This window comes from Cololabis saira, chromosome 1 (genome assembly GCF_033807715.1).
Source record: "Cololabis saira isolate AMF1-May2022 chromosome 1, fColSai1.1, whole genome shotgun sequence".
Classification (NCBI taxonomy): domain Eukaryota; kingdom Metazoa; phylum Chordata; class Actinopteri; order Beloniformes; family Belonidae; genus Cololabis; species Cololabis saira.
The window spans coordinates 6,575,339-6,713,797 of record NC_084587.1 but is presented as its reverse complement, the minus strand read 5'-3'; the positions used below and the strand labels follow the sequence as shown (position 1 = coordinate 6,713,797).

The window sequence follows — 138,459 nt, the reverse complement described above, 5'->3', positions numbered from 1 at the left end:
CCTACCTCCTAGTCACTCATCCTTCGTGAATTAAAACTCTCCTCTCAGCATAAAAGGTGTCTCATTAAACGTATTCACAGAGGGAAGCTGTATCTTTCTCTCTTTTCTGTTTTCAGTCCTGTTTCTTGCAGCCCTGACTGTCATTTCTGCTGTTTCGTTCCTCTGCGTCTGCACACACTTGTCAACCGTCGCTTCACAACCGGGAGGAAGTAGATTCTCTCTCTCCGTCCTGACAGACGCGGTAAATACACAAGACTTCAAAGCTGGTGAAACGCCACCCAGCTGGGTGGGATTATTTCTAGAAATACAGTTTTTAACTTCCCCGTGGAGACTGAAAATACGTCATGAGTATTTTTAGGGAATCTGAAGTTGCATCTTTTATTGCTAATTCTGTCGGAGCCCAGGAAGCTCCTTCAGAGCGTCTCTGCATCCCTGGATAATAAACGCTTGAAACGTCAGGCAGGTTAGAGAACAAGGGGACGGTGCTGGTCGTGCAAAAGTCATTATTTGAACGGATGCCAAAGCGATCGTGTCATCAAACAGAGAATGAGATGGGAGCAGATCTTCCAGAGGACAGATGAGGACAGAGAGAAGAAGAGGGCAAACAATGGCTGGCGTTTATTTGTCATCCCGCGCTCTGATTGGCGGAGACGGCGTCAGCTGACTTTAACGACACATGTGCGTCAGCAGACGGCTCTTCTTCCTCTGTTTGACTAAAGTCTCATCAGCTGGTGTGAAGGTGTCGTCTCAGTCGGATTATGGTTTCTTTGAACAAGAAAGCTCGGATCTCACGCCGCTTCTCGTCCTCTTCATGCTCTAAACCCGCTCTTTGATTGGTCCTCATTAGTGATGCACTGAAATGAAAATTTGTGGCCGAAACCGAAAATAATAATAAACACTTGGCCGAATACCGAACAATACCGAACATGGTTCTTCACAGTTTTTCATTTATTTTGCCAATTTTTTCACCATTTCATAAATCAAATAAATTTGATTTAGGCATGCTTTTCAAAGAAAAAAATCTTTTACAAAATTACAAGGTAGAAAATATTTAATGAACATAAAAAACTGAACATTTTTTAATTTCCCAGCATTATGTTGTTTTGGTTCCACCTCCTGGTGAATGTTAGGTAAAATTCTTATGTGGTAACTTTTTGGTTGGCCAACGATTTATGTTTGTGGTGCAACCGTTACAGGAACAGCCAGTCTATTTCCTTATATTACAACGCCGTTATTAATTGTTCGTTTTTTTCCCACTTATTCCACCGAACACCGAAAGTGTTTTTTTTTGCCATTTTCAGCCGAACAATTTCGGTTACCGAACAATCGGTGCATCACTAGTCCTCATCCCACAGGACTGTTTTTGGGGGCTGCAGAAAACGACATCACCAACTCCTCACCGACTGAAGCAGTTAGCCGTTCCTATCGAAGCAGCTGTTTCCGTGCAGCAGCGTCGGACCTACAAACGTGCACTTCTTCTCTTCAGATAATTTTATGATTTTGATCTAGGGCTGTTCGATTTTGCCCAAAAATAAAATCTCGATTTTTTTCTCTCAAAATCCGATTTACGATTACGATTATTTTGTGAATTGACAAAAGGCAAAGAAATGATTTCAAATATACTGTTTTTTTATTGAACATTTGCCCCATTGGGCTTTAAGTGCAAACTTTGCTCTTATTAAACCAAAAATGAATGAATAAAGTGCAAAACTCTGTAAAATAAGTTGAAAAAAAGTTTTAAAAAATATAATAAAATATAAAGTTTTATCTCTGAAAAAAAAAATCAGCAAATCAGCACTTGCAAACATTTAGTAAGTTATATTTCCAATTAAATAAAACAAGACATTTTCTAATTAAACTAAACTGGGTCTTTGCATGCTAAATAAAAAAAAAAAGTGAAAAATCGATTTTACGAGTTTCACGTTTTAACATCGTTCTAATTACATAATCGCGATTACGATTTAAAATCGATTAATCGAACAGCCCTATTTTGATCCTTTCTAAATATCTTCTGTATTTCTTGTCACACCTCTGCAGCCAACATCGCTTGTAGGGCTGGGGATCGATTCAAATGAATAGAATCAATTTTGATTCTTAAGATTCAGAATCGATTATCACGGTTTGATTTGATCTGATATGGATTTGGGTTAGTGTTATTAAAAATGCTTTTTGACGGCTTGGACAGGAGATCTCGGTTCCTGATTGGTTGTATTATCGCAATGCTTCACTTCCGTTTGGCATGTCTTGCTAATCGCTTTGCTTTCGTCCAGCTCACCTTTCTTCCCGTCGTTTCTGAACCGAAATAGAACCAGATACGAGATTTAAACCTTTCAGGAGTTTTCAAACCCGGCGCTTTGTTAACGCTACCGCTACTCTTCGACGATAGTTTCACACCGGGCTTAAATGACGTGACTACTGGGATTAAAGTTCACCGGGTGAAAATCTTTAGACTTACAAATTGATTTTCAGGAATTACATTTTAGGAATCGATTAAGAATCGGATAATGTATTTGTTCAACACAGGCCTGATCACATGTGATGACCGGCGGAGCTGCGTGCGTGCGTGCGTGCGTGCGTGTGTGTGTTCGTGTGTGTTTCATGTGTGGGCGGTCAGGCAGCAGAGCAGTGACCTTTGTAAAACGCATCTGAGCCTCTAACACATGTTCAACAGCAGGAGACATGAGGTGCCTCACTTACAGTTGATAACACGCACGCACGCACGCACGCACGCACGCACGCACGCACGCACGCACGCACGCACGCACGCACACACTAGCAGAAGTAAAAGCAGTTAAACTCCCAGACATCTGTAGAAGAGCATAATTGTTAAATGCAACAAGATAATCTGCAAACTCAATATCCGTTTTGTGCTTCAGGATCTTCCTTATTAATTGTTGTCAATTCTTCCTTGTGTTTAATCAACATTTGCAAGAATATAACGGGATAAAAGGACAGTTTTGTTCACCCCCGTCACGTAAACTGCACTTACTCTACGGAAATGTGAGAAAACACAAACTAAGTGTTTGATAAAACAACGGAAACCTTCTGTCTGACCGGCTGAGAAGCAGGACTGACTCTGACTCTCAGTCCGTCCAGTCGCCCTGACCCCCTAACCTTGACCCCTAACCCAGACCCCTAACCGTTACTCTGACCCCCTAATCCCCTAATCCTGACCTTAACCCTAACCCTGATCCCTAACTTCAATCCTAACCCAGCTTGGATTAGGAGGCTTGGAAGCAACGCATTTCCGGTTTCCGGTTTGAAGCAGTCGTGAACTTTCAGCGCTCTTTTCTTCGTGTATGTGTGAATTTTTTATTTATTTATTTTTTTTTTTGGCACAATAGTTGTCCTTATCTCTTTGATTCACTGTGACCGGAAAAAGCTGGATAAACCATTCAGGAAAAGATCGCTAACTAGCGATCACGACGGCGTCACGGTGACGGCGTGTGCTCTGCGTTGGTTTGAAGCAGAACCATAATTCAGGCTTTAGCCCCGTCCTGGTCCGTCTCACCTCCTCCGCCCTTCCAGCCCCAGGCTCCCCCTTCCCTCCTCTTCCTCCTCCTCTTCCTCTTCTTCTTCTCCTGGCAATGACAAGCGCCCCCTCAGTGGTGGCCAGTTCCCGTCTCCAGCTCCAGACTCAGACTCCCTCTCGGCGGCAGAGCCAGTCGTTTCTGCCAGCAGGAGCAAAAGCAGCTGCTGAAGAGAAGCCAGCCGCTTCCCCCAGGAGCCCTCGAGTCCCCGAGTCCTCGTCCTCCTCCTCATCGTCCTCTTGCTCCTCTGCCTCCACGAGCACCGGCGGCGTTACTCGCTTGAGTTCTGCTCATAGTTCTTCTTTGTGCAGACGATTTTATTTAAAAGTGTCATTCCATTTGATTGGGTCACTGTTGGATCCTGTATCCTGCACCAGATTCACCCGAGGGCCCTGATCAAGGGATGACCCCACCTTTCCCCCGTAATGAGCTACGACCCTGTACAAGGTCAAGCAAGTGCAGAAAATGAATGAATGATTACTAGTTAAGTTAATCAAATAGTGATGAAAAGACTCTGCGAGGCTGGCTAGGAACTGCTTTGTTCGACTCTGGTCATTTCCAAGGTTTTTAACAGCGTAAGGGCTTGATGGTCTCACAGCGTCACATTTTTCAATTTCTGGCCGCTGACTGACGACTCTGCAGCATTATTGACTCTCAGAATTATTAAATGGCTCTTATTTAGCTCTCAGCTTTTAAATTTTGCATGAGGTTGTTTGAATGATGCGCTAAATATAAATTAAAGACATTAAAGATTCGTTCGTTCGTTCGTTTATTTATTTCGAACATGTATTAAAAAAAAACAAGAAAAAAGACAAGAGAAACAAATACAGGTGGGCATTCCGCCACATAAGGAAAAAAAAAAACACATCAAAATACATATTTCAGTTACATGTTCGAAAAGGAGTGGGAGGAAGTATAAACTTATTTAATCCCATTCCCTTTCCACAACTAAACATAAATTATATACATATTTAAGTTTTATACTATACACTAATTTGTATAAATAAATATATATAATTTTTACAAAAATAGCCTGTTTAATACCAAATGTAAGCTCTATCATAAATATAATATACAGTAACTATGATATAAATATAATATGACTATGATATAAATATAATACGTATATCTATACAAACATACAAACGAAATAGCAAAACACACACAGCTGCTGATCTTTAAACACAGTCTTCATTTTTATACCTCAAATAAACTGTCTTTATATTTCTTCTTAAATTGTTTTATGTTTTTACATTCGTTTGAAGATGTAAACTTCATTCAAAAATACATATTTTAATAAGCTTTACTGCGCCTGCAGAGATAGGAAGGGAGGGAGATGTTTCACTCTGTTGAAAAACCCACGTGGTGACGATAGCTACCGTATTATCAGCAGAGATAGGAAGGGAGGAGATGCCTTACTCTGTTCATTTTTTTGCTGACAATAGTCGACAATTATGCCGTTTTTATCATCGACTAGTTTTGACCTGCTTTGTTTGGGACTTTCTCGTCTTTTCAAAGCCTTAACCGCTCCTGAAGGTCCAGTAGCACCGATCACATTCAGGTTGTTGTTACTACCGTCTCATGTTGGGATTAATACTGTATTTATCCAACCGTTCACAGATTAAACGGATCCTACATCCCTTCATCTGTCTATTTACGGGTTTGGGATGACGGCTTATTATTAAAACGATAGCTTCACCACATGTCTGTGTTTCCTGTAACCAGTGTGTCTGAGATTCAAGATTCAAGACAACTTTATTTATCCCTTGAAGGGCAATTTGATTCGGCAGCTCACACTGTATTCCCTGTTGCTGGGCAGCTTTTCCTTCCATAAACATGATTTCCAACACTATTTCTGCTCACAAAGCATCTGGAAGGTGAATCAGGTCACATTTTTAAAAAGAATTGTACTTGTTTCTGTATTTGTTTTCATTTTTGCGTTAAGTAGACAGATGTGAGGATTCCTCAGTCGCACGCCACACCGTTTCCTGATTTCCTCTGAGCATCTGCTCACATCTTTGTTTACTTTCTCCTGTTTTTTTTAAATTCTTCTTCTTTCTAAACCTCTCTTTTGATCAGCGTAGATTGCTGCCCCTCTGAGCTGCCTTTGATCGCTCGCTCGGCGTTTGCCACGAGAAACACGCGGCTCTCGGTGGGAGCGGATCCCCGCCAGCTGTGCTGCACATCCACTTGGAAAAGCCTTTCAAAGGCAACGTGCTCTTTATATTCAGTCGCTGTTGTTCCCGTTTTTGTATTTTTTTACGCCGACGGCAACGGTGGCGGCATCAAACAAAAGTTTAGCGCCCGCCGACCCAGCCGGCCGTCTCATTTTCCCTCCTCGCCTTGTTTTTCGGGGATATTTTGCATCTATTTAGTAGCATGAAAATGTTTTTCCTATTAGCATTTCAGGAAGGTTAATTGAGGCCAGCTTTGTTTATGCTGCTTTTTTATTTTAATCATTGATTCAAAAGCTGATACACTTGTAGTTTCTGTTGATAAAGATATGGTAATCCCTGTAATAACATTTCCTCCTTTTACTCCACGGATTCCTCAGCATCTGAATTTGGCCGCAGGCTGAATTCGTAGGAGGAAAAGCGTGACGTCTTAAGCATTTAGATTTAAGGACTAAAGTAGGGCTGGGGATCGATTCAAATGTCAAGAATCAATTCCAATTCTTAAGATGTTTTTTGAGCTGTTGCATGAATTATATGACTGTAGTTCTGCAACATATTACTACTAGTATTATATTGAGATTAAACAGCAAGTATTGGCAGCTAATGATGCTGTAAGGACCAATCAGCTCCCAGAATGCTGATAGAACTGCTTTCAGAAACATCGTGGGGCAGAATTACCAAACAGATCCAGGGAGGAAACAGAGACGGATGAAATCGGTTTTATTTTTTCCCACATTCTGTTTTTATTTGTTCCATTTTCGGTCTATTTTGGCTTTTAATTTTTGAGCATTTGGGTTTTAGCATTTTTTGCAAATGTAACCCCAAGACAGTATATAAAGTAATGAAATATAGACAATTTATGCAATTATCACTGAAAACTTTAATGTTTTCATACCTTTAAACATATTTAAAGGTAAAAACATGGCACCAGTTATTCTCGTGTCCAACAAAACATTCCTTTTTTGGGGATAAACAAAAAAATAACCAAAAGTTGTAATGTAATGATGAAAAAAAAATACATAAATAAATAAATAAAAAATTTAAAAGAAAAAAAAAACAAAAAAAATCGATCTTTAGACATCAATCAATCAATCAATCAAGTTTTATTTATATAGCACCTTTCGTCCAGGTACATGAAATACAAGGTGCTTTGACATTTTGATTGAAAAATAAGCATAATAAACAAATACAAACTGGGAGACCAAAAAGATAAAAACTGGGAGACCAATGCACCCTGACATACAATATAAAATATATAAAATGTATAAAAAGATAAAGGTTCAAGGATTAAGGCTAAAAAAAAAAAATCAGTCCACAACAATAAAAATAATAAAAACATTATAAGAGATAGATAAATAAATAAAACAGATACCTTTAAAAAAATTTTAACGGAATAAAACTAAAACTATAAAATGTGATGCTACATAAAAGCCAGACCAAAGAGATAAGTTTTTAGTCTACGTTTAATAACATAACATATGAATTGATTATTAGGAATTAATATGAGAATCGATTTAGAACTGGGAAATGGATTTTTTCAACACAGGCCTAGACTAAAGTACTGGTTGAGATGTCACGGCTGAGTCTATTAACCTATAAAGTCCTGGTCCAGCGTGTTGTCCCGGTCGGCCTTTACCTCGCCTCGTTTCTCCCGACGAAGCGCAGCCGCCGGCGGATTAGCTGCTGGCGGCGTCTCCGCCGCTTCACACGTCTGTTTCTGTCCTGCGGGCTTCCAGCTCCCGCTCCGTCTCGTCTGCTTCAGCTAATAGCCCGGAGCCAAGCAGCCGCCGCGCCGGCCCTGCTATTTACAAACGGGAGAACAGAGAGCCGCGGCTAAAACCCACAACCCTCCTGCTTTATTTACGCCCAAGCGTGGACGATATTGGGAATTAACCGGGTTGATCTGGCGCCAATTCATTTAAAACCTTTGAACTTACAATTACCGCCGGGTCAGAAGCTAAATACATTACTATAGAGTATTAATTATGGTTTTTTTTGTTCACAATCCCGGTATTAACCCTGCAAATAAAGAGACGACCTTGTCTTTGTCTTCTTTACTTAATGCAAATAGATATTTTCCTCTTTTTTAAGCCAGTTTTTCCACCTCCTGGGGCTTTCAGGAACGCGTGATGCCACTTTTCTTTGTTGTGCACGTTGTAAACGGATAAAACGGTTCAATCGTTCGACCCGGTTTTGACCTCTTCAGTTAATCTTTCTCCTTTTTTTAGATTTTAAATAGGAATGAACCGAAACAAAACGCACACAAACATAGAAAATGTGACCTTCTCACCCACGTTTACTGGATCCTTAAAAGCATTTCTTTTGAATAATTTCTGGTTACTGTGTATAAATTTTGGCTTGGAGGGAAAAGTAATCATTTTAAAGGGTAAATCAAATTTTAAAGCTCCCAATAGGCCACGCCCCCCCAGCGTTTGATTGATGTTGATATGTTTCCATATTAGTAATCTGGGGGAAGATTTTTTTTTTTTCATTATGCACTTCCAGAAAAAAGTCGAAATGTCGAAAAAAAAGTTGAAATGTCGAGATTAAAAAGGAAAGAAAAAAAGAGAGGGGAAAAAGGAAAAAACGAAGAAGAGAAAAAAAGAAGAAAAAAAGGAGAAAAAAAAGAAAGAAGAGAAAAAAGGAAAAAAAGAGAAAAAAAGAAGAAAAAAAAGGTCAAACATTTTTGTTTTTAGCATTTTTTTGCAAATGTAACCCCAAGACATTATATAAAGTAATGAAATATAGACAATTTATGCAATTATCACTGAAAACTTGAATGTTTTCATACCTTTTAAACATATTTAAAGGTAAAAACATGGCACCAGTTTTTCTCGTGTCCAACAAAACATTACATTTTTGGGGATAAACAAAAAAATAACCAAAAGTTGTAATGTAATGATGAAAAAAAAAAATACATAAATAAATTTAAAAAAAAAAAAGAAAAACAAAACAAAAAAAAAAACCGCCGGGTCAGAAGCTAAATACATTACTATAGAGTATTAATTATGTTTTTTTTTGTTCACCATCCCAGTATTAACCCTGCAAATAAAGAGACGACCTTGTCTTTGTCTTCTTTACTTAATGCAAATAGATATTTTCCTCTTTTTTAAGCCAGTTTTTCCACCTCCTGAGGCTTTCAGGAACGCGTGATGCCACTTTTCTTTGTTGTGCACGTTGTAAACGGATAAAACGGTTCAATCGTTCGACCCGGTTTTGACCTCCCTCTTAGAAGTTAATCTTTCTCCTTTTTTTAAATTTTAAATAGGAATGAACCGAAACAAAACGCACACAAACATAGAAAATGTGACCTTCTCACCCACGTTTACTGGATCCTTAAAAGCATTTCTTTTGAATAATTTCTGGTTACTGTGTATACATTTTGGCTTAGAGGAAAAAGTAATCATTTTAAAGGGTAAATCAAATTTTAAAGCTCCCAATAGGCCACGCCCCCCCAGCGTTTGATTGATGTTGATATGTTTCCATATTAGTAATCTGGGGGAAGATTTTTTTTTTTTTCATTATGCACTTCGAGAAAAAAGTCGAAATGTCGAAAAAAAAGTTGAAATGTCGAGATTAAAAAGGAAAGAAAAAAAGAGAGGGGAAAAAGGAAAAAACGAAGAAGAGAAAAAAAGAAGAAAAAAAGGAGAAAAAAAAAGAAAGAAGGAAAAAAAGAGAAAAAAAGAAGAAAAAAAAGGTCAAACATTTTTGTTTTTAGCATTTTTTTGCAAATGTAACCCCAAGACATTATATAAAGTAATGAAATATAGACAATTTATGCAATTATCACTGAAAACTTGAATGTTTTCATACCTTTTAAACATATTTAAAGGTAAAAACATGGCACCAGTTTTTCTCGTGTCCAACAAAACATTAAATTTTTGGGGATAAACAAAAAAATAACCAAAAGTTGTAATGTAATGATGAAAAAAAAAAATACATAAATAAATTAAAAAAAATAAATAAAAACAAAACAAAAAAAAAAACCGCCGGGTCAGAAGCTAAATACATTACTATAGAGTATTAATTATGTTTTTTTTTGTTCACCATCCCGGTATTAACCCTGCAAATAAAGAGACGACCTTGTCTTTGTCTTCTTTACTTAGTTCTAATGGATATTTTCCTCTTTTTTAAGCCAGTTTTTCCACCTCCTGAGGCTTTCAGGAACGCGTGATGCCACTTTTCTTTGTTGTGCACGTTGTAAACGGATAAAACGGTTCAATCGTTCGACCCGGTTTTGACCTCTTAAGTTAATCTTTCTCCTTTTTTTTTATTTTAAATAGGAATGAACCGAAACAAAACGCACACAAACATAGAAAATGTGACCTTCTCACCCACGTTTACTGGATCCTTAAAAGCATTTCTTTTGAATAATTTCTGGTTACTGTGTATACATTTTGGCTTAGAGGAAAAAAGTAATAATTTTAAAAAGGTAAATCAAATTTTAAAGCTCCCAATAGGCCACGCCCCCCCAGCGTTTGATTGACAGCCCCGTCTACTCAAGTGCGTTTAGAGAGCACGCTCCCGCGCAACCTCTGCCCTCGCCGCTGCATTTAATTTCCCCGGCAGACAGAGACCCCCTGTGCCCTCTCCATCCCTCCGTCCCTCCGTCTCTCCAGCTGACTGGGGACCATTAAGTGGTCTGGAGCAGCCAGCCGTCGTCCAGACAGACTCCCCGCCAGCAGGTGCTGAGACGGGGGGTCTTTAAGGGCGTTTGCGGGGGTTTCGCAGCACAACAGCTGCTTTGCTGCTGGTCATCAGACGGAGCGTGAAGAGAGTCGAGCGTCGGGTCTCGCTGAAGCACTTGGCCCTTTTCACTCCAGCCTTTTTGAGTTTAAGAGGTTTTCTTTTACGTCATCTGACCATAAAGGCTTTGAAAAAGCTTTAAAATATCTCACATTTAACACCTTTTTACAACCCAGGCCGGCCGCGGGTCCTCAAAAATCTCGTACCCATTTTCCTAAAATAAGGCCTTCAAATGTCTTAATTTGTCTTAAATATAAACCCAAGGGTCTTAATTTTAGAGGGAATTTATCCAGTCATCATTAAAAAGTGAAACTTTGAAAAGGAAAAGTTAATTTAATCGTTTTGACGAGAAATAAACCAGTTTACCAGTTGTTAGATACCTCAGTCAGGGTTGCCAGGTTGGGCGGGTTTCAGCCGAACTGGGCGGGTTGATAACATTTGGGCTGCTTTTCCCAGTTTTTACTAAATATTTAGGAGAAATTATTAACAAAAAAGTTTCCATTACGGCATAAAAAAGTAAAAACATACATTCATTTACTTATGACTTGAAATGTATTCAGCATTTAATAATTATAATGGTTTTTACATAGATAATGTCTAATTTGGGCTGGAATCTGTCAGATCTGGCAACCTTGAGCTCAGCGCTGGATTTCTTAGTCGGCGTCTTGAGACGAGGCAAATATGGGTTAATGTAAATTTAGCGACGAATGGCTTGAAAATTCCGGTTTTATCTGGACATTTTAATATACGTGTTTACCAGTTGTTAGACACGCTTGCTTGACGATGCCTCAGTCAGGGTTGCCAAGTTGGGCGGGTTTCAGCCCAACTGGGCGGTTTGAGAAAATTTTGGCTGCTTTTCCTGGTTTTTACTGAATATTTAGGAGAAATTATTAACAACAAAGTTTCCATTATGGCAGAGAAAAGTAGAAACCTACACGATAAACTCATTGATATTATATTTACTTTAATCTACTCAATTTAATTGTAGTCTTTGTTTGTAGCCTGAACTTTTTTTGGCTTCATTTACTTATGATTTGAAATTTATTCTGCATTAAATAATTTATTGTTTTTAACATAGAGAATGTTTGATTTCGGCTGGAACCTGTCAGATCTGGCAACCTCGAGCTCAGCGCTGGATTTCTTAGTCGGCGTCTCGAGACGAGGCAAGCAAATATGGTAAATTTAGCGACAAATGGCTTGAAAATTCCAGTTTTATCTGGACATTTTGGTCTTTTTAATAAATGTGTTTACCAGTTGTTAGACGCGGTAGCTTGACGATGCCTCAGTCAGGGTTGCCAGGTTGGGCAGGTTGATAAAATTTGGGCTGTTTTTCCTGGTTTTTACTAAATATTTAGCAGAAATTATTAACAACAAAGTTTCCATTATGGCAGAGAAAAGTAGAAACTTTCACAATAAACTCACTGATATTCTATTTCCTTTAATCTACTCAATTTAATTGTAGTCTTTGTTTGGAGCCTGAACTTTTTTTGGCTTTGTTTGCTTATGACATGAAATCTATTCCACATTTATGAATGAATGAATAAAAAATTAATTTGAACATGCTAAAAAAAAAAAAAAAAAAAATATATATATATATATATATATATATATATATATTTTTTTTTTTTTAAATAATTTAATAATTATAACGATTTTAACATAGAAAACATATGATTTGAGCCGGCTTCTTATTATTTCGGCGGGTTTTATATCGCGTTTGGGCTGGAACCTGTCAGATCTGGCAACCCTGACCTCAGCGCTGGATTTCTTAGTCGGCATAGTCTCGAGATAAAGCAAGGAAATATGGGTAAATGTAAATTTAGTGACAAATTGCTCAAAAATTTAAGTTTCCCTGGACATTGGACATCTTTTTGGTCTTAAATTTAGTCTGAAAGTGGTATTAAAATTCTTAAATTTAACTGGATCAAACCTGTAGACAACCTGCAAACACTAAAAGCTCCACGAGTGTCATCTCGGCTATAATGAAGCCACCAAGGTATAGACCCCCTCCCCTCGCACTCAAGCAGCGACACTCGTACCCGCGCGAGTGCCCGACCCCCCCACCCCCCGGTGGCTTCATTAAAGTCTCTGTCAGGGAAACCAGAGAAGTCGCCATGGTCTCCCTCCCATCTCCCTCCCATCTCCTCTCATCTCTCAGAAGTGGTAAACAGACGTGAATGATGAGCGTTTCAACCCCCTCCTCCTCCGAGACCGTCCCCTCCGTTCCTTCGTCTCTCTCTCCCGGAAAAACAAGTACACGCCGTCCTTGACGGGGGGCGTGAGGCGCGGGTCCGTTTGGGGACAAAAGACTAATAAACGTTGCTTCCTGCTCCGGTTTCAGGTGTGCTGCCATCCCATAATCTGCACAGGTGTAACCGGGGTGGGGGGGTTGGTTTGTACCGTGCTGTGTCTCTCGTTTGCTCAGGCTTTCTCTCAACAAACCCCCCCTTCCCCTCCAGAGTCTCCTCCATCTCTCCCACCATCACCCACTCTCATTCTGTCACCCAGCCTTTCCTTTCATCCCCACGGAGGGGGGGGGCGTTTAAATCCTGGCAGATTGCCCGTCTCATTATGAGAAGTTCTTCTTTTGATTGTTCTTCCACTCGGGGAAGCATCACACGGCCTCGCCGCCATCGTCGCCATCGCAGCCTCGCTCTCGTTTCACGACGAATGTCAACGTTTTTTTTTTTTTTTTTTTAAACTTTATCTTTTTTGTATTTTGACATTACAGAATAATTTCTTTTTTTTACATAATATACCGTATTTTCTGGACTATAAGCCGCTACTTTTTTCATAGGTTTTCAACCGTGCGGCTTATACAAAGGTGCGGCTATTCTGTGGATTTTTCTTCCACCGCTAGGGGGAGAGCTAACCGGAATTAGAATAAAAACTAAGACAAAATAAATGCAAAGAAGAAAACACTACTTCTTCTTTAGCAGATAGAAGTAGGTAGAAGCAGATTTCAAACAGATAAATAGATAAATAAATACCGGTTATTTTCTCTTGGTTCTGTCCCGTTTTAATCAGCAAAGTTGCTGCCGTGTTAAAAGACACTGTTAGGAAAGGATCTATTTAGGTACAAACATGTACATCATTTACAGTTCAAAATCCTTCTGTACATGTAGTAAATATCTAATCTAACAACATAAATATATTTGCGGCTTGCATATCTTTTTTTTTAAATAGAGCGGATGCGGCTTATATACAGGTGCGGCTTATAGTCCAGAAAATACGGTATATGTTGTACAGTAGGGCTGTTCGATTAATCGATTTTAAATCGTAATCGCGATTATGCAATTAGAACGATGTTAAAACGTGAAAATCGTAAAATCGATTTTTCCCTTTTTTTTTTTTTTTTTTAACCTTGTCTGCACACATATTAATGATTGATACCATATTAATGACTGATGGAAATACCTCTCAATACCTGCGACAAGTGCCCCATGGGAGAGGCTCTTTAGTGTAGGAGGGGGCGTTGTAACCATGGTGATATACTAACATGCCACCGGGCATCCCTCAAGCCTAACGCGGTGGACCGGCTCGTGTTCCTTGCAAAAAACTTGCAAATGTGAACAGCAAATGTAATGACTGACATTACACACCTCTACCTCCTTCATGGGTTGATTACTATTTAGCATGCAAAGACCCAGTTTAGTTTAATTAGAAAATGTCTTGTTTTATTTAATTGGAAATATAACTTACTGTATGTTTGCAAGTGCTGATTTGCTGATTTTTTTTTTTCAGAGATAAAACTTTATATTTTATTATATTTTTTAAAACTTTTTTTGAACTTATTTTACAGAGTTTTGCACTTTATTCATTCATTTTTGGTTTAATAAGAGCAAAGTTTGCACTTAAAGCCCAATGGGGCAAATGTTCAATAAAAAAACAGCATATTTGAAATCATTTCTTTGCCTTTTGTCAATTCACAAAATAATCGTAATCGAAAATCGGATTTTGAGAGAAAAAAATCGAGATTTTATTTTTGGGCAAAATCGAACAGCCCTATTGTACAGTACATATGAACAAACACAGCAGACAGGGTCATCTAGAGCATTGTCTCCCAACCTGGGGGGCGCCAAAGATCTCTGGGGGGGCCCGAAACTTTGTCTGCTTTAAAATTATGCAGTTGTAAAAATTATATTTGCGAATGAGTCATTCATAAGACATTGTTAGGAATAATTTATGAATGTCTTGAATATTTTGTGTTTTTTATACACTGGTGACAAACACAGGAAATGATTTCATTCCTTATTATTATATCATTACTCAACATTTAATCTACTCCGACAGGTTGTTAAAGGAAAAATGTAAAAAAATGTTGGTCTTATATTAAAAGAGACATTTTTCAGAAATATTTTTATGTCCTTTGGTGCGTATTTTATACATTGGTGACATTGGAGAAAAACAAAGTCATATGTATAGAGAGTAAACCAAAGAGAAATGTATAAAAAAAAACATAATCAATGTTCATTTTTTCAATTAAAGACTATTTTGGTGCTAGTACGTACGGGTCGGGGGGCCTGGCTGGTCTTAGACACAAGTAGGGGGGGAACAAGGAAAAAAGTTGGGAGACACTGATCTAGAGCAAAGGGAAAGATGTCTTCATCAATCTTAAGAGTATTGTTGGTCGGAGTAGCGGCTTTGGTTTGGGGAACTTTCGTGTCCATAACAGTCTTTCTATGGTAATCCCTCGTTTATGTAGCATTTACATACATCGTGTTCTTCCATTTATCCTCAGACAGTAAACAAACATCCTTATAACATCCCAAATCCAAGTAACGTCTCCATTTCCTCCAGCACTTGTTTCCCTTTTCTGATTCATGTCTGAGGGAGAACGTTAGTTCCATATTGTGGATTTGAATGTCGACGGTTTGGATTAGATTTTTTTTTTTTTTGTACATGTAAAAGACAACAATTAAAAGAGAAGATAAGAAAACAAAACAATTTCGAAAAGAATTTAATCCTTTAACACTTAATATCTTAGTTTACTTTAGTTTAGTGCAAAAAGGAGTAGGAAGAAGTGTAAACCTATTTAATCCTACCCCCATTCACTAATCATTTATTAACAAGTATTTATAATAACCAATCAATCAATCAATCAATCAATCAATCTTTATTGTCACATCATATTACTGAGTAACATGGGTAAAAATCTTGTTTGTGCAGGCTCATCATTTGCAGTTAAAAAGATATAGACATAAAAACAAAGTGCATAGTGCATGAATAATCTACATAAAAACATAAAACAGTACGTGGAATAAAAAGATAGAAAAAATGATAAATAGTCTTGGGCTTGTGTGTATAATATAAAAATCTCTATTTGCAAGAGACAAGCTCAGTTCAGTCTGTCACCAGAACTAACTATACTATAATTATACTCACACACATACCTATACGTACATACACATAGTTGAATAATTCTATATATTTGTACACACATGCCCATATAAATATTTATATAAATATACTTATTTACACCATACTATCTCTATATTAACTCCATCTGCTCTATATCTATATATATCTACATATACACACATGTATACATACACATACATACATATATATATATACATAGCTGCCCATTTCTGTACATAAATATAAATCTACTCATTAACCCAATAGAGTTATATGCAGCCCCTAAAGGCCGCTAAACGTTTTTCCTCAGGACTCGCCGGTCTGATGTCCGACGGTCACGTACGTGCAGGTCGGACACAGAGGACCCTTTGTTTTTACGTTTGACCTTCTTTCCGCTGTCGAGGCTTAATCAGCGACGGCGCTGCTAATTGCACGTTACTCACACATGGTTGCAGGAGGAGAGGAACAAGCCATGACCCTTTATTTGGAGTCTCTGGTTCGGCGCTCGGACGAGAAACAATCACGACACATTTAGGTGGATTCAAAAGAAGCTGTTTTTCCCTTTTCTGTTATAATAAGCGAGGAAATACCTTGTTTATTCCCTTCATCAGAGGATAAATGAGACAGGAAAACACGCCGGATGGGGGCGGGGTTGATTAAACCAGAGCGCGTTGGAAAGGATCCAGAAAGCTAACGTTGACGGAGTTGGACTTGGACTTAATTTGGAGATGAAACCTGAATTTTAGATATTAAAAGATACAATTATCCACTTGAAATTGCATTATTTACTATTATAGTAGCCGAATTACACTGAAGAACTGCTGATCACAAGATTCTGTCACCTTGATGTGCAAAGGCATCTCAATTAGACCGAGAGACCCGAGACAAGACCAAGACCACAAAAAAAAAGACCGCTCTGGAGAACTACAAGTCTAGTACGAGCCGCGGACCATCCACATGTTCGGGTTTCTGTTCTTTCTGTTCTTTGCGCTTTAATTCAGAAGCAAGACTTGTGCACTCGTGGGGTGATCTGATCCGATCTTCCCTGAAAAACTCGACTCGCAGCGAATTCTGAATTTAACGTCTTTTTATATACAAATTAAATTTAAAGCTCCTTCACAAACTTGTCTGTTAAAACCCAAAACAGGAGTTACGGAGACTATCGACGTCTGAACGAACCTGGGCTGGTTCTCCTCCTACTTTCTTCCTACACGCCAAAATCAACGTCTCGTCGTCCAGTTGATAAATATAATATAGTTATAATATTTATAAAGAGGCTTCGTGCTGAAACTGCTCCTGTTGCCTTCAGTAATTTCAATTTTCATTACCGTATTTTCGCGACCATATGGCGCACTGTGTGGAAAGGCGCACCCTCAGTTTTGTGTGTCATTTTTGGTTTTAAAACACACATACGGCGCACCGACCCAAAAGGCGCCGTATACGGAGACGGAGCTGCACAGACACGCGTTGCAAAACACACACGCGCTAAAAATACAGCAGAAGCAAAACTTAGTTTGATATTTTATTTCACTTTTCACATCAATCAAACCCTTCAAAGGTTCATATTCTGTTTCTGCATTAAAGAATTTAAAAAAACCACCGGGTTGCTGCACAAACCTGTCTCAGCCACTGATCATCTCCTCATCCATCCAGCCCTTTTCATTTCACTCTGGCTGGAAAAGTCTCTTTAGGGAACGCTTTTCTTTTAAAAATGCCGACCGCGGCGGTCCCGGGTCCCGCTCCCCGTCTGCTCCCTCGCGCTGGACCGGGTCCCGGGTCCCGGGTCCCGGTCCCCCCCCCCCCCCCGCGCTGGTCCCGCGGCGGTCCCGGGTCCCGCGTCCCGGGACCCTCGCGCTGGACCCGCTCACACACACGCGCTGTCGGGGAGCCGGTACCGGGGTTTGTATCCGACAGGAGCTCCGTTAATTCATCTGCGCCAGTCCGAATTTCCAGACCTGTCTCAGCTTCTTGATCATCATCATCCCTTCATCCAGCCCCCTCTTTTCATTCACCCTTATAATGACTCCGGCTGGAAACGTCTTATGCAAAGTTTTTCTTTTAAAAATCACCATAAGTTTCTGTCCATCAGCTGCGCCAGTCCAGCACCACATAGCCTACATGAGAATCTGTGTGTCGCGCCGCGAATACACACACGCGCATGTCGGGATCCGGTACCGGGTTTGTAACCGACAGATTTGGCTGCAAATCTCGGAAAGTGAAGCTGATCTGACCTGAGACAGACCCCAGAAATCTCTGCTCTTAAAGCGGCCGGGAACCAGGTCATTGGACCCGCTTGGGGAACCAGGAAGTCGGCTGCAGCAGCGCGCATCACCGCGCTGCTGCAGCCGCTGCTTTAACCGGGGAATGTGGACGGTTCCGACCGGCCGGCGCTGCAGAACACTCACACACAAGTGTGCTTATTTAAATAGAGCGGAGCAAAACTTAGTTTGATTGTATTTTATTTCACTTTACACATCAAGCAAATCCTTAAAAGTCTTCATCATCTGTTTCGCATTAAACAGCTCAGTGGATGGTCTCATTCAGCTTCACCCGCCCCTTTCTCTTTTTACCTTCTCATGGTGGCCGACCTGACATTACCGTAATTCAGGTAATAGACACGGCGCACCGTTTCTTAAGGCGCCCGGCACATTAAAAAAAAAAAAAAAAAAAAAAAGTTGCGCCTTATGGTCGCGAAAATACGGTAATTAATTAGTCAAATGAGCCGCCACCTTGAGTACAAGAAGACGTTCGTCCTCAAAGTCAGAAACTTTGAGAAGAATCGGATAAATTACCTGAAACAAGTCGTTTCCAGTCCTGATACGCCCAGCGGTTCCCATGGAAACCCCTAAAACTTGCTGAGGTTCTTATTCGCCTCACTAGCACTGCTTTTTGATACCAGCGTGAACGACTAGCAGGCTTTTGAAACACAAACTTCTCTCAGGTGTTTGCTTCGAGTGGTGACCGGCAGAGGTGGGTAGTAACGAGTTACATTTACTCCGTTACATTTACTTGAGTAAGTTTTGGGAAATGTTGTACTTTTAGGAGTAGTTTTGAATCACTATACTTTTTACTTTTACTTGAGTAGATTTGTGAAGAAGAAACTGTTCCTCTTACTCCGCTACATTAGGCTACGTTGAGCTGTTACTTTTCTTTTATCTCTTTTATCCGCGTACGCGTCAATCTCATGACATCGCTGGGTGATTCTTTGGGAAAAATGTTTGTTTTTGCATGTTTTGTCACATTTACACAGACTACTTGTGCTTAATTTATTTTTTTATTCTGTTATTTTATTTATTTTATTATTTATTAAAGTACTTGAATTTACTTTAAGATTATTTTAATTGAAGCTATTTTTTATTTTTTATTCATTATAATTTATTTTATTGATTTAATTTGCCTGAAGATGATTATTTTGTACTTTTGTCTGTTTGAATGGTTGTGTTAAAGAATAAATCAGACGTTACTCAACAGTTACTCAGTACTTAGTTTTTTCACCAAGTACTTTTTTACTTTTACTCAAGTAATTATTTGGATGACTACTTTTTACTTCTACTTGAGTCATATTATTCTGAAGTTACAGTACTTTTACTTGAATACAATTTTTGGCTACTCTACCCAGCTCTGGTGACCGGTTGCCCTTAGCAACGTTTACTTCAAACCAGCTCAGACGGAAAGAGTTGTCCTTCCACGTGTCGACCACCAGGGGGCGACACGTCTACAAGACATACAAAATACTCTGACCTTGTCTTTGTAAATGTCACATTTTTGTGTGAAGTCACTAATTTGCATCACAAGTTGAACCTTGTCTGTACTTCCTTCAGGGAGAGAAGTAAAAGGTTGTGTTAGACATAACGGGTTAAAGCCGCCTGTCAATCACGATTGTGTTCAAGTTCTGACAGGATCTTAACTTCATTTGACTAGAAAAACCCTTCACACTGACGATTCCTCTCCTTTGTGCTGCTTTGGCTGATTACGGAGCGACTGCAGACTCTCGCCGGCGTATTTGATCCTCCGCCATCGGCCCGATGCTCCGGAGCGATAGTGCCGCCTGGGGAGGGGAGATAAGTTTGTGCAGGAGACATTTTTTCACGTTACACAGTATCTTAAAGCGATATATCCGCCGGTATCTGCGCATGTCCCTAAACACCTCAAAAGAAACGGACTTGCCTCCATCTGAACGGGAGCTCTTTGTCTCTAACTCACGGTCAGTAATTACGAGCTTTGTTGAAGTCGCTGCGGCGGCGAATTCACAGGAGCTTTAGACTAGGAATGGGTGATATTTTATTTTTTTATTTATTTATCCTTTATTTATACAGATAAAACACTTGAGTCCGAAGACTCATTTTCAAGTGTGACCTGTTCACATCCACACAGTTGCATAAAACATAAAAATGAGACATGACAAGATATTTTACACGATGTACCGTGAAGGAAGGAAGGAAGGAAGGAAGGAAGGAAGGAAGGAAGGAAGGAAGGAAGGAAGGAAGGAAGGAAGGAAGGAAGGAAGGAAGGAAGGAAGGAAGGAAGGAAGGAAGGAAGGAAGGAAGGAAGGAAGGAAGGAAGGAAGGAAGGAAGGAAGGAAGGAAGGAAGGAAGGAAGGAAGGAAGGAAGGAAGGAAGGAAGGAAGGAAGGAAGGAAGGAAGGAAGGAAGGAAGGAAGGAAGGAAGGAAGGAAGGAAGGAAGGAAGGAAGGAAGGAAGGAAGATGAAGAAGGAAGGAAGGAAGGAAGGAAGGAAGGAAGGAAGGAAGGAAGAGGAAGGAAGGGAGGAAGGGAGGAAGGAAGATGAAGAAGGAAGGAAGGAAGGAAGATGAAGAAGGAAGGAAGGAAGGAAGGAAGGAAGGAAGGAAGGAAGGAAGGAAGGAAGGAAGAGGGAGGAAGGGAGGAATATGAAGAAGGAAGGAAGGAAGGAAGGAAGGAAGATGAAGAAGGAAGGAAGGAAGGAAGAAAGATGAAGAAGGAAGGAAGGAAGGAAGATGAAGAAGGAAGGAAGGAAGGAAGAAAGATGAAGAAGGAAGGAAGGAAGATGAGGAAGGAAGGAAGGAAGGAAGAAAGATGAAGAAGGAAGGAAGAAAGATGAAGAAGGAAGGAAGGAAGATGAGGAAGGAAGGAAGATGAGGAAGGAAGGAAGGAAGGAAGGAAGGAAGGAAGGAAGAAAATAAGGGAGGAAGGAAGTAAGGAAGGGAGAAAATAAGGGAGGGAAGAAGGAAGGAAGATGAAGGAGGAAGGAAGGAAGGGAGAAAATAAGGGAGGAAGGAAGGAAGGAAGGAAGATGAAGGAAGGAAGGAAGGAAGTAAGGAAGGGAGAAAATAAGGGAGGAAGGAAGGAAGATGAAGGAGGAAGGAAGGAAGGAAGGAAGTAAGGAAGGAAGGAAGGAAGGAAGGAAGGAAGGAAATAAGGGAGGGAGGAAGGAAGGAAGGAAGGAAGGAAGGAAGGAAGGAAGGAAGGAAGGAAGGAAGGAAGGAAGGAAGGAAGGAAGGAAGGAACGAACGAAAAATTCCCGTTGATGAGGTTTTTGTGTAACAAACATGGCGGAGTGAGATAGATTTATAGTTAAAAAGATGGTATTTTTTTATCTTCATTTTTATCGTTATCGGGATAAATGCCAGAAATGATCGTGGTACATTTTTTAGTCCATACCGCCCATCCCTACTTTAGACGGAGTCGTACAGCGAAACGATTAAACCAAACAAATGTATGTAATGTAGCGATTTGCTGCTCATAATGGCCAGAAAAGTGCTCGTTTGGCATTGGTTATTTTCATATCCAGTCGTCCTCAGATTGCTTTCTTGGGTGCAGTTTTAATAAGATTGAGATGTTTGCATTTAAAAAAAAAAATGCAGAAGTGCGTTTTGTTGTTGCTGGATAAATATCCAGCCTGCGTGTTTCATGATACACATGGGTCTCCTTGTCTCCTCAGATAATCACGGCGTGAGTTTCTCTCTCCACGAGCCGCTCCAGCCTGCGTGATGCTGATATTTATAACGGCCGGCTCTCATTGGTTTTTCAGTGGGAAGCCCGAGCCTTCTGTGGCGGTTAGGATGTTTGTATGCCGGATCAATAACCTCCCTACTCTCTCCCCCTAGCATTAATAAGATCATTGATTATCTGCCTGCCGATGACTGATTACCCTTTTACAGCATCAACTGGGTCTATTATTAGTCCCCCAGCTTATGAGATGCTTCTGTGCCTAATAAATCTGGTTGTGTGTGATTCTGATGAAAGGACTGGTGGACGTGTTCTGGTTCCGTGGTGTTGGATCACTTATCTGCCTTTTGGCTGAGATTAAGTGGAGCATCTGTTGTTATCGCCGTGGTTTCCCATTCGTCCCGGTATCAGGACAACATGTTGAACAGATTCTTTAGCATCCGGAGCTTTAAAAAAGGGGCTTGTTTCATTTTCTCATGCTTGGACCTGCAGTCTGAGTCAGAAAGATCCCAAATTAGATCCTAAATTTAAAATCATATATCAGATATGATACACTAACTACCCGGATAGTAGTAATAGAGATAATGGACACCAGTGAGAATCATATACATGTGCAAAGAACTGAAACCATTATTGAATTGAGCTCAATTAAGAGGGACTGATTCTATTTTCATTTGTTTGTTTTTTATTTTTTTATTTCACTTTATGGCGCCTATGGCGTAGGGTACGGCGTACGGCGCGCGTCGACGCGTAACATCGACGCAGAGCCTATGGCGTAGGTTAAGTAACCTACGGCGTAGGCTCTGCGTTGGTGTAACGCGGAACCATAAATCAGCCTTTATTCCGGCGTGATCTTCGTTAAACAGGCAAACTAGTGATTATGTACATTCACTGAGTGAATATTATGAAAGTAAAATATATATTTCTTGCTAGAAATGTAATCAAAACGCATTTTTATGCAGAAACTAACTAAAAATATTGATTTTTTTTTTTATTCACTAAAAAATAAGAAATGTCCGCCATGTTTTTTTTTTTTTTGATTCAGTCCGCAAATGACGACGAAAAGCATTCTGGGAAATTTTTCTGTCTCTAGAAAACTAGTGAGGATCGGAAATCCCTACATCCGTAGGGACAGATTCATAGCCACTACACTACTTTTCTCAACTACCCCTAGGTGGAAAGAGGAATTGGGACACCACTACCCTCACGGGAACGCGCAAAATTTAGGGGTAGGGATGAAAACGAGGGGTAGTGGGAGTATTGGGACAGGGCCTAAGTGTCCAAATATTGTGGCATTAAAGTGCCAACTGTTCTAAAATAAAAAAAAAAGCTACCAAATGTCCGGACAAGATGCTGAACCTCAAAATGTTCGTCTCTTGCAAGTCAATTTGGTTAAAAGCATCTGCTTAATGAAAGAAACACTGTAATATGAGGTACCGTATTTTTCGGACTATAAGTCGCATCAATCAAGAAATGCGTCATAAAGAAAAAAAAAACATTAGTCACATTTTTGGGGAAATTTATTTCGTAACATCAACGGTTATTCAGCTACACGTAGCATAAACAAATAGCTGAATACACTGCAAAAATAGCCCTGCTAAAAAATAAGCCTAATATTCCTAAATGATCCTAGATGGCGGCGCAGATGGATGCAGCGGCTCACAGCTCTCCACTTCAGTCCTCTTTTTTGTTAGAGCCCGGATAGCTCAGTCGGTAGAGCATCAGACTTTTAATCTGAGGGTCCAGGGTTCAAGTCCCTGTTCGGGCGACAGTATTTTTGTTCTTTTCAATACTTAATGTCCAAATATATTTCTTTAAATCTCAGTGTACCCAGGTACACTGACAATAAAGTATTCTATTCTATTCTAAATGTAGTCAAATTTGTCTTATTATGAGCAAATATATCTCCTCCAATGGAGTTAGAAAGATTTTCTTGACTAGAACTCTTAAAACTAACAAAATAGTCTGAAAACAGTCTTATTTTTTTTTTTTCTTGAAACAAGACTTTTTAATTTTCTAAGAAATTAGTTTTTTGCAGTGTCCGGTAAGTCCGGTATGCTGACGTAAGACTAATTCAGCTGCACAGTAGCATAAATATCGTACCTGGGAGGCTGAATAGGCAGAAATAACAAAACAAACTGGCGAGTCCATCATTGAAGTTACTGCTAAGTCATTTTCTCAGTTGTATTTAAGTTAATTAATGTTTAAATTACCCAATTTCCAGTGGTACAGGAGCAGCACATACTGGTCACGACCCTAGAGCGCCCTCCAGTGGCTGTAGGTCACGTTTACTCCTCGGTCATGTCGTTTAAGAACATGTGAAATTAAATATTTTTATATGAGTATAAGTCACAAAAAAGCGCAAAAAATATGGTAATAGGTTGTTGTTTTTTTTAGATAATTATATATTTTGGAATATACCCAGCAATCCATTTGGTTTGCGTTGTTCAGGCTTGTATTTGTGCGAGGGAGAAAGATATTGCCTAGGCAGACGTAATATTGCCTATGCAGATAGGGAGGAGGAAGAAGAGGGACGTGATTATTGGTTTGAGTGCAGTGCAGTCGGAGGAAGAGGAGGAGGAAAGAAGGAGGAAAGAAGGAGGAGGAGGAGGAAGAGGAGGAGGAGGCCCAGCGAAGCATCGGGAGTGATGGATGAGGAGCCGTCCTAGTTTCATTCCAATAAATGAGCGGCTTTCCACTTGGGCTTCCCTTCACAACCCCGGCCAGCGACGCTACGATGGAGACGGATGAGTCTCTCCCTGCTGGGCGTGAGACGAGCGAGGGAAGAGAGGGAGAGCTAGGAGAGTGGTGATGGGGGGGGAATGGAAAAGATATGGACACAGTCAGAAATCACTGGGGTGAGGGTGTAAGAGCAGAAGAGGGAATTATGACGGAGAGAGAAGAGAAAGAGAGCGAGGATGCAAATGGGAAAGAAAGAAGGATGGATGAATGAAAAGGAAATAAAATCTCTGTCGTTGCCGTCTGGCTGGCTGCGCCCTGGCAGGGATATATGGACGCGTCGGCGCTGATATGACATGGAGCACGCTTGGCGGTGCATCCTGATAACACGCAGGCACGACCGTATCCTCCCGTCAAGGCTGAGAGCCGCCCGTAACCAACCAGGGAGGTGGGATTGATTCAGGAAACTAAGTGTAACCTAAACGTGTAGCAGGGTCTTCCTCAGGCAGCATGGTGTGTTGTTTCTCCTCCTCACGACCTTCTCCCACTCCTCGTTACTTCTGTCACCCATTTTGATCATTATTTCTGTCATTTTCTTTACAATTTCTTATTTCTCTGACTGACTCATCTCCAACTACCTCCTAGACTTGTAGCCAAGACCAAGACTAGTTCAGCTCGAGAACAAAAATAATCCTACTTATTTCATCATCCTGCGTGATTGTATTCCATCATCCTGGTTCAGCTAGTTTCCATATGAGCTTGTTTTCAACTGCAGATCAATAACACAGAGAAGTGGATGATGATGTTGAACTCACTATAAATGTTTCCATCCATCAGCTGAGATCAGATATGTGTGTAATAGGGATGGGCGGTACGGACTAAAAAAATCTATCACGATAATTTCTGGCATTTATCCCGATGACGATAATAATGACAATAAAAAAAATACCAATTCAACTCCACCTTTGTAACTATAATTCTTTCTTTCTTTCTTTCTTTCTTTCTTTCTTTCTTTCTTTCTTTCTTTCTTTCTTTCTTTCTTTCTTTCTTTCTTTCTTTCTTTCTTTCTTTCTTTCTTTCTTTCTTTCTTTCTTTCTTTCCTTTTTGGCTCATTTATTTCTTTCTTTCCTTTTTGGCTCATTTATTTCTTTCTTTCCTTTTTGGCTCATTTCTTTCTTTCCTTCCTTCTTTCTGGCTCATTTCTTTCTTTCTTTCTTTCTTTCTTTCTTTCCTTTCTGGCTCATTTCTTTCTTTCTTTCCTTTTTGGCTCATTTCTTTCTTTCTTTCCTTCCTTCTTTCTGGCTCATTTCTTTCTTTCTTTCCTTCCTTCTTTCTGGCTCATTTCTTTCTTTCTTTCTTTCTTTCTTTCTTTCTTTCTTTCTTTCTTTTTGGCTCATTTCTTTCTTTCTTTCTTTCTTTCTTTTTGGCTCATTTCTTTCTTTCTTTCTTTCTTTCTTTCTTTTTGGCTCATTTCTTTCTTTCTTTCTTTCTTTCTTTCTTTTTGGCTCATTTCTTTCTTTCTTTCTTTCTTTCTTTTTGGCTCATTTCTTTCTTTCTTTCTTTCTTTCTTTCTTTCTTTCTTTCTTTCTTTTTGGCTCATTTCTTTCTTTCTTTCTTTCTTTCTTTTTGGCTCATTTCTTTCTTTCTTTCTTTCTTTCTTTCTTTCTTTCTTTCTTTCTTTCTTTCTTTCTTTCTTTCTTATTTCTTATTTTTTGGACGGTTTATCGTGAACGGTAAAATTTCGCCCATTCCTAGTGGCGACTGCACTACCGCTATTTCTACACTATTGGAGGATTGACTCCAGTGCTTTTAAGGATTGACACGAATTGCCCCCCTCCACCTCAGAAAAGTCATGAATAGTTAATGTTTCTGATTTAAATTGGACTTAATTTGGAGATGAAACCTGAATTTTAAATATTAAAGATACAATTATCAACTTGAAATTACATTATTTACCATTATGGTAATCAGATTACACTGACGAACTGGTGATCACAAGATTCTGTCACCTTGGTGTGCAACGGCATCTCAATTATCCGAGTCCGAAAGACCCGAGACAGAGACAAGACCAAGACCACAAAAAAGTGGTCTTGAGTACTACAAGTGTACTACCGTATTTTCCGGAGTAGAAGTCGCATCATCCATAAAATGCACAATAAAGAAGGAAAAAACATATAAGTGGCATTTTTTGGGGAAATTTATTTTATAAAATCAACACCAAGAACAGAAATGTCATCTTGAAAGGCAATTTGAAATAAAACTACAATAGAAGCAACAACAGGCTGAATAATTGTACGGTTTGCTTACATTACATGACACAACTGAGAACGTGCCTGGTATGTTAACATAATATATTAAGAGTTATTCACATAACTATAGCATAAATAGCATGCTAAGAAGTTTACCAAACCATCTGTGTCACTCTAAATAACTAAAATCCAATGAAATCTTCATCCATGGTGTCACTTTTAAACAACTCCGGAGGTAGAAGATGCGGCGCTTCCTCTTCTACGTCGCTTACGTCAGACTCATCGTCAGTTGCAGTTCGTCCTCTTGCGGTTTAGTGTGAAAATAACATGTGAAATGATTTACCGCTTATAATGTGTTAATAATTTCACACATAATGTTAATAATTTCACACATAAGTCGCACTCCCGGCCAAATTATGAAAAAAATTATAGTCCGGAAAATACAATACTACTACTAGGTCGTCCTCAGACGAGCCGTCCATCGTTGTCTCCAGTCATCCCGATTCTCCATACATCTTTCCAGTTCGCTGGTACCCCTGCATCCTTCTTGAGTATGTCCACATATGTTGGTGTAGGACGTCCTCTTGACCGGCGCCCGCGTGTTGGCTCCCACAGCACCAGCTTGCTGGCTGACAGTTCTGTGTGTCTTTGGCAGTGCCCTGCAAGTCTCATTCTCCTTACAGCAACCTTTTCGCTTACCCTTGGCATTCCTTCATATAGGACTTGGTTGGTTACATGTGCACTCTTGCTGATGTTAAGCACTGCACGCAACATCCTGGTGTAACACCCGTCCAGGGATTTCACTAGGGTTGGTTTGAGGGTCCAGCATTCACTGCCATAGAGGAGAACAGACTCTGCTGTCGCGTAGAAGAAGCTGAGTCTGATTTGGCGGGGGAGGTTGGAGTTCCATACACTGGTCATCCCGTTCAGGGCCCTCCATGCAAGTGCCTGCCTCACTTTTAGATCTTGCTCAGTTGAGTTGACCCACGAACCCAGGTACTTGAAGTCATCAACTTCTTTCAGCACAGTGCCGCCTGCTGTAGTCAGAGGTTGATGTTCCGGTGGAATGTTGTAGGTGATGACCTACCTCCTTTGTTATATTGTAGCGTTTCCTTTTTGTCCCTTGTTTCTCAATCTTCTCTTTTCTTCTGTTTCCTTCTCAGACGTATCCCTCCGCGGTGGCCCCGGAGCCCAGCATGAAACCTCTGGTTGGGGAGCCTCTGTATCAGCTGACAGCCCCTCCGGCGCCTACAGCGGGAACAAAGTGATAATCCACGGAAGAGACTCGGACGCCTGGCCGTCCGTCGGTCGAAGCGGCGACCCCGGCTACGCCGCGACACCAGGATGCCCCTCGGGCTCAGCTCGCTCTAACGTGGACGCCGGCGCCATCGCCACTGCTCCTAGTGGTTTTCTGAGTATGGCCACGGGTGCCGCGGACCAGCAGCCCCTCTACAACTCTCTCAAAGCAAACGGTAGCATGATGACGGGGCCCGTGTCGGCCAACGCTTTAGCCAACAACCGAGGCTGGGGCTCCGACGGGAAGCAGGACGCCATGAACGGCGGCAGAGTCGGAGCCCCCGGTAACTGGGGATCGCCCAGTTTTAACCTCAACCTCAACCCCAACGCCAACCCGTCCGCCTGGCCCGTTCTGGGGCACGAAGGCGGCGGAGGGGGCGTCATCGGCCCCAGCGGGGTGTCCAACTCCTCGTCCCTCCAAGCCGGGATGAACGGAAATGGAAATATGGGAAATGGAAGTGCGGATAACGGTAGGGGGGGGTGGGGCGGCATGATGAGCGCCACTGAAAACGACCAGCAGCACCCGTCCGCCAACACCAACTTATCCTTCAACGTGGAGCCTACGAACCTCAACACCGACGGACCAAACTACGCTAAGAAGCAGCAACAAGCTCAGGAGCCGATGAGTCCCATCCACGGCCTGACCGGCTGGGGCGGGCAGTCGCCCACCGAGTCCGCCCAGCTCAACGGGGACACGACGGGCAGTTCCGTGTGGGGGAGCGCAGAAACCAAGGCAGCTGAGTCGCCCAAAGACTCGGGCTGGGACTCGGGTCCGTCCGGAGGCCTCTCCGCCTGGGGCCGCCAGGGAAGTGGCGGTGGAAGTAGCGGAAGTGGCGGCGGCGGCGGTGGAGGTGGAGGTGGTGGTGGTTGGGGTGATTGGGGAAAGTCCTCCGGCGGTGGAGACACATCCAAAGGCTGGGAATCGGTCGACGCCGGGAGTTCTGGCTCGGGCCACGAGCAGCAACTGGGCTCGTGGGGCAAACGCCCTGGCACCGCCCCGGCTAGCGAGGACAGCGGCGACAGCAGCGAGGGTCGATCCCACCACAGAGACAGACCCACCACCATGGAACTAACCCCCATGCTGCCCCGGCAGGACCTGGACCCCAGGGTGCTGAGCAACTCGGGCTGGGGCCAGACCCCCATCCGCCAACACACCGCCTGGGAGATGGAGCAACGACTCAACTCCGGCGACGGAAAGAGCGGAAGCAGCTCGGACGCCATGGCGGGCTCCAAATCCTCGTCTAACGGGAACCCCAACCCCAACGTTGGCTCCAATCAGAGACCGAGCTCTGGAGGGAAGAGTGACAGTGAAGGATCATCGTCCTCCGGCTGGCGGGGCCCCCCACCTCAGCCAATCCAGCCCGGATCAGGGTGGGGAGACCCCCAACCTTCCCTCAACAAGGCCCCTAACGGCTCAGCCGGGGGCTGGGGAGACCCTGCACCCTCCAACGGCTCTAAGGGTGGGGGCAACCCGTCCTGGGGCTCTGAGGAGAAGTCACCCAGCTGGGATAATGGCATCATGAAGAACCAGCCCTCCTGGGGAGAGGCGCCCAAAAGCTCCCACGGTTGGGGCAACAGTAACGGGAACTCCAACGGCCCCAACGCCGCGGGGGAGTGGGGGGAACCAGACGTCAAGAACAACGGCTCCACCAGCAGCATGTGGGAAGGAGACGGAGGAAACGGAGGAAATGGTGGATGGAAGGAAAACCAGAGGGGTGGCGGTAGAGGAGGAGGAGGAGGAGGAGGAGGAGGAGGAGGAGGAGGAGGAGGGTGGGGTAAATCGGCCCCCGCCGTGACCAACTGGGGGGAGCCCCCGCGCACCAACGGCCCCGCGCAGGGAGGCTGGGGCTCGGCCAAGCCGCAGGAGAGCAGCAGCAGCGGCAGCAGCAACGGCAGCAGCAACGGCAGCAACAACGGAGGAGGAGGATGCGTCAGCATGGGGTCCTGGGGGGGGCCCAGCTCCGTCAAGCAGAACAGCCCCGGCTGGGGCAACGGGGGCAAGCAGGACCCGGGCCAGGAGCCCACGGGCTGGGAGGAGCCGTCCCCGCCCTCCATCCGCAGGAAGATGGAGATCGACGACGGCACGTCCACCTGGGGCGACCCCACCGCCTACAACAAGTCCGCCGTCAACATGTGGGACCGCAACAACCCCAACGGTAACCCCGGCAACGGCGGCAACGGCGGCAACGGCGGCAACGGCGGCGGCCCGCCTCCCAGCAAGAACGGAGGGATGATTGTTCCCCCCAACAACAACAACAATCACCACCACAACCCTCACAACATGCACCACCATCACGGCCAGACCCCGACTCATCTGCAGCACCAGGGGAATAACAACGGGTCGCCCAACGCCCCGCACCCAGGGGTGGGGCCCCAGGGCAGACCCCCCATGGCCAACCCAGGTATTTAAAAACATCCATAGTATTTCTTTATTTATACCATTTTAAAAACATAATCAGTTGTTTTAAATGCTTTGTAGTTATATCTTTGAAGAACTATCACTGATGATGGTAAAACTGATGAGGGTGAAACCTCAGAGCAGCAGACAGAGCTCTGTCTGTGTGAATGCGGCCGCTGCCCCCTGCTGGTTGACATAAGTACTGCAGCTACAGTGGAGCTGCATGACAACAGGAGATACATATATAAATATATATATATATATATATATATATATATATATATATATATATATATATATATATATATATATAATGTATGTATGTATATGGGTCAATGACGTGACGCTTATATTTTCTGAAAAACAGATTTTTTTTTAAATTCAAAAAAGGTTTAAATGGATAAAAAAATATCATATATATGACCAACCTGTCCCACATATGGACTCACTTGAATTTTACAAAAAACACTAGTTATTTGGGATTTTGTTGTTGTTTTAAGCATCAAAATGTCATGGGGTGCGACCGTCCGACCAGGACTCTGGTTTTGAAAACTTTTTTTGAAATCATTCTAAATGTATTTAAATCAATCTTCTGCCCTATCTGGCATGATTTCCGAAGTATTGTGTAGTCCTGTATAAGATTGCAACACATTTGTATTTATATTTCCGTCATAATATACAAACAAAGTTTGACTGATGTCCATTTTATGAAATATCCTGTGGCGCGACCATTAAAAAAACAACCATTTTTGTATAATACTAAAAAAATACTAATTTATTTTAATATGAATCATGGTTGCACAACATGACCTTTTTTAAGGCTAGTGCCAATTCATCTTGACAAAAAACTAAAAAAAATTGACCTGTTGAAAATCCTTATTTGTCATTGACCCATATGTATGTGTGTACACACATATATATATATATATATATATATATATATATATATATATATATATATATATATATATATATATATATATATATATATATATATATTAGGGATGGGCGGTTTAATGGCATTTAATAATGATAAAAAAAATACCAATACAAAAAGTGTCATCAACGGGAATATATCTTTCTTTCTTTCTTTCTTTCTTTCTTTCTTTCTTTCTTTCTTTCTTTCTTTCTTTCTTTCTTTCTTTCTTTCTTTCTTTCTTTCTTTCTTTCTTTCTTTCTTTCTTTCTTTCTTTCTTTCTTTCTTTCTTTCTTTCTTTCTTTCTTTCTTTCTTTCTTTCTTTCTTTCTTTCTTTCTTTCTCATTTCCTCAATTTATCGTTTTTACCGTGAGATACAAATTCTGACCGTGGGGAAATTTTTTGACGGTTTATCGTGAACGGTAAAGTATCAACCATTCCTAATATATATATATATATATTACTCATATACCTATGACGTAAATCTCCTGAACTCATTACAGCTCTATTCATTCTTGACGTGCGTCTTTATTCTTTAAAAAAAGTCTTATTCTACAAATATCAGAGAGATCTCACAAATCAGGGGGCTCAAGAAACCCACTGCTGGGTTGTTGCTGTTGTTTTTTGATTACTGTGAAAAAATTTTAATTTTGTACAATTTTATGATCATTATTATTGTTTTTAGCTTTTTTTTTTCCTAATTTCTCTTCATCTTCTCTCCGTCAGGGTGGGGCGACCTTCCCAGTGTTCAGGCCAAGTCGGAGCCGGCTTGGGGAGAACCGGCAGCTCCAACGTCAACGGTTGATAACGGCACCTCTGCCTGGGGAAAGCCCCCGGGGGTGGGAGGATGGGGGGACGGGGGCCACGAACCCTCCAGCCCTTACGTCAGAGTCAACGGACCCACAGGTCCTGCACCTTGCAAGCCAGGTAACCCACAAGACCCAACATGCATTCATTATTTACTCAACCTGCACATTGTTACCCACCTCTAAAGCTGCTTCTTGATGGGAGTGTTACAGAAATGAAAGCAATTCCACACAACACTAGGTCTTATTTGTGGTCTGCAGTTGAACCGTTTGAAAGATGTTTAATACCAAGAAGCAACAGCGACACCAAGTGGTCAGCGTTAGAATTACGCCTTGCTAAACTCTGGCAGGTTTCTGCATAGTGTTGTTTCTGTCAGCCTGTTTCAATTTTAGTTTCAGTCTAGTCTTTGGGTCGAGCTATCATTTTAGTTTTTATTAGTTTTAGTCACGTTCATTCTCCTTTTAGTCGTGTCAAGTTTCAGTCGACTAAAAGTCTGAGCATTTTAGTCTTATTTTAGTCAGAATTGTCCATTTTAGTCTAGTTTTAGTTAAAGATTGTATTTAGCCAAACCCATTTTACAATTCAAACAAGGTTATCTTATTATTATATTATTGTTACCTTATAGACTCAAGAATACATTCATTCCAGATACAGAAGACTCTAATTTGAGTTTACAACATATTTATTTTTTCCTGTAATTTTGTCACTGAAAACATGGACATTAAGGATCTTTGGTAGAACATTTCGTCTCGTTTTGGTCAACGAAAATGAAGATACATTGTAGCAGAGTTTTTATTTTGTAATCAACATTTTAGTCTCATTTTTATTTGTTTACGATATTGCATAATATATTTAATTATCGTCATCGTCACATGACCATTATTTTTGTTGCATCTCGTCTCGTTTAGATAAAGGTTCATTGACGACAATATTTGGTCATAATTTTTGTTGACGAAAAGCAACTTTGATTTGAATCCTCATAAAAACAAGCCTCAAATCCGTATTATTCCACTAAAATGTTATTGTTACCTTATAGACTCAAGAATACATTCATTCCAGATACAGAATACTCTAATTTGAGTTTACAACATATTTATTTTTCCGCATTTTTCCCCATCTTTTTCTTTTTCGACGACACATTGGGTATCCAAAGATGGTCTTCTTCTTCTCCCAGCCCCTGTATATTTATTATAATAATAATAATAATAATAATATTAATAATTTGATAATTCTTCAAAGATATAACCTCCCTTTCTCGATCTAACTTTGTTTTTAATTGACGTGAACCTAGAGCTCTGCGTTAACGGCATCAGCCATTTCGTCTCATCTTGTTTGGTCAACGAAAATTAATTTTAGATTTATTTTCTAATCTACATTTTAGTCTCGTTTTTATCTGTCTATGATATTGCATTATATATTTAATTATCGTTATCGTCACATGACCATTATTTTCGTCTCATCTCGTTTTCCTCAGGTGATAAAGGTTCATTGACGACGATATTTAGTCATAATTTTCATTGACGTAACTTTAGTTCTGCATCATGTTATGCTAAACATTCCATCTTTGATGTGTCTTTTTCTCCTCCTCCTTTTTCCTTCAAGGCCCCAAACCTATGCAAGACGGCTGGGGAGGTGGAGGAGACGAGATGAGCATGTCCACCAGCCAGTGGGACACGGAGGACGGAGACGTGTGGAACAGCCCCGCCTCCCAGGAGAGCAGCAACTCCCACAACTCCTGGAGCAACGGGCCCAAGAAGGGTCCGAGCAAGGTCAGGCCGCCACCGCCTATAAACACCGACGTTGAACATGATGTTTCCAGGAGAGAATTAAATGTTTTGCATGTGCCTCGTCAGGGGAAGATTGGCAGCAAGCCGGACGAGGCCTGGATCATGAGCCGCTTGATCAAGCAGCTCACTGACATGGGCTTTCCGGTACGGATGCAACAAATACAGCTTTTAAATGCATCACACACACAAATCGTTCACAAATAACCAGATGAGCCACTCGGTGATGGATGCAGCCGTGTAAACTAGAGATAATGATCAGCTGGTTTTTCTTCCTGTGTTGCAGAGAGACCCTGCTGAGGAGGCTTTGAAGAGCAACAATATGAACCTTGACCAGGCTATGAGTAAGTTATTTATCTATTTATTTAAACCTCTGTTGCTCCATCTGCTCTTCGATTCATTATTTATTCAGCAATAGGAACAGAGACACTGGTGCTTCAATTAGTATAGAAGGTATTGAAATTAATAGGGAAACAAAGTTTCTAGGTGTAATTCTGGACAAGAATTTGTGTTGGAAATCACATAAACAGCATACAAAGGTAAAAATATCAAAAACAATAGCTCTGTTACACAAAGTAAAAGATTCACTACTTTCACTATTTATATAACAATATGATTGTGCCATATCTGACCTATTGCATTGAAATATGAAGGAAATGCTTGCAAAAAATATACTCAGTCTATTTTCATTTTACAAAAAAAAGCCATAAGAATAATTAGTAGAAAACAATATACTCATCCTTCAAATTCATTATTCCTTCAGTTAAAACTGTTTAAATTTCCTGAATTAGTGGATCACAGAATTCTGCAAATTATGTGGAAAGCTCATAAGAAAATTTTGCCAATCAATATACAGAAAAAAATTGAAAAAAGAGAAAATAAGTATAACTTAAAAGGAACAGAGCTCTTTAAAAACCAAAAATTCAGGACAAAATTAATGGAACGTTGTGTTTCTGTAAAAGGTATCAGTTTATGGAACAATCTGGATACAGAAGCCAAAGAATGCAAATCAAACATTACATTTAAAAGAATAATAAAAGCCAGTTTGATGACGAAATATCGTGATAATTAAGTTAGGTGGGTTTCTTTTTTTCTTTTTTTCCTCTCTCTTTTTAGCACCATTGTCATATTTGTTTTTTCTTTGAATCAAAAAAGAATACGACTATCTGTGTTTGACGACAGCTGTTTTGTGTTATTTTATAACTTTGTTGTAGTTTTGATTTAGTTTTTTGTTTTTTTAATTACGTTTATTGGAAAGTGTTTTTTTTTATTGTGTAATTTGTTTTGTTTTTTATTATTACATTAATTGAAATTAGATTTCTTAGGAAAAAGGGACAGATAAAATAAGCTTCTTTCTGTTCCCTTTCATTCAAGGAAAGAGATTAGTTGTTATTATATTGACCTGTTTTGTTTTTTCTTTTACTGAATGAAATAAAGAATAAATGAAATGATTTAACTATTTAATTTCACTTATTTAGTGAAACAAGTGGTAACTTCTTTCATCCTTGTTTGTGCCTCCAGCCGCCCTGTTAGAGAAGAAGACGGACCTGGACAAGCGCGGCATGGGGATGTCCGACTACAGCAACGGCATGAACAAGCCTCACGTGTGTCGGCCCTCTGCTCTCTCCAAAGACCCCTCCGACCGCAACTCCTTCCTCGACAAGGTGAGAAATGAGCGACCAGCCGCCGGACCTTCGTACGCGGCAGGTCTGCTCTACTTCCACTTCGGCCTGCGCTCTCTTTCTGCACCCAGCGGTCACTAAGAAATCCAGCGCTGAGGTCCAGGTTGCCAGATCTGGAAGGTTCCAGCCCAAACGCGATATTAAACCCGCCAAAATAATGAAAAAATAGCCAGAATCTGACATTCTCTATATTAAAACCATCAATTATTAAATGCGGAATAAATTTCAAGCCATAAGCAAATGAGGCCAAAAAAAGTTCAGGCTCCAAACAAAGACTATAATTAAATTGAGCAGATTAAAGCAAATCAAATATCAGTGAGTTTATTGTGTACGTTTCTACTTTTCTCTGCCATAATGGAAACTTTTTGGTTAATAATTTCTCCTAAATATTTAGTAAAAACGAGGAAAAGCAGACGAAATTTGATAAATCCGCCCAGTCCTATATTTTTCAACCCAATTGGGATGAAACCTGCCCAACCTGGCAACCCTGACTCAGGTTTCTATAACCTGGAAAAACAAATGTATTTCTCCTCAAAACGATTAAATAAACCTTTCCTTTTCAAAGTGTAGGAAAACTTTTTAATGATGACTGGATAATATTAAGATTCCAGCATTATTCATGTGTAATATGCCCTCGTATAAAGCTTCTTTCTTCTTCTCCCCCGGTGCAGGATGGTGTCCTGTCAGAAGACGCCCCCTCATCACCGTTTTTGCCTTCCCCCAGCCTGAAGCTCCCCCTGGCCAACAGTAGCCTTCCTGGCCAGGGTCTGGGCCAGGGCAACCCGGGGCTGGCAATGCAAAACTTGAACAACAGACAGGTGAGAGATTAATTTATTCATCTATTTATCTTCCTCTTTTATAACTAAGTTCCTAGTATGAAAATACAGAAGCGTATGCGATAAAAGACCACATTTAAGTGTAATAATACAGATTTGAAGCTTGTTTTTATAAGGATTCAAACTAAAGTTGTTTTCGTCAACGAAAATTATGACTAAATATCGTCTTCTGTATCTGGAATGAATATATTCTTGAGTCTATAAGGTAACAATAATATAATAATAAGATAACCTTGTTTGAATTGTAAAATGGGTTTGGGTAAATAAAATCTTTGACTAAAACTAAACTAAAATGATAACTTGACCCAAAGACTAGACTAAAACTAAAATTGAAACAGGCTGACAAATCAATTCAAACATGTATCCAGTTATTTACGGCTGTGGAGGATTAAAGTGTACATGGAGCACTAATAGCAGGAACAAATGTCCTGGAAAAACACACATCCGTCTCCCCGAAGTGCTCCGAGAGCGGATGCTCACTTACGTTCGTGTGACCTTGCCTGAAGATCTCATTGAGATTAGATATTTCAGCAGCCTTGCAAAGTGAAACGTGTCCTTCGAAGCGATGCAAGCAGGATTCTCTCTCTTCAGCCGCTCTGGCAGAATAAAAATGTGGATGAAATGGTCTTTTACAGGCCTTTTGTTTTCAATTCAATTCAATTTTATTTATATAGCGTCTAATACAACAGATGTTGTCTCTAGACGCTTTCCAGAGACCCAGAACATGAACATGAACATAAACCCCCGAGCAATTATTACATAAACAATGGCAGGTAAAAACTCCCCTAGTGGGAGAAAAGCCTTAAGCCAAACAGTGGCAAGAAAAACTCCCCTTTAGGAGGGAAGAAACCTTGAGCAGGACCAGGCTCATAAGGGAGGACCCTCCTGCCGAAGGCCAGACTGGGGGAAGCAACGGGATGACTGGGGATGGGGGGGGGACCGGGACCGCAGGCCAGAACGCAGCTCCTGAGGCTCCGGCCTGCAAACATGCACAAAAGAGAAAAAAGGGGGGCCGGCACAAGAAACTACAGGAGCGATGGACAAAAACGATAGCTATGAGATACTTATAATAAATAAAAATGGAAATGGAGAAGAGAGAAAGGGAAAGGAGAGGAGAAGAAGGGTGAGAGGCACCGCCCAGCGGATCATGTCGGTGCCCCCCTGCAGCATAAGCCTATAGCAGCATATCTACCGCAAAGCTATATTTGAGACTAACTATTATAGTCTTGTTCTATAGCTGCAACTATGACTACTGACTCTAACACACTAGAGTTTACACTACCTAGAGATTTACCAACACCAGCTAGAGGTTTACTAAACACTAACTATAGGCTTTACTAAACAGAAAGGTTTTAAGTTTAGTTTTAAAGGTGGAGGTGGTGTCAGCCTCCTTAACCCAGATTGGAAGTTGGTTCCATAGTAGTGGTGCCTGATAGCAGAACGCCCGCCCTCCAAATCTACATTTAGATACTCTAGGAACTACGAGTAAACCTGCACTCTGGGAGCGGAGAGCTCTGCCAGGAACATAAGGCACTATCAGGTCTTGGAAATACTGCGGACTACTAATACTTTTGAGGGAACCAAAACAGAACCAACCTTCCAGCTGGTAAAAAATCCACATATCTCTTTTAAAATTCAGTTTCCGTGTCCACAGATACCCAGTGGAATGTTTGGCAGTGGAGCAGCACAAACCCGGGCCATGCAGCAGCAGCAGCAGCAGCAGCAGCAGCAGCAGCAGCAGCAGCAGCAGCAGCAGCAGCAGCAGCAGCAGCCTCCTCAGCCGCCAGTGCCGCCTCTCAGCTCCTCCCAGCCGAGTCTACGTGCTCAAGTGCCTCAGTTTCTCTCCCCTCAGGTACGGAAACGCACCTACGCCCAGGTCCGTTCAGAACAGGTCCGTTCAGGACCTGCATCAGCTCCCTGACTCTGAGTATTTATTTATCTCAACTGGTTTAGTGGTCCGTGGTGTCATTGCGAGGGGTCCATGATAATACTTTTTTTTTTTTTTTTTTTTAAATATCCTCTGACATTTATTGAGTTTGAGTTTGTTTATTTCGATCAGCAAAAACATTTTTAAAAAAGGTCCTTCCGACAAAACAAAAAAGAGTACATAGGTCTGACCGAAAGGGTTAGGGCAAAAGCTAACAAGCTTATAGATGCCCTAACCTTTATACCATCAAATCATATATAGCATGCGTATATACAATATGCATTATAGAAATATATTATTATTTTACTCAAATGTGACCGAGACCTTTATCTACCTAAACTACAGTGGGTCACATGATCTTCTTTTACTCTTTACAAGTGTAATTTGTTGTATTTTAATAAGAAATCTTGCATTGTTCAAGTTTTTGCATGAACTAAACAAGATCTATATCCTTTTCAAATTATAAGCCCCTTAACGTTTCAGTGGGCATACATTTCTTAAAATGCTTTTATTGTGAAATATATGCAGGAAGTTGTTGGGTAAACGCTCATTAACTTGCAAAGTTCAAGTTAGCAATTGAAATTGCAATAATGTTAAAAAAAAAAACTAAAAACAAAGAAGGAGATGATAAGCACAGGAACACAAAGAAAAAGAAAAGTAGTAAACAATGACAGCTCATATTTATAAAAAAAAAAAAAAGACAGCTTGTTCTGGACGTAGCAGACTCTGAGCCACTGGAAAAGAAAAACATAACAGATGGCGAAAAAGAAGAAGAATATATCATGTTTGAATTTACAGCATTACTGATTCGCCCCCTCCGTGTTTTTTATGTGGAGAGTTTCTGTCAGACCGAGCCATGAAACCAGCACATCAGTTGATCAAAAACATGCAGGGGTTCCGGGACCCCAAAAAGCTTGAGAACCACTGATCTAATTGACCCTTTCTCAGCCTTCTGATTGGTCCCTGACCGGCCAATCAGAAACATCATCCTCCGTTGCTACATCTGGTTTATCCGGTTGGACCAAACAGCCGTCTCTCTCTCTCACATCAGTGGAAAAAGACTAATTTTTACTTGCCAGATTTAAATCACTGGATTATTTTTTTAAACTTTGTATTAGTAGAAAGGAACATTTTTAGTGCGGTGAGGGCGCAGCATGTTTTTATCCCAAAACTGCCAAAACAAAGTCGGCTTGGCAGCGATTTACAACCCATAGCTACGACCACGAAAGCCTTTTATTTATTTATCTTAAAATGGTTAGCGGTGTGTGCTTGGGGCACTGGTAAAAGAGAGAACCTCAGGAATAGATTTCATACCAAAACCAACGATAAATTATGAAAAATGTCTGTTTTGGATACATAAACACTCGCAGTTCAACTCTCCCACCGTGCTATCAGCTAAACTAATCACAAGATCTCAGTTTCGCCGAAAACCTCAGCTTTTTAAACTCAACGGTACCCGAAGTGTTCCTTTTTATTTATATCTAGTTGCTGTTTATTTTCTTTGGTGCATTAATTAGAAATAACGTGATGTAAAATGTGATGTGGACGGAGAGATGACAGTTTTGGTGACCTAGCAACGGGGGCGTGCTTGACAAAGGGGCAATTCAACCAGTACTGGAGTTGTAAAAATAATCAGGGGGGGTGGTGGATTTTATCATATGGGAACAGATAATTTGTGCTGATTACAAATAATATAATATATTACAAATAATAGCAGTGACCAAAACACCTGCAGAAATACTGCAGGAATGACATAGCAGCAGTTAAATGCAGCCTTCTGTAAGCTTTAAATATCCACTGGGCTTACATCAAATACATCAAAACACAACAATAAAAAACACTTTTCTGAACTTATCAATATGACTCTGTCCTTCACAGGATAAGTAAAATGGATCACTGCAAAAACTCACAATCTTAACAAGAATATTTGTCTTATTTCTAGTTAAAATGTCTCAATTTAGTAAAAAAAAATCTCATTACACTTAAAACAAGAGTCATCACTGGAAAAAACAGCAATTTTCACCTGTTTCAAGTAGATTTTCACTTAAAATAAGTAGAAAAATCTGCCAGATTTGGCAGATTTTCCTACTTATTTCAAGTGAAAATTTACTTGAAACAGGTGAAAATTGTCAAATAAGTTATTTTTCTGGTGATGACTAAATGTTGAAATAGCAGTAAAACCACATTCATTGATGAAAAGACATAAGAGATGGAAAGGGGGGATGATTTTGACCCTTTTTATTTCAGGGGGGGTGCCATCACCCCTCATCCCCCCTCAACTCCAGTACTGAATTCAACCATTTTTGTCGACTGAAGAGGAACACTTCAGCTGTTGTGATTTGTGAGGATCGTTTCTCTCATCCCTTTCCCGTTTCCCACCAGGTCCAAGCACAGCTCTTGCAGTTTGCAGCAAAAAACATTGGTCTTAACCCTGCACTTTTAACCTCACCAATAAACCCTCAACAAATGACCCTGTTGTACCAACTTCAGCAACTGCAAATGGTGAGAACCTCTTTCTCCTCCTCTTCTTCTTCTTCTCCTGCTGCGTTTGCAGCACAGCTGATGTTTGCAGCGTAAAAATGAAGACTGAGGTTGTGATTTTCTGTGTTTCTGTTCCCCTTCCTCAGGCGTACCAGCGTTTACAAATCCAGCAGCAGATGATGCAGGCGCAGCGCAACGTTTCCGGCCCCATTAGGCAACAAGAGCAACAAGTGAGTCAACAGGCGGCTGGGACGGGGTCCGAGTCCCGTCTCAGAAACGCCGTGACACAACTTCCCGTTTTTCCTTTTTGTTTTCTCACTCAATTACATCAAAGCCAGAACGTGCAAAGTCACGAACGGCGTTGCACGAACGTTTCCTTATCTGCATCTCTGATGTGGTTAACAGCTTCTCAATTACTTTTTTTAATTTTATTTGAAGGTCTTGAGTGTGAAAGTAGATGTCTGGCACAAGATAAACTTGGTAAAAACAAGATCTTTCAGTTCTTATTTTCTTTTACTCTCGTCTCTTTTTTTTGTGTTTTTAATAATAATAATAATAATAAAACTTTATTTGTATAGCACATTTCATACAAGAATTGTAGCTCAAAGTGCTTTACATCAATAATACGGCAAACAGCAAGTGCAGTTTAAATAAAGAGAAAGGTATAAAATAACAATCAACATCATATCAGATCCTAGCGTTCTAATAGGTTACTTAGTTACCATAATCTCATTACAAACACACATTAAAAACATTAATCAGCATCGTATCAGATCCTAGTGTTCTAATAGGTTACCTGATTTAACATAATCTCATAGAGTATAAATAGTGACAGTTAAAAAAATGTAAAGTTTAAAAATATAAAAGTTTACAAAAAATTAAACAGTAGTGCGTACAGTGCAGAGTAAGTTAAAAGTGCAAGTCGGTGCAGTAAGAACTGGAACAAGTATTTAGGGTATTTAATTTTTTAATTTTAAGAGTCCTTTGTTCTTAAAAACGCAGTTTGAACACCTCATTTTTGGTGCATCAGCATAGAACTGCAATTCATAGAATGTGTCCTGATGGTTAATAGAGGGAATGCACATAACGTCACAGATGCGACTTCACAGCTGGTTACTCTGAGTGGCAGAAAGACCGAGTGGCAGCGTAAACTTTCAGTTTGACACTGGAAAACATCTAAAATGGGAAAGAGCTGTTGTGCGATCGACTGTACTCATAGATTTAGCAAGAAATCTGAGTTATTGTTTTACAGACATCCGAAAAATAAGCTTAAAAGAGACAAACAGATCGCTGCAATTCACAGAAACAACTGGATTCCAGGCACCGAAACGTGGATTTGCGGTTCCCATTTTGTATCAGGTAATGTTGGATTTTTGGGTAGTTAACGTTAAACGGTCAAATCATAAAGTTCAGTGTCCTCATCACTTTAATTTCTACAACAAATCCTGCCTTGAAGTCGGACCAAGCGTCAAGACTTTTGTAAGCCTTCAAGCTTTGCTTTGTGTATTTCCCCGGCGTAGAAATTAAGTACATATAAATATCAGGAAACTGGATTCGTGGCCAAATATTAATGTCCATGGACCACTGGTTCTTGGTAACTGTACCAAATATTAATGTCCATGGACCACTGGTTCTTGGGGTAACTGTACCAAATATTAATGTCCATGGACCACTGGTTCTTGGTAACTGTACCAAATATTAATGTCCATGGACCACTGGTTCTTGGTAACTGTACCAAATATTAATGTCCATGAACCACTGGTTCTTGGTAACTGTACGGGTCACTGTCAAGTCCAACTGACTTTAATTTAAGCCGATAATCGTCTGTTATCCCGTCTTCTCCACTAGTTGCAGCTGTTTTTGCTGATGTTTTGCCACTAAGGGGTCGTGGTCCAGTGTGGAAGTGACATCAATGCAAACCCTCTATTCCAACGGCCTGTTCTCCCCCCCAGGTTGCACGTACAATCACCAACATGCAGCAGCAGATCCAGCAGCACCAGCGTCAGCTGTACCAGGCGCTGCTGATGAAGCAGCAGCAGCTCCCCTCCCACTCTTCCTCCTCCTCCTCATCCTCGGCCGGCCTGCACCCCCCCGGCGGCCACGCCGGCGGCCACGGCTCCGGGAAATCAAGCCTGGACCCGTTCTCCGGCCCGCACCAGGTCCCCGGCCTCTCCGACTCACTGCACACCAAAGAGCCGCCGTCCCCGCCCAACGCCTACAGCACCTACTCTCTCTGTGAGTTACCGGGAGTAACCGGGCCGTTAGCATCACACTCGTTCAGGGGGGGAACGTTCGGCTCTAAAAACATCAGCTAGAGTCATGTCCTCCGTTTCATGGGATGTGGGATTATAATAAAACATAACGCTGCTTACATTTACAGTTACTTACATTTTTCTTCATCAGCTTGACCGAATACGATATTTTTGCGATATGGCAAAAATATCGTATCACGATTTTGTTAAAATAAAATCGATTTTGTCACAATCTTAAATTGACAAAATAAAAACAGACAATAAATATTGCTGAGGGTGGTAATGATTTTAAGAGACTACTAAAACTGGGTTTTAAACTGTCCGACATTTTTAAAAATTATTTAAAAAAAAAAAAGGATTATAGTGAACTGTCGTCGTCGATGCAGAAATGGGGCCAGAAAAATATTTTTGAATGATTATAGTTATCAGATTCATAACTGATTTTTTTTTTTTTTTTTGTGTAATTTTCATGTTTTGCCAGTTTGTTCATTTTTATTTACATTCTGTTCAGTAACTTAGTGAGAAGTGGAATTATATTAAAACATAACACTGCTTGATATCAAATATCAAAAATATAATATCACAATTTTTTTTTTAAATAAAATTGCAATTTCAATTTGTCACGATCTTAAATTGAAAAAATAAAAACAGACAATACATGTTGCTGAGGGTGATAATGATTTAAAGAGACTACTAAATTGGGTTTAGAGCCGTCCAACATGTTATTAAAAACTAGGAAAGGAGTGTAACGTCGTCCTCGATGCAGAAATGGGGCCAGAAAACAAAAATCTTGAATGATTGTACCGGTAGTTGTTTCAATAACTGGCGTTTTGTCAGTTTTCATGTTTTGCCAGTTTTTTCATTTTTATTTACATTCTGTTCAGTAACTTAGACGTGAGAAGTGGGATTATAACGCTGCTTAATTTCAAATATCAAACATATATCATGATTTTTTTTTAAATAAAATCACGATTTCGATTTGATTACGATCTTAAATTGAAAAAATAAAAACAACCAATACATGTTGCTGAGGGTGGTAACGATTTAAAGAGACTACTAAAACAGGGTTTAAAAAAAATCTTGAATTATTGTAGTTGTTTCAATAACTAATATTTTTTCAGTTTTCATGGTTTTCCAGTTATTTACATTCTGTTCAGTAACTTTCTAGAAAGCTGGTTTGTGTAGAAAATCTTTCCTTCAAGCTCATTAAAGTAAAGACTTAATTGCACGTTGTCATGCTTGAGTCAGTCGTGATAAACTAAAGCAAAATATTAAGAAAAGGGAATCTCTTCTACTTCTTAATCACTTCTGTATGAAAGTAAAGGGACATTTCCTCAAATATTGTCTTTTTTTTAGGGAAGTCACAAACTATCTCTCGGTTCGGCCGTCTGAGCGTGTCGTATAGGTTTTTCCACTGGTGGAAGTCGATTTAGAGCAAATATCACTATACATTCCCACAGCAGGGCTGTATTTGCACATCACATTTGTTGCTTCTCACTGGTGCAACGTGACGTTTCACCACCGCATCCGCGCACGCTGTGAGACAACAACCCGCTTGCATCACGCCGTCTCCAAATTCAGTGTTTATGCAAGTAAATATAATAACAAAATATGCATCTAAAAGACTCAAATTTGGAGTTAGTTTCCTTTTCCAGTGGTCTTTTATGGGATAACGGGGTCTAAATGACAGGAATCATGGTTATTACCGTAATATTTAACCCATAATTAGTGCAATTAAAAGAAAAGCTGTTGAGTTCATGTCTGTTTCTGCTTGTGACGATGCTAAGCTGTGTGTTGTGTGTTTTGTGTTGTGTGTGTGCAGCCGGACTGAATCCAAACATGAATGTAAACTGCATGGAGGTGGGCGGTCTGTCCCTGAAGGAGCCGCCCCAGCCCCAGTCTCGCCTGTCCCAGTGGACACACACCAACTCCATGGACAACCTCTCTGGAAACTCTGCAAACCTGGAGAATAACCTCAATAAGCACGGTAGGTCGCCGACCTGAGCCGGTCCGAGATAAATGACCCCTTTTCCACCAAACCGGTTCCAGAGCTGAGTTTGGAACCAAGCTTTTTGTTTCCACTGACAAAGAACCGGCTCCGGGTCAGAAGAACCGGTTCCAAGGTAGTACCAACTTTTTGCTGGACTAGAGGAAAGAAGCGCTTACGTAAGCGGAGGGAGGGGGGGGTTTATTTAGACCAACGGCAACAGCAAGACTGGGAGACGGAGACATTTTCAAATAGGATTTAATCTGGATGCAGCAAAGCATCATGGGTCTGAGGAGGAGACAACCTGTCTTTTATGGCGCTTTTCCACTAGTACCTACTCATCCTCGACTCGCCTTACCCTCGTTTTCTTTTCAATACTCAGATCAGAAGTAGGAGGTTGGAGAGAAGCTGCTGTGACGTATTTGATTGTGTGATCTAAACTAAGAAGACAACAACACTAAAGATGTAGAACCTGGAGGAGATGATAGATGTGCTGCTGGGTCTGTGGGTTGTGTTTAATATCAAGTTAAAAAATGAGAGAGAGAGAAACTTCAAGCGGCGACGCTTTTTAACGTTTTTAGTTTGTCTCTGCGCTGCTGAAAAGTGCGTTGGTACCGTGAGCAGCTATGAAGAGACAGAGCTCCTGGTAGATCTGGTCGTTCCTTATCTCCGTCTAGATCCCTTTTTAATTCTCTCCTCAGCACCAGGTTTATGAACATCTGCACCTCAGAGTTGGATCATGAAACAGACTTTTGCTGCCGTTGCTGGCGGAATAAAATGAACAAGAATCCGTCAGAGTCTCTTTCTCTGATGTCACATCCTGACTCAGACGTCTGACTCCAACCCCCCGACCAATCGGTGGCCTGTAGTGTGATGATGTCAGATACAGCCGACTCAGCTGCTTAGAACCTCGAAAGAATAGTTACAGAAAAGTATCTACTCGTCATGTTAGACCCCTGGTGGGAAAGAACCAAACCGAGTCGGGCTGAGTAGGTGCTAGTGGAAAAGCGCCATTAGTTGTTGTTGTTGCTTCAACTTTCACGCAAACGCAGCAACGTAACTGACGTTTGCAGTGACGTAATAACGTAGCTCCCCTTAGCACCGGTGCTATGGAAAAAGAAACCGGTTCTCAGCTGGTTCCCAAGTTAAACAAGTTGTGAACCAGAACCAGCCCTGGAACCGGTTTGGTGGAAAAGGAGTACCAGACAGCACCGTCCTCTTGATCCGGCCCGTTAAAGTCGTGTTAGAGGTTTCACACCTCCGGCCTCCGAGTCGTTGTGAAACTCCGACGGTGGCTTCCATCTTTCACACCCTCCGTTGGTCCTTTTGTGGTGTTTCACACCTCGTCTCTGCAGACTGTCACCCTCCCCCGCAGACCAGTTTCCAACTGCTAAAGTGCATGTTATTACAAACGGAGTACTACATGCTTGTCTTATGTCCCGTATACGACTCAAACCCGAGCTTTCGTCCCCACATGTCTGATCAGAGCGAGCCAGAGTCTACAGTATGTCCCTCCTGCCTCTCTTAGTTTGAGTGTTTATTTCCTGCTGCGGTACGTTGGTGTCCGTCGGCTGCACGGTGACACCGTTCTGTCCGTGTTTCCTCCAGGTGCCATATCTGCTGCCTCTTCCCTGGTGTCGTCGGGGAAGCCCCCCCAGCTGGAGGACTCGTACAGCCCGTACGGCCTCATGTCCAACAACGAGCCCCCCGCCAACACACTGGTGCCTCCCGACAGCTGGGGCCAAGCCAAGAGCCCCAACGAGAAGCTCAGCAACGGGACCAACATCAACTGGCCCCCAGGTGAGGACCAGTCACATCGCCATGGAAACCATTACCCTTTACACAGAGCTGCTTCCTCCATGCTCAGAACCGTCACCATGGAAACCTGGGACTGCCAGATCAGAAGCTGCGTCCTAAATCCCACACTTCCACCCTAATGAGTAGCAAAAACAGTATGTGAGATGTTTTAGTGCGTCTGAAACATTAGTACGTACTCAATAGTATGTGCTATCCATACTCATTCTGGAGAAATGTATTAGTATGGATTGATTGACACTAGCTAAGCAGAAACTTCCCACAATGCAATGCAGCCGTGTTTGGTTGCTAAGTGATACGCAGATTCTTTTTATTTTTATTTTTATTTCACCTTTATTTAACCCTTGTGCTGTCTTCGGGTCGAGGGAGGGAGGGAGGAAGGAAGGAAGGAAGGAAGGAAGGAAGGAAGGAAGGAAGGAAGGAAGGAAGGAAGGAAGGAAGGAAGGAAGGAAGGAAGGAAGGAAGGAAGGAAGGAAGGAAGGAAGGAAGGAAGGAAGGAAGGGAGAAAAAATGAAAGAAAGAAGGAAGGAAGGGAGAAAAAATGAAAGAAAGAAGGAAGGAAGGGAGAAAAGAAGGAAGAAAGAAGGAAGGAAGGGAAAAAAGAAGGAAGAAAGAAGGAAGGAAGGAAGGGAAAAAAGAAAGAAGGAAATGAGTAAGGAAGGAAGGAAGGAAGGGAAAAAAGAAGGGAGTAAGGAAGGAAGGGAAAAAAGAAGGGAGTAAGGAAGGAAAGGAGAAAAAAGGAAAGAAAGAAGGGAGGAAAGAAGGAAGGAAGGAAGGAAGGAAGGAAGGAAGGAAGGAAGGAAGGAAGGAAGGAAGGAAGGAAGGAAGGAAGGAAGGAAGGAAGGAAGGAAGGAAGGAAGGAAGGAAGGAAGGAAGGAAGGAAGGAAGGAAGGAAGGAAGGAAGGAAGGAAGGAAGGAAAGAAATACGTCCACAAATAACAGCAATCAAAAATAAAGATTAAAATGAGAGTGCAAACTGTTTCAGCAAATAAAGTGCAGTAGTGGTGACTCCAGTAACGTGTAGAAAAAACAACTTCAGTAATAATTAAAAAAAACACGGGCACATGTAGTTTAAAAACACAGGCATTGCCGAAAGGATTCTCGTTGTCGGTCTTTTAGAAAGATACTTAGGATAACGTTAGCGGTACCGTGCAAAGCTGCAGCAGCAGCATCATCACGCTACAATTCAAATGTGAGGAATTAGGTGTGATTTCACTTTGGTTTCCATAAGATATTAACCAGATGAGTTCATCATTTATCACATTATTGTGTGGGTAGATGTTTTTGCAAATAATAAAACCACACAGCGCAGGAGAAATGCCATCTTGTTTGGGCGAGGATAAACGGGAAAGAGCGGAGCGGTGCTGCTACTGCTGCTGTTACCATGGTAACAGCTGCTACTGCTGCTGTGACAGGAGTCGTTACCATGGTAACAACTCCCCCTCCCAACGGCAGGAAGTGCCGTGCGCGCTCTGAGTAGTACGTCCGAATTAATGCATACTGCTGGTATTTACTCGAAAGTGTGCCGAACTTAAGTATACTTTTAGAGTATATACTGTTTAGTTCGGCATTTCGGAGTATTTTGAAGGTTTCAACGTGACGTCAACCCTCCTGAATCAGCGTGTTTGAATCCTGCAGAGTTCTGCCCCGGCGTGCCATGGAAGGGCCTCCAGAACATCGACCCCGAGAACGACCCCAACATGACCCCTGGCAGCGTCCCCAGCGGTCCCACCATCAACACCAACATCCACGACGTCAACCGCTACCTGCTGCGGGACAGAAACGGAGGTGAGTGAAGGAGGGAAGACGAGGGCAGACGTTGACCCCTAACATGGACTACCCCCCCTTTAGTAACCTCTGACCCCTGGTGTGACCTCTCCCCACCATGAACCTCCTCCAGCTCTCTTTACCCTCCACCTTCACCAGAACATCTGGCTCAGTCACATCCGTGTCTCATTTGATCAAACCCACAAAGAGAAGCCTCGCCCAGCTGCTCAAAGATCAGTGTGTGTTTTAAGAGCGTTTTCTTTCCCTCCCTCAGAAAAATCAGTAGACGTTGACAGAAAATTTACTGTCTTTTGACCCTTCATGACCTACCATAGAACAACCTACCTAAGCATATTTCTTTTTTACATATTTTTATTTGCTATGTATCAAAACAACCTATACAACCCAATCTTTAATAATCTGTATGTTACAAGTCCATACTAAGTAAATAAATTGCTAAAAACTGCAAATAACTACAAAAAAATGTAAATTGTTTTTTTTTTGTTTGTTTGTTTGTTGTTGGGTTTTTAAAAATATTTTTATCCTCGATTTTTTTCCCAATTTTACCACCCCGTAAATTGTTTTTTAATTTCACACATATTTTTCTAAATACAGAAATCCCACAGTTAGATCCCCCGAAACTGTTGATGGAAAAGAATTAACACAGAAGTCTCTCAAACCCCAGGAAATGTATCTGGAATTAATTCATACTTTAGTTTTTGAGATTTTTATATATATATATATATATATATATATATATATATATATATATATATATATATATTCTCCAAACAATTTACTGGATTAAAACTCTGCAACACTAAATGCAGGATATGTAAGTGAAACTCTTCCTGTTTAACAAGCAGAAAGAATAATTACTCTGTTTTGTTTGGTTGTAATTGTACATACATTTTGAAAATCAAGACGGAGGGTTGTGTGACACGAGTCTTACTGTGTTTTCTAGGCGTGAAACTGAAACATGAGACTGCACTTGTGGTTTTTTTCTGGTTTGATTCAGTTAAATTGTTTTCCAAACTGAAAATACTCAAAAAAAAGAGTTGTTCAAAGTGTTTCTGGAGATCTGTTAAACATTCAGAATAGGGCAATAGGGCGCAAAATTCTCGTGAGGTGCGTTGGAAAGGTGCTATGTTAGCTTTATGGAACAGAATAGTGAAGATGCCAGAGAATAAAATTGCCAAGAAAATATTAAAATGGGATGTTACAATAAAAGGTGCATGGGCAAGTGAAGTAGAGGATATATTTATTTATGAGGATTGGCGCATTGCATGTATTTCAGAATGTGAGCGTTGTGAATGTCTCTTCGGCTAAAGAAGCCTTGTTTAACGTATATCAGATCAAATAGTCACAGGACATATTGTATAAACGAAAATTAAGAATATTTAGTATGATAAAAAGTTGTTGTAGCTGTGAAAAGTATATTTGTGCTTCGTTATCTAAAAGACAACGATCACAATGTGCCCAAATCTGTTGTGGAATCGTTGCCTCTGCACCTTGAGACGGGACGTTATCGGGGGGTCCCAGAAGAGGAGCGGATTTGTCCTTACTGTGACATTAATGATATTGAAAATGAGTTCCATTTTGTATTTAATTGTCCTCTGTATCATGAGTTGCATCAGAAATTATTTAATAGGTGTAAGAATTTGGATTTGATGTGGGTAAGTGATGCGGAGAGGCTCAAATGGATTTTTGATTATAAAGTACCGTAGATGACCAAATAGTCGCCCGCGCGCAAATACGCGCCTGTGCTCTAATAGCCGCCGGGGTCCGAGCCCATTTGGCATAATAAACGCCGGTTCAATTAAACGCCCGAGCGACTACCGGTAATAACCTGGTAATAACACTGTATTTGCATTGTATTGTGTACAGTATTGTTCATACTGCTCTGATCAGCTCTGTGTGTCGCCGTTACACAGACAAACTGTCTTTGTATATCAGAGCATGTGAGCGGAGTGAAGCGGCGAGGGGATTCTTTATTATTTTTAATTGTATTTTTTTATATAGGCTATTAAAATCCCAAAATATCTGTACCGTTTCTGATTGGGTGTGTGCACTGCGAATCATTTTTAGACACAACAAAGAACGCGTACCGCAAAAGTTGTGTCTCGGTGGAGGAACCCGGCGTCCCAGCAAAGTGAGAAGAGAAAAAAGAGTTCAGCAGACAGCGCACACACTGAAGGCTGATTTATGGTTCCGCGTTACACCAACGCAGAGCCTACGGTGCAGGGTACGCGGCGACCCGCACCATAGCCTACGTGGAAATGCGCTCTTTTTTCTGCTATTAAAACATGATTTGTAATGTGAATTTGCAAAACTTAAACTACAAATAATAGTTGTTGACGTAACATCAGAGATTGTGCATGCTCTCTGTGAAAGGATGAGTCAAATCGGGTCGCAGCTGCTTCAACTGTGATTCCTTCACGAGGAGAGACCAGGATTTCAAACACGCTTGATTTTCTTGCGACCTCACGATTTGTGATTGGGAGCTCTTCGTGAGGTGTTGTGTTGTGTACAGTGTGTACAATTTTAGTTCCAGTGGTACTATGGTGATCTCATATGTTCTTTGTAAGTAATGGTCTGGTGCTGCTCATTGCAAAAATAAATTGTAGCCAGGTGCAAATACCCGCCTGGTTCTTATAAACGCCTGGGGTCCAAGTGGATTTAGCATATTAAACGCCCGGGCTACTAAATGGTCATCTACGGTATTTGCACTTGCTGACTATTTGGAGAAAGCGTGGGATAAACGAAGAAAAGTAACATATACAGGACTGTCTCAGAAAATTAGAATATTGTGATTTTCTGTAATGCAATTACAAAAACAAAAATGTCATACATTCTGGATTCATTACAAATCAACTGAAATATTGCAAGCCTTTTATTATTTTAATATTGCTGATCATGGCTTACAGCTTAAGAAAACTCAAATATCCTATCTCAAAAAATTTGAATATTCTGGGAATCTTAATCTTAAACTGTAAACCATAATCAGCAATATTAAAATAATAAAAGGCTTGTAATATTTCAGTTGATTTGTAATGAATCCAGAATGTATGACATTTTAGTTTTTTTAATTGCAATACAGAAAATAAAGAACTGAAAAAGAATTTTCTGAGACAGTCCTGTATATGTTAAAATATCCATTTGTTTTTGTTGGGGAAAAAGAATTTTTTTTATTTATTTTTTTTTAATTATTTTTATTTAAGTATTTTTTATTTTATTTATTATTTTTATTATTTATTTTATTATAAATATTATTTATTATTATTTATTATTATTATTATTATTATTATTTATTTATTATTATTTTATTTATTTTGTAGCTCCCGGTGTCTTATAATCCTGTAAGGGATGGGTCTTCGGACATGACACAAAAATAAAACTCATTCATTCATTAATTCATGAATTAATTCATTAATTCATTAATTCATGAATTAATTCATTAATTCATTCATTCATTCATTCATTCATTCATTCATTCATTCATTCAGACGTGTTTAAACGGTTTTGTCTCCTCTCTTCCTGTACAGGTAAGCTGCAGGAGCTGAAGTCCAGCTGGTCCCAGGGCCCCCTCCCTCAGAGCCAGCCCTCTCTGTCCCACGAGCTGTGGAAGGTTCCCCAGGGGCCCCGCAGCAGCGCGGCCCCCTCGCGGCCCCCCCCAGGCCTCACCAACGCCAAGCACTCCTCCACCTGGGGCGGGAACTCCCTGGGCGGGAACTCCCTGGGCCTGGGCCAGGGCTGGAGCGGCAACTACTCCTCCGGTGAGTGAACAGAGTTACTGGAAACTCCTGTTAAACCAGTGAAGAGCAGACGCATCACACGCGTCTCCGAGGTGTGAACGGCTCCTCTCAGGTTCAGTCGGAGGAGTTTTCTGCAGAAGCAGCTGCCTCGTCGGCTTCAAACCTCAAATCTTCCGTTTTGAAAGTGAGTAAATCAAATCAGCTTGTGGAGGAAACGTTTTCTAGAGTTTAATCTAGATGTTTAAGTGAAACGACCTAAAACCTGGATCCCAGAAGAGAAAGATCCTGCTGTTCATGTCACCGCGCATCAAATGTTGCTGAGAGGTCTGGTCCCCCGCAGAGATTCCTCTAGATTCTCTCAAACTCTTTTATCATTACATTTTTTTATTGCTTTTCACAAAATATATATACCGTATTTTCTGGACTATAAGCCGCTACTTTTTTCATAGGTTTTCAACCATGCGGCTTATACAAAGGTGCAGCTATTCTGTGGATTTTTCTTCCACCGCAGGGCGCTCTAACCGGAATTAGAATAAAAATTAAGACAAAATAAATGCAAAGAAGAATACGCTACTTCTTCTTTAGCAGATAGAAGTAGGTAGAAGCAGATTTCAAACAGATAAATAGATAAATAAATACTGGTTATTTTCTCTTGGTTCTGTCCCGTTTTAATCAGCAAAGTTGCTGCCGTGTTAAAAGACACTGTTAGGAAAGATCTATTTAGGTACAAACATGTACATCATTTACAGTTCAAAATCCTTCTGTACATGTAGTAAATATCTAACAACATAAATATCTGCGGCTAAATATCTTTTTTTTTTTTTAAATAGAGCGGATGCGGCTTATAGTCCAGAAAATACGGTATATATAAAACCAATAATGTTTTCGTTGATGTTGATAACAATAATTATCAACATCTTCAATCCCTCCTCCATCGTTCAGATATAAATCACACCTTGATCCATCAAATGACACATTCAGTAGGTTTTTCAGCTCCGTTATCAAGTTCGTCCACAGTGCTGTTGTTCCTTGTTGCGCTTGATTAATTCTTGCAGAAGAAAGTTCCAGATACGAGATATCCAAAAAGCTTCTCAGCCAATGAGTTTTTGAAATATCATGAGGTGGATTCCATCGTTGTACGATGATCTTTTTGGCTGCCGCCAGACCTTCCGGGTCTTTTCCAGTAAGATGTAGTTTAGAATCTTTAAAAAGAATCATTCAAAAGGTGCATAAATGGGTCCACCGGAAACTGTAGCCCCGTTAAGTCCGATATAATCTTTATAACCTTTCCCCAAAACTAAGTGATTCCTGGTCGTTCCCATACCAGATTTATAAATGAGCCCAGCGTTCCCGGGCACAAAATGTGCAACATGGGTCAGGTTCTAGTCCCATTCCATGTCTGATTCTGGGTGTTATAGGCTCTGTGACAAAACTTGAAAGGTATGTACTAGTGCTGTCAGGCGATTAAAAAAATTAATTTAATTAATTACAAAGAATGGGATGATCTTTTAGTTCTGTTCCCCAGGGAACTCTATAGGTTCTACATTCTCTACAAATTCTTGATTTTATCGTAAACTACAGATGGTTCGGATTATTATTCTGACATTATTATTATTATTTTTTTTTCCATCTCTACTATTTAATATCCAGTCGTGTCGCCGTTGCAGGATGTTCCTCCAAATGTATTTTTAGCACCACTTACTTTTCTAGGTTTTTGTGTCTTGTGTTTCTTTTTTTTTTTTTTTTTTTTTTTAGCAGTCAAATGTCTCACTTTCAACATTTGATGCGTTCATTGTGAGTAAAATGTAGATCTGAAACCTGCACATCGTTCCGTTCTGTTGTTACGGTAACCATCTGGACCAGCGACTTTTTACTGCCATTTAAGGAAAAGAAACGCACAGAAAACATCAAGGACGATCATGAGTTTAAATACGTCTGATGTTTATGTTCGTTGGTTGAGTTTAAACTGCTGAACTGGAAACAAATGCACATCAGATTACGTTTAAAGCAACGACGCGAGGCCTTTCACCGACCGAAACACGGGCGTGGCGGCGTTCGTTCGGGCGCTTGTGCACTCGCTCGTACCTGCCGCCCGAACCCGCCCTGTTAAACTGACACGCTGAGGTTTACCGGCTCTGAGGGAGAGAAGCCACATTTAAGCTTCACAAGTGTGACTGCGACCTCGTTCTGGCAGATGAAAGGCTGAAAACCTTTACACACACACACACACACACACACACACACACACACACACACACACACACACACACACACACACACACACACACACACACACTCACACTCACACACACACACACACACACACACACACACACACACACACACACACACACTCACACTCACACTCACACTCACACACACACACACACACACACACACACACACACACACACACGAGCGCTGTGAACACGTACTCATAACGGTGTTGTGTTTGCAGAGGGAACCACGTGGAGCACCGACAGCTCCAGCAGGACCAGCAGCTGGCTGGTGCTCAGAAACCTCACACCACAGGTACGTGCCGCCTCCTCCCATCCTCCCATAATCAACATCAGGGTGTCTGCAGGTGTGTCCAAGTTACATTTAAGACTTTTTAATACCATTTTCAAACAAAATTTAAGACGAAAAAGACCTGACCAGATCTGACAGGTTCCAGCCCAAACGTGATGTAAAACCCGTCGAAATAATGAAAACTCCCTCCCCTTACCCCCCTAGGCTGCACTTGTAAATAAGAAATTTGTTCTTAATTTGCTTGCCTGGTTAAATAAAGGTTAAATAAAGGTTAAATAAAAATAAATAAAAATAAAACCAGCCCGAATCATACATTATCTATATTAAATGCGGAATAAATTTCAAGTCATAAGCAAATTAAGCCAAAGAAAGTTCAGGCTCTGGTTTGTCCGGTTGCTCCATGTAGTAGTTAAATTGATTAGATTAAAAAATAATATCAGTGTAAGTTTTTACTTTTTTCTGCCATAATGGAAACTTTTTTGTTAATAATTTCTCCTAAATATTTAGTAAAAACCAGGAAAAGCAGCTCAGATTTGATCAACCCGCCCAATTAGGTGGAAACCTGCCCAACCTGGCAACACTGAAAACTATCAAATAAACATTTCATTTTAAATGTAGATAAATTCCCTCTAACATTAGGATTCAAAAATGAAAACCCTTGGATTGAGATTTAAGACAATTTAAGACATTTAAAGGCCGTATTTTAGCAAAATGGAATTTAAGACTTTTTAAGGACCCGCAGCCACCCTGAATATAAACACCTATATCCAAATATTTTTTCCTTTCACTCCAGTTTACAATTTCATCAGAATACAAAAAGGTCCTTGAAACAACCATCAAAATGTGATGAGAAACTCTGACAAATCCTTCATCCTCCTTGTGATCCGTCTGGAAACAAAACTAAAACTCAATCTTACGTGTTCTATCACATTTAACAATAAATGACAAATGTATCCTGCTCCTTCCCTGTTATTGGCTCTAATACGGGTCTGTTTGTTTTTCCAGATTGACGGCTCGACTCTGCGGACGCTGTGCATGCAGCACGGCCCCCTGATCACATTCCACCTCAACCTGACGCAGGGCAACGCCGTGGTCCGCTACAGCTCCAAGGACGAGGTCGCCAAGGCCCAGAAGTCCCTGCACATGTAAGAAAAGCTCCGCTTGAGTCATTTCATCCTGGTTTCGTGTTTAAGGTTTAAGGGAAGCGGCAATAACGGAGAAATTGAAATGAGGAAGACACGCTGGTGTTTCCCCACGAGGCTGGAGGAGGAGGGGGATGTTGTTATTGTTGTTAAGAAAGAGTCGGAGAGTCACGCTGCCGTCAGCTGCAGAAAGATCCTCGGCGTGTTTGCAGGAAGCCCGGACTTTGTTGAAATTATGACTAAATATCGTCGCCAACTGACTTTTATCACCTGAGGAAAACAAGACGAGACACAACGAAAATGCTGGTCATGTGACGATAACGATAATTAAATATATAATGCAATATTGTAGATGAATAAAAATGAGACTAAAATGTAGATTACAAAATAAAAACTGTTCTACCAAAGATCCTTAATGTCCATGTTTTCAGTAGTTTCCTCTGGTTTAGTTCTGCTGGGTGACGTTAGTCGTCAATCCCAGTCGCTGCAGCGGGGAATCAGATCCAGAAGATGCAGCTGCAGAGTTAGAGGCTGATGCCGTTAACGCAGAGCTCTAGTTAACGACAATTAAAAACAAAGTTACATAGAGAAACGCGGGGATCTGCTCTGGGGGAGAAGAAGAAGAAGATCCATCTTTGGATCCACTTCCCTACATAGACGTGGAAAAGAAAACCCAATGTGTCGTCGAAAAAGATGAAAATAAATATGTTGTAAACTCAAATTAGAGTCTTCTGTATCTGGAATGAATGTATTCTTGAGTCTATAAGGTAACAACAATATAATAACCAGATAACCTTGTTTGAATTGTAAAATGGGTTTGGCTAAATACATCTTTGACTAAAATAAGACTAAAATGCTCAGACTTAGTTTAGTTTAAGCAATCACGACAGGCCGTGGTATACGCTCATTATATCACAGCTGAGCGGCGTCTCCGGCCCTACGCAAAGTGATGTATTGCTTTTATAAAACGGTTACCAATAATGTAAATATTAAAGAGGAATACACAATCTATTTTATGTAGTTTTTAATTAATCAGAAATACATATTATCCAGTAAAAATACCCTCACTGTGGAAAAAAATAGTCCCATCTCTCCAGATGTAGCTCTGCATGTCGTCTTTTGCTTGTCTTTTCTTCATCCATGAATGAATGGAGATCAAAGTTTACCGTCAACATGCCTAATTAATTGTCAATGAAAATAAAAAATAACCTTTAACACCAGCTGCTTTTTGCTACCGTCAAAAAATATGTAACAGTTGGTTGTTGTCATGGATACATTGTTGCTTCCCTGACGTGGAACGATATGATGTGATACGGCTTTAGAATAGAAGCCGTGGTATATGCTCATTATACCACAGTTAACAACCAATCAGATTGCAGGATTTCACCTTTCCGTTTTCTAATGGTATTTTTATGTCTCAGAGAGAGCAGGGAGTGAGGGATCATGGGCAGTTGATGTGGCTCTTTGCAGTAACACAGTAACCAATTGTGTCTCTTAGCCTCTGACTGGTTGGCCACCCCTGGACATGCTGACAAACACAACACTAGTTGGTTGTCATGGCAACAGCATACAGTATCTGACTCTCCTTCTTCTTCTCCTCCTGTTAAGGTGCGTGCTGGGCAACACCACCATCCTGGCGGAGTTCGCCGGGGAGGAGGAGGTGAACCGCTTCTTTGCACAAGGCCAGTCGCTGGGGGCCAACACCACGAGCTGGCACGCCAACCCGGGGGCCAATCAGAACCGGCTGGGCGGGAACTCCCAGTCCCACGGCATGGGCCAGTGGAGCAGCGGCGGCGGAGGCAAGACCGGCGGGGGCGGCGGGGGCGACCTGCTCTGGGGCGGCATGCCCCAGTACTCCAGCCTGTGGGGGCCGCCCGGCGGAGACGACGGCCGCGTGATCGGGAGCCCCACCCCCATCAACACCCTGCTGCCTGGAGACCTGCTGAGCGGAGAGTCCATGTAGGACTCGACCCCTCAACCCCCCCCCCCCCCCCTCCCCCGGTGGAAGAGAAGGACTCCAGAGAAGAAGAGAAGAAGAGTGAATCATGTGGCGATAATCAGTATCAGCTTGAACTGTGAACGGTGAATCCGGAGGCCCCAACCGTCCGCCTCCGACGTTTACCTTGTTTTCCGTTTTTGGTATTTTCAAAAATGCAACCACAAAAAACTGAAGTTAGACGCAAAGAAAACCTTTGAAGTGTTTTTTGTTTTCGTTAGTTTTTCCATACGTGAACATGACATTCTGTGTGAAGTGTTTTTTGTAGAAGAAGCAATCAAAGCTGCCATCTGAGACCCCCCTCCCCCCCTACCAAACAACAACCATTCCCAGCATATCCATGGCCAACGTTTCTCAGCACTAATCTTAGCCTTAAGTGCTCTCTGGCCCCCCCCACGCAGCCGCCTTTGGTTTGTTTTGTACCTGAAGAGAAAAAAAAGACAAACAAACGCTGAAATCTTGCACAGTTCACCTCTGAGCCAACAAGGTGGTACAGGAACGCGCCCCCCAGCGGCGGCGAGGACGCCTGGCCACGCCACTGGCGCTACCAATCAACCAAGCTGTTAAATGTTCCTGTTTTTTATTATTTCAATGTAAATCCAAACCGATTCTTTTTTATTTTTGTTCATCTAAAGTATAAGCTGAGAGAAGATTGTCAACCTCGCTGATGTTACGAATCATCGACGCCTGCAGACCCTCCCGGTCGCCTTCAAGCCTGGACCCCCCGCCCCCCCGGCGGCCCGCTGGTGCTTTGTGGGTAAAAAAGCCCTGGCGGCCGCGGCGGTCAGCCAGCTTTCTGGGGGACGAAATCTCAGTTTTTTTTCTTTCATGTGACAGTTACATTGTGCAATATACACCGCCGACCTTTCTTCCGTCCATAACTCCACCGGAGCTGGGTCGTCTCTCTCCTTATTTTTAATGTTTTTTTTTTGTGATTGTTGCCGATTTGAGCATAAGACTTCAACAATGTTAATACCCCCCCCCCTCTTTTCAAAAACTTGGATTCCTACCAGGCCTCCGATCCCCCCCCGAAACTGTTGGGACAACTCTAGCGAAGAGGAAGCAGCAGCTGCAGAACTGAGCCGGAAACTAACGGGATAAAACGGCGCTGCACGCTTCCTCTCCGCGCGCCACAGCCACACCCAACAGAGACTGAAACCGCGGCGGGTTTCGGACGGTTTCTGGCCGTCCGGCACAATACCAAATAAGAGGGGTTCCTCCTGATGCAGTAGACCCACGAGTGTTCCTGGCATTTGGTACTGTACGAGCGGGAGAGACGTTCTAAAAATACTCAAAAGGGTTTTTTGATCATAGCACTTATGAAGAGCAAATCACTTCAACTGCAATCCAATAAATCCAAAAGAGGAGCAGCAAAAAAAACAAAAACACTGCAAAAAAAACTAAAAAACACTGCTCTTTTATGTACTGTATCCATGGAGACGTGTCTGCCGCTGCTCCTCTGGTGGCAGGATGAAGGGAAACACAACTGAAATGTATCAACAAACTTTGGGACTAAAGAAACTGCACTCAAGTTTGTTTTTGTTCTTTTTTTTTGAACCATCTTGGAACTATATCAAAGTGAATATCACTGTTACTCCAAAATCGTTAGCCTTTGGTCCATTTGGAGGCGCCGGATTCTCCGCCGGCCGGGTGGGCGGGGCAGGCCAGAGGGGGCGGGGCTTGGATGGCTCCCCGAAGACTGGCCAATGACGGGGCGTCTCCCGCCGTCCTGCCGCCACCCAAACGTCTCTCAGCTCTTTGACACAAAGATCACTTTAGCTGGAAGCTGTAATAGTCATATTTCTGGAATTGTCGCCAGCATACTTCGTATTTCTTTGCTTGGGTTTATATTTGTGTTTGTTTTTTGTTAATGTGTCCACATGCAGTGGTCTACTCTACAGAACTAGCCCTCCACTGTTCATATGCAGAAACACTCTGGTCAGAGGTGCCTCTGTACGTTCATCCTGTGTATTGAATGCAAACCGAGGATCAATACTACGGAGCGTTATTGATTGTCTTATTGATTTTGAACTGCTCATGCTTCGGTGTCCGACAGTATTCTGTAGTACTTCCAGGTCGTATCTCGTGTTACGATTGGGGCAATCTCAGACGGGAATGTGGGTGTGGTGCCGCTCCGAGCTGCTCCGGCCCCCTCCCTCGCCGCCGCTGCCCAGCTGCTACGCTACAACCTCCACCTCCGCCCGCTAGCCCCCCCAGACCCGGCACTAACACGCCCTCGCATCCGTTTCTATGCAAAAGACTAGAGGCTGGGGCCCTTTTCAGCACACCCAACCTTGACCCCCCCTCCCCCCACACACGAGCTCCCGTCTGCACTTCAAAACGGCCACGGCCTCTGCGGAGTCCGACCTAATCGGAAACGCTTGAGCAGAGGTCGGCCTTTTCTCTCTGCGCTGAAGACACTCGCGTCCACGTTGATCTCAGGGTCGGGAGTTGATGATGGCGAGCGAAGAGACGCAGCTCTCCAACAGACAAACAAACGAAGGCCATCTAAGCCACTACGCTGTACGGGCAAAGAGGTCATGTCTGGAAATGAAACGGCTGGTTTTGAACCTCTTCCCCCTGAAAGTGGCCCGCTGTTTCCGTTTGATGCAAAAGAAATGTTTTAAATATGCCAATAAGCAGGTTTTCATTGGCGGGAGATCAGTAGTAAAACCCAGGACCGACTTCTTTTTTTCTTTTGGTCCTTTCAGCCGTCGTCTTGGTTACAGTGGCGAACCCGGCGGGATCCACTGACCGCACTACTACACCACTTGGTGGTGTGTTTTAAAAAAGATGAAAACTGCCAATTAAAATAAAAGCAAAGAAGAAAAAGAGCTAACTTGTAATGGTGGTGTAGAGATGGAGGCACGAAGACACCACCACTGCCCAGGCACCGGAGCACCGAACCCAAGGCAGGGATATATTTCGGTCCTGTGGAAGTTTCCAAAAAGTCGTTGCAGGGCCCCCCAGCAAGTATCAAGGCCCTTAAAACTACCCCGGCCCCCCCCCGCTAATGGAAACCTGCCGTCTGTACCGTGCCATCACGAATTAGCCGCCAAACTGACTCTGTAGAGTCCGTCACCCGTGTGGAGGAGCTTTGACGACCTTTGCAGAAGGTGCGAGGGGGCGGGCAGAGGGAACAAACGAAGGAGCGGCAGCATCACTTCCCGCAGCAACTGAGATTTTTAAGTTTTCTTAATGTTTTTGTGGGGAATGCCCCGAGCTGGGGCGGTTGGGGGTTCCAGTTTGCTACAGTGCACAGTCGATGATGGGTAATCCCGGGTACATATTTTTTTAATACCAAAAATGAAATCGCATTTTAACGTCATTTTTATGAAGTTTGACATAAAATTCTTGAAAATGTTAAAAAACTAAATGGAAGAAAAAAAAAAAAGATCTATAATGTTGAAAGCTCTGCACTTCTTAGCTGAACCGTCTCCGGCCGTCAGCCGCCATCTGAAGCCGGGCGCTCCGCTCCGGGGATGCTGTATTTACCTTGTGTTTCGTGTCCCGCTCAAAGCGGGCCCACCGAACCGGACATTTCCACGGGCCCGGGACAGACGGCGCCCCCTCTGTATCAGCCTCACTCTCTCACCCCGCAGCCGCGGGGCCCGAGAGGCACATTTCAAGAGGTACAAAGTCTTAAAAAAAAGAAAGAAAAAGGAAAAAAAAGAAATAAAAAGCTTAGAAAAGTACAAAAAAAAAAAAAGAAGTGGACTGGAGAAGGCTACCTTTCAGGACTCGGAGTCCTGCAGCACACAAGCAAAAATCACTATTGCCTGTTTCTGCAACTGCCTTGATCCCAGACCGGACAGCCCGGACTGACCGGACAGTCGAGGAGCTCCAGCATCCTGTACGAGCCGGAGAACCCCGAGGGCGGGGGAGGGGCGGGGGGGTTTCCCATGCTGCACCAGCATCGAGAGGCTCTCCTCTCCACAGCTCTGTTCCAGACGCCAGTACGTACAAATACGTACGAGTACGTACCAGTACGGCGTGTGGCATCACCTCTACGGACTTCTCGGATCGTGACTTTTTTTTCCTTTTCGTTCAAAAGGTCCCGGTTTAATAACAGCCGAAAAAGAGCAATATGTTTTGGTGTTGTTTTTTTTTTTTTTTTTGTTGTTTTCCCTGCAAATAAGTGATACAAAGGATGGCGTTTGGGTCGCGTGTAAGCTGATACTTGACATGCACGTTCTGCTTTGGAGGGTCGGGTACGGTACCCCGAAGTGCTCGTACTGTACCCGCGCGTGTTTAACTAAAGTGTCTAAAAACCCAACCGGACGCGACCGACCCTGTTGCTGAAACAAATCACAGACATATCAAAAAAAAAAAACATAAAAAAAAAAACCACAGGAAAAAAATATATATATTGAACAAAAATACTTGAATCATTGAACGCCAATAACATAATGTGAAGTGAGAAATTACTTTTGGGGGTAAACTTATGGGCTTTTAGAGAATATCAGATATGTATTGCATTAAGTTACAAATACAAAATCATAAAAAAAAAAATACAAATAACAAAAAAAAGTCATCTTAGGTGTGTTTGAGCGGGTGTTTGTATGAATGTGCGTTCCAGAAACGGCGCGTCCTGCTGTTGCGGCGCTCTCCGTACGTAAAAATACTTCTGTTGTTCTGTCAAAAATCTCTTCTGATTATCTTCTAACGTTGCACTGAGTGTCTTCAAACCCTCAACTCAGCCAATTGTAGAGAAGCGAGACTAAGTACGGCGGGGGTGACGGTGACAATTCACGTGTACATGTTTACTCAAGGACTTTGTTTTTGTCGCTCCTCATTCTGTCTGTGTAAAGTTTATCTACCTTATAGTGGCTTTTATTGTGGAATAATCCCCGAACGAGGATTGTTTTTGAGTATTGCACCGTTTTTTTGTTTCAATTATAGAAAAAAATGTAGCAAAAAAAGTGTATTAAAAAAAAAAAACTGAAAAAGGGATAAAAAAATAAAAATAAAGAACTGTGCCCATAGATAGCTAGCTAGCCTGGCCAGTCATCCAAATCATTTTCTTCGTCAAAAAGAATTATTGTGGTCTGATTTGACTTTTTTCGCGAAAGAAGCTGCCTCTCGAAGCCTTTGGATCGACGCAATCAATCAGAGGAACAACTGATCATCACATAAGGCCCGCCCCCATTCCATTGATTGGTTTGGTACGCTTTGTACCGGTCGTTAAAAAAAAGCGGTGAATGGTCGATTTCGGTCTGTGTACTTCGCGGCCATCCCTTTTTTGTTTTGAAATGACAAAATAAAAATAGGGATATAATCCTGGTCAGTGTATCTTTTGGTCATTGGATTTTTCCATCATGAGTGGGAATCAAAAAACAAAAAACGATTGGTTTATTTGATTTTCCTTTTAAAACAAAAAACAAATATTGAATTACACTGCATTTTTTCTTTTTTTGTGTTAATATGATTTAACAAAGTTTCAAAATACGCTTTTATTTTTGTTTTCTATTTCATATAAGAAAAATGAAATCACTAGTCAACAGGAACGAAAAAATGAACCAAAAACAACCGTTTATTCGTATTCGTGCACCGGAAGCTGGCATTTACAACCAAGTGAATCCAAAATAATCCGTTTCCCCCGTTGGAAACGAATAGGAAATAGAGAAAAGAGTTTTCCACTCGCTGTTTTAATTCCCAATTTCGAATTTCAAACACATCAATGAAATCGGATAACGGATAACGATCCGTTTTTTATTATCAAAACAAAAGATGGGGAACGGATTATTTTGGATTATTTCTCTATTTTGTCATTTCAAAACAAAAAATGGATGGCCGCGAAGTCCACGGACCCATTTCCCCGAGCGTTTCTACGGCGTTACCCGGTTGGACTGGCCAGGCTGATAGACGGTTGTAGGAGGATTAGAAATCCTGACTTCACGGGGGAATCGGAAAGGGATGAAATGTGGGAGGTGAGTTCGTGACTCACTTCAGAGGTGCCTATCTTTTCTGTCTTTGCCACCTGTCGTTTACAAGCATTTCATTTCTCCGAAGTTCAAGGATATAGGACTTTATAAACAAGAATGTTGTTTAAAAAAAAAAAAAAAGAACCCATCTTCCATCAACTACGGACATAAAAATCGAGCTAAATGGAGATTTATGCTACTTTCAGAACTCTGGGATTGATCAGTGTTGTCATATTTAAACTTTGGATTTCTCTCTTTCAGTGACCGCGTCTCTGTGCGTTTTTATTTGGTTGTGATTTCATGTTCCGTGTTGCTGCGATGCAGTTTGCTCACGTACCTTGCACACTCAGCAAAAGATGTGGATTTTTGTCTCAGGAAGGCCAGGGCTCCAGATCCCGACTCCCTCGCTTCTAGATTCACCGCTGGTGTGAAGAGAGAGTTAAAGCAAGAGCACTGAAGACGGACAGAATCTAGAAGTTGTTTCTTTAAATCGAGAAAAAAAAAAAAAATGTTAGTAGCAAGTTACAAATGTACCAAATAAAACTGAGAATCAAATTTGAGAAAAATGGAGCGCTTTACATCGAAAACGATGATCAATGTTTTGTTTAAAAAAAGAAATGTTCAAAAAGACAGTGACGGAAAATGCATCTGTAAAGTTTTAACCTTAAGTTTCCATCCTGTTCAAGAGTATCGTGCAAGACGTTTCTTTTGTTGTGTTTACTTTTGCGAATCACCTCTCCTGGCCGTCGTGGAGCGTCCGTCCCCGCGGCGGCGGCGGCGGGTGGTTTCCAGAGGCGGGAGGAACAAAGCTGGTTTTTAAAAAGGATCATGATCTATGCACAAGCGAGAGGGACGAGTTTGCAAACTCAGACTCTGGGGTTCAGGGTTGTCGATGTAGGGTTTTTATTTTTTTGTTTTTTATTTCCCATCTCTCCCCCAACTCCTCGACATCATCCGACGTTTCAGCGGAACCACATTGTGTCGTCAATGCTGTGTAATCCTTAACCAATGAGCGCTTATCCTGCTAAAGCACTGTGGGTTGTACTGAAAAACAAAAAAATCATGACTTTTAAGGCTGTCTGTTTTTTAGGGGGTGGGGTTTTGGGGGCGGGGCCGGGGATTTGGGGGTGGGATTTGGGGCTGATTTGCCTTTGCCTTTCTCTTTACTTTTCGGGGGAGCGTTAAGGAAAAATGTCTGTAACTGAAAATGCAAAGTTGTGGCTTTCAATGTTCTTTTTTTTGTTGTTTTGTTTGTTTTTTCTCCTCATAGAATGTGATTGTTAAACATGCATCAGAAAAAAATGTTTCCATGGTTTATGGAGCTTCTTTCAGACTATATTAATAAATACGAATTTTCTTGGCTGTTACTGGCTGTCTGGTCGCGTCTCTTCTCGGGTTCCCGGTTTCCTCAATTAGCAGTACTCGAGTTGTAAAAAAACATCAGGGGGGATGGTGGATTTTATCATATGGGGACAGATAATTTGTGCTGATTAAAAATAATATAATATATTACAAATAATAGCAGTGACCAAAACACCTGCAGAAATACTGCAGGAATGACATAGCAGCAGTTAAATGCAGCCTTCTGTAAGCTTTAAATATCCACTGGGCTTACATCAAATACATCAAAACACAACAATAAAAAACACTTTTCTGAACTTATCAATATGACTCTGTCCTTCACAGGATAAGTTAAATGGATCACTGCAAAAACTCAAAATCTTAACAAGAATATTTGTCTTATTTCTAGTTAAAATGTCTCATTTTAGTAAAAGAAATCTCATTACACTTAAAACAAGACTCATCACTGGAAAAAACAAAAATTTTCACCTGTTTCAAGTAGATTTTCACTTGAAATAAGTAGATAAATCTGCCAGTGGAACAAGATTTATTTGCTTGTAATGAGAAGATAAATCTTGTCCCACTGGCAGATTTTCCTACTTATTTCAAGTGAAAATTTTACTTGAAACGAGTGAAAATTGTCAAATAAGTTATTTTTCTGGTGATGACTCTAAATGTTGAAATAGCAGTAAAAACACATTCATTGATGAAATGACATAAGGGATGGAAAGGAGGGATGGAAGTTTTACAGGGGGGATGATTTAGACCGTTTTTATTTCAGGAGGGATGCCATCCCCCTCATCCCCCCTCAACTCCAGTACTGCCAATTAGCCTAAAGCAACGCTAACACATGTTAACATAGATACATGCAATTTTACCCGATGTGACATAAAAATTAAAATTCACCACCATATCCTCATATCCGTTGCCAGTTTGAACGTTTTAATGTTTTTCTAAAGTAAAATAAAACCTCTTCCTCTAACCATTAACGCTTATTGATGGGAACAAATGTGGAAGTTAAAAAGGAAAGTCATGAAGAGGAAGTAAGTTTGAAAACATACATTTAATGCAATAAAAAAAAAATGTAAGTAATGATCAACAATGCAGAAAAGAAGTTTACAGTAAAGCTGCCTTTTGTTTTCCGACCAAAACAATGAGGTTACATCACGTATTTAATGTCAAACAGTGCAGATTCAGACAAGTGTGAAAACAAAATGACTTTTTTTTTTTTTTTTTTAAGGAACAAAAGGTTGTGAAACAATTTCAGGAGAAACAAAAGTGAAAATAAAATTATATAAATACACAAAAATAAACGTCTGGAGGGGCTCAGTGCAGAAACGACTTTAGAAAGACAAATGAAGAAGTCCCGCGGACGGGGAGCAGATTTATGTTTGCAAATCAAAGTCAGGAAGCAACAAATAATAAAAAATAATCATATCAAAAACAAAAATCACATCGATGGAACCGTTTTGAATTTTTAACACGCTCTGAATGTCAATAAGATATTTTGTTGTAATGCACACATCGTTTTTCTATAGTATAATATGGCAAAAAATGATTAAGGGGCAAAAAAGATGTTCCATTAAAATGATAAAGACTGTTTTTTGAAGTTTTAGTGGTTCAGCTTTTTTAAGCCAGTTTGATGACGTGAAGCTGAGTGAAGATACAGATGTGCGGACGGGATGATGACATGGTTTTCAACCGGGGAAAGGTTTGTGCGACAAGGAGACATTTTATGTTCCCTTAAAAGTGTTGGATTAAAGCTCTTTAAAAAGGTTTAATGTCAGCAAAAAGCACCCAGAGTGACTCTGGACTCGCTTCATAGTAATATGTACATCAGATGCGACGGCTTGAAGAGGGAGAGTTTACAAACATCAAACATCATCGCAGAGGGAACTAAAAGAAGTGAAGAAGAGAACATGAGGAGACGGAGCGAAAGACAAGTGCCCTGAGAGAGAGGTAACCTCCACACCGCTCAGCTAAATACTGCAGGAGCTGTTAAAGGATGATTATCAGGATCGATTTAACGTCCCGATAAAACACCTGTACATGTTTCAGTCTAAACATCACAGAGAAAATCCCTTTTACAGCCACGTCTTTGGAGATTTGTTCATGGTGGCTGCTTTTAGGGGGTGGAGTCAGACACGTGACTCCACCCCCTTCTGCAGCGCCTCCTTTAAATGGAGCTTTGGGTTTTAGAGCAACAAAAAGTGGGGTCTGCGCAGACATCCAGACTCTACACAGACCCCCAGAGCGTCTGTGCAGACCCCAAAGAAAGTCTGCGCAGACATCCAGAGAGTCAGTGCAGACTCCCAGACAGACATTCCCCCCATTTACATGTCATTTACCCCCAGATCGCTGCGCAGACCTCCAGATAGTCTGAAAAGATCCCCAGAGAGTCTGCGCAGACGAGTCTATGCCAGGGGTCGGCAACCCAAAATGTTGAAAGAGCCATATTGGACCAAAAACACAAAAAACAAATATGTCTGGAGCCGCAAAAAATGAAAAGTCTTGTATAAGCCTTAGAATGAAAACAACACATGCTGCATGTTTCTATATTAGTTATTACTGGGGGAAGATTTTTTTTCATTATGCACTTCGAGAAAAAAGTCAAAATGTCGAGATTAAAAAGGAAGAAAAAAAGAAGAAAGAAAAAAAAATGAAAAAAGAGGAAAAAAAAGAAAAAAAGGTCAAACATTTCTGAAAAAGCTCCAGGGCGGCGCTAAAGAGCCGCATGCGGCTCTAGAGCCGCGGGTTGCAGACCCCTGGTCTATGCAGACCCCCAGAGAGAGTCTGCTCAGACCCCAGAGAAAAGTGACACTTTTTAATTCTGCGTCTCCTTGGTGTTTGCCGTCCCAAACCTTCTGGTCCTCGTCGTCCCCGAGCTACTTTTGGGCACGTTGGTGTTTCTGCCCTTCGTGATGAAAAGCGTTTACTTCTCCTTCAGTCCAGCAGCTCATCAACCGGCTCGTCTCCGTCCAGCAGTGAGAAACAGAGGGAGTCTAATGAGCGCGGCGGGTGCCGGGGCTCATAGCGGGTCGCTCCGGGGGCCCAGGGCCCCGCTGGGACTCTCGTAGTGGTTCCCGGGACACGACTTCCTCAGCTGGTAGTTCTTGTACTCGGAGGCGTCAGCGTCGTCGGCCAGGTGGGACGGAAGCTTCCGGCCCTTGACCCCGACCATCTCCTCGTAGATCGGGGCCGCCGGCTTGGAGCCGGCCTGCGGTTTCCCCTGGCAAGACAGAGCAGAGAGACCGGTTACTAACGGAGCTTTTACACTACTACCACTACCCACTACTACTACTGTCATTTACTACTACTACTAGTGTCATTTATCATGTTATCATTCTTGGTCCAGAGCATCTTAGGAAGGGATTAGATGGTGTTGCGATGGCTTCCAGTGCAACTGTGAGAAACCTTGGTGTTGTTTTCGATCAGGATTTGTCGTTTAAACCATATGTTAATCAGGTTTGTAAAATAGCATTTTTCCATCTCCGTAATATTGCAAAGATTAGGAAAATCTTCTCGCAGAGTGATGCAGAAAAACTAGTTCATGCGTTTGTATCTTCAAGACTAGATTACTGTAATGTGTTGTTAGCAGGATGTCCAAGTAATTTGCTGAATAGGCTCCAGCTGATCCAGAATGCAGCAGCACGAGTGCTGACAGGAATCAGCAGGAGAGACCACGTCTCTCCAGTGTTAGCGTCACTCCATTGGCTACCTGTAAAATTCAGAATTCAATTTAAAATTTTATTACTTGCATATAAAGCCCAAAACGGCTTAGCTCTGCAGTATTTACAAGACCTGATAGTGCCTTATGTTCCTGGCAGAGCTCTCCATTCTCGGAGTGCAGGTTTACTCGTAGTTCCTAGAGTATCTAAATGTAGATTTGGAGGGCGGGCGTTCTGCTATCAGGCACCATTACTTTGGAACCAACTTCCAATCTGGGTTAAGGAGGCTGACACCACCTCCACCTTTAAAACTAAACTTAAAACCTTTCTGTTTAGTAAAGCCTATAGTTAGTGTTTAGTAAACCTCTAGCTGGTGTTGGTAAATCTCTAGGTAGTGTAAACTCTAGTGTGTTAGAGTCAGTAGTCATAGTTGCAGCTATAGAACAAGACTATAATAGTTAGTCTCAAATATAGGTTCACGGTAGATATGCTGCTATAGGCTTATGCTGCAGGGGGGACCGACATGATCCGCTGGGCGGTGCCTCTCACCCTTCTTCTCCTCTCCTTTTCCCTGCCTCTCTTCTCCATTACCATTTTTATTTATTATAAGTATCTCATAGCTATCATTTTTGTCCATCGCTCCTGTAGTTTCTTGTGCTGGCCCCCCTTTTTTCTCTTTTGTGCATGTTTGCAGGCCGGAGCTTCGGGAGTTGCGTGCTGGCCTGCCTGAATTGACTACTACTTCGAGAGACAGAGCAGAGCGACCAGTTACTAACAAAGTTTTTCCACTTCCTGTGTTAAAATCAAAGTTTGTCACTCCTCCCCCCCACCCCGCTGCTGCCTTTTGAGAGAATCTCTCCTCAAAACAAAACTAAAACCAGTAAACAGAGGAAGAGAAATGTGTCACAAATCATCAAGAATTAAAAAATACCACATTTTTAAAACCAACTCAGGTTTTTTTTTACTTGTTGAGATAAACATGTTGACAACGAAGGACCAAACAGTGAAACCCGTGTGGTTTTGCGGCGCAGCAGAGGAACTAGTCGAGCACGCTCTCAGGGAGCAGGTGGCGTTTGTAGTGACACATCCGCTACATCCCCCTCATCCTCCCCCCCCACCCATCACCCCCATCACCCCCATCACCCCCATCAGCAGTACTCCAGTTGTGAAAGAAAATCAGGGGGGGTGGTGGATTTTATCATATGGGGACAGATAATTTGTGCTGATTACAAATAATATAATATATTACAAATAATAGCAGTGACCATCCACTGGGCTTACATCAAATACATCAAAACACAACAATAAAAAACAGTTTTCTGAACTTATCAATATGACTCTGTCCTTCACAGGATAAGTAAAATGGATCACTGCAAAAACTCACAATCTTAACAAGAATATTTGTCTTATTTCTATTTAAAATGTCTCATTTTAGTAAAAAAAAATTCATTACACTTAAAACAAGACTCATCACTGGAAAAAACAACAATTTTCACCTGTTTCAAGTAGATTTTCACTTGAAATAAGTAGAAAAATCTGCCAGTGGAACAAGATTTTTTTGCTTGTAATGAGAAGATAAATCTTGTCCCACTGGCAGATTTTCCTACTTATTTCAGGTGAAAATTTACTTGAAACAGGTGAAAATTGTCAAATAAGTTATTTTTCTGGTGTTATTTTTCTGGTGATGACTCTAAATGTTGAAATAGCAGTAAAACCACATTCATTGATGGAATGACATAAGGGATGGAAAGGGGGGATGGCAGTTTTACAGGGGGGATGATTTTGACCGTTTTTATTTCAGGGGGGGATGCCATCCCCCCTCATCCCCCCTCAACTCCAGTACTGCCCATCACCCATCACCCCCACCCTGAGGAGACTCACCCTCCGCAGCAGCCGCAGGCCCAGCAGCGCCAGCAGCAGCAGCAGGACGGCCACGGCCGCCGACAGGACGTACAGCAGCGTCGGGTAGCTGGAGCCGCCGGAGCAGCCGCCTGCAAGGTATACGGGAGAACGGTGAAGAAACAAGAGAAGAAGAAGAAGGGATGGCGTGGGCACCCTGGGGTGCTCAGAACAAGAGGCAGAAACCACACACTTCCTTCCCCGTTTCTCTGCTGAGTTATTTTGAGACTGGCAGCAGTTATTGTTCGAGGACGAGCTGCGAGATGGAGAGATAACCGTTAGAAACGCACATTAGATCGACTATGGGCCGCTCGCGATGTTATCGGCGGTGGTTTGCTCAAGTGTGAGATAGACGCATCAGAAATAGCTGATCACCCTTAATGACAAGCTCAGGTTGGACAGCATTCATGCACAAACGTGAAATAAAGTAACGGCTCCAGAATGATGAAAAACTAAACTGTACCACGACTGCAGTAGAAAGAACACGAGGCCTGACCTGAGAACTTTACTGGTTCCTGCTACTACTGTCATTTATTACCACTGTCACCGTGGTAACCAGTGGAAACGGAGCCGTGGCCACTTGTGGGTCCCGAGCACCAGCTGAGAAACACGACTTACCACTAGTACTACTACTACCACCACTACTAGTACTGTCTAGAACTAGTACTAGCATTTACTACCACCACTGTCATTTACTACTACTGCTACTACTAGTATTATTACTATTACTACTATTACTAATAGTACTACTTTTACTTATTTTCTTATCATTTTATTTCATTTATTCGTTATTTAAGCGTACTCTTAAATTAGCAACCTGTGCTTATATTATTATTATTTTACCTTTTCTTATACTTTTATTTCATTTTATTTGCTATTTACTGTACAATTATGTCTTGTTGCTTTTAATGTCGATGTAAATTACATGCAATTAAAAACAGGAAACAAACAATTAGTACAATATTAAGATAAGACACAATTGAGAGATAATAAAAACAGACAAATAATACAGTCAGTTAAACGCAAGTCTAAAATAGTGAGTTTTTAAAAGTGACAGACGAAGATAATGTGTATTATGTATGTATTGTATGTAATGTATTACTACTACTGCTAATACATACTACTACTACTACTGTCATTTACGACTACTATTACTACTATTACTAATATTACTAATATTGCTACTACATACTACCACTACTACCACTGTCATTTACTACAACTACTATTACCACCACCACCCCCACCAATGGATATTGTTCACATGCGCTACCGTGAGGCGGAGGAGAGAAAAGAGACTCTAATCTGACTGATGATTGACGGCACTCTGACCAATCACAGCCCTTTAGAGCTGCAGAAGGTGAGACTTCAACATGTCGTCCAAGAGACATCACGAATCAGGAGTTAGCAAGAGATTAAAGAAAGGCAAACCACGAGGAAACTCGTGCTTCACTTGAAGGTGGGTCTGTTGTTGAAGTAAAACAGTTTAAGATTAAGATTCCCAGAATATTCAAATTTTTTGAGATAGGATATTTGAGTTTTCTTAAACTGTAAGCCATGATCAGCAATATTAAAATAATAAAAGGCTTGCAATATTTCAGTTGATTTGTAATGAATCCAGAATGTATGACATTTTTGCATTACAGAAAATAAAGAACTTTATCACAATATTCTAATTTTCTGAGACAGTCCTGTGTAACATATTGGCTATAGTTATATCAGTTTATGTTGTTAAGAAGTTTTTGACCTCATTGATGACTTTGCATCAGGAAATAGAGACGTGTGCAGCTGTAAGAGGCATGTGTGCAGGTTTAGTGCTGATTTCAGACCTGCTTTGAGGTTTTTTGTGGGGGGTTGAGGTGGTGGAAGTAACTGAAGGTTAAATGTGACTTGGATTTGTTTATTTATTTCAGTTTTACGTTTTTTATTCATTATTTATTCTTATTTTTTTATCGTATTTGACTCATACAGTGAAACTACTGTATCTACACTTACAGTACATTTGTTATTATTAATAAAGTTTGTCAAACTGGGTGGAATGGTTCTTTACAGAAAAGGTTCTCTACGTTCTCCTGATGACAAACATCCACCAGACCGACACCGACACCAGCAGCTGCAGAGTTCATCGGACTTAAAAATAAGTTTCAACACACTAATTAACTAGTTGCTCCCACACTCGAGTTACGAAACCCGACCTGGTTTCATCTCGTTGTGGTCGACATTATCAGGTCTGCGCCAGAAAGGCCAGAAAGGGGAACGCGTCTGTTTCGCAACTGAAGAAAGAGCTTTTCTCTCCTCGGCTGCATCGTGTGTTTGAACCAGACGCTCCAGCGTTGATGTTTGTCAGAAAAGTTGCAGCAACCGAGCGAAGGTTCAGGGAACCGGTGAAGAACAAAAGAAGAGAGGGAAGAAAACGACCTTTGCAAGCGTGACGTGTAACTGGGGCGTTTTCTGAGAAGTGAGGCGACGAGGTGGCAGCCGGAGAGGATGCTGACGCGTCGCCGCGGGAGACGACGAGACCACAAGAGACACCGATCAAGAAGAACAAGTTCATGGCATTTTCTTTCAAACCCCCCCTAAGGTTGCCAACTCCCTAAAAAAAAAATAAGGGTCAACTCATCAACCCAATATCCTTCACCCTTCCTGTCGTGGTGAATTTTTTTAGCCCCTTTTTTTGTGAGTGAAACGATTTTTTAACTATTTGACTCGAACCTGAATTGAATTTATATTTTTGAATGCCATGAACACATGGAAAACAAATTATTATCCAGCAATTCACTTTAATACAAAATAACAAAATGAGCTGAATAAAATAAGTCCTGCTTAGCGTAAAATTGTATAAATGTATAGAGGGAATGCGCATGACGTCACAGATGCGACTTCACAGCGGGTTACGCCCACTGAGTGTCAGAAAGACTGAGTGTCAGAAAGACTGAGTGGCAGCGTAAACTTTCAGTTTGAGCAACTGGAAAACATCTAAAATGGGAAAGAGCTGTTGTGCGATCGACTGTACTCATAGATTTAGCAGTTATTGTTTTACAGACTGCCCAAAAATAAGCTTAAGAGAGACAAATGGATCGCTGCAATTCATAGAAACAACTGGATTCCAGGCACCAAAACGTGGATTTGTGGTTCCCATTTTGTATCAGGTAATGTTGGATTTTTGGGTAGCTAACGTTAAACGGTCAAATCATAAAGTTCGGTGTCCTCATCACTTTAATTTCTACAACAAATCCTGCCTTGAAGTCGGACCAAGCGTCAAGACTTTTGTATGTCTTCAAGCTTTGCTTCGTGTATTTCCCCGGTGTAGAAATTAAGTACATATAAATATCAGGAAACTGGATTCGTGGCCAAATATTAATGTCCATGGACCACTGGTTCTTGGTAACTGTACCAAATATTAATGTCCATGGACCACTGGTTCTTGGTAACTGTACCAAATATTAATGTCCATGGACCACTGGTTCTTGGTAACTGTACCAAATATTAATGTCCATGAACCACTGGTTCTTGGGGTAACTGTACCAAATATTAATGTCCATGGACCACTGGTTCTTGGTAACTGTACCAAATATTAATGTCCATGGACCACTGGTTCTTGGGGTAACTGTACCAAATATTAATGTCCATGGACCACTGGTTCTTGGTAACTGTACCAAATATTAATGTCCATGGACCACTGGTTCTTGGTAACTGTACCAAATATTAATGTCCATGAACCACTGGTTCTTGGGGTAACTGTACCAAATATTAATGTCCATGGACCACTGGTTCTTGGTAACTGTACCAAATATTAATGTCCATGGACCACTGGTTCTTGGTAACTGTACCAAATATTAATGTCCATGGACCACTGGTTCTTGGTAACTGTACGGGTCACTGTCAAGGCCAACTGACGCTAATTTAAGCCGATAATCGGCTGTTATCCCGTCTTCTCCACTAGTTGCAGCTGTTTTTGCCACTCAGTGCGAGTAAGGGGGGCTGGTCCAGTGGAGAAGTGACGTCAATGCAGACCCTCTATATAAAAAAATAGAAAGAAAGCAGAACATCCATTCTGTACTAGTGCACATTTTTAGTGCAATAACAAAAGTGCAAACAGAAAGTCTGTAGAAAACTTGTAAACATATTTGTGCCTCAAAGGCCATGACTGCAGGTACAGTTGTAGTAAAACAGCTCAACGCCATTTTCCATTGGCATTTTATGACAATTTTTTTTGACTCTCACAGTAATACGGGACAAAGTGCGCCTCTTTTCATCTCAATAGAGGTACTTAATTACGCTGGGGAAATACACGAAGCAAAGCTTGAAGGCATACAAAAGTCTTGACGCTTGTTCTTCAAGGCAGGATTAGTTGGTGAAATTAAAGTGATGAGGACACCGAACTTTATGATTTGACCGTTTAACGTTAGCTACCCAAAAATCCAACATTACCTGATACAAAATGGGAACCACAAATCCACGTTTCGGTGTCTGGAATCCAGTTGAATTGCAGCGATCCATTTGTCTCTCTTAAGGTTGTTTTTCGGCAGTCTGTAAAATGATAACTCTTATTTTTTGCTTAATCTACGAGTACAGTCGATCACACAACAGCTCTTTCCCATTTTAGATGTTTTCAAGTTATTCAAACTGAAAGTTTACGCTGCCGCTCAGTCTTTCTGCCGCTCAGTCTTTCTGACACTCAGTTGGCGTAACCCGCTGTGAAGTCGCATCTGTGACGTCATGTGCGTTCCCTCTATACAGGACGCCCCCCCTCCCAGCTGGGGATCCACCCACCTTGCACAGACACCACCAGCGCCCGGCGGCCCAGGCCGGCGCCGCCGTCGTCGTTCCTGCCGGCCAGCAGGAGCTGGCAGCTGTACAGCGCCGCGTCCTCCGGCTGCAGCCGCGTCAGCGTCAGGTTGTAGGTGAAGCCGCGGGGGCCGGGAACCGAAGACAGCTGGACCCTGTGGGCGGGGAACCGGGACGGGGAGGAGCCGCCCTGGGAGTGGTACACCACCTCCACGGGGGCCCGGCCCCGCTGCCTCTTCAGGACCACGCCCTCCACCGACGCGCTCTCGCCGGCCGGGGCCGAGCAGGGCAGCACCACGGAGCCGCCGGCGCAGGGCCGCACCAGCTCCAGCTCCAGGGGCCCGGCCGCGTCTCCGGGGGGACAAAACCAACGCAACCGTCAAAACCAACGCAACCGTCAAGGACACCAGTTTTACTTAAATAGAATTGATTCACTCAGCGCCTTAAATTCACCAAAAATTTGCAGTTCCACATAATCTCAAGAAAAAGCCCAAATTGCAACAGATTGACATCTTTTGGATCGCGTTTCGTAACATTTCCTGACGTGCACCTGAACGCGACTGCGTGAAGCGGCGTCGGCTCACGAGCTGGACGGCGTCTGAGCAGATTAGCACAATATACTTGCTATCTGAGCTTGCATTCGTGTCCGTTAGCGTGCACCACCAACTGCAACGTCGCTCACGTAGTACGCGAGGAGAGCACGTCATACCGGCGGTGACCGATAGGGGGCAGTAAGCAGAGCAACAGTTGGAAAAGTGATTACCGTATTTTCTGGACTATAAGCCGCTACTTTTTTCATAGGTTTTCAACTGTGCGGCTTATACAAAGGTGCGGCTATTCTGTGGATTTTTCTTCCGCGCGGGGCGCTTTAACCGGAATTAGAATCAAAACTAAGACAAAATAAATGCAAAGAAGAATACGCTACTTCTTCTTTAGCAGATAGAAGTAGAAGCAGATTTCGAACAGATAAATAGATAAATAAATACTGGTTATTTTCTCTTGTCCCGTTTTAATCAGCAAAGTTGCTGCCGTGTTAAAAGACACTGTTAGGAAAGGATCTATTTAGGTACAAACATGTACATCATTTACAGTTCAAAATCCTTCTGTACATGTAGTAAATATCTAATCTAACAACAGAAATATCTAATCTAACAACATAAATATCTATCATAAAAAATCATAAATATCGGCTTGCATATCTTTTTTTTTTTAAATAGAGCAGGTGGGGCTTGTGTATCTTTTTTTTATAATTTAAAAAAAAAATAGAGCAGATGCGGCTTATATGTAGGTGCGGCTTATAGTCCAGAACATACGGTAAATATTTAGTAGTAGAGGTAGTAGCAGTAGCAGATTAGAACAACGAACAAATTAACATGACAATATTGGATGAAGAGGAGATTATAACATTGCTTTGGTTGCAATCTCGGCAAAGGAAACGGCACCAGCGACCTCTGCGTCATCACTTGTGGCTTCTGGTTAATGACCGGGACCAGCTGGTGTCTTTTTGAGAACGTGCACGTCGACGCGTCAAATGAACGCAGGATACGCGTGGTGGCCATGACGCGTACGCGGTCTGAACTGCAAGTGTATCCCAGTCTTAATGCAACCATAGACGTATAAAGACAGACGCCTCGTCGAGCTGTTTGGCCCATCGCTGCGATACGTCAACGCGTCGGCCATATTGGATGTGGCAAATTTATATTAATGCATTGAAATGGAGCAAACTTTATAAAGTGTTTTACAAAAGGTATTTTAAGATAATGTCCATCATTGATCCATTCACACACAAATATATTTGGAAATCAAACAAGCACCAAAGACATTTCTATTCATTATTTTATGAAATATGATTATCGTTTTTGTTTTACCTGTTCTTCCTCTCTCATTCCATGTAATTCCTGTATGTGATCTAATTACTGTATTTTGGCGACCATACAGTGCGCCGTGTGGAAAGGCGCAGCCTAAGTTATGTGTGTCATTTCTGTATTTAAAACACACATACGGCACACCGAACGAAAAGGCGCCTTACAACACACACACACACACACACACACACAAGCATACAAGTGTGCATATTTAAAAATAGAGCGGGAGCAAAACTTCGTTTTATTGTACTTTATTTAAGTTATTACAATCGTTATTGCATTAATCAAACCGATCGAAGTCTTCATGCTCCGTTTCTGCATTAAACAGCTCCGCTTAATCAAATATGCAACAGTTGTCAGGACTCGGCCCGTCGGGCTTCATCCGGATCCCGTCGGGCTGAGACCGGGAGAACTGCTCAGCGCTGCGACGGGCACGAGCCGAGCGCGCAGCTCTCTGCCATGCTGAGCAGCCGAGTCAGACTCCGTGCCGTGCGGCCCCTTGGAAATGATGCCATTAATTAATGACATCAATAACCATTTACCCGATTTTTGTTATCTGTGACTGTGATTGTGGGAAAGTATGACGAGGGGGGGCATTTCACGGCAGGGGGGCTGAATCCGGCACAACACCGGCTTTTGCGAAAGCTCGAATAACAGTCTAGTCCAACCGTCCAGCCCAGCAGACACGTCAGCCCACGCATCTACAATCCATCAACAGTAAACGACGGAGCCCGCCGACCGAGCAGCAGCCGACCTCCGAGCCCACAGGGAATCGTCGGCTGCCGCTCGGTCAGGCGGTTCCTCCGGCCTTCCGGCCCGCCTCCGCGGTGCAGCTCTCCCAGGAGCCGCATCTCCTTCTCGGTAACGAGTCTCCCCGTCCGCTCCAGGTGTCCCGCCACGGATAGGGTTGCCACCCGTCCCGTAAAATACGGAATTGTCCTTTATTTGAGAAAAAAATGTTGCGTCCCGTATTGAACTAATACGGGACGCGATTTGTCCCGTATTTTCATTAACGGCCCATACACAAGTCTGTCACACACTCATCAACACTAAATTTAAAAATACTGAACAAAATAAACCACAGGAAACATTAAGGCCAGCAAAATCTTTGTGGCGGGACAACAGGACCTGCTGCGCTCTGTATATTATAGTTGAATTATTGAAATAAATTAACTTTTACACTATTTTCTAGTTGAATTATTGAAATAAGTTAACTTTTACACCATATTCTAGTTGAATTATTGAAATAAATTAACTTTTACACCAGATTCTAGTTGAATTATTGAAATAAATTAACTTTTACACCATATTCTACTTGAATTATTGAAATAAATTAACTTTTACACCATATTCTAGTTGAATTATTGAAATAAATTAACTTTTACACCATATTCTAGTTGAATTATTGAGATAAATTAACTTTTACACCATATTCTAGTTGAATTATTGAAATAAATTAACTTTTACACCATATTCTAGTTGAATTATTGAAATAAATTAACTTTTACACCATATTCTAGTTGAATTATTGAAATAAATTAACTTTTATTTAACTATTCTTCACCTGTATCTATATTATACATCTTGGCTGATGTGGACATACAAAGCATAGGAGGCTATTTCAGTTGCTATATAGTTGTCTATGTACAGTCATGCAAGTTTAATGCTATTAAAGCACTTTAAACTTTAAAAAAGCATTTTGTTTTTTCATATAAAATAAATAAATTTTTATTTATTTATTTAAAAGTTTTGGGGCTTTTTTTTGGCTCCTGCACTGCTGAAATCGGGTGTCCCTTATTTCTATTTCCGAAAGTTGGCAACCCTAGCCACGGAACCCCCGCCGGGCAGGCCGACCTCCCTGCCCGTGGCTGCCGCTCAGGCGGCGGTTCCTCCGGAACGCACGGTGTTTCTCAAAGCGCTCCCGCGAGGGAGACGAGTTCCCGGGGGAGCGGCGCCGCGGGGGCGGGCCGGAAGGCCGGAGGAACCGCCCGACCGAGCGGCAGCTCGGCTGGCGGGCTCTGTCGTTGGTGAGAGCCCCCGACAACACACATTGTGCGCATTGCGTCATTGGGCGCGCGGCACATTTTGAAAAAAAAAAAGAAGACGTTTATATGCGCCTAATGGTCGCGAAAATACGGTAACTCTCATTTAGTATAAAAAAAGCTTTTTAACTTTGAAAACAGACACGACTTGTGACATCAACACAAAATGCTGATTGTCAATTACAAACTGTTTCTTGAATGTGCCCCCCCCCCAGAAGAAACCCATCCTCAGACCCAGTCTGGATTTAGTTTCTGATATGAGGCGGTCGGTACAATTCCTCTCAGAACATGAATGAGGCATCTTCTCCTGTCGCTCCACTTTTTGCCACATCCAAAATGGCGGCAGCGTTGACGTGTGATTCAGTGCTCGGTGAGACGTGTAAATATCTGAGTAAAACTGCATCGCTCAGCTCTGACCTTTGACCTGATGGGCGACAGCTGACTCACGGCAGGTTGTTTTGCAGACGGTGGGCTACGTGTCGGCGAGCAGGTCTGAGCGAAGCCACGAGCCGATTCGTCTGGTTTCTTTGTGTCAGGAGATTTTATCGTGTTTCAAATGCAGCCTAGTGCACGTTTTCTTGTGGAAAGAAAAAAACAACAGACAGAGAAAGAGAAACAGAGAGAGACAGAGAGGCAATGAAGCAGAGGACAGAGCACCCGTGAGCAGTTGGATTCACACCAGCAGCTGAAGAATTATGACAAACAAGCCGTCAGTCTTCATGGTTTTTCTTCATTTAACACGATAAATAACGCAATGGTGCGTCTCCATCTAACCCTTTTCCTTTTCCACCAAAGGAAAAGGGGTAGATGATTTTAGCGTCGCTCCATTGGCTACCCGTAAAATTCAGACTCAAATTTAAATTTTATTACTTGCGTATAAAGCCCAAAACGGGTTAACTCCGCAATATTTGCAAGACCTGATAGTGCCTTATGTTCCTGGCAGAACTCTCTGTTCTCAGAGTGCAGGTTTACTCGTAGTTCCTAGAGTATCTAAATGTAGATTTGGAGGGCGGGCGTTCTGCTATCAGGCACCATTACTATGGAACCAACTTCCAATCTGGGTTAAGGAGGCTGACACCACCTCTACCTTTAAAACCAAACTTAAAACCTTTCTGTTTAGTAAAGCCTATAGTTAGTGTTTAGTAAACCTCTAGCTGGTGTTGGTAAATCTCTAGGTAGTGTAAACTCTAGTGTGTTAGAGTCAGTAGTCATAGTTGCAGCTATAGAACAAGACTATAATAGTCTCAAATATAGCCTTGCGGTAGATATGCTGCTATAGGCTTATGCTGCAGGGGGGCACCGACACCTCTCTTCTCCATTTCCATTTTTATTTATTCTAAGTATCTCATAGCTATCATTTATTCCATCGTTCCTGTAGTTTCTTGTGCTGGCCCCCCCTTTTTTCTCTTTTGTGCATGTTTGCAGGCCGGAGCTTCAGGAGCTGCGTGCTGGCCTTGCCACTGTTTGGCTTAAGGCTTTTCTCGCACTAGGGGAGTTTTTACCTGCCATTGTTTATGTAATAATTGCTCGGGGGTTTATGTTCTGGGTCTCTGGAAAGCGTCTAGAGACAACATATGTTGTATTAGACGCTATACAAATAAAATTGAATTGAATTCAAACCGGTTCGAGGGCTGGTTCTGGTTCACAACTCGTTCAACTTGTGAACCAGCTGAGAACCGGTTTGCTTTTCCACAACTCGGGTGTAAAGCGGAGCCACGTCATTACGTCACTGCAAACGTCAGTTATGTCGCTGCGTTTGCATGAAAATTTAAGCAACAACAAATATGGACAACCTTGTGATTGTACAGTTGCTGCTTCATTGGTTTCAGAAAACGGCAGATCCGACATCTTTATCATCAGACAGGTTTCAGTGCACAACGCTTATTTGAAAATGGGCCCGTCCGCTTATGCAAGCGGTTCTTTCCTCTAATCCAGCAAAGAGTTGGTGCTACCAGTTCTTTGTCAGTGAAAACAGAAATCCTTGTTCCAAACTCAGCACTGGCCCAGAACCAGAACCAAAACCAGCCCTGGAACCGGTTCAATGAAAAAGGCGTATGGGTGATCTGGCCTTGGTGTGAGAACGAAAATCTGCCTACAAGACATGTTTCCGTTTCAGTTTTTCGCAAAAGAAAAGTAAAATTTGCAATAAAGGTACTGCTCCGTGGGACCAGTGTTTCCATTGAACCGCTTTTCTTTTCATTCTCCTAACTCTCCCGGCTGTCACCTTGTATCTCCCTAACTCCCCAAGACTTCTCTTCAAAACAATGAAAAAGATCTAAAAAAAAAACATCTTTAGCCTTTGACAAATTCTTGCGATTGCCGCTAACGATGTAGCGATAATAGTCAACAAAGGATGATCACTGAAAGGATTATTCAGAGGTGACGCTCTTATGTAATGTTACAGCACAGCTACGTCCTATTTATGAGGCCCAAAACAGATGGAAACTAGACTGAACGGCTACGTCACATCCAGCGCTGCCAGAGAGTTTTACAATAAACATCCACCTTGTGAAAAATATTTGGCTTTTTTTTTTTTAATCAGTGGCGTTTCCATTTTAGGTTTTTCTTTGCGATATTTGGGTTTTGCACAAATCTGGAACCGGGACTAGAGGTCGATGCAATTCCATGTCCGAACAGTTGGTGGCACTAATGCACCAACAGGAACATCCACCGTCATTAAAGATGACAGAAGAAGAAAACTCGACCAATCAACGGTCGCTCAGCTTAAGTCCCACAAACATTAAATCAAGAAGCAGCTGCAGGATGTTAGTCAGCAGTGAATTGCACGCGTTAGGTGTATTTAAACTATGTATCGGTATCGAATCTGTATCGCCGATACCAGCCTGAACTTTACTCAATATTGGATTGGAAAGGAAATCGGTGGTATCGAACATTACTAGTGTCTGAAGGGTCGGACCATCAATCAAGCGCAAAGTCACTAAAACATTTTTACAGGTTTTTGAGTTCAGTGTACCACATAAAACGGGTCTGAGATCAGTAAACAACAAGATTCATACATAAAGCGCCCCGGAGTATGGGGCGCACTGACGATTTTTGAGGAATATTAAGGATTTTTAGTGCGCCTTATAGTGCATAAATACGGTAATTTGGTCCTCTGACACACGTGGCCCCGTTTTAACCCTTGTGCTGTCTTTGGGTCAAAATGACCCAATTCTTCTATCCTTCTTTCCTCCTGCCATGCTCTCTCCTTCCTTCTTCCTTTCCTCTTTTCCTCCTTTACTCCTTTTTCTTCCAACCTCCCTTTCGTCATTCGTTCCTTTATTACCTTCTTTGCTTTTCCTTCCTTCTTTCCTTATTTTCTCCATTCCTTCCTTCTTCCCTCCCTTCTTTCTTTCCTTTTCTCCATTATTTCCTTCCTTTTTCCCTCCCTTCCATCTTTTCTCCCTTCCTTACTCCCTTTCCTACTTCCTTCCTTCTTTTCTCCTTTCTCCCTTCCTTCCATCTTTTCTCCCTTCCTTACTCCCTTTCCTACTTTTCTCCTTTCTCCCTTCCTTCCATCTTTTCTCCCTTCTTTCCTCCCTTCCATCTTTTCTCCCTTCCTTACTCCCTTTCCTACTTCCTTCCTTCTTTTCTCCTTTCTCTCTTCCTTCCATCTGTTCTCCCTTCCTTACTCCCTTTCCCACTTCCTTCCTTCTTCCTTTCTCCCTTCCTTCCATCTTTTCTCCCTTCCTTACTCCCTTTCCTACTTCCTTCTTTTCTCCTTTCTCCCTTCCTTCCATCTTTTCTCCCTTCCTTACTTCCTTTCCTACTTCCTTCCTTCTTTCTCCCTTCCTTCCATCTTTTCTCCCTTCCTTACTCCCTTTCCTACTTCCTTCCTTCTTTCCTTATTTTCTCCTTTCTCCCTTCCTTACTCCCTTTCCTACTTCCTTCCTTCTTTCCTTATTTTCTCCTTTCTCCCTTCCTTACTCCCTTTCCTACTTCCTTCCATCTTTTCTCCCTTCCTTACTCCCTTTCCTACTTCCTTCCTTCTTTCTCCCTTCCTTCCATCTTTTCTCCCTTCTATACTCCCTTTCCTACTTCCTTCCATCTTTTCTCCCTTCTATACTCCCTTTCCTACTTCCTTCCTTCTTTCTTTTCTCCCTTCCTTACTCCCTTTCCTACTTCCTTCCATCTTTTCTCCCTTCTTTCCTCCCTTCCATCTTTTCTCCCTTCCTTACTCCCTTTCCTACTTCCTTCCTTCTTTTCTCCTTTCTTCCTTCCTTCCATATTTCCTCCCTTCCATCTTTTCTCCCTTCCTTACTCCCTTTCCTACTTCCTTCCTTCTTTTCTCCTTTCTCCCTTCCTTCCATCTTTCCTCCCTTCCATCTTTTCTCCCTTTCCTACTTCCTTCCTTCTTTCTTTATTTTCTCCTTTCTCCCTTCCTTCCTTTTCTCCCTTCTTTCCTCCCTTCCATCTTTTCTCCTTTCCTTACTCCCTTTCCTACTTCCTTCCTTCTTTTCTCCTTTCTTCCTTCCTTCCTTCCTTTCTCCCTTCACCCTCCCTTGACCCAAGGACAGCCCAAGGGTTCAAAGTGCTAAATTAAAAGTTTAGTTTGTTTTAAACATGTCTTCAAAGAGGAGGAACAAACCTACCAGGGTGGACGAGGAGGAAGAACTCGGTCTCTGCTTTTATCCTCTGGTCCTCGGAGTCCTGCTTCTCCCACACAAACTCGCAGAAGTATCGGTCCGTGTCCGCGGGGCCGAGCCCGGTCACGGTCACGTTGACCGCGTGCTCCTGCGGGTCCCCGCGGACCTGGAAGCGGCTGGAGTCCCCGGTGGCGGTGAAGTCGCTGCCGGTGTACTTGAAGATGATCTGGCCGGGCCGCAGCCAGCCGCGCTGCAGGGAGAAGCCCACGGTGGGCGGGCTGCGCGGCGGGACGCGGCAGGGGAACACCACGGACTGGCCCTGGGCCCGCTCCAGGAACCGGACCTGGGTCCCCTCCGGGGCCTGGACCTCACCGTGAACTGGACGGAAACACTTGGTAGTTAAGGTTTAAAGAAACAATAAATTAACTGATTTGATTCATCAATCAAATTAATGAATTAATTTGAATTTTTATTTCGAACATGCATATAAAATGAAAGTAAAAATAATAATAAAAAGATAAACATTTACATCTTCATATTCAAATATGTTCGAAAAAAAGGAGTAGGAAGAAGTTTACACTTTTTTCTAGTTCCTACCCCTTTATAACTCTATGGATTTACATTATTGCTATTATTATATCTACACAATATCCATATAAATATAATCTATATAAATACTACGTAAACATGCCTATTATTACATAATTATCCATATAAGTATAAATATTACATAAATGTTATATCAATATCTAGAAAATACAACTATTATATAAATCTATATAAATATACACTATATAAACTACATAAATATCCCTATAAATATATATGTGCTACATACCCAATAAATATAACATGCATTACATAATTTCAACTATCCCTCTCAACATATAATATATACTACATAAATATCTAAACATATCTTAAGCAAGTATAATATACCTTTTTTTTTCAAGTCAGTGAATTAATCAAATTTCCCAACAATTTTGGACAAAAAAGCATGAAAAAAATATGTACATTTCATATAAAGTGATGCAAAATATGTTTATTATTACAGCCCACCCCCCAAGACAAAAAAAACAAGGCAAAAAAAAGAAGAAATGTATCAATATTATGGATTGTAATACCAGGGTTCATTTCCACGAATTTTTAAAATATTAAATATAAATTAAAGCTGCAAGCAGCGATGAACGGGCCCTCGCGAGTGCAATTTTCACCAATAAAGGTCAAGGACTCAAAACTAAGTCCGATGACACCACTCACGACTCTTTATGTAAAACCATTCAAAAATTCTGGCAGAAAGTAGGAAGTATCAAATATGGACCAATCAGATGAAGGGGGGGCGCGCTTTTTGGCATCTATCGTCGCCACGGTAACGCTTTTGACTGAGAAAAGTAATGCCCATCGTCGCAGGACGGAGACGCACATTTTGATGTATAACACATCTGGGTGCACGTTACGGTTCGGGCAAAGAAGCGGATGAAGAAATGGCATAAATTGCGCCAAAATTACACGATTAATTCAAAATGGCCGACTTCCTGTTCGGTTTCGGCCATGGCGCCAAGAGACTTTTCTTTAAGTTGCGACATGATACAGGTGTGTACCTCTTCATCTCTTCAAATTATAAATAGGGACAAAATAATGTATCGGTAACTGACAACTGCAAATGTTTTTATTGTCATGAACTGTGTGGTGTTTTTAAGCTTTTTAACTTCTCAAGAGTCCAATCACAGATACATTTCAGTTTTTCTGATTCTGAAATGACCCAAATTAATATTTTTCTTTAAAAAAACGGGGGAAATGCTTTAATTCAATTCAATTTTATTTAAATATAGCGCTTTCCAGAGACCCAGAACATGATCCCCGAGCAATTAAACACAAAATAAACATAACGTTTTTACATAACTATCTTTAAAGAGAGGAAAAATAATTTGAAAGCAAACCAACAGGTTTCAAATCCGTGTTTTATCAAGTTCATAAAATGTGCGGTTACATACCATCCTGGTTTCAGATAGATAGATAGATAGATAGATAGATAGATAGATAGATAGATCTTTATTCATCCCCGAAGGGAAATTCAACTGTCCAGCAGCTCATCAATAAATAAAAAACAACCACACTTCCACTCAGACAATAAAAGCACATTAATATTAAAATAAACATGAAATAAAAGGTTAAAACTAAGTGCAAAGTAGCATATAAAGTGCAAAATAACATAAAGTCCAGTTGTGGTAGAGGTGAAATGTGTGATGAGTGTGTGTGTGTGTGTGTGTGTGTGTGTGTGTGTGACTGAGTTCAGGAGGATTTAAACAGTCTTATTGCTGTGGGGACGAAGGATTTATAATATTTTTGCAGGTAACAGGACTCAGTAACAGTCCGCTGTGTAGAGTGTGAACAGTAAACGGTACCAGGTCTGTGTTCAGACCTGATCCAGAACCAAAACCCCTTCTGTAAAAACAAAAAACCCAGAAACGAGTTTTGCTCAACAGTGTTGAAAGTCGCCCAGTTTGTGGTTTGAGACTCTGCTCGTCCGGGAACTGGTGACAGGAAACCCCAGAAAACCACCATCACGTTATTAGCATGGTTATTAGTGTCCGCCGGGAGTTGCTGGAGGAAATAAACCCGTATCTGCTCCTGCAGTCGGTGCTGGAGGAAATAAACCCGTATCTGCTCCTGCAGTCGGTGCTGGAGGAAATAAACCCGTATCTGCTCCTGCAGTCGGTGCTGGAGGAAATAAACATCACAGGAAACAGGCGGGGGTTTCAGTCCCGACCGGGGATCGAACCCGCGACCTCCGCTTCTATAATCCGCAACACGTGTTGCTTTATTTATTAAACTATTATTACAGCATTATTAGGATCACTTATCAGAAAAAGTAAGTCAAATTTACTTGGTATTAGTGTTTTATTAAAAAAATAACCCTTTAAAAAAAAAAAAAAAAAAATCACTTTAAATGTGTACAAAATTATGGGACAATCCTACCTGCTCTTTTTGCAGTTTTTTTTTCCGCACTACTTTTATTTTCATTCCAATGTATATACTGTCTATATTTCGTAATTATATATTTTTTACTTTTTTTACCCCTCCCCTGCATGTGTTAAGTGTATTGCTGCTGAACAAAGTGAGTTTCCCCATTGAGGGAGAAATAAAGGATAATCTAATCTATTTTTATAGTCTACCTCATACACATCTTACCTGCTTTTTTTGCACTGTTTTTCTTTCTTTCTCGTTCTGCACTACTTTTTATTTTTCATTCCAATGTATATATACTGTTTATATTTCGTATTTGTATATTTTTTACCCTTTCCCTGCATGTGTGTGTTTAGTGTACTGCTACTGAACAAAGTGAATTTCCCCACTGAGGAAGAAATAAAGGATTATCTTATCTTATTTTACAATTTAGTCCTGTTGTAATTACTGTTTGGTCAGTAAAACTTTACATGTTCACTGTATTTTATACTGAATTATTCTTGCAACCACAGATGAAAGTTTTTGGGGACATTTTTTGGATTTTTTTTTTTTTTACAGTGTAAGATAAGATAAAATAATCCTTTATTTCTCCCTCAATGGGGAAACTCACTTTGTTCAGCAGCAGTACACTCAACACACACATGCAGGGAAGGGGTAAAAAAGTAAACAGTAAAAAAATATATATAATTACGAAATATAGACAGTATATGCAGTACATTGCAATGGAAATAAAAGTAGTGCGAAAGAAAAAAAAGTGCAAAAAAAGCAGGTACACAAAACTGCTGCAGGAGGATTTAACCACATTTAAGAGTCAAAAGTCTGTTTCACACCAGTCTTTTTTTTTTTAGATATTTCCAGACCAAACAAACTGATTTAATCCAAGTCATAACTTTTCTTTAATTTAAGGTGTTGTTTCCCAATTCTGTATTCAAATAACCGAATAACTCTAGAAATGCCCACATTATTTTCTTTTTAAAAAGCATTATTAATAATAATAATACATAATAAAATAGCAGCTGCCCCAGACTCACCAGACTCAGTCTGCAGGATGAGCAGGATGCCCAGGGCGCAGAGGAGAGCCGGGTTCTGCATCCCAGCCATCATGAAGGCGGTGATGAAAAACACGGCGGCTCAGAAATGAGCGTCAAAAGTTTAGGTAACTGCAGAAGAAGCCGAGAGGAACCCCAGCAGGCTCCACCTCCAGCCCTCAGGGCTGTTCAGGGGGAGGAAGACACTAACACATGGGTCTGATCAGCTGCTTCACAGCAAACTCCACAATAAACATTTAAATAAATAAATTAAACCACAGAAGTGAGGAAGAGAAAACCATCCGGTTCCGACACATCCAGGTCTGTAACTTCTGCTAAATTCATTAACAAGCTTTCTAGTTTGCATTAAGTTTCACATCTTTATGAGGGCAGAAACAAACTAAAACAAAAACTTATTTATTAGAGGGATGGGAAGATGTCAGACGGTTCTGTTCCTGCTGACTAAAGAGTGTAATCTGAACATAAAACTCAAAACCTGAGTTTCAAAACTGCTCTTTTGTTCACACTCATGAAACCACAGGCTCGGGTTTGTCTGGTGGTTTTAAAAGCCGTTTAGGGTGCCTATATCTTTAAGTGCTGCAGTTAAGATTTTATTTATCCTGTTTCACAAAAATAAAAAAGACCTTTTATTTTTTTGATTATATTTTAATCAATTTATTTTTGTCTTGCAGCAATTCAGCAGGATTTCCTTCAACACTCAGCCACAAATGTCTGTTTAACCCTTTAATTAACCCTAATTGTCTATTTTAACCCTCGGACACAAGTTAATATCTGACATTTTTATTTAACTTTTGTAATTTAACACTTTTTGGTCTACTGAAGCTGCTAAACGTTGCTCCCCGCTGAAAATGACCCCTGCGGTTCCCTCGTCCCGCCACCAGGGGGTGCTGTTGTCCCGCTGAACATGTCGGTAAGAGGTGGATTTCACCTAATTTTTAATTCTTTCATGAACCACAAACAGTCAGCAAAATGATGCAGGTGCTTTTAATTCAGAAGCATTTTAATGTGACATTTTCAAGTTAGACTTTGATTTGAAACAAAAAAGTTTAAAAATAAAAAAGTCTTTACAGGACAGTTTGCATTCATTTCATTTCTGGGTGAAAGTTCATTTTTAATATCAGGCCAAAAAAAAAAAAAAAAAAAAAAAAACCCCCAACATAAATAAAAATAAATCACTTTTTTTTTAGGGGGAATAAAAACAATTTTATTCACCGTGTTACCTCCATCCCTTTAAAACTTTCACCTCAGCATCACAACAAGAGAATCTGGTGCCTCATTAAAAACAAAAGTCCTGTCGATTACTTACCCTGTTGAAGTCATAACAGGCGGCAAGAAGACTTAAAGTCTACATCTCAAATATTCTGATTTATTAAAAAAACTAAAGAGCACGACTTTATCACTTCATTACAAAATAAAAGCGATTATGTCACCCAGAACACTTCTAGACCATCAGGTTCTTACGAGCCTCAACTCAGTTTTAAGGCTGAAAAACTCACAAGGACGAGCTACAGACAAACAAAACCAACAAATGAAGTTGTGATACCGGCAGAGGAAAACCTTCGCCGCACGCAACGCAAGGCTGAAGTTTCTGTTCCCGTCTTCATGCCTGAATAACCACTCGTGCAGGTTTCACTACTGTAAATATCCAGGCAGAGCCTTTATCAGAGTTAAACGTAGTATTTACAGTCACATCACGGGTTATATCTGCTAGATACACACGTCTTTATTTTGGGCTTCATACAGTTTCTTATCAAGACAACCGAACTTGGCGTTTATCGTTAATATCTGACGACCTCAGGCCCTTTAAAACGGACCTGCGGTTCGGTGAAGCAGAACACGAGCACGAACCCGCCGAACCCAAAAGGAGGTTCACAGGAAACAAGTCGATAAAACGCGTTCATCCTCAACCTTTGCAAGTTTGACAAGCTTCATCTATGTGACGTACATTTACGACTGGAGAACTTAAATCCCTGCAGTCCAAACAGAAGATAAATAAACACTTCTGACCCTAAAAACACGGCTGACGCCAGTTCAGTGGGGACTAGAGTTGCCAACTCCCTGATAAATAAATAAGGGACTCCTCATTGGCCGGCCGACACGATCGCCTTCAACTTTCCAGCCTGGTGAATTTCTTTAGCCCCTTGTTTTGTGAATGAAACGATTTTTTTAACTATCCGGAATTGAATTAGATGCATAGTTTTGAATGCCATGAACACATGGAAAACAAATTATCCAGCTATTCACTAATACAAAATAAAATGAACTGAATAAAATAATTCGCTTTTTTAAACTGAAACCTGTCCTGCTTAACTTAAAATTGTATAAATATAAAATAGAAAGAAAGCAGAACATCCATTCTGTAATAGTGCACATTTTTAGTGCAAACGGAAAGTCTGTAGAAAACTTGAACATATTTGTGCCTCAAAGGCCATGACTGCAGCTACAGTTGGAGTAAAACAGAAAGAAATAACTTATGAACTCAACAGCTCAATCCCATTTTCCATTGGCATTTTAGGACTATTCTTTCACTCTCTCAGTAATACGGGACAAAGTGCGTCCCCTTTCAGCTCAATACGGGACCCGGACTTTAGTTTATAAATACAGGCCGATTCCATTTTAAATATACTCTATACTGATAACCACAAGTACTAAAATTACATTCATGCATATAAACATCTTAACATTTTACTTAACCCTTGTACTGTCTTCAGGTCAAGGAAGGAGGAAGGAAAGAAGGGAGGAAAGAAGGAAGGAATGGAGAAAAGAAGGAAGGAAGGGAGAAAAGAAAGGAGGAAGGAAGGAAGGGAGAAAAGGAGAAAAGAAGGAATGGAGAAAAGAAGGAAGGAAGGAATGGAGAAAAGAAGGAAGGAAGGAAGGGAGAAAAGAAGGAAGGAAGGAAGGGAGAAAAGAAGGAAGGAAGGAAGGGAGAAAGAGGAAGGAAGGAAGGGAGAAAAGGAGAAAAGAAGGAAGGAAGGGAGAAAAGAAGGAATGAAGGAAGGAAGGGAGAAAAGAAGGAATGAAGGAAGGAAGGGAGAAAAGAAAGGAGGAAGGAAGGGAGAAAAAAAGGAAGGAAGGAAGGAAGGGAGAAAAGAAGGAAGGAAGGAAGGGAGAAAAGGAGGAAAGAAGGAAGGGAGAAAAGGAGGAAAGAAGGAAGGGAGAAAAGAAAGGAGGAAGGAAGGGAGAAAAGAAGGAAGGAAGGAAGGAAGGAAAGAAGAGAGGAAAGAAGGGAGGGAGAAAAGGAGAAAAGAAGGAAGGAAAACAAGGAAAGAAGGAAGGAAGGAAGGGAGAAAAGAAGGAAAGAATGTATGAGGCGAGAAAAGGAGGAAGGAAAGAAAGAAGGAAAGGAGTAAAGAAGGAAGGAGAGAGCAGGAGGAAAGGACAGGAGAAAAAAAACAAACAAAAAAAAAATCTCCCAATTGCTTCTGTTGGTCGATGTGAAATGCATTCAGGGAAACTTCGCCATCTCAAGTCTGCACGATGGAAGCAGCCTTGATAAAACCCTACAGAACGGAGGGAGACCCGGTTCCTGGAGGTTCTGCAGCTGAACCGGCCCCACCGGTCCCAGAGATCAGAACTGTGAAGTACCAACCAGTACCTTTCCTTCGGGGGGAAACTCACCTCCACGCACGTCAGGACAGACCAGCGTTGGGTTTCAACAAGGATTTTATTACAACATATTGATAAAACATTACAAAGGATGCGTACAAGCAATTCGTTTTTTAACCAGAAAACAGTAAAACAAACCTGAAAAAAAGAGAATAAAGCTAGACTGATGATCCATGGATTTATAAACTACTTTGTGGGAGTCGTTCTGCCGTCTCGACCCTCACCAACCAAGGTTGGGGACGAAACGTCCAACAGCAGCTAAACCTGCTGTGAGGGCCTCGACGGGCCTACCAAAGAAAACTAAAAACAAATCAAAACGTTTACAGGAGAAACTTGCCTTTGAAAAGGAGTTGGTAATGTTCATGTAACTCCAGCAGCTTCAAAAGAAATCATTTTTTTACACACTTCACCTCTATGAACCTGAGTGAAACCTATGGGAAAGAATATATCCTCACATGTGATCAGACGACACCAGAAGAGCTGTCTTTGCAGTATTTCTGTCCCCCCCCCCCCAGTAAATACGTTACAATAAATGTCCATAGCAACCAACATCTGCCGTCACCACTGATCTTAACTCCTCCTTGCTGGCAGCTAGGTTTGAAAAAGGGTGAGAGAAAGGTGTTAACCTCAAACCTAGTGCGCTGGCGGCTTTGCTTCTTCAGTAGCGTCCGGCCGGAGACATGACGGGCGGTCTCATACCCATGGGGGGCCCGCCCTGGTAGGGGTTCACCATGGGGGGACCCTGCCCATACGGAGGCATCCCTGCAGGCATGTAGCCCGGCATGGCCTGGTGGGGGGCGCCGTACTGGCCTGAGGACACACGGAGCAGCACGTTAGGAGGAAGATTATTTTATTGATGAATGACTCATTCTTACGACGGAGTATTAGGGCCAAAATAAGACAAAACATTTTTGGGAAATTACGAGAATAAAGCCGAAACGTCGCGAGAATAAAGCCGCAACGTCGCGAGAATAAAGCCGCAACGTCGCGAGAATAAAGCCGCAACGTCGCGAGAATAAAGCCGCAACGTCGCGAGAATAAAGCCGCAACGTCGCGAGAATAAAGCCGCAACGTCGCGAGAATAAAGCCGCAACGTCGCGAGAATAAAGCCGCAACGTCGCGAGAATAAAGCCGCAACGTCGCGAGAATAAAGCCGCAACGTCGCGAGAATAAAGCCGCAACGTCGCGAGAATAAAGCCGCAACGTCGCGAGAATAAAGCCGTAACGTCGCGAGAATAAAGCCGTAACGTCGCGAGAATAAAGCCGAAACGTCGCGAGAATAAAGCCGAAACGTCGCGAGAATAAAGCCGAAACGTCGCGAGAATAAAGCCGAAACGTCGCGAGAATAAAGCCGAAACGTCGCGAGAATAAAGCCGAAACGTCGCGAGAATAAAGCCGAAACGTCGCGAGAATAAAGCCGAAACGTCGCGAGAATAAAGCCGTAACGTCGCGAGAATAAAGCCGTAACGTCGCGAGAATAAAGCCGTAACGTCGCGAGAATAAAGTCGTAACGTCGCGAGAATAAAGTCGTAACGTCGCGAGAATAAAGTCGTAACGTCGCGAGAATAAAGTCGTAACGTCGCGAGAATAAAGTCGTAACGTCGCGAGAATAAAGTCGTAACGTCGCGAGAATAAAGTCGCAACGTCGCGAGAATAAAGTCGTAACGTCACGAGAATAAAGTCGTAACGTCACGAGAATAAAGTCGTAACGTCACGAGAATAAAGTCGTAACGTCACGAGAATAAAGTCGTAACGTCACGAGAATAAAGTCGTAACGTCACGAGAATAAAGTCGTAATTTTAACAGGAAGAGCATCTTCTCCCTGTGTTAAAACAAATATTGAGCATCTTGTGAAGTTATATTTATAATATATTTAATATTACGACTTCATTCTCGTAATATTACGACTTCATTCTCGTAATATTACGACTTCATTCTCGTAATATTACGACTTCATTCTCGTAATATTACGACTTCATTCTCGTAATATTACGACTTCATTCTCGTAATATTACGACTTCATTCTCGTAATTTCCACATTTTTCTTTTGTCTTAGTTTGGCCCTAATTCTAGAACATTCTAGAGATGCACCGATCGATATCGGCCGATTATGCACCTATCGGTTTTGATCGGAGTCCTCAAAATAATAGTTCAAAGCAGCCAATCCGATGACTAGTGTAGTCCCGATCGATCGGCCCGATCACGTCATTTTTAAAACATCGGTTTCGGGCAAAAAAAAAAAAAAAAAAAAAAAGATTTTCGGTTGGGTGATGGGTTGAAGCAATGTACAAATATAAATCAATTTAAAATTTTTCTTAGACAGTCCTGTAGTCTGTGTGTACACACATTTATTACCACAGAAAAGAATAAGTTAGTAAGCTACACGACTCCAAGTCGTCTCTAAGAGTCTCTAGAGAGTGAAATATTGCACATCAGCCTGCAACAAAAAAGTCAATTCATGGCACTTTCTCATCTCCTAATTTTGAAAAACGTCAGTGATGTGTACATGAGACAACAATATTGAAGAATTTATGGATTTCACGCTGTGATTGGTGCATCTCTAGTTAGTTCCTGCGTGGTTCTCACCGTGCATGGGATGCCTCATGCCCGGCTGCTGCGGCAGGCCTTGCTGCGGGGGCATGATGCCGCCCACGGCCGCCACGGGCGGAGCAGCGATATGGGCCTGGCCCGGCCTGGGTATGAGCCGCTGGTAGCGGGGCAGCGTTGCCTTCATCTCCTCCTGGTTTTCGGGGACAACACACAGAGCCGACGTTCAGACACGAGAAACCCTGTTATGCCCCTTTCAGCACAAAGAAAAAACACTCACAAAAACAAAAAAGTTTTGAGGAAACTGGGTACCAAAGTTGGCGAGCCCTGATTTCAGACTGAGGATATTTCAAGTTCAGAATCAAATCTTTCAACATAACCACAAAACAAAGACTACTCAGTGGTATTTCCTCATCCTGCCCTACACGTATTCCTCAAGTAGTTAATTCATCATGCATTTAAGTCAAGTTATCACTATATATACTATAAACCAGTCATTACTTACTGTGAAAAAAGGGCAAAACAGAAAGCTCAAGCAACTTACCAGTGAGATATCCTCATCAGGATGGATCAACTTACTGGTTGCACTCGTGGTGGTGAGGGTGGCGGGCTTACTGGTCACTGTGGCTGAGGGCTTGGCCACAGTGCTGCTAGAGGGATTAGAAGAAGAGGAGGAAGAGGGAGAGGAGACAGAGGGCTGGGTGTAGGCGGGGAATGTCGCTTTGGGGGGGTCGGCGGAGCCGGCGGCGCTGAGGGCGTTGGAAGCTGCAGCTCCTGAACCGCTCTGCTGGGCCTGGAGAGACAGATGATACAAATCAGTATCTAGTTTGTTTACATCTTCACATATAAAGATAAATACTTAATAGATAACGAGTAGGCCTGTGTTGAAAAAAAATCGATTTTCCCAATTCTAAATCGATTCGTATGTCTAAAGATCAATTTTTTTTTCATCATTACTCTAAAACTTTTGGTATTTTCTTGTTTATGCCCAAAAAAAAGGAATGTTTTGTTGGACACGAGAATAACTGGTGCCATGTTTTTGCCTTTAAATATATTTAAATGTATGAAAACATTAAAGTTTTCAGTTATCATTGCAAAAATTGTCTATATTTCGTTACTTTATATACTGTCTTGGGGTCACATTTGCATAAAATGCTAAAAACCAAAATTCTCAAAAATTTAAAACCAAAATAGACCAAAAATGGAAAAAATAAAAAAAGGAAGGGAAAAAAAACAAAAAAAAAAACGATTTCATACAGCGTTCTCTCTGTTTGCTGCCTTGGATCCGTTTGTTTTAAGAAACATATTCTGGGGCAAAATGATCAGTTATTAGGCCTGTGTTGAAAAAAATCGATTTCCCAATTCTAAATCGATTCTCATATTAATTCGTAAAAATCGATTAATGTGTCTAAAGATCGATTTTTTTTTGGGGGGCGGGGGGTTTCTTTTTTTATTTATTTTTTCATCTTTACATGACAACTTTTGGTTATATTTTTGTTTATCCCCAAAAAAGGAATGTTTTGTTGGACACGAGAATAACTGCTGCCATGTTTTTGCTTTTAAATATGTTTAAAGGTATGAAAACATTAAAGTGTTAGGTTATAATTGCATAAATTGTCTATATTTCATTACTTTATATACCGTCTTGGGGTTACATTTGCTAAAAACCAAATTCTCAAAAATTAAAAACCAAAATAGACTGAAAATGGAAAAAATAAAACAGTGCGGGAAAAAATAAAACCGATTTCATACGACTGTTTCCTCCCTGGATCTGTTTGGTAATTCTGCCCCACGATGTTTCTGAAAGCAGTTCTATCAGCATTCTGGGAGCTGATTGGTCCTTACAGCATCATTAGCTGCAATACTTGCTGTTTAATCTCAATATAATACTAGTATTAATATGTTGCAGAACTACAGTCATATAATTCATGCAACAGCTCAAAAAACAGTTTTAATAACACTAACCCAAATCAATATCGGAATCGAATCAAATCTTGATAATCAATTCTGAATCTTAAGAATTGATTCTTGACATTTGAGTCGATCCCCAGCCCTGACACCAAGAGTTTAAAAGGTGTTCAGCCTCGTGTTGCAACAGGACTTTCAGCAGCAGTTCAAAGTCATTTAAAACCGAATAACCGGGAGGTTTAAAGTCACATGATGTGCACGACGGTGTCATGTGACCAGAGTTAGTCACTGAAAACATATGTGGTTTCCAGAAACGTATTTCTCAAGTAAAACACAGCAGAAGCCGCGCGGGAAGCTTTGCAGAAGTAAACAAGCTACTGGAAAAGTGGACCAAGGTGCCACCGCTTGTGCAACGATTTCTTCACAATACGAGTGAAAAACCCCAAATAGGAAGCCATTGAATGGTTTAATGTATTGCCCATTTGCATTGTGGGTTTTCCTTCTACACGATGACATCATCCCAGGCCTATTCCCTCGTCAGCTATTAAGCAAAAGGTGAGATATTTTGTGTTTTTAGTTGTTAAAAACTAAACCACAAGGCTGATTTAAGGAGATGGGGCTTACTTGTGACTTTTTAAAGTTATTTCATGTAGCAACGACACTTCCAACCACATGGGCACAAACAGACCTGTCGAGTTAACATGACCAGGGATAGTTCTGTTCTACTGAAAGCAGATGATCCGACTTCTCATGTGAACCTGCTTCACCCCATAAGAGGAGCTTTTTGTTATTCTGTCATCAGAAATTAATTTTCTAGTGATATGCTGCCCCCACCTGGCCAGAAGTAGCATTACTACACGGAGCAAGCTGCAATCTTCACATGCGACTGGTGACAATAAACCACATGCGCTGCTTTTCTCCAGAGGTTGTTTTCTAATTTCCACTAGGCGTAATAAAAGGTGATAGTTTCTGATTTTACACTTCTGTTGGTCGTTTTGTAGTGGGAAGTTAATGTTTATGCCAACATTGTCAAAAAGAAAACGTGTTTTTTTTTTTAGGAAGAATAGAAATGGATTTGCACTAGGGCTGCAGCTATCGAATATTTTAGTAATCGAGTATTCTACTGAAAATTCCATCGATTAATCGGATAAAACATTTGTTTAGTTAAAGAGCGATTATAAATATACATAAGATGTTAATTGACATCACTAAGACTAAATTATATAATACAGTAGGTTCATGATGGGCATTTAAAAACCCTGAACTTACACAGTTGACCAAATTCACTGCCTTCACTCAAAAAACTAAGGATCTTACCAAGAAATATTCTTATTTCTAACCTAAAAATGCCATTACACCTGATAACATACATAACTTAAAAGGTTAGGTGTTTTTCCCACGTGTTTCAATTGAACTTTCATTTGTGTGAAGCAAATTTTAAGTTCTAATTAAGTTTTAAGTTAAAGTATAAGATTTCTCATCTCGAAAAGCAGGGCGTAACACCTGCTTTGAGCTGCAATATTAAACGATTCCTCGAGGCAGAGAAAATTCCTCGATCATTTTTTGTAATCGAATTACTCGAATTATTCGAGGAATCGTTTCAGCCCTAATTTGCACTTTTAGCTGTTCTGCATCTGGTCTGAACTGGTCAGTGGAAACAGAAAGCCCAGTTCCAAACTCAGCACTGGCTCAGAACCGGTTTGGTGGAAAAGGGGGAGATGAAGACGCTACTTAAGTACCAACCGTTACGCAACCTTTAAAAAAGGTCATTTAAAAATGTGACCATTTAACCTCAGATGAAGAACTTTAACAGCAAATGTCATTTAGTTAAATGAATTATGTATCATTAACTCTCAACCATGCTGCAAATTAAAAGCGCTTCATCCAAATGTTCGACTTCAGGTTCTCAGAAGTCTTTGCGGCAGAAAATGTACATTAACGCACTAATGCAACATACAAAGTTCTTTAAAAGCACAAGTAGCTACTGGCACAACTCATAATAAAGACCACAAGAGGGATAGCTCTTAAATCCGTGTATCAGTCATTTTTCAAAATAGAACGAAAAGTGAGAACTCATTTTCTCAGTATTCATTTCCTAACTAAAAATTTTCAGTTTTCGATTTTATGCTCAATGGAAAAAACTGATAACGACCGTTTCCCCCCCCCTTTTTTTTTTTTTAAGTTTGGTTTTATTTTGAAAAACGAATGATACACGGATTCTACTTAGTGATGCACCGATTGTTCGGCCGAAAATGGCAAAAAAAACACTTTCGGTGTTCGGCGGAATAAGTGGGAAAAAAAACCAAACAATTTATAATATATTAAAGCAGCACAACGTAACTTTCAGCTTTTCTGAGTTTGGCGGCATCTTGTGGACAAAATCGGTAGTGTTTTACCAGAAAGAACACTACGTTTCCCATGAGCACCAGCGCGTACTGCCGGAAAACTCCTGTCCCGTCGCTGCATTTGTTTTGAGAGAAGACGGGATGCTTTTCTGTTTCACCAAGTGAACAGACGGAACGCAAAAAAAAGATGTTAAACTGCTGGAAAGGAACTGGAATTTACCGGGATACCTTAAACAAGGAAGCCAGGGAGCGGTATATGGAGAAAATAATGATTATTAACGGTCTGGATCCCTACTGACGACCCATGTGTTTCAATAAATGTGTATAATAGTACAACATACAGTACATGTTTTGTATCCCTCTTATTTCTCTTTTCTTTTTTTTGACTGCTATATTATGCTGAAGAGGCTCCGAGGCGTGAGCAATATTTCTGTTTTCCTCGTGAGATTATTTTTTTCCTCTGCAGCTACAAATAGAGTTAATATTTTTTCCTCAACAAACTAGTTTTATCTGAAGATTGGGGTTAATTGCACCGCAGAGAGCTGGCCAGCAACTGGGTTTAGCTGGAGAAGTGGGAATAAAACCCGTGTGAATGATCCAACCCCGGTCTGTGTGTTTGTGGTTTAAGGCTGATTTATGGTTCTGCGTTAAATCGACGCAGAGCTTACGGCGTAGGGTACGCGACGACACGCACCGTACGTTGCGCGTCGATTTAACGCAGAACCATAAATCAGGCTTTACTATGTGTTTGGTCGTTACAGCCGCGATCCAAAGCGAGCCGACGACTCTTTCACTCTTTTACTCTGTTATATCAGATACTTGGCCTGCGTGGTTCTGCCTCCGAGCAGGAAACCGGTGAAAAGTTAAACCATTAGGATCTTTTCCCCACGTCTGTTGTGTGGAGCTGCTGCAGCCATAACGCAGCAACAGGTTCTGCGGAGCTCTGAGCTCCACGCCCCGCCCATTTTCGTCTCGACTGCGAATCGGGAAGGAGGGGGAAGTGGCGTATGCCGTAAAGCAGTCAAAGTCGTAACGATTTGTAGTTTTTTAGTGTGGCAGGGTTCCTACCATGCTCCTCAAAGTTACATAGTGCCAGTGAAGGCGATACAGATCCCCTCAGACCATGACAGAGGTTCATTAAACCTGTTGGAAGTTGATGTACCATCACAATGACTCTGGAAATATTACATTAAGGTGGAAAAGTTACGTAGTGTCGCTTTAATATAATTTATAATAATATTTATTATTATTTTCGGTTTCGGTAATTTTCATTTCGGTGCATCACTAATTCTACCGTTCAGTCGTGTTAAATCACTTCATGTTCATCACTAGCATTAAAACCAAAGCCCATGCACTAAGATGAAGCTTGCGGTCCTTGTGTTAGCTTTACGAGTCAAACCGTGTTAACAGCCTCTACCGATGTTTAATTAGCAGGCAAAGTTAAAGCGGCAACATGCAGCTCCCACAGTTCACGTCAAAGTGAGCGTACTTGTGGCGTGTTAGGAAAGGGAGGCTGGGAGGAGGCAGACTGAAGGTCTGCAGGTGGAGAGGACACACCAGAGCCCATCTGCAGCGTGGCGGAAAGGAGATCACAGGATTGTAACACGTCCACATGTCACCAATTATCCAAGTTCAGTCATAATGCTGATTTTAAAATCTGTGACTTTGGAAATCAGGAGGAGGAAACATGTTCTAGATGAAATCCTGAGGGAATAGAGGGAATGCATTGACGTCACTTCCCCACTGGACCACGACCCCTTACTCACACTGAGTGGCAAAAATGGCAGCAACTAGTGGAGAAGACGGGATAACAGACGACTATGGGCTTAAATTAGCGTCAGTTGGACTTGACAGTGACCCGTACAGTTACCCCAAGAACCAGTGGTCCATGGACATTAATATTTGGCCACGAATCCAGTTTCCTGATATTTAAATGTACTTAATTTCTACACCGGGGAAATACACGAAGCAAAGCTTGAAGGCTTACAAAAGTCTTGACGCTTGGTCCGACTTCAAGACAGGATTTGTTCTAGAAATTAAAGTGATGAGGACACTGAACTTTATGATTTGACCGTTTAACGTTAGCTACCCAAAAATCCAACATTACCTGATACAAAATGGGAACCGCAAAACCACGTTTCAGTGTCTGGAATCCAGTTGTTTCTGTGAATTGCAGCGATCCATTTGTCTCTCTTAAGCTTATTTTTCAGCAGTCTGTAAAATGATAACTCAGATTTCTTGCTAAATCTATGAGTACAGTCGATCGCAACAGCTCTTTCCCATTTTAGATGTTTTCAAGTTGCTCAAACTGAACGTTTATGTTGCCACTCAGTATTTCTGCCACTCAGTATTTCTGCCACTCAGTGGGGGAAACCCGCTGTGAAGTCCCATCTGTGACGTCATGAATTCCCTCTATAGTAACTTGTTCAGACGGGCCTGCGTGGTACCGACCTGCGCTGCGCTGGGGAACAGGGGCTTGGTGACAGGAGGCTGAGCCACCGGCGCCGCCGGTCGGCTGGGGATTGGTCCTGCTGTTTGGGCCGGGGCCATGTGGGGCATCCCCGGCCTCGGGGCCATGTGAGGGGGCATTCCTGCACAACCAGACGGACCAGGTCAGTGTTGTTCTATCAAAACTTAAACAGCACACAGAGAAAGAAAACGATATTCAAGTAAACATCATCGCTACGACTGGGCGAGACTGACCTGGAGGAATGCCAGGCATTCCTGGCATCATGGGAGGCATCATCCCCCCCATCTGCATCATGCTGCAAAAGAAAGCATTAAACCTTTTTAGTCACAAAACCAGCACCTTTTAGGAGAGATCTGTATAACTAATATCTATTTGATATTGGAAACGCATAGTGAAGGGGATCCTTACGCTGGTGGCATTCCATGCATGGCATGAGGCATGCCGTGCATCATGGGAGGAACGCCCGGCATCATGGGAGGCATTCCTGTAACAAAAGTCAGAAAACATGGTTTTTGGTTTTTAAACCAATTACATTATTTTAAGAAAGCGGTGACACATGGAGGAGAAAGATAAGAAAAACCTATAGTCCAGGCTGTGTAGGAGTATATTTTTACAGACTGTAAGAAATGAAAGATGACAGAATTTCAGCTCTTGTGGGGTCCAAAACTCCAGGGTACACTGAAGATTCAAGTCAGGAAGGGACAATACTTTAGCAACAGCCTGGTCATTATATATAAAACACTTTTGCTGCATGACGCCAACTGAAATGCAGGGTTTTATAGTCTATTTGAGAAATCTCGGAATTGTAGAATAATGTATTTGAGTTTAGCAAATGCTAAGGTTGTAAAGAACAAACAAACTTGCGGCACAACGAATGAGAAACAAAGCAAAAGGACGATTTGTTCGCATGAACCAAGCATGTGAATCATTTTGCAAAAGGGAAGCTTCATACAAGACAATAAGACCTGGTAGTAGTTTATAATTATTTTTTCTACAGGTAAAAACTAAAATAAGTGTAACTAAACCTTTAAAGAACAGTTGTATCAATTTTAACAATCAACTGACGGGCGTATTTTGAAAAGATAAAAAGAAAACATCCACTAACATGTAGAGTTTAACCGTGAAAATAAAGTTGTACTTTAAAATACTAATGAAATAATGATTTAATAAAATTCATCGTCTCTGGTTTACAAGCACTCTGATGAAGGCCAAAACATGCCGGGTAATTAAAAACCTAAATTATTAGGCTGAAAAAAAAAAAAAACTAGCAAAGTTACACTGATGAAGTGTCAATAAATTAATGTTTTTAAACCGAAAGCATAAACGACTGCCACCTCCTTTAATCTTAGTCATAAACGAGTCTTCAAGTGAGGATGTGTGTGAAAATGACCAGATGGGTGTTTTTAACCATCAGTGTGTGAGTTTTTCTATATTAAATGTTGATTTTATTATGTAAAGCACTTTGCTTTACTCATGTATGAAATGCTGTATAAACAAAGTTTGCTCCCCATTTTTAATACCTCCATTTAAGACTTATTTGCAATAGCGATAACTTATTCTTCAGAGACCCTGCAAGGAGATCTTAACTAATAACCAAAGATCCAACTGGCACCAAGACTTGCTGATGTTCAACTAAGGTAAAATAGTTCAGAGCGAGTCGTAAAAAGATCGACCAGGAGAGTCTCTGCGTCTCTGTGCCGGTTCTTGCCTTGGTATCCGGCGGGAGACATGCCGTGCGCTCCGGCCACCATGCCCGGCTGGGCCATGGCGGCGGCGTAGCCCACCTGGGGCTGCACGGCCACGGCCTGCGGGGCCGACGGACCCGCCTCGTCGTCGTCGTCATCATCGTCATCCGAGTCGTCTTGGTTGTTCTTCCTCTTTTGACTCTCTGAAAACCATTACGGAGGCGGTTAAACAAAAACTCAAGAACAACCCCAGAGAAGCAGCGGCAGCTGGTGCTAAATATTTTTGGGGGGCGCAATTGACCTCGGCATACAGAGGGGTGTAACAGTACACGGTTAGGTACAAGCTTGGTACGATGGGGGAAAAAAAGAAAGGCAGAAAATAATATTTTGGTCCTTTAATTTCAAAAAATTTAAACATCCAACAATGGCTTATTGGTCATAAGTTTTAGTGAAGCAGTTCAGTTCTGCTGCAGTGGAAAAAGAAAACGGAACATAAAGTAGTTATTTTATATTGTTTTTTTTCTTCCTGGTTTGGGTTCAGTTTATTTTTACACATCAGAGAGAGGAAAAACATGAACATGTCCATTGTTCTGTCTGGGATAACGTTCCTTTCTTTCAGATATTTGATCAACAAATATTTCAAAAGCAAGTTTTATTTAGCCTATTTAAAACTAATATAAACACCTGGTGTGTGTTGTTCAGTTTGATTTTCTAAAAAAAAAAGAGGAATGAATTGTCCAATCACATTAGATTAAAGCATATAATATCTGCAAGTCCTTGACAATCAAAAAAAGTGATCAGGAAAGTCCAAGAAGACCCAAGAGTCACGATACTGATCGCTGATCCGTTGCTGATAACTGTTAGTTTCCTTTACGAATTTAATTCAAACCAATTAAAAGAGATCCTCACGTCCATATCAAATGTTGGAGCTACACTGGATTCTGTTTTACTTCCGGAAGTAAATAAAATAAAAAAACATTTTGGAACCAAATAAATATTTAAACATTTAATTACTATTGACAGTCACCCACAGACTGAAATAACACCTTCTTTTAATCATTATATGCATCTTACAGCAGGTTTTTTTATCTTATTTTTCTTTTATTCTTCTCTTGATTTGATGGCGGCGCGCTAGCGCCTCTACCGACCAGCCGCCACTGCAGAGAAGAGAAACCGTGGTTCCCTCTGCACTTAAATCAGCATCATGTATCCACTTAAGCGTCATTACCAGAGTTACACAATGACATTAGCCCTTAGATCCACAGAAATCCAATAACCTGCCCTTTAGCTGATGCCGAACTGACCTTGTGACTTCTGCTCTAGCGTTCGCCTCCTTTCCTGCATGTCTTTCTCGGGGATTCCCTCCATCCCATAGATCTCCAGCTCGATGTCTGTCCGTCCAGGAATGGCGTTTGGCACGCTGTCAATGGTCTCTTTATGCACCTGAAACACAAAGAGGGCCGAGCATGAACTGATGAAGCAGTTTTCCATCAATAAACAGTTGTATGGTGGTGGTTTTTAAAAAAAAATGTAATTCAAGTTTAACCCTTTATGACCGGCTGGAGCTCCGGTGTTTGCACATTGATTTTCAAAACGTACAAATACAACCAAATAAAACAGAGCAATAGTTCTTTTTCATGTTAAACAGGAAGAGTTTCACTTACATATCTTGCATTTAGTGTCCCAGAGTTTTAATCCATTAAATTATTTGGAGAAAAAACATTTAAAAATAAAAATTCACAATAATCCAGTAAAATCCACCCGTTTACCGTGAGCGAAGCTGATTTCAGTGCCAGATGAAGACGCGAGATCCAAACGCGATATATAAAATGATTTATCTCAAAAACTGAAGTCTGAATTCATTCCAAATACATTTCCTGTGGGTTGAAAGTAGGGCTGGGCGATATATCGAGTATAGGCGATGTATCTCGGCTTCTACTCTGTGCGATGTACAGGTAAAACCAGGTAAAACCGGGACCAGAACATGTTCTTAGCAGATGTTCTTCAGACGGGGAGTAGGAAAGATGCAACGTGCACTTTCTGTTTTGAAATGACACTTTTTATGTTTATGCCACTCACTGCTTAGTAACTGTTGTAAATTTGACTTATTTGAAAGTTTAAAATGAGCATATATTAATGCAGTATGAACAAGAATGTTTTAATGTAGACATATACAATCATCATACTGGTGTGATTGTAGCATCAAAGTGTTAATTCAAGGCTAAGGCAAGATATCGAGATATATATCGTGTATCGTGACATGCCCTAAAAATATCGAGATATTAATAAAAGGCCATATCGCCCAGCCCTAGTTGAAAGGTTCCTGTGTTACTTATTTCCATTGACAATTTTGAGGGATTTAGCTGTGGGATTTCTGCATTTAGAAAAATATGTGTAAAAAAACGATTTGCATTTTTTTGATAGTTATTCGCATTTGTTAGCAATTTATTTAGTTAGTATGGACTTGTAAAATACAGATTATTAAAGATTGTCTTATATGGCTTGTTTTGATGCATAGCAAATAAAAATACTCCATAAAATGGCAGAAATGTAAACGCATGCTTAGGCGGACTTGTTTTATGGTAGGAACGAAGGTTAAAGTCCTCACCTGCATGCAGTGGATGGCCAAGCCGGGGCCGGTGTACAACTTCTTGTGGCAAATGTGGCATTTGAAATGCTTGGCCTTCTGGTGCTGGATGAGGATCTTCTCGTCGTCAAAGTCTCGATTGCAGTACCTTAGGGCTGAGTTGAGGAGTTTAACATGCCAAGACAATCCCACTCAACCTGGGGATGAGTTGTTTGGATTATTTATATATATATATAAAAAAAAAAAAACATTTTAATCAACGAATTTCCCAGACTTAGCAGCAGGTTTCCATGGCTATACATGACCTCTAAAACATCAATGTATGAATGAAATATAGAAATAAAACTATGTAAAAAGTCACTACAGTGGAGATATGACAATTATGGTTTTATACAAAATAAACATTTGTTTAAACTAAAACTGATATACCAGCACTATGTTGTAGTATATGATGTAAAGTAATCTAATATAACTGTAATAATAACCGATCTGTATGATGCGCAAGATGCTCGGCACATCACGCACGACTTTTCTATAAGAAATATTTATTGATCAATTTTAAATCTACCTTAAAGGCTGTTTTTACTAAATGTTATCATTAAGTGAGAAAAATAAATTCCATTACTTTTCCAAAACTTTTGGGGTGAACTTATGTTTCCAAAACTTTTCCAGGTCTATAAAATGTCATTTTCCAATTCCCTGACATTGAGGTTTTTTCAAAAGGTATGAACCCTGAAAAATAAAATACATGTTTATAAAATAAATGGAAAAAAAAAGAAATATATATATTTGTGTGTGTGTGTGTCTATATATATATATATATATATATACACACATACATACACACACATACATACACACACACACATATATATATAAAATACTAAACAATCCCACTCAACCTGGGGATGAGTTGTTTGGATTATATAAAAAAAGAAAGAAAATAAAGGTTTATAAAATAAAAATAAATGATATATATATATATATATATATATTTATTAAACAGATTATAAATTATATTAACAATCTCACTCAACCTTGGGATGAGTTATATTAAAAAATAAATAAATGAATAAAAAATAAAATAAATGTTATTTATAAAATAAAAATATATTACATTCATAAAAATACAATAAAATAAATAAAATAATGTTTATAAAATAAATTAAAAAATATATATTAAATTATATTAAACAATTCCACTCAAACTGGGGATGAGTTGTTTGGATTATATAAAAAAATAAATGTTTATAAAATAAATTAAAAATAAATAAATATATTAAACAAATTATAAATTATATTAAAACAATCCCACTCAACCTGGGGATCATGAGTCGTTTGGATTATATTAAAATAAAATAAATAAAATGTATGTTAATAAAATAAATGTTTATAGAATAAATAAAAAAATAATATTTATATTAAACAAATTATATTAAACAATCCCACTCAACCTGAGGATGATTTGTTTGGATTATATAAAAAAAAATTATAAATTAATAAAAAATAAAATGTTATTCGTAAAATAAATACAAATTTAAAAGATATATATTAAATCATAAAAATCCACTGACTAAATTAAAACCACCTCTGACGTCACTTGGTGACGTCACCTGCCTCCACTACTCACCCGCTTCCACTCGAAACTAAACACTTTACTGAAATCAAATGTATATTTGACTTAAAGCAAACAAAAAAGCAGTTGGATTCAGTCTTATTTTCATGAAGCAGCGTGATTATAACCAATAAAACCCCCGGATAAGCGACTCCAGGCCGCTCTTTGTCGCGCTAACGCGTCGCGGCTGCAGCTGCAGCAGCAGATTAACCTCTCCGGACTAAAGGATACCAGCACCACGGCTTCATCTGCTTCTTCTTCTTCCTGCCCATGATTCTAGCCGGTACAGAGGTCTCCGAACGTCAAACAGTCGTCGTATTATCTGCTCGATGGCGGCATGCTGCTAGCCCGTGACGGGGACGAAAATGGCGCTCCGCTCCCGGAAGTGGCGCGCGCAGCCCGACGAGGGCGGACGTGACGTAAACAGGCCCCGCCCACAAAACAATATTCAAGGAACCTGGAAATTACTGAACAGTCTAATTGTGAAGGAGATGTGAAATATTAGGGAAACAACAGAATAAACTTCAATTTAACTGTGATAATTCTGATGCTATTAATGTGTTTTTCTCATTAGAAGAGTTAAAAAGAGCTGTAAATCAAGGGAAAGACACAACACCAGGTAGGGATGGATTGGCATACCAATTATTTAGACATGCCGGAGAATTAATGTTGGAGGAAGTGCTCGCCATAATCAATACCGTGTGGGGAAGTGGGTGTCTTCCTAGAGAATGGAAACACGGTGTAATAATTCCAATTGTGAAACCTGGAAAACAGCCAGATAAGCCCAGTTCTTACAGACCCATTGCCCTAACCTCTGTGCTATGCAAAATTATGGAACGCATGATAACAGATAGACTTGTGGAGAAGCTGGAAAAAAGCAATTACTTTGTGTCATTTCAGAGTGGATTTAGGCAGGGGCGCTCAACGATGGATGTTGTTTTAAGTTTAGACACTGACGTAAAGAAAGCCATTGCAAATAAGGAGGCAGTAGTGGCAGTATTCCTGGATATTGAAAAAGCATATGATATGCTGTGGAAGGAGGGTTTGCAAATTGCACTTTATGATGCTGGAATCAGAGGAAGGATGTTTAATTGGATCAAGATTTTTTTATCTAACAGGTAAATTCAGGTGAGGGTTGGGAGTGAGCTATCTGAGGAGCTTGAGGTGGAGAATGGAACCCCTCAAGGAAGTGTGATTAGTCCTGTCCTTTTTAACATCTTAGTCAATGGCATGTTCAGTAGAGTGGGAAAAGGGTTTGGTTGTTCGTTATTTGTGGATGATGGGGCCATCTGGAAGCGAGGGAGGAACCTATCTTATGTTTTCAGTCAAATCCAAGGAGCTCTGGAGAAAGTGATTGAGTGGACTAATGATTGGGGCTTTAAGATATCTATAGATAAAACTAAATATATGGTATTTGGTTATAGAAAGGCATTGCCAATACGACATCTGCAAATATACAACCAGACTCTTGAAAAAGTAAAAAGCTTCAAGTTCCTTGGAATGTGGCTGGATGAAAGACTGACTTCGAAAACTCATATTGAGAAGATTTCTTTGAAGTGTGAGAAAATAATAAATGTTCTAAGGTGTGTGGCAGGATCTGACTGGGGGGCTGATAGAGAATCGCTATTAATGATATACAGAGCGATGATGCGATCAGCTATTGATTATGGATCTATGGTTTATGGATCAGCCGCCCCTACAGTGGTCAATAAACTTGATATAGTGCAAGCAAAAGCCCTTAGAATTTGTAGTGGGGCATTTCGGACAACTCCAGTACCTGCATTATTAATAGAAATGGAAGAGATGCCATTAGGTATCAGGAGACAAAAACTTGGTCTGAAGTATTTAATGAAAGTAAAAGGGCAGAATGAAACATTTCCTACAAAAAGATTGCTGAACCATCATTGGGAATTTAGGGGAATAGCAAGAAAGGTTAAAACAAACTTTGGAGAAACATTAAAATCTGTTATGGAGGAAATTGGTGTTGCCTGTCTTGATGTGTGCCCTCCAATATGCTGGTCAGTAGTATCGCCGTGGTTGATTCCAGATCCCGAGGTTGACCTGCACATACTGAATGAAGGCAAGAAAAAGATATCAGGGGATATAATAAAGGAGGTTAATAGTCGCCTCCAACAAGAATGGGGAGACTATTTGCAAATATACACTGATGGGTCAAAGGACCCAGGGAGCGGGAAAGTGGCATTTGGTGTTTTTATACCTAAATTAAGATTTAAAAAGGGATGTAGGATTTCAGATCGCATGTCGGTATTCACAGCAGAAATGATGGCAGTATTATGGGCACTTAGGTAGGTTGAGGATAACAAACAAGGGCAATCAATTATATGCAGTGATTCAGCAGCAGTATTAACAACGATAAAAGAAACCAAATCCAAGTCTAGACCTGACCTACTGTCAGAAATCTTCCAGAGTTTGTACAGAATTCACAGAGCAGGGTGTGAGATGGGTTTTCTTTGGGTCCCAGCGCATATGGGAGTGGAGGGTAATGAGGTGGCAGATGAATTAGCAAAAAAGGCAGTACAGGAGGAAAGTATAGAAATCACTTTACAATATGGATTGTCAGAATACACTGAAATCATAAATAAGTCAACAAAAGAAATGTGGCAAAGGGCATGGGGAACTGAAAAGAAAGGGAGGTCTTATTTTGCTATTCAGAGCTCGGTAGAAAAAGGAAAATGCACCTTTAACTGTAAAAGTAAAGACTCAGTTGTTATTTCCAGGTTGAGGCTTGGGCATTGTGGGCTGAGGAGTGGCTGGCTCTGATTGGGAAACACCCGGATGGTAAATGTGAGTGTGGAGGCACATCCTCGTCCAGTGCAAGAATTACTCTCTACAAAGGAGGAAGCTGTTCAGAGACCTGGGAGCAGCTGGAGAAACTGCATTTAATCTGCGTAATTTACTCAACCTGGATTGGACTAAGATGAAGAAACTGTTGGATTATCTGCACAGTATTGGACTGTATTGGAAGATATGATACACTGACAGAGACTTGAATAAAGATCGGTAGAGGGCAGCAATACGCCGTTGATGCGTCTAGTCTGCCTAAACCAAAGAAGAAGAAGAAGAAGAACAGTCTAATTAAGAAAGCCACAGGTTTAGTTTAGTTTAGTTTATTTCGGTCATGACATCACAAAAAAAGAATAAAAATAAGACGAACATCAAAATAGCTTTTACAAAATTAAGAATAAAATAAAAATGGCCACAAGGAAACGCATACACTGTTCAAAGAAAACATTACAAAAAAGTTTCCAATATACAAATAACATCTAGACCAAAAAAGGTGTAGGCTGAAGCAAAGCTTATTCATTGCCTACCCTCAAAAAGATTATTTAAAGTAATGAAATAAAAGCAAGAAGTAAGAGATAAGACTGCCAGTAAAACAAATCGATGGGGATAACAAAGATTCCTCAAGAAATAAGAAAAAAAAAAAAGGTCATGTTTCCATCCATCCATCCATCCATTATCTATACCCGCTTTATCCCTTGCAGGGTCACGGGGGTCTGCTGGAGCCTATCCCAGCTCATTTCAGGTGAGAGGCAGGGGTTACACCCTGGACAGGTCACCAGTCCATCACAGGGCCACATATAAACACACAAACCATGCTCACAACCACACTCACGCTCACACCTACGGGCAGTTTAGAATCACCAATTAACCTAATATGCATGTTTTTGGACTGTGGGAGGAAGCCGGAGTACCCGGAGAGAACACACGCAAGCACGGGGAGAACATGCAAACTCCACACAGAAAGGCCCCTGTCATGTTTCCTTCATCCTTAAAGGGAACCCTGCATATTAAGACATGTAGTCCCTAATTAGCCACAATTGTTCTCCTATACTAAAATATGTTGTTAGAAACACATAAAATAATCTAATTGCTTTAAAAATCTACAATGTTTATTACATATTTTGACCTGCGGGAGGCGCCATGTTTTACCTGCGTAATGCATTCTGGGGGCGATGACGTAGAGCGGTGGCTCTGGGAAGATAAGCTGCGTTAGTTTAACAGGGACAGGTATCTAAAACATAGATGAGCAGCATCTCCCGGCCGTGGAGGCTGACGAGGGAGCCCATAAGACGTCTCGGTTCAGGCAAACTGGATCAAAGTTCTGTGATGCACGGGAGATCTGCAAAAATGATCAATGTTGTGCGCATCTTACCAGTGCATTAGGCTCCTGCGTAGACGGCGTAGCCTACGGCGTAGCCTGTGTAGCCGGGGCTCTACAGCCCGCAGCGCTCCGCCACCCGCTCTCCGCTCTCCGCTCTCCGTTCTCGCTACCGCCGCCGGGATGGAGACGCCGGTGGGCAATATGCACGTTTGAGTGGGCATAGCCCCCCCCTCTCCCCCCTAAAACCGGCTTCGGTGCTGGGTGATGACAGACCAGAGGCTGAGGGGACTGGCCCGGGACTTTGACGAAACGGGAGGCGCAGACTTCGCTTCAAATAGGCAAGAACATCTTTATTTAATTTAATGACGGCAGATCTGGCTGGGGTTTTTATTGTAGCATCGGTTATCTGCTAGTTGAAACGTGTGGTCTGTTAGTCTATCTGAGTTTTATGGTGTTTTTATAGTTCATGCTGTATGGGGCTGCACTTTTTTTTTATTTTATTTTACTTTTTTGTAGGTGCGCCGTCACCTTAATGTTCAGCTGTGTTTTCATCTGTGTTTCTGGTGCGCCGTCATCTGTTTAGCTGTGTTTTGATCTGTTTCTGGGTGTCAGAACAGTGGACGGGGGCCAGCAGGTGCCACCGTGTGACGTTACTACCCAGAATGTAAAAAACAATAGCGACCTACATGTTAAATTATATTTTCAAATTTTATAAAAACGAAGACATCAAAAAGGTTTTTTATATCACATTGTTATAATTGATACCAACATTTATCTTTTAAGACCTACCGTATTTTCGCGACCATAAGGCGCAACTTTTTTTTTTTTTTTTTTTTTTAAATGTGCCGGGCGCCTTAAGAAACGGTGCGCCGTGTCTATTACCTGAATTACGGTAATGTCAGGTCGGCCACCATGAGAAGGTAAAAAGAGAAGGGGGCGGGTGAAGCTGAATGAGACCATCCACTGAGCTGTTTAATGCGAAACAGATGATGAAGACTTTTAAGGATTTGCTTGATGTGTAAAGTGAAATAAAATACAATCAAACTAAGTTTTGCTCCGCTCTATTTAAATAAGCACACTTGTGTGTGAGTGTTCTGCAGCGCCGGCCGGTCGGAACCGTCCACATTCCCCGGTTAAAGCAGCGGCTGCAGCAGCGCGGTGATGGTCGCTGCTGCAGCCGACTTCCTGGTTCCCCAAGCGGGTCCGATCACCTGGTTCCCGGCCGCTTTAAGAGCAGAGATTTCTGGGGTCTGTCTCAGGTCAGATCAGCTTCACTTTCCGAGATTTGCAGCCAAATCTGTCGGTTACAAACCCGGTACCGGATCCCGACATGCGCGTGTGTGTATTCGCGGCGCGACACACAGATTCTCATGTAGGCTATGTGGTGCTGGACTGGCGCAGCTGATGGACAGAAACTTATGGTGATTTTTAAAAGAAAAACTTTGCATAAGAGGTTTCCAGCCAGAGTCATTATAAGGGTGAATGAAAAGAGGGGGACAGGAGACAGGTCTGGAAATTCGGACTGGCGCAGCTGAATTAACGGAGCTCCTGTCGGATACAAACCCCGGTACCGGCTCCCCGACAGCGCGTGTGTGTGAGCGGGTCCAGCGCGAGGGTCCCGGGACGCGGGACCCGGGACCGCCGCGGGACCAGCGCGGGGGGGGGCGGACCCGCGGGACCAGCGCGGGGGGGGGGGGGGCGGACCGGGACCCGGGACCCGGTCCAGCGCGAGGGAGCAAACGGGGAGCGGGACCCGGGACCGCCGCGGTCGGGATTTTTAAAAGAAAAGCGTTCCCTAAAGAGACTTTTCCAGCCAGAGTGAAATGAAAAGGGCTGGATGGATGAGGAGATGATCAGTGGCTGAGACAGGTTTGTGCAGCAACCCGGTGGTTTTTTTAAATTATTTAATGCAGAAACAGAATATGAACCTTTGAAGGGTTTGATTGATGTGAAAAGTGAAGTAAAATATCAAACTAAGTTTTGCTTCTGCTGTATTTTTAGCGCGTGTGTGTTTTGCAACGCGTGTCTGTGCAGCTCCGTCTCCGTAGACGGCGCCTTTTGGGTCGGTGCGCCGTATGTGTGTTTTAAAACCAAAAATGACACACAAAACTGAGGGTGCGCCTTTCCACACAGTGCGCCATATGGTCGCGAAAATACGGTACATGTCTTAATATGCAGGGTTCCTTTTAAATAATCAAATCAAATCACCAATTAATTGAATACCCTAAATCATTCTTTTCAGAATGTATTTTATTTGTTTAAAAATAAATAAATAATTTATTTAATTTATTTGGTTGAATGGAAATGTAAGTGGTCTTGTGTAACAGAGCCGTGGAACTGGCTCCTTATCTCCTCAGGAAACGACCTGAGGCTACCTAATTTCCCTTACTGGTTTTACATCAGGGAATTTTTCCAACGTTCAGCGCTGAGATCACCATGTGTACCGCTGCCACGTTATGTTGACCGCTCTGCCGCCAAGCAAGCAAAAAGCGTGTGTTGCAAAATTGAACAATGTTCTGAACTCTGTCTTCGAGGGGAAGGAAACTGGAATATTTGATTCCTTGTGAAGGCAGGGTTTGTTTGTGATTCCAAAATGAGGCAGTTGTGAGGTTCATCTGAGCTGGACTGAGATTAGTCGGTCGACACTTTTGCCAGACTTTTGCAGACTTGGCTCCTGGCTTCTGAAAGCAAAAAAAGCTGATCTTTTACTTCTTAACTTTAAACTTGTATACACCTGGAGATTGTCATTCATGTTCGGCTGAGCTGTGTGCACATGTTGTGTTGTTCCCTGGAGTAAATGAGGCAAAAACTTACTTACCACACCTTCAGAACAGTGATGATATTTTGAGCTGAGATTGTTGGTTTAATGCAGCTTTCATTTAGGAAGAAGTGTAACTTGCTGTCATGTGAAGAAACATTTTTATTATTATTTTTTTTTTTTATATTTTATTTTTATTTAGTTTAAAAAAAAAAAAAAAACCATAAGACAGACAGGGTCATCACAGGTGTATAGAAATGCATAATGTAGAAACAAGATTGAATGGGTCCGGGTTACATTTTTATCAAAATATATTGGGTCCTTAGTGTCCATGTGTGCCGATTGGCGTCCTAGAGGATTTTAGATCCTTTCCTCTGTTTCTTGTAAATCCTAAGCGTTCCATAGGAAGATGGAAGATGTCTCCCATTCTTTCATAACTCAAAAGTCCATTCTTTTTGTGCAGAGGGGAAATACAAAAACAATGGCATATTCCTTCTACCAAACACATACAGAAAATCATTTTAGGTTCAAATAGGACTTCCATTTTTCCCAGTATTTTTCACCTTTCTTGGTAGCATGTCTCAAAGAAAAAGTCAATCGTTCCATATTGTAGATGTCATTAACTATTTCAATCCATTCAAGGATTGTAGGAGATTCTTTACTCAGCAATTTCCTGGTTATTGCTTTTTTACTAGCTACTAACAGTATTTGTAAGAGGTATCTGTCCTGTTTATTTAGTCCAGTCGGTACATTTCCTAAATATATAGTACTAAAATTGAAGATCTGATTATAAATCTGATCTCTTTCACTATGTCTATCCAATAGGAAGATATGTTTGGACATTCCCAAAAAATGTGAAAATGACCAGCTGACATATTACCGCACATTCTCCAGCACTGACCTTGTTATGGGCATGCCAAGTAGTGGCATGACCATATTGCAATCGTCCAGAATGGCCCAAAAGGCAATGTTGCTAGCATTTTGCTAACAAGCTAAAGTCGCAAAAGTCCCACTTCGCACCAGCGGGTGTACAGCATGACCCCGCACTGATGTGGAAAAAAAAAATCCCCCAAAAATTAAACACGGCCGGAAAAACCTGAAAAATGAAGGCGATATATTAGTATACAGAAAAGGTTTCCCTTTTTTTATTATTATTCCGCACTCTTTTTTCGTCCGTTAATACGGCCCGAACCACAATGTGCACCCATGCATGGCATACATCGTTGGATGCGTCTCCATCGTGCCTCGATGGGCATTACTTTTCTCAGTAATAGGGGTTACCGTGGCAACGCTAGTTGCCAAAAAGCAAAAAAAAAGGCGAAAATTCGAACACTTATTGCTCGGCCGAACTTTATCGTAGAGACATCGTTCAAACTTTCAAACATTCGGCCCGATTGTCCCTAACAGTACGTACAACCTCATTATGCCAAGTATTACAGTTTTTGCGATATTTACCTTTCAGGTTTTTTTTTATTTCTGTTTAACTTTGGACGCTTGTTGCTAGGCAACAGGTTATCGTAGAGACATCGTAAAACTGTTCCCTAACTCGGCACGCTGTGGACTTCAACATATTCAAATTTCATGAAGCTGTGATTTAAGGAAATTTTTTGTCAAAATCCAGGCCAAATGGCCCCATTCATTCGGATGGGGTTTTTTACCATGGTGAAAAAAAGACCTATCCGTTAATGTAGGCTGAACCAGAACATGCACCCATGCATGGCATACATCGTTGGATGCGTCTCCATCGTGCCTCGATGGGCATTACTTTTCTCAGTAATAGGGGTTACCGTGGCAACGCTAGTTACCAAAAAGCAAAAGAAAAGGCAAAAATTTGGACGCTTATTGCTCGGCCGAACTTTGTCGTAGAGACATCGTTCAAACTTTTAAACACTCGGCCCGATTGTTCCTAACGGTACGTACAAGCTCATTATGCCAAGTATTACAGTTTTTGCGATATTTACCTTTCAGGTTTTTTTTAAATTTCCGTTTGACTTTGGACGCTTGTTGCTAGGCAACAGGTTATCGTAGAGACATCGTACAAATGTTTCCCGACTCGGCACGCTGTGGACTTCAACATATTCAAATTTCCTGAAGCTGTGATTTAAGGAAATTTTATGTCAAAATCCAGGCCAAATGGCCCCATTCATTCGGATGGGGTTTTTTACCATGGTGAAAAAAAAAACCTATCCGTTAACGTAGCCTGAACCGGAACATGCACCCATACAAGGCATACATCGTTAGATGCGTCTCCATCTTGCCTAAATGGGCATTACTATTCTCAGTCAAAAGCGTTACCGTGGCAACGCTAGATGCCAAAAAGCGCGCCCCATTAATGACTATTGGGAGCACAGGAATGAATGAAATACAAGCGTAAAAACACCTCAAACTGACATAGAACCACCCCGAACACAACCACTACAGCCCCAAACCAAAGCAGCAAGAGGGGTCGAATGGGCAGTAGGGCATGCCCATATCAAAATTTCCTGAAATTTTCTAGTTCAGGGTTGTTACTTTGCGCTTTTTTAATACTTGGGGTTATAAAAAACCTTAAAATGTTTTTCCAGGTGTATTCCCTCCATAAGTCAGAGCTTGATGTTGTACATATTGTCCTACATATATTTGACCAGTCATCTTCAGTCAAAGCTATGTTAGCTTCCTTCTCCCACCTTAATTTTACATACAAAGTGGAGCAGTTGTAGAGATGAATAAATCTTTGAGATCAGTTTCCTATTAGAATTACCTTTGTATGCATCAGTAAATATCTTAATCAAACCCGTTCCTTTCTCTCCAATAGTTTTAATATTCGTTTCGAAATTATGTCTCATTTGAAGATACCTGAAGAAATCACATTTCTCTAAATCATACCTTTTTGAGAGTTGTTCGAAGGTATCTAAATCTCTATTGGAGGATATCGTACAGTATGAAGTCATACCTGCATTAGTCCAAAGTTTAAATCGGTTATCAAATTTAGCTGGTGTAAATTCCATGTCATGTGCCACCCAGCGTAATTTTCGTGCATTTCTTTCAAAATTCAGGTCTTTAAATTTCTTATACCAAATGTTTAAGGGGACTGCAATCCATTTAGTTCCTTTGTCCAGATGTTTCTTCAGAAGGGATTTGTCCCCCAATATAGATTGGAGAGGTATATTTGTTTGATTTTGTTCAATGTCTTTCCATTTTGCATCATATGTAGGATCACACCAGCAAACCAAGAAAAGTAATTGTGCTGCTTTATAGTAGTCTTCTAAGCAAGGTAAAGCCCTTCCTCCTCTGTCCTTGGGCAGTTGTAATGTCTGAAAACGAATCCTGGGCCTTTGCTTTCCCCAGATAAAGGTTGAAATCAGTCTATTCCATTCACTGAATTGTTTGGGAGGAACATCAACAGGCAGTGATTGGAAAAGGTAAAGCAGTCTGGGTAATATATTCATTTTTATAACATCTATTCGATTATACATATTCATTGGTAACAAAGACCAACGGTTTAAATCAGCTTTAATATCAGCTTTTATGGGAGTATAATTATATTCATAGGTGGCGGATAGCTCTCTTGGTATTTGTATCCCTAAGTAATTGATTTTGTCCCCCTTTCCATTTAAAGTTACACAATCTCAAGGTTTACTTTATTAATCTCCCACGGGAGAAATTGGTCTCGGAGTAGAGGCCACAAAGCTGCAGTACAGACAGACGCAGACGACACATTAACAACATCATCAACACCATCAACATCGGCTGAGGCATATGCAGCACTTGCAACAGCACTGTATAAAACAGCAAACAAGTGCAAATTGTTAAAAGACAATGCTAGCATCATCAGTATTTTTAGCTTCACTGTACAAGATCACATAATTAGTTGTTAATCAATCCACATGGGACGGCTTCTCTCAGCCTCCTATCTTCCCCCCCAACCATTCGGGGGAGCTTATTAATAAGTTTGACTGATTGTGGAATGAAGGAGTGCTTGTACCTATTGTATTTACACAGGGGGAGCCTGTATCTCCTACCCATGATCTTCCCTGCAGTTTTGACCAGGCCAACAATCTGTGATTTTGATTTGACCGTTAGGTTCCCAAACCAGCTGGTGATGCCATAGCGTACGATGGACTCTATCGTCGCTCTATTAAAAATCAGCATGATGTTTCTGCAGACCCCAAACACTCTGAGCCTGCGTAAAAAATGGAGGCGCTGGTGGATCCTAACACAGACATTTGTCACATGCGTGCTCCAGCTAAGATCCTTGTCAATATGGACGCCCAGTAATAGGACGTGACCTGCTTGATGTTATGGCCATGTATGATAGTTATGCTGTGATCCCCAATTGACTTTGGGTCCACCACAATCTCCTCGGTTTTCTTAATATTGATCTGCAGGTGGTGTTCATCACACCAGCCCACATATAATCTATAAACATTCTCCTGTGGTTCATAATTAAAGGTAAGAGTTTGGGTTTTCTGTAAGTTTAATTTGTAACCGGAATATGAACCGAATACTTTAAGCAGACACAGTAATTTGGGTAAGCTAACATTAGGGTTGCTAAGCGTCACAAGAATGTCGTCCGCGTACAGACAGGTCTTGTGTTGTGTATCTCCAAACAATATACCTGTTATTTCACTGTCTTCCCTGATTGCCTGTGCTAGTGGCTCAATAAAGAGCGCAAAAAGTGTGGGGCTGAAGGGGCATCCCTGTCGACACCCCCTCTCAAGAGAGATCGATTTAGTTAAATTCCGATTCATTTTAATTCTAGCTGTAGGAGAGTAGTATAGAGATTTCAGACAACCAACTACCTGGTTGTTAAAACCAAACTGTCTAAGAACTAAATACACATATTCCCATCAAACCGAATCAAAAGCTTTCTCAGCATCAAGGCTTATGGCTATAGATTCCATGGTATTGTTTGTCATCTGATCGATGAGGTGGAGGGCCCGTCTCACATTGTCCTGGGTCTGCCTGTTTTTTACAAAACCAGTTTGGTCTGTAGCGACCAAATCTGGGATTATATTTTCCATTCGCTTTGCAAGTATTGGCGGGGGAAAGTGGCTCAGTTGGTAGAGCGTTCGCCCCTGAAGGTCAGTGGTTCGACCCCTAGTTCCGCCTCTGTCCACCAAAGTGTCCTTGGGCACAACACTGAATCCCCCGGTTGCTCCCGGTTGTCAGGCCAGCAGTGTGCAGTGTAAAGCGCTTTGGGGTTGTAGGAGTACAGCTGGAAAGCGCTATATAAGTGTAAGCCATTTACCATTGTGAGGAACCAGAGCAGCCTCCCCACGTACAAGGGGACAAGGCAAAACTGGACCTGGGTGATGAGATGTAAAAAAAACCTCGCAAAGCGTAGAATGCCAAAAAAATAAGGCTTTTTATTTTATATAAAAAAAACACATACAGGCGGAGGGCAAAATCAATATTCTAAAAAAAAAAAAGGCACAATGGGGCATAGCCTCTCAACAAGCTTCCTCCATTCAGCAGACCCCTCTTCTGGTATGCAGCTGCTTTTTATAAACCCAGACAGGGTGGAGAGGTTGATTGGACACAGGTGTGCCACAATCAGCAGAACCAGGCACACCTGTGTGCTGCTCCCCCGCAGACCACGCCCAATCCTCCACTCTGCCACACACATTAAAAAAAAAAGTCCGGTGATGGTGAGAAGGGGAGGGGTTGCTCACTTTCTCACACTCCCCTCCCCCTCTGGAGTCTCACCAACCCCGTTGCGAGACAGGAAATCAGCCGCTTCCTCCCGGTTGCCGAGGACGCTTCCTCCCGGTTGCCGAGGGCGCTTCCTCCCGGTTGCCGAGGGCGCTTCCTCCCGGTTGCCGAGGGCGCTTCCTCCCGGTTGCCGAGGACGCTTCCTCCCGGTTGCCGAGGACGCTTCCTCCCGGTTGCCGAGGACGCTTCCTCCCGGTTGCCAAGGACGCTTCCTCCCGGTTACAAGCCGCATCCTGGTCACCGGGTCTCCCAGACTCCTGGTCACCGGGTCTCCCAGATTCCTGGTCACCGGGTCTCCCAGATTCCTGGTCACCGGGTCTCCCAGACTCCTGGTCACCGGGTCTCCCAGACTCCTGGTCACCATGTCTCCCAGACTCCTGGTCACCGGGTCTCCCAGATTCCTGGTCACCGGGTCTCCCAGATTCCTGGTCACCGGGTCTCCCAGACTCCTGGTCACCGGGTCTCCCAGACTCCTGGTCACCGGGTCTCCCAGACTCCTCTCTCCAGTTTTTCAGGTGGCGCCAAAGATCCCACTCCTGACACCAAATGTGAGGAACCAGAGCGGCCTCCCCACGTACAAGGGGACAAGGCAAACTGGACCTGGGTGATGAGGCATAAAGGAGACCTCGCAGAGCGTTGAATGCCAAAAAAGTAAGGCTTTTTATTTTATATAAAAAAAACACATACAGGCGTACAGGCAGAGGGCAAAATCAATATTCTAAAAAAAAAAAGGCACAATGGGGCATAGCCTCTCAACAAGCTTCCTCTATTCAGCAGACCCCTCTTCTGGTATGCAGCTGCTTTTTATAAACCCAGGCAGGGTGGAGAGGTTGATTGGACACAGGTGTGCCACAATCAGCAGAACCAGGCACACCTGTGTGCTGCTCCCCCGCAGACCACGTCCAATCCTCCACTCTGCCACACACATTAAAAAAAAAAGTCCGGTGATGGTGAGAAGGGGAGGGGTTGCTCACTTTCTCACACTCCCCTCCCCCTCTGGAGTCTCACCAACCCCGTTGCGAGACAGGAAATCAGCCGCTTCCTCCCGGTTGCCGAGGACGCTTCCTCCCGGTTGCCGAGGGCGCTTCCTCCCGGTTGCCGAGGGCGCTTCCTCCCGGTTGCCGAGGGCGCTTCCTCCCGGTTGCCGAGGGCGCTTCCTCTCGGTTGCCGAGGGCGCTTCCTCCCGGTTGCCGAGGACGCTTCCTCCCGGTTGCCGAGGACGCTTCCTCCCGGTTACAAGCCGCATCCTGGTCACCGGGTCTCCCAGACTCCTGGTCACCGGGTCTCCCAGACTCCTGGTCACCGGGTCTCCCAGATTCCTGGTCACCGGGTCTCCCAGATTCCTGGTCACCGGGTCTCCCAGACTCCTGGTCACCATGTCTCCCAGACTCCTGGTCACCGGGTCTCCCAGACTCCTGGTCACCGGGTCTCCCAGACTCCTGGTCACCGGGTCTCCCAGACTCCTGGTCACCGGGTCTCCCAGACTCCTGGTCACCGGGTCTCCCAGACTCCTCTCTCCAGTTTTTCAGGTGGCGCCAAAGATCCCACTCCTGACACCAAATGTGAGGAACCAGAGCGGCCTCCCCACGTACAAGGGGACAAGGCAAACTGGACCTGGGTGATGAGGCATAAAGGAGACCTCGCAGAGCGTTGAATGCCAAAAAAGTAAGGCTTTTTATTTTATATAAAAAAAACACATACAGGCGTACAGGCAGAGGGCAAAATCAATATTCTAAAAAAAAAAAGGCACAATGGGGCATAGCCTCTCAACAAGCTTCCTCCATTCAGCAGACCCCTCTTCTGGTATGCAGCTGCTTTTTATAAACCCAGGCAGGGTGGAGAGGTTGATTGGACCCAATCCTCCACTCTGCCACACACATTAAAAAAAAAGTCCGGTGATGGTGAGAAGGGGAGGGGTTGCTCACTTTCTCACAACCATATTGACGCAAATAATCTATAGTCTATGTTTAAAACGGATATGGGTCTATAAGAACTGCACTCTGTTTTATCCTTACCCGCTTTGGGGATTACTGAAATGACTGCTTGTCTCCAGGACAATGGAGTCTCCCCACCCTGAAGAACATAATTAAAACATTGCTTAAGAACTGGTGTTATAATCTCTCTAAAGGTTTTATACCACTCCGATGGGTAGCCATCTTGATATAGCATTGTTTATTTCTTCTTCTGTTATCTCCTGGGTTATTATTTCATTCTGCACTGTTCCTACAGATGGCAAGTCCAAAGACACAAAAAAATTTGATATGGCTGCTGACTCAGCTGCCTGAGGTTGAACGTATAATTTTGCGTAATATTTTTCAAAACAGGTTTCTATGTCTTCCAGGTCATGACACATCTTATTGGTGTGAGGATCTTATAATTTATGTACATGTAACCGAGTCAAAATTTGTTATTGTGTTTTATTTATTCATTTTCCCTAAAAATTTCTCTTTTGTGTTGTGAACTTCCCCAAAATTATTTTTTCCTCATGTAAAAGGAAAAAAGAAAACTTCCTATGGTGATTCTCAATTGTACCCCCTTTGTTTCCCTGGGATGTTGTTTTGGCGTTGCACCACCTAGCGTCAGAGAGCTGTGTGTGCTCTGAACTGGTGAGTCATTTTATGACACGCTCTCTCTCCCTCGTCTTATTTATTTCATATTTTTTTCTGTTCACAAACTCAATATGTTGATAGATAAAAAAGTGTAATGTGCTAATGAAGCTGTTGGTCAAGACTCCAGTGATTAGTAACTTGTAATTGAATCTTAAATTGAGTTGTTCATAGAGAGTTGCTTAACTTAGCTTTATACTATCTGAGCTGGGTTTTTTTTTATCTGTTTCCCTCCTTTCCATGTTATGTCTGGAGGTTGTGCTCTGCTGGCTATGGCTGTGTAATAATTGTATTATTCTAAATGTAACGTGACGTTTTATTGGGGTTATGTGAATTTTTAATTTTTTTTTGTAGAGCGGTGGAGAGTTGCAGTGTGGCTCGGTGTGTGTGACGCCTATGTTTTTTCTTTATTCTGAAGGTATGCTATTTAATGCAGTTCGTTTCCCATGTTTGATATTTGATATATTGCACTATAAAAAATGAGTTAATATGGGTGAATTTACTTGATTATTTTACACTGTGAAAAATGTGTAAGAAATATTTAATGCATTTGTATTGCATATATTTGATTTTGTTTAATATAGTACATTGTATTTTTACATTAATTTTGTGCTATATACAAAAGTGTCAGAGAGCTGTGTGTGCTCTGAACTGAGCGGTGGAGAGAGTTGCAGTGTGGCTCGGTGTGTGTGACGCCTATGTTTTTTCTTTATTCTGAAGATTAAAGGGGACCTATTATGAAAAACATGTTTTTTCTTGTTTTAACATATATAAAGTGGTCTCCCCTCAGCCTGCCAGCACAGGGGAGACAAAATACCATCACATTCTGCAGGGTCTCTGACCCCCGCCTTACAGAGTCCCCCAGTGTCACGTGACCTTTTTTTGAGCCATTCTGAATCTGCGCCTATGGTGACGTCACCATAGGCGCTCATTTCCATAGGTTCAGCCTCCGCTGCTGAAACCACGCCCACAACCAGCTCTCTGGCTCTGGCTGGAGCGGTCCATCCTTGAGCCAGTCGGACGCGGCGCCGCGGCGGAGCGGATCCGGGTTAAATCATCCAGGTTCCCGGGTGGTTTGGGAGCTGGGTCCTCGGAGGTCCGTCCCAGGTCGGACCAGCTTCACCCTCAAAGATTTTCAGCCAAATCTGTCGGTTTGATCACCGGTAACGGGCGATGCGCCGCGGATGCGCTCCGGAGCCGATCTGTGCGCCCGCCGTGGCGTTGCGGCTCCGGTCGCGCAGCATCCGCCGGGCAGATCCGGCTGAAATTCCGCTGGTCGGTCCCCGGGAGTCCCTGCTACCAGTCCAGGCCGGTTCCTGCGGTCCCGGCCGGTCGGAACCGGTCAGATTCCCCGGTTAGAGCCGCAGTGATGCGCGCTGCTCCAGCTTACTTTCTGGTTCCCAAAGCGCGGTCCGTCCGACTAAATTGTCCAGGTTCCCATCCGCTTTGGGAGCAGGGATTTCTGGGGTACGTCCCAGGCTGGATCAGTTTCACCCTCCGAGATTTTCATCGAAATCTGTCGGTTTGATCCGGGGCCAGCGTTCAGCATGAAATAGTGCATAAATGTTATTTATATACAACTCATATTTTATTTTTTAACAATAAAGTTGCCATTTGTGAAAATTCAGTGTTGTATTTATTTACAGGCTCGGGCTGCTCTGGCGGAGCGAGGTTTATTCTCCTCCCCTGCTACACATCATTCAGGGAGCCAATCAGCACAGAGCCTCATTATCATACCCCCCCCTCCCTTAGAATGGAGCACAGAAAAAGGGGTTAGAAGCGGTAAAACTAGTGACAGGGCCCACAGGCTGGATTTCTGATTTATGTAGAAAAAACAAGCTTTAGATTGTTTTTAAGACATTCAAGGCCTGTTTAAAATATACATTAAATGCCATAATAGGTCTCCTTTAAAGTCCCATAGATGCTCAACCCCAGCGTGCGTCGCACTTCCAACAACACAACACAACGCAGAAAATTCGCTGCTACAAATGGTGCCGTGACCCGGATGCTTCAGATCAGCCACTGCAGATCGCCGAGGTCAAGCTGTGAGCAAGTAAGCGTATCATGCTGTGCGCAGGAGGAATCCGAGGATCGTCGACATTATTTAGAATTAAAAAGAAAAAGAAAAAGCTAACTGTTTGGTCATATTATATTTTCCACATTGTAATTATCACACTGTATTATCAAGTACATTTAACTTGCCATGGAGTTTACTCCAGTTTCTAGTATTGGGCGGGGTAGAGGCTTGAGATACGCAGATGTCCCAGACAGAGAGCGGGTGGGGTAGCCCAGCTTTGGTAGTTATCTAGGTATGGGTGAAGCCACGTCTGTAGAGAAGCCAGAGTTCCCTATGCCCATAGTTAAGCCCAAGTCTAGTCTGAGTATGGATAGTGTCACACCCGTAGTGAAGCCCCAGTCTAGTCTGAGCATTCATAATGTCACACCTGCGGCAAGGCCCATGTCCTCCACCCCCATCACCACTGATAGTGACACCCTAGGGCAGATACGTGTCCTGCTAGGAGAGCTGGGGACCCAAATTGGTGACTCTGTTGTTAATCGCCTTTTAGCCAACCAGACGACTGCCCCCATAAGAGGTCCCCCACCCCCTAGTTCTCTCCCACTGCTAGATCCCTCACCATTCACACCTGACATGTCCCGACTGAGTGTTGTGGTGAAGACAGATGCTAAAGAACCAGCGGCATATAGAGGAGATGGCACAGACAAATATACCGTCCAAGAGTGGATAGATGTGATGGACACATATCTGCGCAAGAGGGGCTGCTCTGCTGGGGAGCAGGTGGATGAAATCCTCAGTCCCCTGTTGGGGCGAGCAAAGAACATTGTCAAAGTAGGGCTGAGAGTAATAGTAAGTAAGAGTAATTCTGACAAGGCAGCACATCCTGAAGTAATATATGACATCCTCAGAAGATACTTTAGCGACTGCCCCATGTCCAGCTTACCATTGGCTGATTTCTACGCCACTCACCCAGATGTGAATGAGAGCCCGATGGACTACTGGGTCCGTCTAAATACAGCAGCCGAACATGCTGATAGACACCTGCGAAATAGTGGAGGGAAGTTGGAGAATAAGTCTGTGGAAGTTGCCATGACGTTCATCCGGAACTGCCCCAACTCTGACCTCTCCAGTGTGTTCAGGTGTAAGCCCATTAACAAATGGTCAGCTATGGAAGTCCAAGAGGCTATCGATGAGCACCAGAGGGAACATCAGACGAGGAAGAGGCCCTCCAAAGCGGAGAGACTTGTGGTGGCAACGGCAACAGCTACTTCCAGTCCTGTGGCAGAGGAGTTAACGGCAATGACAGCCAGTGCTCAGGAACCCACTGCACAGTGAACACAAGTGACAAGCCTGTAACACTAAGAAGAAACACAAAGCTGGCTGATGTTTCGCCATGTGTGGCGTTGGAAGATTTTGAGCTCAACATGGACCACGCCCATGACACAAAGTTGAAGGCACAAAATCAGGCCTGCAGAAGGGCACGGACCATGCCTGTAGCACCCCTGTCGCTCCTACCCTCCAGGACAAACTTAACAGTCTTGGACTGGATAAAATCGACATCAACTCATGTGAAGTGTCTCCCTTCTGGAAGAGTCAGCTGGTGGAGCTCATACAGAAGTATGAGGACGTGTTTTCCAGGGACAAACTGGACTGTGGCCATGCCAAGGATTTCGTCCACAGAATCCACCTAACAGATGACCGCCCATTCCGACTACCATACCGACGTGTTCCACCAGGCCAGTACCAGAAGTTGAGAGAAGCTCTCTCTGAAATGGAAGAGAGGGACATACTACGCAAATCCTCCAGTGAGTGGGCCTCTCCTCTGGTACTTGTATGGAAAAAGAATGGAGAGTTGCGTATCGGTGTGGACTACCGGTGGCTTAACGCCCGCACGGTGAAAGACGCCCATCCAGTACCCCACCAAGCTAACTGCTTGGCTGCACTAGGGGGAAATGCTGTATTCAGTGCCATGGACTTGACATCGGGGTTCTATAACATCCCCATGCACGAGCAGGATAAAAAGTTCAAGGCCTTCACCACACCAGTAGGCCTCCACGAGTTCAACCGATTACCACAAGGCCTATGCAACAGCCCAGCAAGCTTTATGCGCCTCATGATGAACATCTTTGGAGACCAAAACTTTTTGACACTTCTGTGTTACCTTGACGATGTGCTAGTCTTCGCTCCAAATGAAGATGAAGCCATCAAAAGGCTTGAGATGGTCTTTGGTCGGCTGAGAGAGCACGGGCTGAAATTGGCCCCAAAGAAGTGTCACTTCCTCCGCCGGAGCGTCAAGTTTTTGGGTCACATCATTGACGAGAATGGGGTCGCCACCGACCCAGAGAAAGTGCATGCCATTACTGCTATGGTTGAAGAGGACCTGATGATGGAGGATGGGGTGACACCCTCAGCAAAGAAAATCAAGTCCTTCCTCGGTATGGTGATGTACTACCAGAGATTCATACAAAACTGCTCCAGTATGGCAAAGCCTCTGTTTGCTCTGACCGCTGCTGCGCCAGGCAGAGCCAACGCAAGATGTTCTATGCATTTTAAGAAACTCAGCCCAAGAGATTGGACTCAAGAACAGAGTAATGCATTTAACCAGCTGAAAGCTGCTCTGCTGAGTTCTGTAGTGCTAGCCCATCCTGACTTCAGTCGCCCGTTCATCCTCTCAACAGATGCTTTGTTGGATGGATTGGGCGCTGTAATCTCTCAAGTCCCAGAGGGAGGGAGCAAGGCACGTCCCATTGCTTTCGCGAGCAAGTCCCTGACTCGTGCACAGGCCAAGTACCCAGCCCACCGTCTGGAGTTTCTCGCCCTCAAATGGGCTGTGTGTGATAAGTTCAGCCACTGGCTGAAGGGGCATTCTTTTACTGTCTGGACAGATAATAACCCGCTCACGTACATCCTCACAAAGCCCAAGCTGGACGCTTGTGAGCAGCGGTGGGTGGCGAAGTTGGCACCATACAACTTTAATATCCAGTATATCCCAGGCAGCAGGAATGCCATCGCAGATGCTCTGAGCAGACAACCATTCGTACAGACACGTGTCAGTGAGAGAATTGTGGCGGAGCCACATGGTGTCTTGCTCGAAGAGGCCCAACATGTCAAAGACGATTCCATACAGAATGTCTTCCGGCTGAGTACAAACTGTCAAGAGGTGAAACAGTGGGAGTCTGAGGTGGGATGCCAGTCCTTGAGCAGTGAAGAAGTGACAGCATTGTTGAACGGCCAAATGGAATGGGAGGAGGGGTCGAGAGGGAGAGTGATCTCTTGGTTGGCCCATGACGTGCAAAAGCTCACCCCAGGCCAAAGTGCGTTACCTGTATTCTCTCTCAAAGATCTCCAGGACAAGCAACAGGAAGACGCTGCGCTAATGAGGGTCATACACTATGTGACACGTGGCAGGAGGCCATCTCGGAGAGAGCGAGTCAATGAGCCTTTCAGGGTTTAGAAAACACTAAAGCAATGGGACAAGCTGAAAATGTTGGATGGTATCCTGTACAGAGTGCTTAAAGACTCACTGACTGGGAAAAAGCGCTACCAGTATGTTGTCGCTGCAGCATTGGTCAAGCAGGCTCTGCAAGGCATCCACGATGAAGCTGGACACCAAGGACAGTCTAGAACCCTGTCCTTAGCTAAACAGAGGTTCTTCTGGGTCGGAATGGTACGAGATGTCCGGGAGTACGTCAGGTCCTGCAAGCGCTGTGTGGTGAGTAAGACACCGGAACCAGAAGGCAGAGCGCCCCTCCAAAGCGTTAAGACGACAAGCCCGCTTGAAATAGTTTGTATCGACTTCTGGTTGGCGGAGGTTCCAGCAGGGAAGAATGTGGATGTTCTGGTCATCACTGACCATTTTACTAAGATGGCTCATGCCTTCCCATGTCACGATCAGTCAGCTAGGCAAGTTGCTCGCCGACTTTGGGACAGATACTTCTGTGTCTACGGATTCCCGGAGAGAATCCACTCCGACCAAGGAGCTAATTTTGAGAGCCAGCTAATCCGAGAGTTGTTGCTGATTGCCGGGGTGAAGAAATCGAGGACGACTGCATATCACCCCATGGGGAATGGCATTGCTGAACGCTTCAACCGGACACTGGGAAGCATGATCAGAGCATTGCCTCCAAGAGCAAAGCAGAAATGGCCCCAGATGTTGCAGACATTGACCTTTGCCTACAACTGCATGGCCCATGAGTCAACAGGCTATGCCCCGTTCTATTTAATGTATGGAAGGATCCCTAGACTCCCAGTCGACGTGATGTCCACAACGTGGAGAGGGATTGTGATGTCGCCGACTATGACAAATATGTCCTGAAGTTGAGGGAGAACTTGAGGGAGGCATTATCATCTGCCCAAGTCAATGCTGTCGCCAGCCAGCAACACCAAGCTGAGGTGTAAAATAGAAAGGTCAAAGGTCATGACATTATGGAGGCAGATCAGATTCTGCTGGCCAATAAAGGTGAAAAAGGGAGCAAGAAGCTGGTGGACAAATGGGAGTCTACCCCATATGTGGTGGTTGCAAGGTACCCAAAGTGTCACACCTACCGTATCAAGAATACCACTAGTGGACACGAAAAGGTAGTGCATCGCAACCTCCTCTTCTGTGCAAACTTCTTGCCCCTTGAACTGGAGGATGAGGATGAACCATCATTTGCTGAGTAGACCGAGCTAAACTGTGATGAGATGCGGAGCGAGGCGTCAGAGGTGCTGACAAGGGGCGTCACAGGAGACCGGTCAGCCGATTGGGTCCTGGGCAGCTCTGCCCCCAGCCTCCCCTCAGAGTCTCCTGACGATGGTGAAGGGGCCGAAGATGTTGATCCGGATGAGAGTGTCAGCCAGAGGGCAATGCGTGTATCCAGTGTGATGCCCAGTGACCACGGCCCCCTTGACACAGCAATCAGTGCTGTGTCTAGGATAAGGACAAGGGTGGGCAGGCTAGTGAAACCTGTTGATAGGTTAATACAGAATATGACACAGAAGAAAATATGTTCAGTCTGATTTGGTTAGGTCCTCATCTTTGACGCTAACTCCCCTGTAAGACACCGAGAACAGAAAGACGTTTGTATTAGGTGCAGTGACAAAGCAGTGATAGTTATTACACTCCTTATTTTGGGAAAAAAAAGGTACATGTGATGTTACCTTAGTTATAGTGTACGAGGTGGTGTATAAGGCACCCCTTTTGCAGGTGTATTCATAAGGGTTGCGCAGCCCTTGTGAGTCATTTTCTCTTTAGTTGCAGAAGTTTAATATATGGGAGTACACTGCTGAATATTTTGGTGAAGTTCAGGGGGGAGTATGTAACCGAGTCAAAATTTGTTATTGTGTTTTATTTATTCACTTTCCCTAAAAATCTCTCTTTTGTGTTGTGAACTTCGCCAAAATTATTTTTTCCTCATGTAAAAGGAAAAAAGAAAACCTCCTATGGTGATTCTCAATTGTACCCCCTTTTTTTCCCTGGGATGTTGTTTTTGCATTGCACCACCTAGCGTCAGAGAGCTGTGTATGCTCTGAACTGGTGAGTCATTTTATGACGCGCTCTCTCCCTCATCTTATTTATTTCATATTTTTTTCTGTTCACAAACTCAATATGTTGATAGATAAAAAAGTGTAATGTGCTAATGAAGCTGTTGGTCAAGACTCCAGTGATCAGTAACCAGTGGTGTAAAGTAACGAAGTACAAGTACTTCGTTATTGTACTTAAGTAAGATTTTTGAGAATTTGTACTTGTATTGATACTTTCATTTTTCTGTACTTTTACTTTTACTTCGTTACATTTTCAAGGAAAAAAAATCGTACTTTTAATCCGCTATATTTAAAAACAGCGGGGGCTGATTTATGGTTCCGCGTTACACCGGCGCAGAGCTACGGCGTAGGGTAAGCGGCGACGCACACACTACGCCGAAGCCTACGGCGTAGGGTGTGCGTCGATTTAACGCGGAACCATAAGGCGGACGGGAAGGAAGGGGGGCGAGTGAATTGCCCGGCGGCGGCGGCTCCGTGATGAGACACCTGGGGCAGACGGGGAGACTCGGCCTCCCCGAGAAGGAGACGCATCTCCCGGGGGGAGTTGCGCTACAGAGGCCGGAAAGGCCGGAGGAACCGCCGTTGCGTCGAGGACCGATGAAGACTGAAGCCTGAATTATCGTCCGGGAGAACTCCCGTGTGAACCTTGACTTAGCGTGGGAACTGGCAGGCGGGGGTTGAAGGGGCAACCCCTTCCGCGAGAAAGGTATAAAAGACCGGAAGTTCCGGTGAGAGTCTGCCGTGGGTCAGTGCAGGACGCCCGGCGCGGTTTTTTCCTTGGCTTACTCTATATCCGGACTGTCCCCGGCTCTCCAGTCCTGTGTCGAGGTAAGAGAGGCCTTAAAACCCTTTGTAGTTGTGTGTGAGGAATATTGCTCAGCCATTTGCGGGGGATAACTTGACACTTTATCCTAGCAAATGAGTAATTTTGTGTGCTCTGCCATTTGCGGGGGATAACTTGACCCGTTGTCCTAGCAAACGGGTAGTTCTGTGTGTTCTGCTATTTGCGGGGGATAATTTGACCCGTTATCCTAGCAAACGGGTAGTTTTGTGTGTCCTGCTATTTGCGGGGGATAACTTGGCAAATTATCCTAGCAAACTGGTAGTTTTGTGGATGTCTTCTATGTAAATGCTTGCTTTTTGCTAATAAATGTATTCATATCTTATAGCAAAAGCGAGGTGTGTGTGTGTGATTCATTTTGGTACAGCCGACCACTCCTAGAACCTAATTGAGATTTCTCCCAAAACAGTTTCCCATGTTTGATATTTGATATATTGCACTATAAAAAAATGAGTTAATATGGGTGAATTTACTTGATTATTTTACACTGTGGAAAATGTGTAAGAAATATTGAATGCATTTGTATTGCATATATTTGATTTTGTTTAATATAGTACATTGTATTTTTACATACATTTTGTGCTATATACAAAAGTGTCAGAGAGCTGTGTGTGCTCTGAACTGAGCGGTGGGGAGTTGCAGTGTGGCTCGGTGTGTGTGACGCCTATGTTTTTTCTTTATTCTGAAGATTAAAGTCCCATAGATGCTCAACCCCAGCGTGCGTCTCACTTCCAACAACACAACACAACGCAGAAAATCAGCTGCTACATACAGACCTCTCGGCCTGTTGTTTACGAATTCTCCAAGCAAGTAATTTTTTTGATTTAGCACCGTTCTCATAGAAATTTTGTTTAATTAGTTTGGCTCTCTTCTCTATCTGATTTTCATACAGGTTGTTTAAAGATTGTTTGGTATCCAGAATCTGATTTAAAACTTCAGTATCCTTGTATTCCACATGTTTACTCTCCAGAAACTTTAACCTTTCAGTCAGATCCTTAATTTGTTTCTCTTTCTCCTTTTTTCTTCTGAACTGACCACATGATAAGTTTACCTCTAACGACAGCTTTTGCAGCATCCCACAGTGTGCTGGGAGACACTGCGCCATTGTCATTATGAGTCAAATAATCTTGAAACTCTCCCTTTACATATTTCTGGCAATGATGGTTATTCAAAAGATAAGTATGCCGCCCATTGATTGGATGCAGAGACTCCGGTTCTTTTCACTGATGTTTATTGTCACCAACAACACCGTAGAACTAAATGTTCAAGTATAAAATAAAAAACAACATCAGCAATTGCAGTAGTCATATAAATATATGGCTTAGCACCCTATTTAACAATGATGTGAACTAGTAATACTGACCACTTTAGCCTGCTCCTCAACCAACGGCAGAGTCATTCCCCAGTGGCAGTCCCTCAGGTCAGCAATATCCTTTATCAAACATTTAATTAACTTAATTTACACATTTATCATTTCAAACATGGAGTGAACAAACAAAAGAGGGAGACGAACTCACAGACATCACCGCAGCATGTGCTCCCCTCGATGTGTAGCTTACAGCGATAAGACGCTACTTCCGGTTTTGCGTCATTTCAAAATAAAGGCACATTTCAAAATAAACTCCAAAAACGTCTGCCTTAACACTCCCACCAATCACACATTGTGTGATTTCCAATGAAGATTGGACAGTAGTAATAGATAGACCCTCCAGAAAAACGCGGGCAAAAATCATTGATTCTGCGATTAAATGTGCAGGTTTTTTATGTGCTTTTATGCGGTGAAATTGCGAAATATGCTGGAAGTTGCGGAATATGCGGGAAGTCGTGGAATATGCGGAAAGTTGAAAAATATGCGAAATATGCAGGAAGTTGCGGATTCGGCGCTGAGCTCTTCCCTCTTCGCTCGCCGCTACTCATCATCATCATCATCATCATCGTTTATTAGTCAGACTCGAGGTCCATGATAAAAACATACAACACTCAATACATAAGAACACAGATTAAAAGAATGCTGATTGTACTGAGGGAATCCTTGTTAGTTTCTTTTCCTCCGCTTAGTAATATGCTTAATTCAGCGGGCTGTCTCGTCTGATCTGAGGTCGTAGACGAAAAAAAAAGGAGAGCGGAGAGGAGAGGGGCGGTCGCAGCCCGGAGGCCGGTCCCCGCCTGGTCTCTCCCCTCCAGCCCGCGGCTCAGTGCTCGGGTGATTGCCGGGCGCACCGGCACGGTGAGGGGACGAGCCAGAGCTTGTCACCCCACGCGTCCGCTGCCAAGGTCCCCAAGTGGATGGGAACGTGCGCAGCGGGCGCAGTGGTGCGCGGTCAGCGCGGATCCTGAGTCCACCGGCAGCCGCGACCACCGCGCAAGCTGGGGGCTCGGCGGAGACGGCACTCTCTTTTTCCTCTCACCCCCGCGGGTGAGAGCTGCTGTTTGGGGGGTGGCGGTTTCTGTGAGGGGTGCGGAGGTCCCCGGGCGGGTCCCGCACGTCGTGACCGGGCGTCCCGACGTGTCACTCACAACACTTCCCCCTTTTCCAAACTTTATGCGAAAATGTGAATTGTGAAATCAAGCGAGCCCCGCATAATCCCCGCATAATCGCATATTTAGCGCGGACATATGCAATTATCGCGGGAAATATGCGCCCTTTTAGGAATAAATCTATCCCCGCGTAATCTGCGCCATTTGATTGATTATGCAATGAATTATGCGATCGCGTAATCGCGTTTTTCTGGAGGGCCTAAATAGAACCTTGTAAGACATTTGTATGAAATAAACCTTCTAACAAAGAACAATCTCATTTAAGAGATAACTTACTTATCCAGCCTCAAGCAATAACACTGTTTTGTGTATAGACCTCTCTAAATAAACTGGTTTTGTTGTGCGTGTCCCTTTACCGTCTAGTGCTGTGTCACTAAGTAACAGTTTGAGTTTTCTGACTCTTCCGTCAGCTCCTTGGAAGACTTCGATCACCTTCGCCAACTTCCAGTGATTTCTTGGTACACCATCATCTTGCAACAGGACAATGTCATTCACTTTAGCATTTCTCCTGTCCTTGTTCCATTTACTCCTTTGCTGCAGATTTAACAGATACTCCTTTCTCTCTTCGAGTGTCGTAGCTTTGTTAGACCTTGTTTGAAGACCCTTTACTTCCTTTCCAAGACGCTTCAGTCTTGCTATGGCCCTTATAGCTCTCTTCCAATCTGAAAACTTCTGAAGCCTGTCTGATAGAGACCTCTCCTCATTCGCCTTTGTTGTGTGAACCTGTGCTCTTTTAACTTCTGGGTCATCCGCATTGAGTTCTCCCACCTTAATCTTTCCTTCCTTGGGAAGATCATTTTGCCACAAGAAGCTAGGTCCTGTGAGCCAGTTAGACTCTGTAAGCTCCTTTGTGGTGAGTCCACGAGAGGCATGGTCAGCCAGGTTCTTGAGCTGTTTTCCCAGGCACCTGGGTCGATGTTCTGCACACACCTTGTTGTTAGGCAGACTTAGCCTCTCTGCTTTGAAAGGCAACGGCATTTCATAATGTCTGTTTGGCTTATGCTTGATGCCTTCTTTCAGCTTTGTCAAGAACTTAATATCTTCTTGTGATATTAGAACTTCTTCACTGACCTTCTCGGTAAAATCTGACCTTAAGACCTTAAGCATATCCGTTGGAGTGACCATTTCCTTGACTTGACTTCTACAAACAAAATGGACCTCAGTCTTGAGCTTAGAAGAGTGTTTTGTAGCTGGCAGAACTTTCTTTATGATGACACGGTGGCTGACACCGATTTCATCCTCCTGGTCATAATCAATGTCAGTGCTGCTGTAGCCAATAATGCTCCAACCCAACACAGACCTTTGTGCGTACGGCTGGTCTTCATTGCCTGTGATGACATCTCTGGGAAGTAAAGCTTGGGGACAGTTATAACCGATTAACAATCCTACTTCACAGTCAAGTTTAGGAGACATTTCATCTGCCAAATCTTGTAAGTGAGGCCAGGATTTTGCAGTTGTACTTGTGGGTATATGGGATCTTTTTGCTGGTATGTAATCTCTGGTGTAGGTTGTTGGGAGTTTGATTTTAATGTCAGACATGATGCCTCTCACCTGTAGCCCTTGCACCTTTTGGCTATTCACCACCTTTGCCTTTGATGTTATCGTGGACACTTTAAGTTTTACTGGCACTTTCTTGGCACACAATGTTTCAGCTACATCTTTCAGGATGAAGGTTGTGTCGCTCTGACTATCAAATAAGGCATACATTAGAACTTCCTTATCTGGTTCAGTTGTCGTGGAGACATAGACTGGAACAATGGATGAGGTATGAGTGCTGGTCTTCTCTTGAACCACTCGGTTAGAGGTAACTTGATGTGTTTCGATTGGTTCAGACTGTTCGTTTTTGTCTTTGTTTTCATTTGACCTTTCTTGTTTGTTTCTTACAGCTTGTTCTTGATCCCTTTTCCCACGATCTTGATGTAGGCATGTGGGGTGGCGTTTCCCACATACGTCACACACACTCCTGGATGTACAGGCTTTGGAGTTATGGCCGATCTTAAGGCAGCCAAAGCACAACTTCTCCAGTTGTACAAACTTAACCCTTTCTTCAACTGGCTTCTCCATAATCTTGCGACACCTAAGGAGAGTGTGGCCTTTCTTCTTGCAAAAAATGCAAGTGAAGCTTGTCTTCTCACTTGTATTAGTAGTGAAAGTCTTTGCACTAAAGTTTTGATTTCTTTGATACTTAGACTGTTCTCTTTCTGTTGGTTTTGATCTTTCTTGGTCAATTGGTTTCACTGCGTGCAAAGATGTGATGGGGTTACATGCAATTCGAGCCTCCCTATTGAGAAATCTCACAAAGTGTCTGAACTCAGGGAACATTTTGTGTTCATCCTGATAAATTGTGGCTTCTCTATTCCAGCGTGAGCTCAACCAATCTGGTAGCTTGATGGTAATCTTTTGGTTTTCCAGACAATCATTGAGAGTTTATAGACCTTGAACATATGGCATAGCTGATTCTACACTGCTCAGAAAATCAACACACCACGAAGATTTTCACTGTCTTTGGGGCCAATTTTGTGCCATGTGTGTATCTTGTCACGGTATGATTTGGCAACTATAAATGGATTACCAAATCTGTCTTCAAGTATGTCCCAGGCAGCGTGATAAGCTGTTTCTGTTCCTACAAGGAAATGACCTTCAATAGCTCTCTTGGCTGAGCCACCAACATACTTGCGTAGAAAGAAGAGCTTTTCTTGAGTTGGCAGGTTCTTGCGATCAATCAGAGTACAGAAGGAAAGCTTCCAATCATTGTACTTGAGAGGATCTCCCTTGAAGACATCAGGTTCTGGGATTGGAAGTGGGTTAGCTGTGATCGCTTCAGCAAGAGTTCTCACAAAGTCATTGGGAACTTCATGTGAGGTTGAAAATGCTTGAGTGGCAGGAACTTGAGTGGGTGGGGCTTGTTGCATGAGCGGAAGTGAAGCTGGGGTGATGACTTGACTAACAGGGACTTGAGTAAATATGGCTGGTGGTGGAACCAAATGCGATGTGTACCTGGAGGGATATGAGAGGGGGTTTTGGGGGGATGTGACTTTATGTGGGTGATGGACTTGACTGGGCTTGGCTTGTTGGGCAGGAAGAGCTTGAGAAACTGGTGCTTGATGGGAAGGAAAGAATGGATCAATTAAAGGGTTAAGCGTAATTGGTGGGTTGAGAGATTCTGAATAAACTTGCAGTCTTGCTTGTGCTGCAACATGACCTTTAAGTTCTTCTAGCCGTTCTACTTCTCTTCTTTTCCCTTCCAGCTTCATTTTCCTATCAGCACTTTCTGCTATGAACTGAGCTCTTTTTCTAGCACTGTCTGCTTCCTTTTCCTTTTCTCTAGCTTCTCGTTCAGCCTTCAAGATTTGTTCTTCCGCTTCAAGTCTTTGAATTTCTTCCTTTTGTTGATGTTGTGCATTTGTTATCTTTATCACCTCTTGCGTAGCTACAACTTCAGCTGCTGCTTGTTTTGCATTCAGGGACAGGATGGAAGAGTGTCTGGATGTCTTGGATGAAGGCTTTGACTCAGCAGTTTGAGCTGAGGAGACACTAGACACTGTACTGTCAAACACTGACTTAGCATCAGGCCATGATATGTCTTCTGAATCATCACCATTGTGAAAGTGTTGAACCTTTATATTTGCAATCCTAGTGAATGCTTGACATTTATCATTCATACTCCGAATGTCAGGCTCGGGACTTGAAATGGCTCTTATTTCAAGGTAAGTTTTGTCAATGTCAACTTGGATGGCGTTGATTGCATTTGCAATTTCGTCAATCAGATCATCATCATTATTCTTAATGGACCTCTTTAAGCCATTGATGTGATACTTCCATCTTCTGTACATCTTTTCAAAACTCACATTTAGATTCTTTAATTTGTCATCTAACAAAGCTTGTCCTTTTTCAGTGAGCCTTCTTGTGCGACCAGTTTTCCTGGTTCCTGGAGGCAGTTGTGTGTCAACATCAACAACCTGAGATTGTGTGTCTTCAACTTGCTCATCAGGGTCAGCTTGTTGTCGTAGAGTATTCTGCTCTGCATTATTATCTTCTTGAAGGTCTCCATGAGTGTCCTCTTCAGTTGGCAGAAAGGTGTCTTCTTTTGTGTGACATATTAAAAATGTGCAGAGTTTTAGATGTGTTGAAACCTATATAAAATGTATTCTGTTTTCTAATATGTTGAAAATGAAATGAAATATATATACATCCCCATGAATACCTTAGGTTAACTTTACGTAATGCTTATCAAACATTACAGCATCATAGAACACACTTCAATAAATGAGTGCTGAAATAGAAATTAACGAAGTGTAAATACTCAGCACAGTTTAAATGTGAAACACTCACTTATAAGAACGATACTTTGATATTAACTTATAACATCTTAGACTTAACTGGGAGAATGGTGAGTTTACTTATCTAAGTTTACTTTTCTTTGATTCTTATTAGATAATCAATTGCAGGAAAAATGTCCACTGTAGCTTTAAGGAAAAATGCAAATGAAATGTCCGTGTGTTAGAAACTAAATGGCAGGTAGTTGTACTTGCACTACTTTCAAGACACTCTCCTTGATGTGCTTGCTTGTGTAGCCTTGACTGCTTGCCCTTGGAGTCACACGAACAGTTCACAAGGTGGCACTTCCCTTTACCGCATGTGGCCTGCAGCTTTCTTCATCCGCTCGGAGTCTTCACCGATGCAGAAGTGTTCTACTATGCCGCCCATTGATTGGATGCAGAGACTCCGGTTCTTTTCACTGATGTTTATTGTCACCAACAACACCGTAGAACTAAATGTTCAAGTATAAAATAAAAAACAACATCAGCAATTGCAGTAGTCATATAAATATATGGCTTAGCACCCTATTTAACAATGATGTGAACTAGTAATACTGACCACTTTAGCCTGCTCCTCAACCAACGGCAGAGTCATTCCCCAGTGGCAGTCCCTCAGGTCAGCAATATCCTTTATCAAACATTTAATTAACTTAATTTACACATTTATCATTTCAAACATGGAGTGAACAAACAAAAGAGGGAGACGAACTCACAGACATCCAGTGGTGTAAAGTAACGAAGTACAAGTACTTCGTTATTGTACTTAAGTAAGATTTTTGAGAATTTGTACTTGTATTGATACTTTCATTTTTCTGTACTTTTACTTTTACTTCGTTACATTTTCAAGGAAAAAAAATCTTACTTTTAATCCGCTATATTTAAAATTGGACACGTCGTTATTCGCTACAAATTAAAGTCTTACATTAAATGAAAATGTAGGCTATTGCCGTGAGAACAGCACAGCAGGGGCTGATTTATGGTTCCGCGTTCAAACGGTGCGTGATTGTATGTCTGTGTCGGTGAGAATGCGGTATGGAAGGGTCCTGCCATGGAGGATTTGAGCCTCCATTGGCAGGACATCAAAACTTAATAATTTATGAATATTATATTA

General features: G+C 42.1%; 4 protein-coding genes and 1 non-coding gene across 5 annotated transcripts in view; 3 read left to right on the top strand and 2 right to left on the bottom strand.

Annotated features, from left to right (window-relative positions):
- The first annotated feature begins 23,431 nt into the window (after nucleotides 1-23,431).
- Nucleotides 23,432-23,504, top strand: trnak-uuu (transfer RNA lysine (anticodon UUU)). The gene has a single exon. It is a non-coding gene; the product is annotated as a tRNA-Lys (tRNA).
- Nucleotides 23,505-26,906: 3,402 nt separating this feature from the next.
- On the top strand, nucleotides 26,907-65,049 carry tnrc6c2 (trinucleotide repeat containing adaptor 6C2). The gene is made up of 19 exons (XM_061728809.1): nucleotides 26,907-26,958; nucleotides 27,828-30,362; nucleotides 32,001-32,201; nucleotides 33,684-33,850; nucleotides 33,935-34,012; nucleotides 34,152-34,209; nucleotides 35,387-35,529; nucleotides 36,219-36,365; nucleotides 38,038-38,235; nucleotides 40,693-40,812; nucleotides 40,938-41,021; nucleotides 42,744-43,026; nucleotides 44,866-45,030; nucleotides 46,639-46,830; nucleotides 48,484-48,633; nucleotides 52,158-52,388; nucleotides 54,826-54,899; nucleotides 55,902-56,041; nucleotides 57,647-65,049. Exons 1-19 carry the CDS (start codon nucleotides 26,907-26,909, stop codon nucleotides 57,999-58,001), a joined length of 5,373 nt encoding a protein of 1,790 aa, XP_061584793.1. The 3' UTR covers nucleotides 58,002-65,049.
- A 1,294-nt stretch (nucleotides 65,050-66,343) lies between these two features.
- cd7al (cd7 antigen-like) lies at nucleotides 66,344-88,232 on the bottom strand. The gene is made up of 5 exons (XM_061729356.1): nucleotides 88,146-88,232; nucleotides 84,154-84,525; nucleotides 75,640-76,005; nucleotides 70,849-70,958; nucleotides 66,344-68,528 (listed from the first exon to the last, which is right to left on the bottom strand). Exons 1-5 carry the CDS (start codon nucleotides 88,216-88,218, stop codon nucleotides 68,328-68,330), a joined length of 1,122 nt encoding a protein of 373 aa, XP_061585340.1. The 5' UTR covers nucleotides 88,219-88,232; the 3' UTR covers nucleotides 66,344-68,327.
- Nucleotides 88,233-91,808: 3,576 nt separating this feature from the next.
- On the bottom strand, nucleotides 91,809-107,311 carry znf207b (zinc finger protein 207, b). The gene is made up of 10 exons (XM_061733096.1): nucleotides 107,158-107,311; nucleotides 105,333-105,459; nucleotides 104,029-104,167; nucleotides 102,748-102,927; nucleotides 101,448-101,523; nucleotides 101,273-101,334; nucleotides 101,021-101,160; nucleotides 94,861-95,109; nucleotides 94,356-94,509; nucleotides 91,809-92,579 (listed from the first exon to the last, which is right to left on the bottom strand). The coding sequence occupies exons 1-10, from the start codon at nucleotides 107,196-107,198 to the stop codon at nucleotides 92,428-92,430; spliced, it is 1,320 nt and encodes a 439-aa protein (XP_061589080.1). The 5' UTR covers nucleotides 107,199-107,311; the 3' UTR covers nucleotides 91,809-92,427.
- Nucleotides 107,312-128,810: 21,499 nt separating this feature from the next.
- LOC133450021 (calcium uniporter protein, mitochondrial-like) overlaps nucleotides 128,811-138,459 on the top strand; it is a 16,123-nt gene continuing 6,474 nt past the window's right edge. The window contains exon 1 of the mRNA XM_061728808.1: nucleotides 128,811-129,053. Coding sequence (XP_061584792.1) covers nucleotides 128,811-129,053 — 243 coding nt within the window. The remainder of the gene's footprint in view (nucleotides 129,054-138,459) is intronic.

Coding starts and splice junctions, on each gene's coding strand:
- tnrc6c2 (XM_061728809.1), top strand. CDS start 26,907: ATGCGGCGCTTCCTCTTCTACGTCGCTTACGTCAGACTCATCGTCAGT. Junction 34,210..35,386: donor GAACCTTGACCAGGCTATGA/GTAAGTTATTTA, acceptor TTGTGCCTCCAG/CCGCCCTGTTAGAGAAGAAG. Junction 36,366..38,037: donor AAAACTTGAACAACAGACAG/GTGAGAGATTAA, acceptor CCGTGTCCACAG/ATACCCAGTGGAATGTTTGG.
- cd7al (XM_061729356.1), bottom strand. CDS start 88,218: ATGATGGCTGGGATGCAGAACCCGGCTCTCCTCTGCGCCCTGGGCATC. Junction 84,526..88,145: donor CATCCTGCAGACTGAGTCTG/GTGAGTCTGGGG, acceptor GTTTCCGTCCAG/TTCACGGTGAGGTCCAGGCC. Junction 76,006..84,153: donor CTTCCTCCTCGTCCACCCTG/GTAGGTTTGTTC, acceptor GTCCCCCCGGAG/ACGCGGCCGGGCCCCTGGAG.
- znf207b (XM_061733096.1), bottom strand. CDS start 107,198: ATGGGCAGGAAGAAGAAGAAGCAGATGAAGCCGTGGTGCTG. Junction 104,168..105,332: donor TGGCCATCCACTGCATGCAG/GTGAGGACTTTA, acceptor TTTGTGTTTCAG/GTGCATAAAGAGACCATTGA. Junction 101,161..101,272: donor AATGCCTGGCATTCCTCCAG/GTCAGTCTCGCC, acceptor CTGGTTGTGCAG/GAATGCCCCCTCACATGGCC.